This window comes from Xiphophorus hellerii, chromosome 24, assembly GCF_003331165.1.
Source record: "Xiphophorus hellerii strain 12219 chromosome 24, Xiphophorus_hellerii-4.1, whole genome shotgun sequence".
Taxonomy (NCBI): Eukaryota; Metazoa; Chordata; class Actinopteri; order Cyprinodontiformes; family Poeciliidae; genus Xiphophorus; species Xiphophorus hellerii.
The window spans coordinates 1895399-2016717 of record NC_045695.1 but is presented as its reverse complement, the minus strand read 5'-3'; the positions used below and the strand labels follow the sequence as shown (position 1 = coordinate 2016717).

The 121319-nt window shown below is 39.1% G+C and overlaps 6 protein-coding genes and 3 long non-coding RNA genes across 11 annotated transcripts; 5 read left to right on the top strand and 4 right to left on the bottom strand.

Moving 5' to 3' along the window:
- The first annotated feature begins 16805 nt into the window (after nucleotides 1–16805).
- Nucleotides 16806–21395, top strand: tceanc (transcription elongation factor A N-terminal and central domain containing). The gene is made up of 3 exons (XM_032556535.1): nucleotides 16806–17561; nucleotides 19155–19234; nucleotides 19998–21395. Exon 3 carries the CDS (start codon nucleotides 20019–20021, stop codon nucleotides 20955–20957), a length of 939 nt encoding a protein of 312 aa, XP_032412426.1. The 5' UTR covers nucleotides 16806–17561; nucleotides 19155–19234; nucleotides 19998–20018; the 3' UTR covers nucleotides 20958–21395.
- LOC116715843 (ras-related protein Rab-9A-like) lies at nucleotides 20912–26767 on the top strand. The gene is made up of 3 exons (XM_032556536.1): nucleotides 20912–20993; nucleotides 23114–23298; nucleotides 25838–26767. The coding sequence occupies exons 1-3, from the start codon at nucleotides 20986–20988 to the stop codon at nucleotides 26530–26532; spliced, it is 888 nt and encodes a 295-aa protein (XP_032412427.1). The 5' UTR covers nucleotides 20912–20985; the 3' UTR covers nucleotides 26533–26767.
- A 3016-nt stretch (nucleotides 26768–29783) lies between these two features.
- Nucleotides 29784–56795, bottom strand: LOC116715844 (neuronal membrane glycoprotein M6-b-like). Its single transcript, XM_032556537.1, has 7 exons — nucleotides 56590–56795; nucleotides 36540–36726; nucleotides 35980–36139; nucleotides 35465–35633; nucleotides 33770–33843; nucleotides 33610–33675; nucleotides 29784–32213 (listed from the first exon to the last, which is right to left on the bottom strand). The coding sequence occupies exons 1-7, from the start codon at nucleotides 56657–56659 to the stop codon at nucleotides 32061–32063; spliced, it is 879 nt and encodes a 292-aa protein (XP_032412428.1). The 5' UTR covers nucleotides 56660–56795; the 3' UTR covers nucleotides 29784–32060.
- A 12756-nt stretch (nucleotides 56796–69551) lies between these two features.
- Nucleotides 69552–71757, bottom strand: gemin8 (gem (nuclear organelle) associated protein 8). The gene is made up of 4 exons (XM_032555893.1): nucleotides 71668–71757; nucleotides 71443–71489; nucleotides 70015–70336; nucleotides 69552–69945 (listed from the first exon to the last, which is right to left on the bottom strand). The coding sequence occupies exons 2-4, from the start codon at nucleotides 71443–71445 to the stop codon at nucleotides 69686–69688; spliced, it is 585 nt and encodes a 194-aa protein (XP_032411784.1). The 5' UTR covers nucleotides 71446–71489; nucleotides 71668–71757; the 3' UTR covers nucleotides 69552–69685.
- A 907-nt stretch (nucleotides 71758–72664) lies between these two features.
- LOC116715575 (uncharacterized) lies at nucleotides 72665–76305 on the top strand. The gene is made up of 2 exons (XR_004338199.1): nucleotides 72665–75226; nucleotides 75511–76305. It is a non-coding gene; the product is annotated as an uncharacterized LOC116715575 (long non-coding RNA).
- On the bottom strand, nucleotides 75774–77558 carry LOC116715574 (uncharacterized). Of its 2 annotated transcripts, none has more exons than XR_004338197.1 (2): nucleotides 77504–77558; nucleotides 75774–76542 (listed from the first exon to the last, which is right to left on the bottom strand). It is a non-coding gene; the product is annotated as an uncharacterized LOC116715574 (long non-coding RNA). The 2 variants fall into 2 exon arrangements; XR_004338198.1 differs by having other exon boundaries at nucleotides 77461–77510.
- A 16168-nt stretch (nucleotides 77559–93726) lies between these two features.
- On the top strand, nucleotides 93727–99027 carry LOC116716198 (uncharacterized). Of its 2 annotated transcripts, XM_032557093.1 has the most exons (6): nucleotides 93727–93854; nucleotides 94012–94186; nucleotides 97041–97177; nucleotides 97257–97401; nucleotides 97629–97686; nucleotides 98116–99027. In XM_032557093.1, exons 1-6 carry the CDS (start codon nucleotides 93788–93790, stop codon nucleotides 98287–98289), a joined length of 756 nt encoding a protein of 251 aa, XP_032412984.1. In that variant the 5' UTR covers nucleotides 93727–93787; the 3' UTR covers nucleotides 98290–99027. The 2 variants fall into 2 exon arrangements, with proteins under 2 accessions (XP_032412984.1, XP_032412985.1); XM_032557094.1 differs by lacking the exons at nucleotides 97041–97177; nucleotides 97257–97401 and adding an exon at nucleotides 94403–94547 and having other exon boundaries at nucleotides 94012–94323.
- A 1331-nt stretch (nucleotides 99028–100358) lies between these two features.
- LOC116716200 (uncharacterized) lies at nucleotides 100359–101976 on the bottom strand. Its single transcript, XR_004338407.1, has 2 exons — nucleotides 101375–101976; nucleotides 100359–100560 (listed from the first exon to the last, which is right to left on the bottom strand). It is a non-coding gene; the product is annotated as an uncharacterized LOC116716200 (long non-coding RNA).
- Nucleotides 101977–108386: 6410 nt separating this feature from the next.
- Nucleotides 108387–110683, top strand: LOC116716199 (uncharacterized). Its single transcript, XM_032557095.1, has 5 exons — nucleotides 108387–108717; nucleotides 108868–109179; nucleotides 109259–109403; nucleotides 109670–109706; nucleotides 109803–110683. The coding sequence occupies exons 1-5, from the start codon at nucleotides 108651–108653 to the stop codon at nucleotides 109917–109919; spliced, it is 678 nt and encodes a 225-aa protein (XP_032412986.1). The 5' UTR covers nucleotides 108387–108650; the 3' UTR covers nucleotides 109920–110683.
- The last annotated feature ends 10636 nt before the right edge of the window (nucleotides 110684–121319 follow it).

Genomic DNA, 121319 nt, shown 5'->3' with positions numbered 1-121319 from the left:
TTGAACTTTTGAGCAGCAATTTTCAAATTTTGCAACCAATTCTCAGCTGGATCTTGGCCTGTAATTTGACTATGCCATTATGACTCATGAATATAGTTTTCTTTTGTGTCCTCTAAGGCTTTCATGCGGGATTAACCCACATTTAGCTGCACAAGTGTAAATCCTGACAAGAAGAAGCTATAAAAATGGATTTCTCCTTTGAATCTTCTGCCCAGCCCTTTCAGGTTATGATTCCAACACTTTATAAAAAGATGACTTTATTGTATTAAAACTGTCCTGAAGTACACCAGAAGCTAACTGTGTTCCATTAGGTGCCGTCCATGTTTTCATGTCCATGTTGTAAAAACCTGCCTCGTATGACATGCTGTGTTTTGGCATCTGATGGCCCTTAAAAAGCCTAAAGGATCTGCTGCATTTCTCCGAGCAAATTGCCCGGATTGTGTTTCATTGCTCCACCAGAACCTGAGCCAGCACGCCCTCTGCTCATTGCTGAAATACTTTGCTTTCTCATCCGAATGCCTCGTGGTCTCATTTTTATCACAGCTACATTAAGAATGTAGCCGTAGGAGAACTGAAACGCGCTTCTAGCTTTCTCCCTAACAAATAAACTACTGTGAAAATGTGTTTTACCACTTACAAACTTATTCTGCTATTTGATATTTTGTATTTTTTTTACTTGTTCCAGATTATCACAAATTTTAATGTCAGGCAAAAGTGATCTGATCTTGTTGCGAGTGCCTGATGTCAGCTGTTGCCACCAACGAAGCAGCAACCAGTTATTACAATGGGGGGGAGGGAGGGGGGCTAATTTTAACATTTTCCTTCAATAAATTACATTGATATTTAAAAACGTTATTTTTCCATTTACTCAGGTTATCGTCATGAGGGGCTGGGCACCAAGGTTATATGGTTACTAAAAAGAACAAAATCACAAAAACTGAAATCGAAAAACCGTTTTGTTAACTGAAATGATTAAAAAGGTAATTAATGGGGAACAGTATCGCACATTTATAAAACTAAGACATATTGAAATAATAGATAGAACACCTTCAGCTTTTGTTTTTAATTCTATTACCTTTCAAATTGATATGAAATAAATTTTTTTCCTCACACAAGCAGTTTATGTCAACAATAACTGAATACATTTTTGAAAACTGTTTTCTGTTGGGATTCATTACCTAATTGATGTACGCATAATTAATTAAGGCATGAAAAAACTACTGCTACAACTAATAAAAACTAAGCTCAGACTCAACAATACTTAACTAATAATTACTAATAAAAGCAAACACTCTAAAAACAAATGAGAACAGACTGAGCTAGACAAAAAGTCACAACGACATAATGAAAAGCCCAAATGTAATCACTGTGAGTCTAATCTGTTTTTGAGGGATTTATGTTACTAACACAATGTGTTTTCCCAAACTGGTTGAACCTGCTGGCAGAACAAATGTCACTGCGTAATCCTGCCTTCAGCAACCAACCTCTATTCGGAGTCAAACATTGTAAATGCAAACTCTTATTTCTGGGCTGCGTACATTTGAGTTTGAGAGCAGCGAACGTATCGAGGTGGAGAAAACACAACAAAATGAGACAATTATGTCTCAATTATGTCGGCGGTGTTTGAGTCGGTGAAGACCGATGAAGAGTTTCAAGCATTCCGCTGCGTTGACGGCCTGATGGGATGAGATGCTGATCCAGTCCAAAAGAACCTCGAGTTTTCCCAACAATGTAGCATCTGTCTTCGTCTCCGGCATCTGATAGGAAGACAATGAGAGACTGACGGCCTTGAACATTCCTGCGCCCCCTCACAGGCCTCTCACAAGCTAGTCACTTCGCACGAGGGCGTGAACACTACTGGAAAAACCCCCCAAAAAACTGGTTGTCATTTTTCCACGTGTGCGCCATTTCAGGCCTGGACCACATTCATTGGGTGACAGAAGTGGCTATTAGCCTGTTAGCCAGAGGGGGCGGCACGAAGTCCTGCGTGTGTGTTGATAAGTAGGACAACTTGTGCTCGTAGTAACAATGAGGCTGTGTGACAGCCAAGAATACCAAGAAATACCAAGAAACACACATGTACGCGCACACACACAAACAAAAATATCTACAAAGCTCACTTTTGAATATTGTTTCGGAGTAATGCAGTGGAGTTTTGGTTGAAAAGAAAATCAGGAGAAGTGTTCCTTTACAAACCAGCACCCCACAAGTGTATTTAAAAGCCTTTTTTGTAGACCCGTTCTGCCTGTATTCCAACTTATGGGAGAATGATCACTTGTGATGAAAAGTATCATTTAGAACAATGAAATTCTGCCAGATATTCAGATAGATATTATCATTCTTCGACTCCATGAAGTCTCTTTAAGCTAATGCTACATGTAAATGGACATAAAATATGCTGTTGTAGCTTAATTTTTTAGAAAAACTAATAATTTTCTCACCTTAAACACAATCCTAATCACCCTGCTGTTCAGGGTTTTACTCCGTGCTTGAACAACGTGCCACAGCTTTCACACAAACTGGAAGTTATTCCTCAGTTTTTGCTCGTTCTCGTCTTTAAATTGAAAACTCCAGTAGTTACATAATCTTGTTTCTGCAGATTGTGTTTTCTGAATCACTAAAAATGGAAAAGTTGACTTAGATTTAATTATGTTACATGCTTTTTTTAAAGACTCTTAGTCTTTTCAGCGCTGAAATATGTCGATAAATGTCCTTTAAAACTGGAACCGTGTGCCAGATGTGACAAAGATTGATCTTTTCAGTGGCATTCTGGGTTATTTGTGAATAAAAGATGAATAATTCAACCCCTCCTCTGTCATGGTTATTGTTAAGTAGTGTGGAAGTGTGATGGTTCTCTTTTGAAAGCCCATAAAAAAAGATGATGCTACCCTGCTAACATAGTTTAGGTAAATTAATTTAATTGCGGAACCGTTTGAGCAGGTTTTATCTTCACTGCTTGTGATTCCACAGAACAACCAGCAGCCTGTCAAGGGAGAAATAAAATCACACCACAACAAACTGATCCAATCTGACAATCACGCTGACGAGATCGGATTCCTCCGACAGGCGTGCATGTCCCGTCAGGTTTTTGCTGGTTTACATAACCAACGACTGACAGACCCAGTGATGAGGGTTGAGATGCCCCAATGGCGTACAAAGCAACTTTTTGACACAACTCACCCATATTTTGAGCATTTATGTGTCCCACTGACATTTTGACTGCGTTATCAGGCTGCTGCCACAGAAAGGGCGCGGAAACGATACGGGGAGAGGAAATAGTTAACGTTATAGATAGAGATCTTCCACTTTAAAAACGAATAAACAATGTATTGTCATGGTTCTCCGAGTGCACTGTTTGTTTGAAACGTTTGTGCGAACACATTAGTTAAAGTGTTTCAACTCCAAAATGAAATCTTAAATATTAGCAACACATGCTAGCAGAAACGTGTTTCTCTGCATTTTGTATTTTCCTGTTGCTATGCCCACTAAGGAAGTTGTGTAGCATTTGAGCAAGGCAGCCATATTGGATTTTGAGGTCGGGGTAGGAGAGTGGTTTTCTTCAAGTGGTTTTCTCTTTTTTTTTTTTCCTCGTTTTCATTGCATAAAACGATGAACTGAAACGTCCGTAAAGATTTATTTGCTCATGTAGTTCTTGAGTTAAAATATTTAAGAAGCACATTGTGTAGCAAACAAAATAGTTTGATTAGCAAAAGGTTTTAAGAAATGTCTTAAATTTTTCATGAGATTAAGTGCATGACAAATAATAATAAACAAATAATCTTGTCAACAGATTATCCCACCTGAGTTTTGGGTCTTTGAATCTCTTACCATGAGCTTCTTCTCTGACTTGTGGGTCATAAACTTTCCATTTTTAGATAACTGACCTCATTTCTGATTGGACTTCACCATACTGCTTCTGAAGAAAATCCATTACGCCGGACTTTATTTAGCATATTGGAGTAAAAAGATGGGGCTAATGCTATCAATTTTAAAAATAACATTTCTATTTTTGAAAAAGACACACTGAAGTTTGAGGTTGTAACGTGACAAAGCGTTCCTCTAGTAGAAGATTAACTTAGCGTCTGGAAACCCCCAAGCATGGTTTTCAGTTAGAAGTATTAAAATAGCTTTTATAGCACATAATATCTTACAGCAATACCAATGATAAAATCCTTATGAAACGTTTGGACACTTCAGTACCTGTCATGTCTCCCGCTTTGCCCAGAACTACCACATTGTATCCCCTTACATTTTCTTCTTCTTCTTCTATGTCATTTACTGGCAGTTTACAGACTTGGTTTATTACTGCCATCAACTGGACGGAGATGTAATCCAGAAATTCATTTTATCCTTTAACTTTAAAATGTATTAATATTTTTCTGTAAATATCCCGTATTATACTCCTCTCCCCCAGGCGCTCTATGCTCCTATGCTAGTTTTACCACCTCAACTCTCATGTTAGCTTTACGTTACGGTAACGTAACGCTCCCTTACGTTACCGTAGTTCCAGGGGGGAACTAATGCAACGCTCTTACGTTAGTTCTCCCCACTCTGACAGTAGCAACGGACGGCGAAATTTCCCGTATGCTTCAGCTTGCTCCAGAGGTTAGCATAAATGCTAACTTCTCGTCTTTCTGCAGCTACCATTTAGCTAATTGGATATTTGCTTAAAATTGCAGCTCTGGGGCTCAGAACAAGCTGGACTGTGAATGAGTTTAGTTTTGGGTGACACTGGAAGGTGCTGGATTTATATCTCCTATTACAAAGTGTAAACAAAAGCTAATTAAAGTGCAGAGGCCCACTGTTAGCCATGCTCACATTTGAAACAGGAGACCAGCCTCACCCCTGCTGCTCATTGTCTGTGTGGCTCACGGCTAAATATGTGTTTCACACTCTTTTTCAACAACTATGACACCTTATTTTTCACAAGTGGTCAGATGCTTTTTGTGCAACGGCGCGGTGTCTGCACGAAGCTCTGAGGAACTGAAAACTGGAGGTTAAAATGCGAGCGAAAAGGTCACAGGAAAGCGGATCTGGCTCGCAGAGAAAAGTGGAGAGGCTTGTTTTTATGGGAACGCGAGAGGCAGCGGGGATGTTCTGTTTTGTTTGCTTGGCCTGGCTTTTCACATTCAAAACCTCCCGTGTCAACTTCCTCTAAATCCAAATGACAGTAACGCGGTTCTCATTATTAAACTTAAAACAGAAGAATCTCAGAGGCTTAATTTTTCTTATGCGTTTTGTTCTTTCTGGTGGAAAATTGTTGATTTATTTATTTGTTTTTTACACATCCACCGTGTGAGCAGCAGGCAGACTTAAATAAGACTCCAATTCTTAACGCCGCGTTGTCATGGAAATGTTTGCCAGGGCCAAATCTGAGCAGATGGCTTGAGAAAATCAATGGCGACGAACCAAACAAGCTGATCCGCTGATTTTCCTCAGACCCAGGGGAAAAGAGAGAGTTTGAGCTCGGCTTGCGTTGCACCACAGACAGTGGGTGTGTGAGTCTCCGCCGTGTGAGTCGGGTCAAGCGTGCTCGGGCCTGTCGCGCTGGTTGGTTGGTTGCCTCCTTTCTGCTTGTGGCTCAGACTTGTCAGAAATTCCCTGTAAAGGTGCAACCTTTTCTTGGATTCAAAGCCGAGGCCTGAAGCTTGGAAATCAAACGTCTGCTGAAACGCTGAAATATCCCATTTCCTGGACTTAATATACATTACCTCTCAGAAATAATCATGCATGTTGTAGTTGAGTGGGATTTGATATGAGAGTGTAGAGCAAAGTAGCATATTTTGGCTATCTTGCACATTTTTTGTAACATAAATCTGAAAGGTGCGGTGTGCATTTGTGTGCTGCCTCCTCTGACTCAACCTCCAGTCAGGCAGGTTCTCTGAGGCGTTGTCTAGATTCAATTCAGGTCAAATGGAGCTAAATAAAAAAATGCACACCACACTTTTCAGCTTCTCCCACTCACTTTTGTGTTAGAGAAGCAATGAAGTTTTGTGATTGTAATGTGACAAAATGTGTGGAAAAACAACAACAAAAGAATCAGACAGTGAATGTTTTTGCAAGAAAGTGCGCTTGCATTTTATAGCTTTGCTTATTTTGTTTTAACTTTATGCCCTTTAACCCCTCCTTCCCCCTCCCACCCTCCAGTATGAATGTCCTTGCTTCACCCTCTTTTTACTTTCACTGTATTCATTTGAGAGAAATGTCAATGTGGCCCCCAAGAGACGGAGAAAGCACTCAGCCAGACGGACCGCCTGCCCTCAGCGCAGCTTTCCAATATTCCCCCCTAATCCACTGTGATGCATCCATGGAGGCTATCGTGCTTGGAAGCAGCCAATCAGACCTCATATTATGTAATCCCCGCATTCATATAGAGAGAGAGGCGCAGACAAATCCTGCGCGGGTTCGTGCACAAACACAGACACACCACTTTAAAAAAAAAAAACAACCCTTCTCCAGATCGGCCCTGGAGACCGTTTTTTCCTTTTTGTTCTTTCGGCTCTCTCAAAGTCCGGCCTGTGAACGTTCCTCCTCCTCCTGGTCTCCCGCTGTACATTCCTCAGACGCTAGGCCGTTCCCGGCAAGCAGATGGGGAGTTACTGCTGCCACTGTTGCACTTATGTCATCGCAACACATTGTGCGGGTATTAAAGGTGATGTTTAAGTCCCTGGTCGCCCTGAATGAAGTGTTTGTTTGTGTTGCAGTTGGCGTGCGCAGCCTCTGTTGAGCGGCGGGAGGGGGATTATAGTAGTAAAGTGGTTTAATGGATTCTTCCTGGCTCGTTTTCATCGTTCTTTTAACTGTGTTTACTTGCGTTTCGGCGGGAGGACAGTTTCTCGCTGCGGTTTATTTGCCTACATTTTCGCTGAGGCTGCGTCAGCTCTGTTTGGTACGATTTTTGTGGCTACAGTCCTTGGAAAGAAATAAAAAGGAGAAATATGTCAGATATTCTGGCAGTGAGATCCTGCATCCTGTGTTTTATGACCTGTATAACATGCCTGGATGCTAAGCGGTGCCAGACACCAGCTGCACTGTTCAATGACAAAGGTCACCACAATGAAAATGACAGCAGCAACTCATATATTCCAAAGGTACATAAACAGCTGTCAGAGTACAAGCAGCACAGTAAAGTAGACAAATAAAAAGCATGCTAGTAAATAAAATAAATTATGAAAAATGTATTGTTTATGTAGAACGTCTGGATTAAAAATTGTTTTTGAAGGTTTTCAAATCAGGAATGATGTTAGCAATTCTTACCCGGCCAATGGCGACTCTCACCTTGGTTAAGCCCCTCCCTCTGCCACCTGACCAATAAAAATGCAAGAAATTTTGTGGAATAAAATGCAGGCTTGCAAAAAGATGTTAGCATAAAAAAATAGTTAAGGCCTAGTTGACAGATGGATTTTATTTTACAATCTGTTGTTTTTGCGTCCCCATTTATAATGCCGCCCTGGTCAGCTACCCGTTTGACCGGAAAAATCAAAAATTCCTTGAAGTTTGCCCAGAAGTTTCATCTGAAGGACAATTGATTTCATGTAATGAATTCATTTGTTGTTGTTGTTACAGTCTTTATTAATCATAATTATGAAGCAACAAACAAAACAAAGAAAAAAGAAACATTAAAAATGGCTTGTAGGGCTGTAGCCCAGGGCTTTATTTCTTGTGGGGGTGAGGGGCAGCCAAAGATTTTTTCTTTTTTCTTTTTCAATGCATGTTTTGCAATATTGCACTTCATATAAATCTTACAGGTTCAAATGAGTTGAGTATGAGTTGTATTAATATTTTGGGAATTTTGTAAATATGAACAACATTTAATATGTAAAAATTGTCAAGTTAGCCAGTAGCGACAGAGTTATTGCTAGGGGACGTATTAAGCATAAGATTTGTTTATTCATACATGCCGATGTAAACGATTATCTGTTCATTTACTGCAATTTGCATTAGTAAAAATAACATTTCTCCTTTGTTGATATGGCAACCCAGCGGCTCCAGCCCAGGGGCCCACATCCTTGTACATCTGGCCCTGATTATCAAAATACAATTTGCAAAGTCAATTAGGAAACTAATAAAAAAAAATAAATAAATAAATACATGAACAAGTTAAATAAAAATAAAACTAGAGCAAACTCCCATCTTCTGAAACTTTGAGAAACGAATCCTCAACCTCGTTCTTTGTCACTGTCCCTCATTGTACAGTATTAACTCACCCATGGCGGGAAAAGCCAGTCATGCTATTGTCTGATTAGTGGTGTGTGCATGAGTGTGTGTGTGTGGGGGATATGGGGGGTACTGCTGGCTGCAGACAACAGCCAACCAATAGGAGGGCTCCCTGCTGCGACATCTGCTGTCCTCTTTCACTGATCTGTGGACGTTGCTGCTCATTAGCGGTCCCGGCTTAGCATGTGTCCGTCCGTGTAACTGTGTGTGCGTGTCAATATCTGGATGATGAATTAACTGTGTCAGGTAAAGGAAGAGAGTAAAAATCCATATCCATGAGTCTTCCCTGTCCAACTGCACAAAGACAATCTTTGTGGGTGGGAACAAGCTGGGCAGCGGGTGCTCTGAACGCTTTTCAAAGTACGAGCTGCCTGAGCTCCAGGAGCCCACCAGGGGTCAGAGATCTTTTCTCACGGGGCCGGTGGAAAACAGAAGAACATTCCTCGGTCGCTCACGCGGAACTGACGCATGCGCGCACACACACACACCCCCACGTACACACACGATCTCGATCTGCAGCTCCCACCTTGACTTTGTTTTCCCTCATCTTGCCACGTGTGGCCGTATTTGGAGAAGGATGGACCGGCTGCCATTTGCAGAGCAGGAATTTCTTAATCTGGCCTCAACTCTCCATTCCAGTGTGATAAGATAAGGTGAGAGTCTATCCCAGATGGTAGGCAGGGAACAAAATAAACACTAGTTTCACCCCCCCACCCCCCCAAAAAGAAAAAAAGATCTCTACTGGTATTTTTTGAAAAAAAAAAAGAGAACATCCCAATAAAAAAATCACTTATTGGATAAGAGATGTCTACATATTAACACTTTTTTTTTTTACCAACCTCTGGGAAAAAAATATTAAGCAAAAATATATCAACAAACATGTCTTTGGCATTTGAGGAAGTACGTTTGAGATCACGATCTGGGCTTTGACTAGGCCCAGAGCCTCACATTTTGGATGGATTATCATGGGTTGTTTTGGTTCCAGTTCAACTTTCATGTTGTTCTTAGAGATGATATTAAGTCTGGCCTTTCCTTCAATGAAAAAGTTTCCTCCTCGCACTTTAACAGTAGTAAGAGTTGCTAGTTTTTGACACATTTTAAGTGTAAATAAAGGTTTGGATGTCCACCAGAAATTACATGTTTTTTTAAGGACATTTTTTATAATTTATAATTTTTTTTTTTTAAACATATTTTCATGCTAAATTTCGTGTGAACAATGACCCAGTATCCACCTCAGATTTGAACTTTTCGGTGTACAAACGGGGCAAAAGGGGCCTTCACACATGATGTCAGCTGAGAAGAATGTGGGTTGTCTCTTTCTTCTGTTACACTGAAACCAGCCAGATAACCTGCCCAGTCCAAGGACAGCGTGCTGCCACTCCGCTCTGTCCATTAACTGTAGGATCACTGCGTTGGGCAGAGAGGGCAGCCATTGTTTCAGGCGTCTATGAGGAATGTTGTGATTATTAAGACAGGGACGTTGGTGAAAATTCTGCCACACAAACGTTTCTATTCGCCCTGCAGTGTGAACTGTTTTTGCTTGGTGGGACCCAACAGAACGCCTGCTTGGTTCTGCTTTCGATGTTGCGGTTCCGTTTGTCTCATGGCGAGCAGTTCAAAAAGTTCATGGAGAGGATGTTCAGAGCTCTAAAGTTACCCTTTCTCCTCCCCTCACTATCCTCTGCAGGGCCAAGAGAATTACATTAAACATTCTTCTTCTTCTGGGTCAAATTTATGAGTTTTATCAACATATGTGACATCTTGTTGCCATTATTTTGCTCTTTTAGATGCCTAAAGTTGATGGATTAAGCTCCCACATTTAATTCAGTATCTGTGGTATCAAAGTAGTAAGACAAAGATTTAAAATAAATTTAACTTAGAAGCAGTTTTCAAGTGCTTATTGTCCAGATGTTAGTGGATTTCTCTTGTTTATATGTTAATAACCGTGAACCAAGATTATGGTAGAAAAATAATTAGTCAGGCACTCTGCTGTTGGACTCAAAAAGAGCCAAGAAATATTTCCAAACAGCTCAATGAATCTTTATTGTAAGCCAAAAAAAAAAAAAAATGCAATGGCTGTTTTTCAGCCAGCTAACCTGCAGTTTGCAGCAACATGTGGGAGAGGGGATGTTCTGGGTTTCTCTATGCGCCATACGTTCAAATAAAAAAAAAAATCTTTAGGGTTTTGGAACTGGAACTTTCTAAAAACCTTCGTGTGCTTTTAACAAGTCAGTGGAGCCGATTGAACGTCAATGCAAACTGACCCCTTTGGTTCCTAACGGCCATCGTTAGTAGACTGGAGCAGATTTAGCTCCCTCTACGAGGACGTTGCTCCGAAGCTTCCTCAGTTCGCAGAAAAAATATAAACCGTAATGTTTCTGCCACTTTTCAGTTGGCATTAAAAATGGTCCTTGCAGCTGATGTATTCTCTTTCAAAGAGGAAGAGGACGAAGAGGAGCTGCAGATGGAGAACCGAGAGCGACCTTTTCCCCAACGCGAAACCTCCACACTTCTGCATTTGCTCCTGAGCGAGGAGGAAGTAGGAGAACTGACTTCCTGCCTGTGAAACAAGTGGGCGGGGACAAAAAAAAGACAAAAAAATAAAAAATGGAGGAAGGCGGGGCTTATTGTAGCGTCATTGTACTGTACCCAGAATCCTTTTGTGAGCGAATTCAAGTTTGCAGAAACGCAGGAAGTGCGACCCCCCCAGGCTTGATAACAGTGGGGGCGGCTATTGCTGCAGAAAGTGTGGCGGAGACAAGGAAGTGTCTGTTTGGCTTCCTGTTGGTTGTTTTGTCAGATGTGAGCAGCTCAATGTGCCTTTATGTGTCAAAATTAACTTTGTGCTTTGAGGGCCACACACCAACTCTATACACACACGCACACAGAGGCCTTCTATGAGAAGAGAGATGGCTCAAAACTGGACTCCGACGGCCTTTGGATATCGTTGAGCTTTCAGGAATTTGAGTGGCTGCTGCTGACTCCGCGTCAGTCTTGGTTTGATAAAAACCTGATGTGGAATTTTGGTCCTCATCGCCTCCTTCCTTCCTCCCTCTCTCCCCTCAACCCTCCACCTCTCTTTCCTGGGACTCCAAATAAGGCAACATGTGCTGAAATCCGAGGCCTAACGTTTTCAGCTGTCTCTCTCCTCATCGCAATGCAATGAGAGAATGGCAGAGGAGGAAAGAAACGTAAAGCCTCGCTTTCCTTCCCTTACATTACATCATTTTGTTATTTTTCCTCCTTCACCCCTTCTTTCTTCCCTCACCTCTATCTTCCCCTCTGTTGACGTTTTCTCTTCACATGTTCGCCGTTATGTAACTCAGTCGGAGCAGCCAGATTGCGAACCTTTGCACCACATGGACAAGATGCTTTTTTTATTCACCCTTGGTCACAGCTGCTTCGCTTCACAGACCGTCAGTATAGAACTTAGGAATTTTTTTGTTTTTGTGTCAACGGCGGCCTAAAATGGGCATTTGGTCGAGGAAAAAAAAAGGCCTGCAGTAACTCTTGGGTTGCTGGGTCGAGAACCAATAAATGTTTTCGATACTTTCAACCCATTGGGTGGACGTCGCTGCTTAGCTAAAACTCCAGCTCTCGGTTCTCCACTGAGAGGCCGCGCGGCAACTTCCTGTTCACTGCGCATACTTCCTCAAAAACTGCGAGGCGGCACAGAGCTGGGTGTTTTTCTTGCTTTTTAAGTTCCCCATTTGAAATCAGACAACGTGTTGGCTCAATGACAGGAAGTGAGTTGCGGTTTACCTCAAATCAGCTAAAAAAGGGACTCAGTTCAAAGCACACAGGGGGAGGCCTAACGTTTTAGCCTCCCCCCCTCTAGGCCTCCCCCTTTGAGCAAGATCTGGCCTCTGTCTTCAGTGTGTAGGAAGGACTTTAATCCCCACAATACATCTGAGTGACCACTTCCTACCACGCTGCAAAAGTTAGCCATCTGCAGTGACATGGTGCTGCGTCCAATTTAGTCATACCGGAAGCTTGTCTGAAGTTTTTCCAAGGCATTTCAATGAGATTTAAGTTTAAACTTTGATTATGCCACACCAAAAACCTTTATTAATTCATATTTTGTGTATGTTGTCAAGCCGTCTGGAGGTGAAGCTGCTGGTTTGCTTTGGGTCATTGACCTGCTTCTCGTTCAGCGTGATGAATCTGAAATCCTGTCAGTTTCTGCTCCAGATAGAAGGAGACACACATCTTCTAAAAAGCTCAGTTTTTGTCCCATCAGTCCAGAGGATATATTCCCAATGAGTTTGGGAATATATCCTTTTCTCGTTTTGGTAAAAGTGAAAAGGGTGTTTCATTTTGGCAGCTGCAGAGCTTTAGTTCTTTGCTTCTTTGGTAGGATGGCCGCTTCTTGTACGGTTCAAGAATGTTTTGCTGAAATCCCAAAGCCTTAGACGTTGCTTTGAATGCCTCAAGATGTCAGTGATTTTGTTTCCCTCATCTCTCCTTGAATTTTCACTCTATTGTCAACAAAACGTCTTTTTTGGCCTACTTCGTGTTGTCAGCCAGGTTCCATTTAAGCAATTTTTCACGTCTGAGTGAATCTGGTGGAATTAAACAAACAAAAAAAACTACATTTTATTCACTGTTAAATTATAATTTGCCATGGTTGGTTTGAATCAATGAAATCATTTTTGAAACCCTGCATTTTGTTTTGATCTGATCTGAAGTAAAGTTGCGTTCCTTTATTGATTACTCAGCGACTGGAGGAGACGTGCTCCCTCCTGCTCTCTGTTTGGCTGTTGATGTTTTTGCCACATGACCAATCAGGAATTTGTACAAGCACGCACACGAACACAAGCGTGCGTTCCCTTTTCTTTCAGGCCTTCGCCTCCCTCGTCTTTTCTCACCCTCTTAAACTTGATTATTGCAATTAAGACCGAGTTTCCATCGAACACGGCTGAAGCGGAGAGCAGGCGCCGAGAGGAGAAATGGAGGATGTCAGAAGAGGGGAGGGGAGGAATGCGTTTGGTAAATTGGCGAAGAGGGGGTTGGGGCGGGCGAGACGAGGCAGCAACGTGGGGGAGCCGAAAGAGACGAGGAGCAGGAAATGAAGGACAAAGAAAAGATGGAGGGAGAGCGGGGGTGGGAACAGAAAGGTAGTGGAGTTCTAAGGAGTCCTGTCCGTGCTCACCGCAGGCCCATGAATTTTAACTGTGGGATATCTGGAATTTGGACTCAATCAGTCAGCGGAAATTACCACAGAGGCAGAGGGCTTAAAATGAAACATGCAGAAAGGAAAGTACCTCTTCACTTTCGCTCTGCTTTGGGACAAAAAAAAACAAAACAACTCATACAAACTCTGTCTTCTTATAAGGCAGAAAGTGTTGCAGCCTTATCCTTGCGTCAGCTTGACATGATATCGAACATGGACAAAGATAACCTCTCACCTTAGAAGTGGGTCATAGTGGATAGAACCAGTCATTTTACAAACCTGGCACCAGACCTCCAGACAATCTACTCTTATCTTGGTACTTATTGATAACAGGGAGCTTGTGTTGATATACAGTCCTGTGGAAAAAGCCCTTCCTTCTGCTTTATTGTTCCTACTTCAGTGTTTCAGATTGTCAAGCAAATTATTATTATCAGACAATGTCAACCTGCATGAATTTGCTGCTATTGACAACCTTTTTATTTTTTCTAAAGTTGAGTTCGGTTTCACTTGCCAAATGTAGAATCGAGAAATGCTGAAACGCTGCTTAGAGGTCAATTTGAGCTCGTCTATTTTTATGTTTATTTTAGTTTAAAGTTAATTTCTTATCAAGTGTAATAGAAGTATGAAGTATGAGACATTGTTTTTACTTGGAGGAAATTTTGTTGTACAATGTTTCATTGTTACAGTCAAAGTAAAGATTCAAGTCTATTCCAAGAAAAAACTCTCTAAAGCTTTTCCAAATAGGGCCAAGTTGGATTGGATTACTCTTTCATTTACTACTTTTTTCATTGACTTAATATTGCAGTTATTGCGGTTTGATGCAAAAATGTGCGAGTGATGAAAGACTTTTACATTTGACTGTAAGAGTGCAGATATTTTTGCACAGAAGCCTACATATGTAGAAAGAAACTGCATCCGGATCTCTATTTTCTGCTTCTCACCATCACTCTCCAACACACACACACACACACACACCCACACACACCACCACACACACACACACATAGCTGCCCCGCATTGCCACTTTTCCCTCTGGCAGCACCAACAGTAAACACAGACAGGAAATGTCCTTCAACGGTTCTCGCTTATCAGCAGCTAACATGGAACCACATCGGGAGGCTTTAAAACAACAAAACCCATGTTTGAGCCTGACCTTCTCGTTGCCGTTTTTGTTTACTTCCGTCTTTTTAGGTCCCCCTCTGTTTTGACCCAACTGCTTCTTCCTTTTATCAGCGCTCGGTAGAAGCTAGGCTAACGTCACTTTTGGCCTTTTGACAAACACGCGTCACTGCTAAAAGCTTCATCGACGTTTGGAGATGGAAAGAAATGTAACTGTTTCTTCGCCACATGTTTAGAAAATGTGTTTGAAATCTCCTCTTAAAGCAGCCAGCATGAAATCTGTCCAACAGCAACAACTTTATTCCAGTCTGTCTCCACAGCATAGAAGGCAAACCTATTAATTCACAAGAGCATGATGCTACTACTCAAAGCTTGTGACCGTAGACGATTGTAAGACAGTAAATCGACCAATAACATTGAAATCTTCACCTTTCGGCTCAGTCTTCACAATCCACCTCCATTTTCTCTTCGTTCCTGAACAAAAACCTGAGATACCTGAACATCTACACTCTGCGTCGTTCAGAAGACGGAATTTGGTCGTGGCTTAAGCTAAAAGATGTTTTCCTCTTGATGCTCTTAGAAGAAGTGAAGTCAGATTACTCTTTAATTCCGACCAGATTGATCCCTTTGTCTCTTTGTTGACCATGCAGTGGACTGTGTCCGTCACTCAAAGCCCAGCTGTGCTTTTTGAATTTGGTCACACGGTGCAAGATCTCCTTTAGATACTGGGTAGTACTAAAGATTTCTGTAAACTCTCTCTTCTGTTTTGATTTCTAAGCCTCACCAAGAAGCACGTAGATGCTGTGCATCTTTGAGCATAATCAATTTCACCGTTTCCACTTGAGGACTCCATCTCTGACTCTAGTGGAGCGATAAATGTCCTGCAGATGTGTCATGACTGTGAGCCAACGGATGATGTGATTATTTACCTGCGTGCGGCTGCGCTGGTGGTGGATTTCCCACAAGGCCGAGCAGTCGTCCGGTCGCTGTGTGTGTGAAGGGTTTCATGGGAAAACAAATCAGGAGAGACACCGAGAACTCGGGAGGGAACATATAAAGGAGCGCCACCTCTTCCAGAGCTTTATATTCTGTTTTTTTATGTTTCAGATAAGTTAGTCTAGAGAGAGATATACAGGAAAACAACTTGTTTAAGTTCAGACACCTTTAACTTGCAGAAGAAGGGCAGCATCACAGCGGACATTACTAAAGGTGGCTGCTTTTTTGCGTTCTGGTGTTTTGGGGACTCTCGTTTCCTGCCCGAGGCGCAGCGGGGTTGCTAATAAGTGCAAATCTCAAAAGCTCGTGACACTTCGTCTCCCCCGCCACTCCCCAAGAATAGAAAGAAAAAAAAAAAAAAGTCGAGAAGCGTCAAAAAACCTTGCAGGGTGTCAGACTAAACAGGCGAATCCTGCAGAAAAACCCCTTCCACTCCAGTCGTCTGCGATCACAGTCAAGGTCTTAAAGGTCGGGGGCGGGCGGGTGTGACAAGAGGGCAACAGCCAACCAAACAGCACCACGACACACACGCTCACTTCCGAACACACACACCCTGTCAGAAGCATTTAAGTAACCAACTAAGGGGTTGATTTTGCATTTGCAGCACTAAAAACCACAGGTTTTTTTTCTCTTTTTTGTCATCTGCGCTTTTGCAAAACCTGCACCTCTGAGTAGATGGCATGACAAGAAATACTGCCACTTTTTACAATCTTTTTTTTTTTTTTACAGCATTTGCATTAATAAAAACATTTCAGATGTCGCTACAATAAAATTTCACATGCAAAAAAAAAACAAAAAACGCTCACAAACCTTGAAATCTACTGTAGATGTAAAGAATGGTTTGACTACTGCCATGTTTAACCAGAAGTGAGATTGGTGAGATTACTGTTGTGCTTTTGAGAGGTCAGGGACGTCACTGCAAAACACATTTTTGGATGTTTGGCCAGAACAATCAGGAAGCAGCTGCAGAACCTGCCCTCCACATGTTAGCTGAAAACAAAAGACACATTTGTCTCGTTTAAACTGTTGAAAGAACTTTGACTGTATTTTCATCCAACAAAGTTCCAGATTGAACACTAAACGTGTGGATTTAAATTTGATGAAAATGGCCGCAGCAAATTTTTTCACTGCTCTTTTGTGCACTTGGTATGCATGTGGGTGTGTGTGTGGGGTGGAGGAGATTCAGGTTGGAGGGTCGGGGCAGCTGGCAGAGACTTGCCAAGATGTCATGATTGTCAACTCATAAAGGAGCTGATCTCTTTAACAAGAAAGCTTCCCTCCTCCCCTGGATTTCTCAAGCTCAGGGCGGGGTAATGTGCGGGTGTGTGTGTGTGTGTTCATGCGTACATGCCATCATATGTGGCGTGGTCTAGCAAAGAGGTGGAGACAAAGGCAGGATGTGATACAGCACTTCCTCATTCATCTCTGCTGGATCCTTGGCAGTGCAGAGAGCGCCACCTCTTGGCGAGCTGTCGCCACGACGGCGGCGTGCTGGTAAAATTCCACTCCCTGAGATAAGGAAAGAACAAGTGCAAACAGGTCAGAGTGAAATTACTCGATAAGATCCAAGGAGCCTCATGAGTGTTTTTTGGGGGAATTCCGTTCATGTGCAGCTTGGAGGAAAAGCTGCAGGAACGTCGCGCTTAACAGCCGAATCGGTTTGCTTTAGTTTATCATACATACATGTGATGCTGAAGAACCCCACCCATGTCAACTGTAAAGTTTAAGGCCCTCAGGCAACTGAGAAGTTGACAAAATCCCCTTAAAACCTCTAAGATGTAACGACGCACTTTCCCGGCCTCTGCGTGCGCACTCTGGTCTGGAAATTTAAACATTAACGCTGCTAAAAGCTTCCTGGAAGCTCTGACTTCCATTTGGATCTCTGAGGGCTGCTGGGTGAAGACTTGAGAGGCCTGGAGCGATTAACCAGAGACGCTGGACTGGTTTTCCCTCAGGGCCCTCCGCTGGCACTGGAAGGAGCTGCAGGAATTCTGAAAACCAATTTTTTAATCCAAAGTAAACACGAGTGATGTCGGTCTGTTTATGTATTTTTAATGTAAGTGTGTGCTTTTTGGCATCTAGCTCATCTATGTTACATTGCAACCTTACATGCAAATTTCCAGATTTCTCAAATATTTTTTTTCTAACATTTTTCATCACTTGAGTGCAAAAGTTTCAGCTCCATCAAAAATCGTAAAACGACTCGATGAAGAAATTGCTTTCCTAAAATGTCTCTTGTGAGATATATGGTTTCTATCAGGACTGTCATTAGCTTTCAATGTGCGATTAATTCCAGATAAACGATGAGTCACCTCTGCATTAGTGTCTGGAATGCAAAAAGAAGCTGAAAAATGTGGGAAGTTGTTAGCCTATTAGTGACAGAAGCAAAATTATGGTATTTAGTCTCTTGTGCCAGAAGGAAAAAAGCTTGTTGTCTGAAGAGAAATAGATTGGCCAGAGTGAGACAGTGGTCAAGGTTGCATGGGGGAGTCAAGCCTCAATGTCTAAATGAGAGCTGAACATCTCAACCGCAGCTAAGGAACAGTCAGCCAGAAGCTCAACTCAATTCTTTCCTTACTTCAAATTAAACGTTTTCCTTCTAAATGTCCGTTAGCTTCTTGCAAACTGTTAGTATCCATGCTCAGAATGGTGGTGTTAAAGTCTTTCTGGGTTTATTTTTGCAGGTCTGATGTGAAATGAGGTACATGAGTTGTGTTTTTTTTTTTACCCAGAAGGCTTTTGGGTTTGGGCCAACTCAATAAAACATGGATGTTTTGCAACACTTGACTTTTATCCTCCGCTCGTTTCCATGCAATCCTTTACCTTCATATTACTGAATACCTGCCTTTTGGCCGTCCGACTCCGCTGCTTTATATTCCCAAATATAAAATTTCGTCAAACTCGGTCTTAAGAGTTTAGGAACAAGTACGTGCAAACGCTTCGCACAGAAACATCTCAGACCACAGAGGATCCTAAACACTCAATCATCTTTCTGTTTCATCACATATTATTGCGCCACGGCCTAAAGACATGCCTTGTCTTGTTGTGAGATACCTTTTTGAATTCCTATCTAGAGGCCTGTTTTCTGCTTGTGTAAGGCAGATGCGTGTTTCTACATGCTGGTTTCAAACGTTTGGTCCTAGGTTCACGCGGATGTCTCCAACATGGTCGTATTTATCCAGAGTAAACGAGGTTATACTCATTTCCTTAAAGATTATGGCACATTATCTCCTTTTTTTTTATTGGCCACATTATTTAGTTGATGCCTGCACACATCCCGCAGCATGACTAATCCTACCGAGTTTTTGCTTACATAGAAGGTAAACAGAAACCTTTGAGCTGTGGGAAGAACCTGAACGCACACACGTAAATCCCTTTGGAAAAGCTCTAATCTCTCCGCACATATTTGGACAAATAACAAAAAGAAAACAAGGCATCAAGGTTTTGTTGGGTTACAATTACAGTTCCAACAATGAAAAACTCCTTTTTGACTGTGTACTTAATCCAAATTGGTCCACTGAGCATAATATCCACATTACAACGCATTTTACCAACTCAGCCTACAACTTTTATTGTTAAAGTGAAGTGAGCCTACAGCTCCATCTAGTGGTAAATTAATGTTAAATGTTTTGGGTTTCTGTTTTTACAGACACAACATGGCTGCTCCCATACAGACGTTTTCTGGAATACGGTTCACAGGACAGGGCAGCAAACCATGAAGAAAGCCAGGTAATATAACCGAAACATTAGTTAGTTAGTGTGTAAAACACACCATGCACGAAGAAATGCCTCCAAACAGATTTATAGATTTTGTTTCTAGATTTTAAAACGCAACATTTGTGTAGACTATAGATACATTCCTGAATTCAATGTTTACCTCTAAATAAGAGAAGTAAATTCAATAGAGTTACATTAAAGAGTAGAAATAACTTCAATAGGTAATAGTAAAATGTACGCATTAGCTGAATGAGGGGAATATTAAAATGTAAAAGAAACACATTCATTTGCTGTGCTTCACAGGTAAACTGAAAGTTTAAGGTCTCTGCGTGGGCAAACAGGAAGGCAGTGGTATGATTCAAGGTGGATATGATCCATTTCCCTGGTTGGTGTTGGGTCTCTGGCAGCAGGATTTTGGTCTAATATTTACAGACACCTATTAAGGCACTGCGACAACAATCCAACCTACTGAAAATAAAAACGTCCGCCAGTTTCTCTGTATCCTGTTTTAACAGGAAAAGCCAAAAAGGTGGCAACACCATGTTGGATGATGGTTAATTTTGTTATGTTTTGGATACTCTTTACATCCTGGCACAGATGTGAAAAGAGATGTTGTGATCGTCTTTAATCATAGTTAGGGGGAGGCGAGGACGGAGCCTTGAGGAACCTCACATGTAGTATTTGTGGTTTTATACAGATATTATTGCCTGATCTGTTGAGATTAGCTGTTTGTATTGTTTTGTTTCATTGTAACATTGTATTGTTTCATTCCCAGCTTCGTCTGTCTACAGACACAATGGAAACAAAGGAAATAGTCCACCTTGCTCTGCAGATAGAGAAGTTAGCTGCAGAGCAAAGCTTTGGGAGCATCTCAACTCTGCTTGGGGATCTTGATAGATGTGATATATCTCCAGAGCAGCTGGAAATGACGGACATAGTCAAAGTGCTTTATAAACTCCTAAAAACCTGCAGGGAGAGCAGCGTGAGGAAAACAGCGAAGAGTCTGCTGTCGAGGTGGAAGAGACGGTACGGTAGTGAATGGCGGGGAAACTCAGGAAACTCCCATGCTGTTCCTTCAGGACAAACAGAGGATGGGGGGGGTTCCAAAGATTCAGCACAACTGGGTGGAAATAAGGAGGAGAGAGCATCAGGACAGGAATGTGAGACTCCCACAGGAGAGACAACGTCTCCCTCTTCTGACTCTGTGAGAACCAAATGTGTTCAGCTCCTGCTTTCTGCCCTCCACCCTGAACCTCCCGATGGAGACAAGGCAGCAGAGCTGGCGGAAAGCATTGAGAGGCACATCCACCGTCTCCACAAAACCAAGCACCTCAAATACAAAGCCTGCGTGAGGAGCAAGGTGGCCAACCTGAGGAATCCCAAAAACAGTCATCTACGCCAGGGCCTCCTGAGCGGCTCCCTGGTGCCAGAGTCCTTCGCCCGGATGTCTGTGGAGGAGATGGCCAATGCTGAGCTACGGCAGCTTCGGGAGGAGTACTCATCCAGGGCTGTGAGCGAGAGGCAGCTTCCCCAAGGGCTGGAGGGTACGCCGACGCAGAAGGTCCGCTGCAAACGATGCGGAGGATCAGACTGCAGGATGACACAAGTGTCCAGAGGTGCCCTGTTTTTGCCTGCGTGGGTGAGGCGTGGCGGCCCTGACGAGGACGCCATGACCTTTGTTACCTGCAGTGGGTGTGGCCAGCAGTGGTACCACAACGCCTGGGTGTGCCTCTGAATCCAAAAGCCACATTGACTATCTAGTGATGATCTGGTGAGGAAGTTAATAAAAGCAGTTTTTTTTTCTTTTAACTTCTGCATAAAGTTTAAACAAGTTTGCCTGCTTGTTTAAAAGTCCAAAAAGTGCTGCTTCATCTTTGCTAAAGCAGAGTCACTGCTAACCGGAACCAAGTCAGTCATCACATTCTTACTGATTCATTTCCTGCCTCTTCCAGGCCTAATAGCCCTTCAGTGGTTTATATTCTGAACAGTGGCTGCTATTGCTAACAGCTTCCTGTCAAGCTTTGTGAATTAAAAAGCCTCGAGGAAATGTTCATACTTTTGAACTTTTCACATTTTGTCAAATTCTTCTATGAATGGCGCCCAAAGTAAGCCCCTCCTTCTTACACAAATGAAGCACAATACACACACACAAACACCCCCACACACACACACACACACACACACACACACACACACACCCCCACCCACACCCCCCCACACACACACACACACCCACACACAAAGAAAAACTGATTATGTAACTTATCAGAAACATGAACAAGGAAATATTTTTGGATATTACTATATTACTTAAAATATATATTTTAAGGATATCTTTGTGAAAACGTTCAAACAGCAGTATTGATCTACAGAAAGTCACGACAGCTTTTTATTTGGCTCTGTGACATCCATTAGTCCATCACGGCCTGGGTAGAGAGCCAAATAATCTACTTTATTCCACATACTTAAATGTATATTGTTGTGATTTTATTTGACATGATTTTAAAATGGAAGACAATTTGTTTTTGTCAGTACTTTTTTGAGTCTGGACTTTGACTGGGCCATTCTAACGTGTGATCTAAACCAGTGGTCCCCAACCCCGGGCCGCGCAAGCAATAATTAAATAAAAATTACATTTTTAGAAAGCGCAGCGCTTACGTCACCACACTTTCTGATTGGCTACCTGTCACATTCAACAGGCTGTGTTCTCGCTCCTGTCATGTGTTTAGCTCCACCCATTTTCCCATCATGTCACCAGCTTCCCCATTCCCGCAGTATGATGCTGCCACAAAACACATATGCACCCTCTGTGAGGTCATATTGTGTGTGCAAATCCCTTATAACAATGGAAGCAAAAAGAGCTTCTGGCCCCTGATAGTTGCCCTTTCATTTCATTTCATTTTCCTTTCATTTGCAGCAAACTGAATCCAGTGAATGAGACACATGATATTCGAGCCCTGAGGACGATCAGGACCGACTCGTGGCAGAGAATGCGCCGCCACTCCTGCCAGTTTATGTGTTTCTCTGCCCTTCATCTCTGTTTGCTTTTTGAAAGATAATCTGTTATTTTGTTGAATAAAGGATTTCATCCTGTGAGTCACTCTGGCTTGTCGTGTTTTTGCTCCAAGAAGCATCAAATAGGGAATGATGGCCAAAATCTCTCAAAGATCACCATGCGGAAAACTGATATTAATATTGTAGCATTTAACAAGTTACATTGGTTTGCAGTGATTCAAGTGATGTTTTCCAAACTTTTAGTGTGATGTACGTGTTGCGTCCCACGTTAAAGCCTAAATACATTTCATATTTATTTATTTTACTGAATTTGTTTGCAAAACTGCTGAAAAATTATTGTTTTGAAAAATACCTACAAATTTATGAGTTGATATTTGTGATTCTCTTGTATTTTGAAAAATGAATAAGACAAATGAGCTTCTAAAAAACTTTTTTTTCTCTCCCTTGATAAATGAAAGTAACATTTAAAAACTGCTTGGGTGATTTCTTTATTTCCTCATTTTCACATCTATTTTAATGATAATGTTTTAATGTTTTCAAATTGGTTTCATATATTTATTAAAGTGAATAGCAATTGTTTTACCAGCTGTAAAGAAAAATACATATGTGTATGTAGAACACTTTTTGGTGAACTTAAAGAAAAATACATTTTTAGAATTCAGATTACTTACTTTGAATCTAGTAGGTTTGGCCCTCTGAAAATGAGGTTATATTATAACTAGTTGGAATAAACGTAACTATCTTGCGCTTCTAAATTATTGTAATTTTACTTCTGCTTTTATCATAACTGAAAAATTACGAGATTATGACTGTTATAAAAAAATTTTTTCCCCCCACCACAAAATGTGAATCACGCCACGCGTGTATCGGATTAAGTTCCCGCATCAGAGAGGAGGCGGGCGTGACCGTCAGCGGGTCATATGAGCGTCATCAGCCGCTCATGCGCTTCACAGCAGCGGGGACACACGGAGCACCATGTCGGCGCTGGATAACTGCGCTCTGCCGGGGTGAACAGGAGGATGTAACCCGCTGGAAGCCTGCGGTCAGCCCCATAGGAACAGGTACATCTACTGAGGAAGAGAATATTGTGTTCTACTGTTTAAATGGGACACTTCCTGAAGTTTTAATCTATGAAGTCGTAAACGTGACGTGATAGCTTTTGATGAAACTGCCACTGTCGGACAGACTCCAGTCTCTTTATTTTTATCATTTGTGGCAAAAATAATAACTCGCAATAACTTGTTAGGTTTGAAGTCATAATTTGTTGGTTTTGATTTAGTTTATTTTAGCACATAATTTTTAACAGAAATGAATTTGCTGTCTGTATGAACAGCCGGTCTGAAGCAGAAGCAACTTATATTTCTGGTTATGTCCCGCCAGGCCAGCTGGGGACAGCCAAGAGCACAATACAGATTTCAGATCTTGTTTTCTTTCAAGTTGCTTTTCAGAGTGAGGCAACTTTTCGTAACATTTAAATTGTATTGTGCATTTTAATTTTTAAAATTATTTCTAAATGGTTGTTAAATAAATTATTGCTTATACTGTGGTGAAACTGCCAAGGTCATGTTTTTAATGCACTCTTGATTTTAAAATAAATGTAAAGAAGTATTTTAAATTCATAAACACAAACTAATTGCGGTTTTAATCTTACAGCTAACTGCGTCACAGGTTCACTGGTTAGCCATAAAACAGTATTTTTTTTAAATTCACCAATCAAGAAAGACTTAAAAATTGTGGTGCTGGTAGCTCTTACACCAACATCCATTTAGGGCCCCATTTAACTTTGGGGGCCTGTGCAAAAAAAAACCCAAACAACAACAAAAATCTTTAAGGGATTTCCAACCTCAAATACTTAGCCAAGTTATTTAGTGTCATTAAACGACTTGCTTCCTCATAAACAGTTCAAAACAATCACATGTTGAATCAGAGGCATGTCTCTTGAAACTGTAAACTGAGCTTTAACCTTGATTCTGGTGGGTTAATCATTACTTTGCAGTTTTCTGGGTTTAAAAATGAAACCAGACTTGTTGCATTTTGAGGGTTTAATTACAGTCACGCGTCCAGTTTAGTAACGACAGTCATGTTACACAGAAGCTGCTGAAAGTAGCACATGACAAGAGGCCATGCACTTCTGCTTCTGCTTCTGTCTCTACAGGAAACGACAGAAGCAGCAGCAGGTTTCAAGGTTCCAAGACAAAGAGATCATTTACCCACTGGTATTCGTTCTGCTGCCAGTTCATGTGACTCTTCGTCTTTATGGGCCTTCAGTTTATCTCTTCGGTTGGGTTGTACACAGATGTCTTGACGATGTGTCTCCACAGTCATTACTGACTGGAAGCTCCACACTGGACCAGTTTAAAAAATGTGGCATAACACTTTTTCCTTCCACTCAGCTTTCTGTTTATATGGCTGGATACAGGCCTGTGGAAAATACCAGCTGTTTTAGTGGTGATCTGTTATTGCAACCTATCCAGGGTGCCGATGAGTGTTTGTTGGACAGCTGTCAAGTTAGCAGCATAGCATATGCTAGCACCTCAAATCTGGCCTTTTACACAGATTTAGTTCTTCAAAATGTCTTCAGAATTACTTTAGATTTGGTGTATATATTTAGCTATTATAACATGAGAGTTTTATGGCCTTGTTGAACTGTTATGATCAAAAACTGCTGGTTTAAATGACTTAAATGCATCTTTATGTGATAATTAAAGATAATTAAAATCATTCACATTTTTTTCTATCTGGTTTAAAATGGTCAAAATGAATTTAAACTGGTTAAAATTCATTATGACCAGTTGTCTGCTCCTCATCATGTCCATTGATTTTGTAGTTTTTATCCCGTCTTTGTGTCCTTAAACAACCTTTAGTAATTAAATGATTGCATTAAACCACTTTATTAGTTTTCCACAGTTAACGCAGGCGTTTGTAAAATGTTTCGGTTCTGATCCATCTTTTTCTTTAGAGGTTCTGCTCAGAGGAAAGAAGTAGTTTCCCACTGCTGAGTTTTTTTGTTTTTTTTAATACTCGTGGCACGCTCAAAGATCTTGTGATCAGTATTCATGTGATGCACCACAAGGATTATTTCATGCCTAACCTATTACACACAGTGTATATGTGTGGCTAATGTAAAATCTGGACTGTTAATAGGATTATCTGGTCTGGTTGAGTGAAAGGAAACATGTCAGTAATTAATGTAACATGGTAGACCATAAAGTGAAAGCAGTTTGTCCTTATCTAAACTTTCTGTTGAAGGTCAAACATACCAAGCATTTGTTTTGCTTGATTCTTTTTTTTATGAAAAATCAGTCAGAATAAAAGAAAGGAGTAGTTCTGCTTTGGTTTCCAAACTGCTTTCCAGCTAGGAATATCTTCTTATTGATACAGAAAAGAACAGGAAAAAGCAATTATGGAAGTAAAGTAATAAAATAAAAGAAGCAAAAAGACATGTTATTTAAATGAATGCATTTTAGATAATGCCTTACTTCTCTGTTGTACCTATATAAAGTCCTAATGTTCATGTAAAATACAGTTGTATGTAGTAGAGTATTACATTTGGCTATTTGGTTGTACGTGAAGGTAACTGGATGCCTTCTTCTCCTTTAGGTCCAACTCCTGGTTCTGGTTCTGGTGTCTTCAGAACTCCTGTCTGGCCTCTTGGTGTCCAACCCCTTACATCCCACATCACTGCAGCCATGATGTCCAAGTCCGTTCTGCTGAAGGTCATCCTCCTGGGCGACGGCGGCGTTGGCAAGTCGTCCCTCATGAACCGCTACGTCACCAACAAGTTCGACTCGCACCTCTTCCACACGATAGGCGTGGAGTTCCTCAACAGAGAGCTGGAGGTGGACGGGCGACGGGTCACCCTGCAGATCTGGGACACGGCGGGACAGGAGCGCTTCCGCAGCCTCCGCACGCCCTTCTACCGCGGCTCCGACTGCTGCCTCCTCACCTTCAGTCTGGACGATGGACAGAGTTTCCAGAACCTCTCCAACTGGAAGAAGGAGTTCGCCTACTACGCTGACGTCAAGGACCCCGACAGCTTCCCTTTTGTGGTCCTGGGCAACAAACTGGATGTCCCCGAACGCCAGGTGTCTGGGGAGGAAGCCCGCAGGTGGTGCCGGGAAAACGGAGGGCACCCGTACTTCGAAACGAGCGCCAAAGACGCGACAAATGTAACGTCGGCCTTTGAGGAGGCGGTGCGTCGCATTCTGGTGTCTGAAGATAGAGACGATCACCTGATTCAGACTGACACAGTGAACCTGCAGAAGAAGCCTCACCCTGAGCCCAGCTGCTGTTAACCTGAGGGACTCCGGGGTTTTGGTTGGGCCTTTTCACTGATGCCACTGTACAGTTCTGCATGCTACTATTTATGGTTAAACCTGGATCAACATTTTAATGTCAAGTTTTAGCTCAACAATCAAAACTACACTACGTTTGGTTCACATCTACTGAGGTTATCTCTTCTGTTTGTATCAGGGAAGCGACTAAGACCAAAACAACTGTGATTAAAATATGTTGATGCCTACAAAAACAGAAGTTGAGATTATTTTGTGCTCATAATTGCAGAAGTAGTGCTCAGATTGACGTTAACACTTGGACACCCACTGAATTTAGATTTATTCTCTCCTAAAATTATCATTGTTGTCTTGTATTTATATATAAAAAAAACTGCATAGAAGCCCAGAGTTCTCATTTCTCAATAACTCATAGTGAAATTATGTTTTAAAATATGAGATTTTTGGCTACATTATAGCCCAATATAAAGCGAACAACTTTCATATCTCTCTAGTATGAGGGTTTTAGCTACATTTTACCCCATTATGAACCGAACAACTTACCATTGACTCAAATTTGTATAACAATTCAGGTAACTTGCTTTCGTTTTATTTTTGTGCAGTACCCTTTTCGTCCACATGGTTGCGCCACTGTTTTACAAAGTTTATGTTCAAACCAAGTTAAAATCAGTTTAAAATCGGAAGATTTTTTTAGCCTTATTTTTGCATGATCAGAAACACAGACAACGTTTTAGCTCTAAATGGTAAAGCTTCATTGTAGAATTAAAAGGAACCATGAAAACAATCGGTTCCTTTTAACAAGGGTGACTAATTCTAGAGATTAGCCAATAAAGAGCGGTAAATATAGCACGTGCCTTAAATTAAATTAAACATTCTGTAATTTTCTGACTTTTATGTCACAAAACCCGCCCCGTTTTACTGCAATAGGTGTTTCCTGGTAACTTTTTGATATTTTAAATAAAAATCTGCTGGACATCGACAGATAAAACAATGTTTGAACACAGGTGGCAGCAATTAGGCGAAGTGGCGGTGACGTCGTCAGGAAACTGGAAGAAAACAACTCGAGGATTAAAAAGTAAGTTTACTTTTGCTTTAGTAGATAAAGTTTTAAACAAAAGATTTGTACTTTATTCCTGTTGAGAGATTTGGTCAAGTTGAGTCACAGATTTATCGGTAGGAAAGATGCGAAAAGCGACAAAACCAAATGACTCGTTTTGCTTTTTTAAGCTAAACGCCCCGCGGAAGAGCTGTTTTCTTCCTATTTTATTGATAAATACCAATTATTATTTAATAAAAATGAGCAATTAAGAGCAAACAGAAAAATTAAACAAACTCGTAAGTAATTCTGTAATGTAGTTAATTTTAAAAAGGCACTTTTTTAATAAAGTCAAAATTCTGAACTTCCAAGGTAATTTATGTAAAATCAGCAAGTTTAAATATCAGTCATTCCTTCTGTAAAGATACTTTTGTGGCTAAAAGTTAAAATCTGCTTAGAAGAATGTGCATAACTCACACATTCTTTAATGCTTAAGTTTTTCTTCCACTGGTTAGTGGAAGAAAATCAGTGGAATAAAAACAGTGGAAATTTCTTAGTACTCAGAAATTTACAATATCGACTATGTTTATTTTTCTTTGGAAGATTTGACATTAAATATGTATGTTAGGAGAAGTTAGTAAATATATATGATAATTTAAAACAATATACTTCCTGCTAGTATGCAATGTAAAGTATAATGGAATCGGAATCAATAAGGAAATTCATAGATTCAACTTTTTTGACAAATTTTAACTTTGATTTCAAAGTAAAAAAAAAAAGTGACATTAACTTGATACCAAACAACAACAAAAATGGATTCAATAATTAGAAGGATTTGGCGTTCATTGTATATATTTTTCAATATTATTTGTGGTTTCATAAATATGTGATCAGAAATGTTATTTAATTTAATAATAAGCCTCTGAAAACCTTTGTCTCCTGCGAATTTCAGATTTTAAGGTGTATACAGTGAATCCAAAAGCGTTTACACTGTGAAACAGAGTTAAAGTACAGTAGCTGCCCTATATTAAATTAATAGTTAGATTCTTGTAAGTTGGGCTTTTGCTTTTCTTTTTGCATTGAACCTTGGACACATTTTGTAGCTCCCGCCTGTTTCCACTTTATAAACTTTCCATAAAAGTCGCAAATCGAAGAAAGAGGCAAAATACACAGTCGTCACGATAATAAAAAATATCGGTTTTACTAGAGAAGGTTACAAAAATCACCATAGAGGAGTCATAGAACTATTTCCAACTTAAAAAAAAAAAAAGAAAGAAGGAAAACCAGAATGAAACACCTACAGGGACTACAATGCCATCAAAGTACAATGGAGTTTTTCTTTAGAAAAGAGCAGGGGCGGAGAGAGGGGAGGGAGGAAGGGGGCAAAACACCGCCTACCATAGTTGTCAGTACAAATGACTACACATCACCTGAAAAACTGCAAAGACACAGTCATGTCTCCTTCATGCAAATAACGAGGAAACAACAACACCCTGACACGCATCGTCGGCTTATAGCAAATTGACGTTTTGCCTTTTACATCAACCTGGCGGCAAAGCACGGATATTTATTCAACATAACACACATGGCAATATAGTCCTTTTTTTTATACAGAATAGACAGCTGCGCACATGGACGATACTGACATGCTTCATCTCATCAAAGTTCAAAAATTTCTCTTGTCTATTTTTTTCTTTTTTTCTAAGTGTTAACTAATCGGTCATGGTTAATATAGAATATAGGCCATGATTATTGAAACACATCTGGTTATAAAATTAATGTATGAAAATTCCTGACTTGTTTTATTCAGTGTAAACATCCAAAACAGTCTTTGTGGCTTGTATGAGAGTCATGGCATTCAAAAGAAACAGGAGAAAATAGACACAAAAAAAAAGAAAAAAGTGACTTTTGTCACGCATTTGGCTAAAAATAAGCACAAACATGTTCCATAAAATACTTAACCACAAGAACCCAGCTGCCTAAAATGGATAAAGAGAATAATAATAATAGTAAAAAATAATAATTCCCATATTTTTTCTTCACATTTTAAAATGTATACGTCACAATCACCTCAAATCCATCATATAATCATGACTGAACTGTGTCCCTCTCACAACATATCATTGAAGATGTTACATTACAATTAGTATATCAAATGCAGAACTAGTATTCGAGTGCTAAACACATTTCTCAAAGGGTACGTTTACATATATTTGTAAAAAAAAAATATATATAAAAAAAAGAGCAAGTCAGAAATAAAACATGGATTGTGTTTTCCCCGTTTTGGGGGATGGGAAGAGGTGTGGGTCGATTTTTTTTCCTTTTTGTTTAGTTTTTTTTTTTGTTCTTTTTTGGAGGGTGGGGGTGATTCTGCTATTTACAGGTGAATTTAGTTCCCGAAAGGAGGAACCGGTGGGTGGAGTTCACACAGGATAAGATCAGTAATCAGGTCAGAGTTTAAATGGCGAATGTTTGGAAATAAAACAGGTCGGATTTTGGTTTGATACCTGAGGTGTGTGTCTTTTTTTTTTTTTTTTTAAGACCTAGATGTGCAGCGCCCTCCACACTTAGAGACAGTCTTGTTAAAGTTGTAAAGAAATAAAAAATAAAACTTTTTTGTCATAGGAAATTAGAAAAAGGCCATTTGAGCACCATTCACTGCGTAGATGTAGAAAATAAAAATAAAATTGCAAAATCATTGACCCGACAATTATCTCTAATGTTTCTAATAAAATAAATGAAAAAAAAATTTTAATTAAATTTGCTTTAAAGTGTCTGACATTTTTCCAAAACATCAAAAACTAACTTAAAACAAAAACAAGTTTTGAAATTAATTTTGCCTTCTGAACAATAAACTGAACATCCAGTATTTTCATAACATGAACAAAATAGTCTAGAAAAGGGAAAAACAAAAACATAAAAATGGGTTTGCACGCTTGCCTTAAAAATGCAATCAAATTTCGATTAGCAAAAAAACAAATTCTATATTTCTTTTTGCTATGTCTAACATTTTTCATTTAATGTTTAATAATTCAGTGCCAAAAACCAAGTGTCCGTCTGCCTCTATGTTGGCGGACAGCAAAAAAATCACACAAAGTGTCTAAAATGGTCCACGACCCACAGTTTGGACACCGATATATAAATGTGATTTGACAAAGACTCCTATTTGCTTTAGCTAAATTAGTCCTGAAATCACCTAAATTTACCCAAATGTACAGCCAAAGTAATAACTAAATAAAAAACGTCATCCCCATGGCATGATGCTGCCATCATACTACATAATAAAAAAAAGAAAAAATGTAGACATTTTAGCCACTGGTGCCAGTAATTGTGGAGGGCGCCGTCTTTGACTTTTATTTCAGCTGGTGATGAATGTAACAAAAAAAAAAACAAAAAGAAAAAACCTCAAATGGTCTTAAAAAGAAACATTTGGCGAGCTTCCTTGCATTCTTTCACGGCCAGATGAGAGGACTGGTTCCATATTTATGACCTCTCAGCAAGAAAACTTAATCCAGGACATGGAAGCAGATAAACTGTTAACGGATCTTATAAGAAAAGTAGCGCTTAAATATACTTATTCAAATGCACAGAAATCCTTGAGATACTACATGGTTTTTCATTCTTTTATGTATTTATTCCTGGAGGGGGGAAAGAAAGGGTTTGTTTTGCTCAAGGGATTTTATTCTCCCCCATTTTAATTTGTTTTTAAATAGTGCAACAATGTTCGGAGCAATAGCAAAAAAAAAAGTCAAAGTGGTGGGGAAAGAAAAACTAAAAAGAAAAGAATTTATGAGCCCAAACTCATAAAAATCATAACTGTACCTGGCATACTTTTCAGAGTATTTAAAAAAAAAAGAACAACATTCACACACATTCGCACAATATATTCATATTCATATATATATATGCATATAAAACACCAAAAAACAGAGGAACTTGGTTGCTGTGGCGTTTCCCAGTGGCTGAAACACACAGTGTACATTGTTTTTCGATTTTTATTCTGTTTTTTTTTCTTCTTTTTTGTTGTTGTTGTTAGGAGCTATGTATCGAGAGGCTGTGCTTGCTCAGGGCGCGAGGCCATCACAGCCGGGCCACGTTCACGAGCCGCCGCCCAAAAAGCACAGGGAGGGAGGAAGAGGAGGAGGAGGAGGCGCTTCGAAAACCAATGTACCGTACCTGAGCTCGACACCCGACGGGGCGAGCCTTCACCGCTCTGAAGCAGCCGCCTCCGTCTGGGGCCTGGCTGCTCTCCTCCCGACCCTCCAGCCTCTTCCCCTACCAGTAGTGAGAGCGCGCTGGCGCCTCGGAGCGGAAAGCGCTTCTGGGTAAACGGAAGAGGATGGAGAATCAGGAGACTGGGCTGCCGAACATGACCGAGGTGGTTTTGTTTTGTCGGGGGGAGAGGGGAAAGTTTGGGGGTGGGCGCTAGGTGTTGAGGGATGGGTTTAACATTCGGGGGAGAAGATGAGCAATGGCAAGAGAGGACGCTTTGTCCTTATGAGTAGGAGGAGGAGTTCTGGCCGTCTTTGGAGCGCGCCTCGGCCTCCAGGTCCTGGTCGTCCTTCGTCTTGATGTCTTGGTAGTCATGCGTGGAGGCGGCGGTCTTCAGGTACGCCCAGTTAGCCGCTAAAATCATCAGGTAGTGGATCTGAGAGCAGAGGGGACATTTCAGAACTCAAAAGTACATTTTGGTCTCTATTAAAATGACTGCAGTGTGTTTAAAAAAATATATTGTTTGTAGGAAATGTGGGAAAGTTCAAGGTGTCTGAATATTTTTACACATTTAACTAAAGGAAAAAAAACAAAATTTTGTTGTAATTTTGTTTTAAACTTTTACTTTCTCTTATCACCACCTTTCTAAAACAGTTTCAAACCTCTCTCAATAAATTCTCAAAAAAAAAAAAACCCTCAAAGAGTCTGATTATAAGTAGCCCACTGATGTAACTACACTGTGTTTTAGGCAATGTCCTCACTGAAAGCAAGGAGTGAAGACTCTACAAAAATATCCTGATGAATCTGTGTGGAGAGTTCAAGAAATATTGCCAATTCAAGCGCTGACCTGATGTTTTTCAGGTAAGAAAAACGTCTTTATTTTTTCATTGTGATTGCTTGTTGTGTTTTCTGTCATCATAAAATGCCTGCCGATATCCGTGGATTTTCCTCCTACACTAAAAAGAATTGGTTTGTTTGACAGGAACTTTGTACATTAATACCATGCCATAAATAAGAGCTAGCTGAAAAGCTAAGGCAGATCTTTCTTGGTGTCTGAGCCAAATGAACAAGAACGTTCTGGACTTAACGTCAGAGAACAAATAGAAATATCTACTTGTTCTCCCTAATTATGTTAAGTGTCATTAGTAACTACAGTAAATACATTTATTAGGCTAAAAAAAGCTATCCAAAACAACCTGAATAGCTGTGAAAATGTAATTACCCTCCTCCTTAAATTAAGAGCTAAATAAGATTAACCACCTTTCTTAGTTTAATCCCATGACTTCCATACATCCCATCCAAAGTTTATTACTGCACCTATAAAATCAAGAAAACTCTTGATTTTATAAACAGGAAGTTGGCCAAATGATCAAAAAAAGAGAGAAAAGGTATAGCTCTGACTTAAATGTCCTAATCTGAACAAAACAATTTCTAAGCAGTCACAGTGAGAACCATTTCCATATATGGCTGAAGAAATATGTCAATGCTGCCAGTCCATTTTCATGACACTGTTCCTTTAAAAGATCAAAAAGCAAAAGGCATGTAGGTGACCCAGCGAAATGTGTGTTGAGATGTTTCATGATTTAATTTTTTTGGCATCTCCATTTCCCTGGATGCAAAACACAAAAGTCCGCCTCCACAGTGGAGTAAAACACAGACGCTCACACACACACACACACACACACCCAAACACGCTCGCATAGCAGGCCGCGGGGCAGGATTTCAGCTGATAGTACAACACATTTACGTGAGAGGTGCGGTTGCCGTGGCAACAGATAAGCACACCATAGCAACGTGCATATTTTGAGCGGTGGGTTATCAGAGCAGCTCACCAGAGCGATGACGGTGGCTCCGGCGCCGGCCAACGCCACGATGTAGAGGTGGTAGGACAGGTAGAACTGAGAGGGGGGAAAAAACGGATTTTAGGCAAGTTATACAAGAATAAACTGAAAAAAAAGTGGAAAATTAAAAAAAAAAAAAACACCCACTCACCTCGCTGGTGCTGCAAATATCTGTCAGTGTGGTTCCACAAGCCTTCCCGGGTGTTGCGTTCAAGGGAATAACGCCTGCAGGATCAAAGAGACGAAACGTTACCAAACGACAAGAAGCTTTTTTTTTTTTCCCCTGATTGAAAGTATATTGAATGAGGCTCAGAGAAAGATTAAAGGAAACGGGGCTGCTGCTGCTGCTGGGAAAATATGGGTCATTATTCTGAATGAATTTCCACCTCATTTCGTCATATAGGCTGAAAATACATTTATCAACGTAATTTGGCCTCTTTCTTGTTTCAGTCACAAAGAACTATAATCGCTCCTCAGTTTTAGCATCAGCTGACAATAATTTGGAGACTCCCACTAATTGGGGTTAATATTCTGAAGCATATCCTTATCCTACTTTATAGTCCGGCCAGCTGTCTTTCAGATGTGGGTCAAATACTGTACATTGTTCCATCAAACAGTGAACCGTAGAACTACAAAATTGGATTCTCTGTACTTAAACTGCATTTTTTTTCTTTTCAATTATTTTTTACCAGCCTGCTGGTTTGAGAATCAGAGGCTTTGACATCAGATGCTTCTCTCTGAGCTCCTTGATCAAGAGGAGTCGCTCTTCATCTTTGAAGAAACGCAGCCGTGCATGTTTTGCATTCGCTCTCTGAAGCTGCAAATGCAATATTCAGAAAGGAGATGCATATAACATCCCGTGCTGCTGGAGAGTGTTCCTTCCCCTGAACTTTTTCACAGATGCTATTTAATGGATCAAAACAAAATGGCACTTTTTTGCTATGACGATTTTCAACACTTTAACCGCCGGATTTTGTATTGCATCTTTTGACTCATCGTTCGTTGTAAAATAATTTAAGCTCAGTCAAATTGGATGGAGAGCATTTGTCTCAAGTGTTTTTTTTAGCACCAAAACAGGGTGTTTGAGGCTAGCACTAGCATGTTTTGCTTTGGAGAAGGTGTCATCAAGGGAATGCGCAGTGTTAGCCTTCCTCCACATATTGTGTTTTGCAAGTTGGCTAAAAGGTTTGCACATGTTTGCAGTGCCCTTTACATGGTGCAAACAATGCTTTCTTTCTACAGCGGCTCCTCCAGAAATATTAAAAAACTTCCTAACTACTTCTCTGATTATTTCTCTCCTTGTTATTGTCGGAGGGCAGCCATATTTGCAGCTGTTCCATTCTCAGATGGTGGGTTGACGATATTGTTTTTGTGTTAGTTGAATACGTATTCAACTTAGCAAGGTTCTGAGAGCTGAGGTTTTGGAGGTTAAAGCTACAAAGGCAGGATATTCACTCTTAAATAGAAGCATTGCGCCTTTGTTTTTATTTCAAAAACGTGCTTTCATAACCCTGCTGCCCCTTGGGTTCGGCTCCAGCCCACCTGATACTACGTAACTGTAATGAAAATCTGTCATCTTTAATTGGATCAAAAGGGCAAACCCCAGCTGGAGCATTTAGAGTGTCTTAACCCCATTATTTTATCCTGAAAGTCAGTCTTTACCTTCGAAATCTTGATAAAGACTTGCAAATAAGCAACAAAAAACTCTGTCAGGATGCAATCGAGGCATAAAAAGACTCTTGAATTCGCAGCTCTCCCCACCTCCGAGCGCCACCCCGGGGTGACCACCCACACCAACCGACCTTCCCAGAGAACCAGAGTGTGAATGAAAGCATCAGCGACTGACCGTACTGCCTGACATCCACACAGATGGAGTCAGGATACGTGATGTTGGAGTCTGGAGATCTCATGGCGGCGCAGGTGTTCCACATGTTAAAGAAGAGGAAAACCGGGATCGCCGTGAAGCAGAAGATGGCGATAAACACCAGAGCGAAGATGTACGTCAGGAACATGAACTGAACCGAGGAAAGGAGGAGGCAGAAGATGAGATATTATTATTACGTTGTGATGCACTGAAGAATTAGGCTCATGATATTTACTTAAAGTCCTCACCATCCACCCACTCATGCATCACATTTTGCTTCCATGCTAATGTAACTGGACATCTGCAGTAATTAACTTAATCAGACAAGGAAGGACAAACTGTGCCAAAGAAACCCTGAAGGCTGAAGCGTGAATCAAGAATCTAGCTTAAGAGTACATGATTAAAAACATCTCCGCATCTTTATGCCACCATAGTGACTTTGTATTCTAAAGAACAAAATGGAAGTAGCTACGTCTCATTTATTGGCTTTAACATACGAAGGCAGTGATGCAGCGTCCACAGATGGTCGTCTTAAAGTCGCTCTGCAGCTCCTTCTTGATGGCGCTGGTGGTGTAGAAGCCCTCACCCAGCAGGAGAATGGCGTAGACGAAGAAGAAGGAGGCAATGCCGTAGATGATGTACTGAAAGATCTGGATCCTGGACGCGGCAAACAAATGATTGTCAAGTTTATTTCTGCTTAGCACATTTTAAGGCTTTGCTGATTGATATTATTAGTGGTTATGTACTGTAGGTCTGGATGTTAGGGTACATGAAACATCATTTTTCAAAGCAGAATGTCTAAACAGGAAGTGAATATCATAAGGATGATGGACTTGTGTAAATCAGACAATAAAGGCCCTTTAACAGGAAATTGTCAGTGGATCAGATGGATGTACTCAGAATATTTATGACAAATATCAAATATGCAGGAAATAGGGATGATCTCCATGTAAGGAAAATGAAAAAAAAAAATTCTACTACAGGATTATGGATTGGATTCTTGGTTTTAAAGGAAGGAAAAACCCAAAGTTGAGGGAAGAGGATGTATAGGACTCACACAGCAGCGAGGGTGGCGTGGTCACTGGTGATCCTGGAGAAGTGGTTCTCCAGCATGGTCAGGGTGCCGGTCAGCGCCACGTGGCCGCAGCCGCAGAACAGGGCCACGCCTGAGAAGCAGAGGATGGTGGCCACCAGCGAGGCGTAGGGCACCCCGCCCAGACACTTGATGCAGCACTCGAAGCATCCTGCAGAGGGAGACGAAGAGCCAGGCTGTTTCCACTTTTCCTGTTGCATTTAGCCACGAGAAAGCTCACAGCTAAGAAAGCATTAAAGAGGATCTGAGAACAAAGAATTTAGGTCAGATATGAAAGAAGGCAGATGGGGGGGAACAGAAGAAGAAGCTCTGCTTCAGTTATGTTTTTATAAGAAAGAACAAAGAAAGCAGGCTGACATCCCATAGTGACTCTGCTGACGACACTCGCTGCAAAGCTCAATGGTCTTATTTATCCTCTGCATCAGGCATGTTGAGCATCTTTCACAGCGAGTTGGAGTGCTGAATTTTGCACCACCTACAAAAGCCCTCTGTGTAACATTTTTTTTCTTTTCTGTTTAAGAATGCCTCATAATCTGAGCTAGAGTGATCAAATGCATGATGTTCTTTTTTTTTTTTTAGATGGAAGTAAATGTGTGAATTTGCCAGTAGAACTTCCCAAAGGTTGATGAAAAATTAAAAATCCCTGTTTTCCGATGCTGAATAAGTACATTTGTTTTCAGCTTCCTGTGTGAGGTCTACAGGTGCTGCAGATCCACCCTGCTCCAGAATCCTCCCTACCCCCCCACCCCCCCAAAACAATCGGGAACAAAAGGCACCAAATACAAGAGCTGCATGTTATATAACATGCAACTCAGGAGATAAAAATAACTCTTGTGGCAAAGCAGGAAGTTACTCTGGGAGTAAAAAAGACAAAACGAACCGTCTTGTGTGGCTACGTTGCTGTTTCCATGACAGCCTGCTCCAGTTGCCAGCTAGCTGATGCTCACAAGTCGGCACAGGTTTTGGTGCCGACTTGGCGTCCTCTGTGTGGCTCTCTGCGCACACCATTATCTGTTCTGACGCGCTGCCCCAATCGCCAGTGAACAACGCACTCGGTTGCAGTCGTGGCCCTTCGTGATTTCTACTCTACGCGACAGCTCGCCTCGCCTCTAAGAAAACATTAGATCCACTCAAATATCCACACGACCGGGGAGCCCGGACCTGCTGACGGCTTTTATCAGCATGGACCTTCATCTATACACTGTGACACCTGATGGCAGAAGTATGGAAAAATACAACTTCAAGGTTAGCATCAAACGCAAGAGAAATCCTCAGAGAAACTCTGGATTTAAATGTTGAGGCGTGGTAGAGTTTACGGCCTGCAGGCAGTTGCTGTTGATGGGTTTAAAAGAGCCAATTGATTTAAGCATCCCCAAGGGGAGCAATAGCAATCTATAACACTATACAAACTAAATGGAGGTTTATTTACTCTACAGTTATCACCCCTGCTAAAGACGGTAATTTGAATAAATATATTAAATAGGGAATAAAATCTCTCTAATATTACTGGTAATACAAATATTGAAGAGTCTACAAGTTAAAAACATTTTTTTTACTGATCTAAGACTTCCTGTTCCTCCAGGGGGAAAATAGTACATCACACTAGTCCCTTTCTCTTTGCTTATTTTCAAAATGGGAAAGACAGGAAAACATATCAACAGTGTCGTCTTCATATGACAGACAATGACTTCAAGAACAGCTTTTTGACTTTAAGACAGAAAAGCAATAAATACTCCTACTACTGGTAAACTAATGCATAGTTATATTGTAATATAGATTTTTTTTTTCCAATTTAATGTATTTTTTATCAACATAATACAAATTAAACATTGAGTAAATGTAAGTTTTTAGGATGTTTGACTGCTTTTCTCTCTGTAAAGTAACACTGGAGGTCAAAAGCATAACTCATTCCTGTTAATGCACATTAACCAAGAGTTATGCCCAAAATACCCACATTTCTGTCTGTTTTATGGCCTTTTTAAATAAAAAAAATGTCAGCTGCAAAAACATCAGTATGTTTTTTATTATTTTTTTTATAAAGTATTAACTGTTACTTTCAAATCGCTCTGCAAATTTAACAATTCTAGCAATTATTACATTTATTGCTGCTGTGTGTTTATTAATCTGAGCTGATTTCATGCAGATCAGCTCAAACATCCTTTGTGATGAACTAAATATTGAACTTTTGGTCATTTGCTATTTATTTTATTTTTAAACCAAAAGTTGTTCCGGCTTCCACAGTGTAAGCATAGTTTACATCAAACAGTTTTGATCATTTTTTTCCACATCCAGATAAGAAGTCTTGTCAAAGTTGATTCAAGAAGTTTGAGTCATAATAAAAGCTCATCCTTAAATCTGAAGGAGCATCATCTTCCTCCTGCCTTACGTAACCCAACGGAGGCCCGTTACGTAACGGACCCAAATCCTATTAATGTTAATGAAGGAAGCGCGCTGGTGGAGGAGTCCAGCTGATGAAGCTGAACGTCTGGACCGAGAAGCGGGCCGAGGCCTCCCGGATGAGCCGCAGCCTCTCTGGCTCACCGGTCAGCACAGCAACGCTCTGAAACATCACCCTCAGCGAGGCAAATTTGAGCGTTTTATTTTCGAAACAAGACGGAAACAAAAGGAAATCCTTCCTTTCGAATTCAAATGAAGAATTTCCACCTTTATCTTCCGTCGTGGATGCGAGTAATCTGACAGGATGGGAGCCTTTTTGGGACAAATCCCACGCCTTCGTGGGAGCTATTTAAGGGCTTTAGTGTTTCTGCTTTTAGCTCCGTCTTCTCTCCCCTGGTTCCACGCTGCTTCACGGATGAATTCACAGGTTCCTCTTGAACGACGGACCCGACTCTCCCCTCTATCCGGTCCTTCCACTCCCCCCGGCTGCGACTGCCAGCCTCGGTTTAAAAGTGCGCTAATGGGAAGCAGGCCGGCCGGAGTGGTCAGCTCTGGCCGGCCCTAATGGAAATCAATGGGCTATTCATTAGAGCAGAATTTAGGTGACACACCGAGGCTGGCCTATCTGCCTCGTTTTATACCTCGCTGCCTCTGTCTTCGCTCTACTGTCTCCTTTTCTTTGAAATATGGCCGCTTGTCGCCGTCATGCTCTATTAAGCCAGCTGGAGTTAATCACCAAGACACTATGTTACGCTCCTGTTACGTTATGGCGTCGTAGATCATTTCAAATAACTTTCGGCGGGTCCCCACCGAAAGATTTCACCTTTCTGTTCACGTTAGGAGGCAGGGCGGCCCAGAATTTGACAGACGATAAGCAAAGTTCAGGATACTATACTGGACTATATTGGGACAGTTTTCCCGCTTAAATGCCGACCTCAATTTGTGGCTGACAGCTAAGCGAAAGGGTGCTTGCTTTTATTGCCTTTTCATAGACAGCTCCGAAACAAAAGGGCGATAAAATGAGAAAGAAAACCATGAAAGAAGAGGGAACGTGTAGAACGACTAGAACAAGTGAGGAGAAGGAGGTGAGAGGGGAAAAAGGCAGAGCGAGAGAAGGATGGGGAAAGCGTTTTCTTGGCCCTGGGGCCGGCGAACGCCAGTTGCCATAGCAACGTGTTACCCACGACCCACTTCAGTCCCTCGCAGCCGCTTCACTCCGCCTTCACACGCGAGCAAAACCCAAAGATTGGCGTGAAGCGGCGGCTGAAGCTGAAACTAAAGCTGCGGAGTGGTGGTCGGTTCGTCTATTCATGTTTTCTGATCTGATTCAAATCGAAATTATGTGAATGGAGAAAAACATCAAACTTAAAAATGTCAGCTTATGTCTCAGACTCAATCCTTTAGGTATCCTAGTTACATTTTACACCTTTAGTTTTAATTTTAATACCATATTGGCTGTGTTGAATAAAAAAAGAATTAACTTGCCAAAGGATTATTATTTTTTTACATTTCTAGTCCTCATGTTAGCCTAAAGTGGCTAAGCTACCTGCTAGAAAAGTATTAAAAATGCAAATTGTTTTTGTCCACATTTATGGAGCATAAACTGACGTGTTGCTTTATTGCAATAAATAGATTTCTAGCACTAGCTATTAATATTTATATTATCTGTTATAATGTTACAAAAAAGAAAAAGGGAATGTGCTGAACTGTCTTAGACTTGTAAATGATCACCTCCTTTCCATTATAAATTCTTAGTTGCTTCTTTTTTATATATTTTCAGCTGAATGAATGTTTACAGTAAATATTTTTAGCAATATGTTTGCACATACTATGTTTTTATAGTTTCTTTCTGATCATGTACTTGACTCGTTCTTGGGTCAAGTATTTGGAACCACTGTTTTGTTGTTGTCAGATCCTTGTTTTTTAATTTCATTTGGTTCATAATTACAAAAAACTGTCACAAGATTCAGCCTGCTTTCAGATTTCTGAGCCTGAATGTGGGTCCTCTTTCTATCCAACTAACTAATCATTTATGATAATAAATTCATTGAACACATTGTAAATAGATCATAAAAGCTTTCATTCCTGCTTCCTTTTCTAAATAATAGACAGCTCTCTTTCCTGATTCTTCATATTCATCCTTGTTTTTTCCCCACGTTCCCATTTTCTGCCTTTATATTTAAATCTGTGCCTTCCTATTAGACTGGTGAGCGTACTCAGGCGCTGTGACTGAATAAATAATGCCTCGCAGGCCAGAGATGCGCTCGCAAACAGAACCTGTCACCAATTGCTGACATCTTTTGTGATTACGCTTCGCATTCTGTCAATCACCCGACACCCACGGTATGAAATAATCCCTCAAATGCATGTCGTCTTACAAACTTCATTGTCACAGGAATTGAATTTGGAGCATTTGTTAGAAAAAAAAATGGCTTCCAAGTCAGTAGATGCACAGGAAAAAAAAGAAAAACAGGGTAAATAGTGTTATTAAGGCGCGGTGTCTGTTAGTTCTGGATAATATTGGCTGAATAATGTGCTGTTTTTTTTTCTGGCTACATGGATTTTATTGTTGTAATGCCTGCAAATCCTAAATACAGGATAAACTCAAACGATGAGACGATTATTTCCACTGTCATGACTCTTCCTACTACATCGTTCCAGTTAACATTGCAGTTCTTTGCTTTTATTTTAAAATGTAAAACACTGAAATTCAACTTAAATTCATGTAGGAAGGAGGGATAATGAATGGGGAAAAAATTACGTACATGAGGGACAGGGAGTAAAGAAAGAAGAACAAAATGTGCAAACATTTTTCTAGACCTAGAAAATGCTGAAAACAAATCTCCAAGGTTTAGGGACGGCAGAGGAATCCCGTTTAAATATCTTCCTTCAATCCAGATTCGCAGCGTGATTATGTCCAACTGTTAGTGCGCGCAGTACATCTGCCAGAAATAACAGCCTTAATAAAGCTTTCTGAATATTTCAGTGACCGATCTGGTGCCCCCACATCCCCCTCCGCCTGCGGCTCCATTCAGATCTCAGAAACGCTGTATTCATTATCGGGCAATAACCTCAGAGTGCATCATGGGTAGATCCCTGCGAGGGAAGGGGAGGACCTCGGAGTGGGAAACGGAGAACAAAAGGTGTGGGATAAATGGCTGCGTCACATCAAGATGAAAACAAGGTCCCATCTGCTTCATGGAGGCCGACCGCAGACACAACAACAAAAATCATTGACACGAGCTCCGGAGATTTCACTTCAGTTTAGGAATAAATGTCCATCTCAGACTTAATGACCATCACATAGAAAGGAGCAGAAAAAGTAAGACAAGTATACCAGAAATAAAAAAAATGTTCAAAATGTTTACATCTGAACAGAGTTGTGAACAACTCTGAGAGGCACTTCAGATGATATTATAAAATACTATAAATGTTTCTTATGTGGCGATTGTTTTCTCTCACACAGTGTGACGTCATCTCTGCTGCCAATATAAATAACTAATGAGAACTAATGACAGGAAGACCAGAAAGAAAATCGGTAATCAGCCACAAATGTCCCATTTGTTTATTTTTCAGAATTTCTCTTTAACCAAAAGGTTCAGTCGATAATTAGCTTCTTTTAATGCAGATGGAGTCCTATATTTCATATTTTAAGCCATAGATATGAAGAAAATAAACAGGATTACAGACTTTCCACATAAATTCTGTAACTACTTAAAAGAAAATAACTATGAAGATGTCACAAACCTCTCAATGCGGTTTTAAAAACACAATGTTGAGAATGTTTTCAGTAATGGTGGCTGAGGCTTAAGAGGATATAGCCATCACTGTTCCCAAAATATTGTTGTTTTGCTTTCTTTTTTTTTTTTTTGTTCTATTTTGTGGCAACACAAAACTGACCCTAATCTGCTATTTGGGAGAAACCCGCTGCTGTTTATGCAGCGTTATGCAGGTCACAAGGTCAGCATGTGGCCAGGCATAACTGAGATTGATGGCCGGAATGTGCCTTTAAACCCCCTTCGCGGATCTCTGCGTGAGGATCAATACACTTATGCCGCAGATTAGAGAAATATTTCTTGCTAATGCTGCTTTACATCCAAATTAGCACACATTAGTGTGTTTTTAATAGACTGGAAAAGCCACTAAATCAAGCAATTACTATCCTGCCTAGATTGCAGAGTCCCTTTTTTCAGTTAAATGAGTCAATTAATTGAACTGAAAACTATGTATGACACTAAAATGGTTAAAAACAACTCATTATCAGTGGCCAAAAACTAGATAAAATATCAGAAATATTAGGAAAGAAGCACCTGCCTTGAAAACTATTTGCTTATAAAACCCTGCAATACAATCCCAAGTACAAAGCAAAGAGCAGAGGCAACACTGTTAGTCCCACCAAAATGTAAAATGGCCCCTCTGGCTACAAAGGCTGTGCCTTAGTGGTTACACAACCAACTTGGCTAATGTCACTTTTTCTCCAAGAAGTCAAAGAAGTCATCTCTTTCTTTCACCCCTCCTCCCACTTCTGCCAATGAGATTATAGAGATTTGGTTTCCAGCTGCAGATGAGCACTTTATATGTGTGTGTGTGTGTTAAGTGTGTGGCCTAAACCATGATGTGAGTGTGTGCACAAAGTCTGTTGTTTGGTAGCACAAAGCCGCTCCCTGCGGAGGCTTCCTTATGACTACAGAAACACAGCAGTGCTCAGAAATCTAGAAATAAAAAATTTAGAAAATGCTTCTGGTTTGTTTACAGGAGATTGTGATTTCTGTTGTGTATTGGCAATATGTATATTTCCAATGCATAGTCCTGCAACGTCTCCACATTGATTTAAGTACATACTTGTAAACAAAGTGACATTCAAGGAGACATAAGTCGTCTAATGGAGTTTAGACCAGTTTGTACACAAATGGACTTGGTGTTTGGGCTATTTTAACTCATAGTCCTCTACTTTTGGTCATGGAGGTACCAAATCTAAGATAGAAACTCAATCACCTTCTTCTCAGCGACACTCTCCAACTTATTCTGGGGGATTTTAAGGCCTTCATCGACACTCCTAGTCGTTTTCTTAGCAGGGCTACCAGGAAGCAACCCGATCGAACCGTTTTGCAGCTGACCAATCATCTCAGCTGACCCTGAGATGATTGATCTCTTGAAGGCTGAGTCTATCCATTCTATATAGAAACTTTGTTTGCGTTGCTTGTGTCCAGAATCTCGTTCTTTCAGTCATAATCCAGAATGTACACAGTTGGGTGTATCAACAGCTGTGCTTTCTAGTTCAGCTCTTTCATCTTCACAATAGATTGGAGCAGTGGCTAAATTACTCCAGACCAGGCGACCTGATCTGTTTATCCATCTCCCGCTCAATGACCAAGGCACTACAGCGTCCAGTCAGTAGGTCTTGTTGTCTCCACATCACTGAATGGTCTCAGATTTTCTCACTTGAAACCTGTTTTTCTGTTTTTATATTCTACTTTGGCTAAGACGGTAAAATGGGACAAAAGCAAGCAAAACAAAGAAATACAGCACCGTAATATTCAGAGCAAACTCCACATGCCGCACAGTGACTCATCAACGTCCATTTCAGCCAGTGATGTCAAGTGTTAATCAGCATCAGGCATTTTATGGGCTCTGGGTGAGAGCAGCAGATTGAGCATCAGTAGGTGATGGAAGACGGCCAGATGAGGCTGGCATCAGTCAGGAACAAGACCTGCTGGGCCAACCTGCCACTTGCTGCTATTCATCAACGGCAGACTTGACTGCAACGTAATCCCGCACACGTTAGAGATGCCATTCCTATGGCAAGCGAGAAGTGTTAGATTCCTGTAGTCTGACCGCAGTGGTTGCATGTCAAACTCCTGAAATGTGTTTGGTTTACAGCAGTGGTACTGAACCCCCGGGCCGCTGACCGGTACTGGTCAGTGGACCAATTGGTACCGGGTGGTGGAAGAAATAATTAAATATTTCCGTTTTATGTATTATTTGAGTTTGGATGATCTTTTATTTTGAAAATCCTTCAACCGGATTCTCTCGGTTACATCTTGCGCGCCAACATTGAGCCCACAAGCAGCAAAATGAGTAAGAAACAGATCAGATTCTTTGGAAAGTTTCTTTGCGAGGGGAAAAAGGCCCAGAGAAGAGACAGGAGGATGGATTTATCCCGGTAGGTGATTCCTACATTCCAAGCCCGCTCTGTGGCTCGCTGATGAGGGAATGAAGCTTCAAACTGCTTCTCCACTAGAGACCAGGCTCCCTGAGCATCAGCAACACTTCCGGTCTCATTGTCTCTCATCTCTCCCAGATGGACCGTTTGGTTGCAGAGAAACAAGCTCAGGGCTCCATTCATCGTTATAGTGAGTTAAAATTTTCACGAAAGTAAAATGTTCGTTTTTGTGACGCATCTGTATCTTATTTTGAAGGGATATGTAGACGTTACCATAGCGACCAGAGTCAGAGAGCGTTAGGACAGTGGTCGAGACAGATGAGGAGTAGAGCTTGTGAGTTTTAGGTCTGGTTCACACGGCACGATTTAAGGATTGTCGGCCGATTTTCCAAACCTCTGAGACCACAGAGCCGATAAAAGTCCAACAGGTTCGGTCGGTTCGTGTGTTCAGACACACGACAGGAGCAACACACCACAGAACCGATTCCAGAGGAAAATCTAGTAAAACCCCAACATACCAAACGTGAATTTATAATAATCAAACACGGATGACGATGTAGAAGCAGCAGTGATAGTTTGTGGCTCATTTTAAGCGATAAAAGACGAAACAAAAAGAAAAGGCGTTTGATAAAAGAGGCGGATCAGCCGCTCTATTTGCTGCACTATGATTTGGAGGTGTTATGTTTTTTCGTAGTTAACAATTTAACTGAATAAACATAACCACATATAATAAACATGTATAAATATGACCTTTACATATAGTAATAAACATTTCCACATATCACCTCTGATGTCCGCCGGACTCAGTTGCCATGTCAACTGTTTAGGATTCCTCTCCGTTCTTACGTCACCACGCTTTCTGATTGGCTACCTGTCACATTCAACAGGCTGCGTTCTCGCTCCCAGTCAGGGAAAACCCCACAGGCTGCGATAATCTGGCCAAGACAATGTTGAATATGCCCGATTTTAGATCGCACATATTCAACACACCACCACGTTACACAGCACACACTGCAGGACGCTGTAAGATTGTCGTAAAGGGAAAATCGGGGCAAAAAAAAAAAGGCTTTAGCTGGAACGCCAACATGCAGAAGCATTATCTGACGCCCCCCCTCTCCCACCCCCGAGCCGCAGTAAAATGGCAAAGTCTCGACCGGGTCCGCGGTAATAAAAAGGTTGGGGGCCACTGGTTTACAGGACGAATGGGCGAGATTGGTTTGATTTAAGGCTGCAGCTGTTTGCCAGTCTGTCTGGATCAGATGTGAAAAGTCTGTTTTTACCCTTTGGTTTCAGTGTTGGACACCATTCCTTGTGACTAGCTTCATTTTCCATTACAGGTTTTATATTTTAGTTTATATATATATATATATATATATATATATATATATATATATATGTGGCGCATACATATATACAGTATATGCCTAGCACAGTGCCTAGCAGTGCTGCTAGTGCTGCTAGGCACTAGCAGTGCTGCTAGGCACTGTTGCCTAGCAGCAATCAGGTCCTTGTTTCCAAATCAGGACTCTTTCTCTGTCCATCCATGCATCCCTCCAAACCGGTTTCCATCTATTCATTCATTCATTCATTCATTCATTCATTCATTCATTCATATTTTCCATGCAAAGCCTGACAGCAGTGGAAATATTGCCATGAATTTGTCGTAAATGTTTATTTATATTCAGTATTTAGAGTAAAAAGACTAAAAACGGAACAAGAACTCTAAAAATATAAAGAGTTTGACATTAAAACCATGTGAACAGAAGCAGTTTAGATTCTTTCATATGTTTTTTATTCATTTTAAACCTTTCATCAAGGAACATTCAACTTTATTCGGCTCAAGTACAAAACACTGCATTGTTTCACCCTCGCTACTTCTGCCAAACGTAATTGGGACCCAGATTGATGGAAAGGGCAGTAGGTAAGAGACAGCGGCTAAAAGTAGTTGTTCTGCACTGCATTTGAGATAAATGCAGTCAATCATAACACCTGAGATGAATCCAAAGGCGGTTCAGATACAATCCTTTGCTCTGCTCACGCGAACAGAAGAAAAATGATGGTGCCGAGAGAACAGGAAGCGCTAAATACAAACACAGCGGCGCACAGCACGGTTCTCCACACATTTGTGCAAAAATAAGCCATGTTTTTTTTTGTTTTTTTTTTCCTTTTCGTTGCAAGCGAAGCACTCCCAGAGACATTCCCCTCAACCACTCCTGGTCACTGACACGTAAACAAATGCAAGCGCACATACCGACAGTAAACCTACACAAACACGCGTGTCCAGATGGAGGCTGACAGCATGCTCTGGGCAAATGGCTTCAAAACGAGGAACACATGAGCCTCTCTCTGTGTGACGGCTTTCACATGCTTCCACAGCCTCACACACCTCCGGGGCGAGGGTGGGGGAGAGCGGAGAGACGGGTGAGGGTGATGATGGCCGGACTGGGTAGGAGCAATGCGAGAAACAAAGGAGGGATGGTAAAAATTAGGGCTGCAACTAATCTTTCATTTATTCTGACGATTAGTCGTTTCATCGGATAAAAAAAATTGGCTAATTCTGCAGATTTTTCATTTCAGACTCTTATATGCAATAATAAACATACATTAAAAGATGCAAACAAATAATTAAATTCCTTTTTTAAATAAAAAGAAACATTTTATTGCCTATAATAACAGCAATTCTTTAGTGAACGCTTGGTTATTTCTAGCAAAGGATACAGGAAAGGAAATGGTTTTAACATCAACATGTGAAAAGTTTTCTGCTTGACTTGGGCACCAATACAGTGTAGCGCTGATTAACTAAGTAATAATTAGAAAGCAGAAGGTGCTTAAAAATATGTGTTTCTTTACATAATTTGATCCAATTGGATCTAAAACTGTCACTTGAGGAGTGAAAATATTAAATATTAAAATATAGGTAGGGGCGTGCTGTGGTGCCTTAGGGGATAGCGCGACCCGCATTTGGAGGCCTTGAGTCCTCGACGCGGCCATCGCTGGTTCGATTCCCGGACCCAGCGACATTTGCCGCATGTCTTCCCCCCTCTCCTTCCCCAGCCTATTTTCAGCCTATTTTCATATAAGGGACACTAGAGCCCACAAAAGACCCCCTGCAGGGGAGAGAAAAAAAATATAGGTAGAAAATATTTACAAAGATTTTTTTTTGTCTAAAATGCAAAATGAATACTTTTCTTATATATTTTTGACTTGTCTACTCATCTAAGAATGTTGCTCTTTCTGCGAATGGCCTTGTTTTTGAGTCTGCATACTCCAGTTGACGATTAATCGATTATTTCAATTATCGATTTATCACGATTAATCTGACCAATTATTTTAGCCTTAATCAAAATATCAAATCACAACCAGATTGTTAGAGAATTCAACTCAACAACAGCATGTTTCCTTGCTCCATTTGCGAGGAAATTGCCTAACGTGTTTGCAGCGATTTCACTAATTGCAGAGGGAAATTCGGTTTTCCAAATATCGTCAACAAAATTTCAGGTTGTGTAAGTGAATCATTTCTACAGTAAGGTCAGGAAAACCGGGGAAGGAAACCCGGCATAGCCCAAATGTCAGCAGCCACCAGCGAGAGAGGGGCGGCTCCTCTCTATGATCATCAAACGGGGGCTGGCCTTTAGATTCTGGCCCTCAGCTGACGCCCTGCTGGACTCTCACTGACCTTTTTTTTTTCTTTTCTGATAATGTTGACATGTTAGTCATAAGAAACTCATTTCAGAGCTGACAAACCTCCACACTGAAATCTTTGAAAGGTTTTAGCCCACTCTCTAGTGTTCATACTGATTATTTTATCTCCAAGGCAGACAGAGTTTACGCTCAGATTCACAAAACTAACCTCTGAGAATGGCTTTTTGCTAATTTCTCTGGTGTAAGTTAAACTCACTTCATTGAAAAATGTCATGCATCCTGTCCCTTTTCAGAGGATTCACTCCATGTTTATATTATACTGCAAATTAGATACAAAACCCTTAAAAATATGCTTTTGTTAGGTTTCCACTGGTTTTCCATTTCTATGGGAAAAAAAACGAATCATGAGATGCCAGACTACTACAGTCAGCTGGCAAAAAAAAGGTATTTAATGCAGTAGTTTTCTTCTGATATTGTAGGCAATGTTACTATAACACTGCCTACTGCCTAAAATAATTTATATTTAAATTATTTTAACAGCAGTTGAAATAACTAGCTGTCCCGTTTGATACCGTATCATCGTATTTTTATATTGTCAGATTCTCATTGCGAACTCAACAAATCCTTTTTCAAAACCGTTTGTAAAATTCAGCAAAAACCGAGATAAATAAAAGTCACCTGAAACCACTGTTATTCTGCTGAGCAGATGGAGCTAGAAGAATGAAAACAGCTGAAGCCAACATCGAGTCGGTACGCCACATGTGACATAAAAACAAAAACGAACGCCGATAGTTTTGCTCGTGGGTTTCAAAAATAGCCTGAATTTCCTAAAAATACCCGCAGAAACAGTCTGGATACAAGAAACATCTGCAGTCCAAACTGAAAATGCGTCCAAACATGTTTCGTTTAAAGGCTTCCAGGCCCAGCTCCTCTCCATCTGCCAACACTGCAACTAAAAACATCTTGCAGGAATAAAGCTCTTCAAAGCTCTCGCTGAATATCCCTGACATTATTAAAGATAACAAATAGCCCTGATTTAAGCATAACTCCAGTAGCAGATTCTGCTGCTCCAAACAGAAAATGCAACCAAACGTGCACCCTTCCAGACGGTGATGTAATGTGTTACGGTTCTGATCCGAGCATCATCAGGGACGGCGGCGTTATGCAAGAGCAGGCTCTAACAGGCTGCTCAGTTACTGCAAATTTAAGCACCCTGTTTCAGGAAATCGTGTTTAAAGCAAAGTAAAATCATGACGGTGTGAGTTGTCCAATCAAATTGTGTCAGACTAATTGAAGCAGGTAATTATGAGAGCTGATGATCCCTCATTATCACACAGTATCCCTGTGTGTTGGCAGATTACACATTACATCATTAAAACAGGCACAACAATCAATCTACGCCCACTGACACCATTCCTCTGTACCGGCTATAATTCATAAAGTTTTTACTAATCTATAACAGTTTTTTTAAAATTCTGTTTTCATTGTAGAACCATTGAGTTTCAACCGAGACAATTTATAAGGTAAATAGCTGCGTTGTAGCTATTTACTACGCTAACTTTAGCATAGTCATTGTGACTTTTTGCACCAGAAGACCTTCATCATGACATTAGTTTGACTCGATATAATATTTTATCCCCAAAACTGCATGAAACTGTGAGATCATACAGTATTTATGATCCTGCTGCCGTGGTGATTATCTATTTATTTAGTCACCTCTCGAGACTTGCTTTTCTTCAAGTGGGTGGATTATTTTTGCTAGTTTAGGACTCCGTAAGCTTTTTGAAAATGACTGCTTGTTTATTAATTTATGGTCAACTTGAATCTCTAGACAGTTAAGCTGACGGTATTTCTTTATGTCCCTTTTTAGATTCATGACTGTAGACAATGATTGGACAGCAACTACTGTCAGATGTACCATTTCTTGTTTCTAGTTGGAACTGAACTCTGACGTTAGCAATAGGGTTTAAGAAATAGTTGTTTTTAAGTTTGATGTGGGCAAACATTCCTTTGTGACGCCACTGGGCAGTTTCTGTGAAGTAAAGACACAGAACCAGAGTCAAGAATCAAAACACAAACATGGCCACCTTCTAAGATTTAGTTTGATAAAGAATTTGGTTTACTGTACATTTTTAGAAGTTAAAAGTTGGAAACTTGGTTATTTTTTGGCCTTGTTAGTAGTTCGATTCTGTGTTCCAAAGAGAGGAAGTCATCCAAAAGAGGTAAACAGATATTGATGCCAAATTGAACAGATGTTGTGTTCCATCTGTCTAGAAAGGAAAAGATACACGCAGGACTATGTCCAGACTCCTTCACCGGCTTATAGAACGGTGACAGAACAAACAAAACCTAATCAAAGTAAGGCTTGTTTCATCCGTTTCTTTACGGTTGTCTTCCAGTGAATGTAAAGGTTCCTTATCCTTTTATACTCTCCTTTTTCCTTTCCAAACATTACCTTTAAGATGAATACTTAAAGGTTTCATCTTGTGTATTTATCTAAAAAAATAAATACACCAACATACAGTATACTTTCTTCAGAGTAAGAAAGAGACACTAGATGTGCGCAAAACTTCTATTCTGCTAAAGTTGGGGAAAGAAAACAATTTCGCAATTTTGCGTTGTTTCCATTAAATATGAAACGCAATTAAAATCACATTTGAGTAAATTAGTTAGCACAGTTAATCATCATAAAACATGCCACGCCATCATCCTCCTTCTACTTCCTGTCGTCTTCGTAGTTTCTGCCAGCAGCAACGTCTGGTTGTTAGTCACGTGACTGTGATGCAAAAAAAGTGTTTCCATTGCAGTTTTGCGGAATACACTGATTTCAATACTGCTGAAAAACCACCTCATCCTAGTGAACAAACTCTTTATCAAACAATGTGAGTTTGTTTTTTTAGATTGGCAATTTTCCATTAAGCAAATTTATTTTCTTAAATACCAACACAGCTAATGATATGTTTTGAATAAATTAGATATTTAATCAATGAATAAAACATTCAGTTCAGTTTCTTTATAAGTAATCAGTCCTTGCTTTTTTCTGTATTTAATAAGTCTTTTAAATATATTGGTGTAGTTATTAACGGGCTACTTAGGCATTCTGTAGCTAGTGATTAGTTTCATGCATCTTTTCTCTATATGTGAATCTATTCCCTTTGAAATGAGATTGACTGGATCGAGCTTCGCAATTCACTTTGACACAAAATATTGTGTTTTCCTCTTTGATATCGTGAAAACTTGCATGAATCTGGCCTAATTTCTCATGAATATCGAGACGCACCACTCCGTCTGTGGGCCATGCAGAATGTCTACACAGCAGCTCTTCATTATGCATCTGGAAGTAAACGCTGCTCTCTGGCACTCACCAGCACAAGCTCCTTAAGTGACAGCTCTCGCCTTCTTGGCTCCTGCTGCAAATCTCCAGCTTCTTAACGAATGCTGCAAGCTTGGTCGCAGTCAAATGACTACACCGACAACATGCAACCTTCGAAAATATCTCACGGTCTTTTTCTCATTTTTGCATTATGAACTCACCTGGGGGTACAGCAGAAGCCAAACCGGGTGAAATAAACTCCCTGCTTCCATGGAAAAACTGAGATTAAGGAATTGAGAGGCCTAATAGCTAGCTATAAATACCATTGTCCTCCTGCTCAGCTATCTTCAGGGGCTTTTCAACAGGCTCACCTCCACTGTCAAATGAAGTGGCATGATTACAGGCTGTTATTGGACAGTGGTCGGTGTGTCACTGCTTTGCCTCAGGAGAGGATGATGTAAAGTCTCACTGCTCAGGGACACCCAACTTGTGTGCACCTTACAACACAGACAAGACTGTGACCCAGCAGTATGACTGGGCCAAGAGCCAAACCCTGCAGCATGAACCTCACATATTTTCACAGGAAATCTTAATATTGACCACTGATATCAGCAGACGTTAGCGACCACAGCCCTCAACGAATACCTGAAATCCATGAATGCTTGAGAACTCTTCTAGAAACTCTTATTTCTACCCATTTTACAGTTCAAACACCAAATATACCTTGACCTGCATTGATACGAACAGTAGAAACTGTCCGCAGAAACTAATATCAACAGTCTTCCTTACTGATGTTTATTAGCCAATCCTCACCAAGGAGAATGTATGGCGAACCTGGATTGGCTGCTTTTCAAGCACCAGCCAATAATGTCAGCTAACATTGTGTCTTGGTGTGTTTCAAAGCTGCATTTTCTTTAGAGTATTAAAGATATGCTCTACACAAAATCAGTACTACCTAGAATTTAAACATTAAGTAAAGTCTGACTGACAGTTAATAATAATAATAATAACAATAACACATCAAATTCATACATCAGTTTTTATAACATTCACACTTGACAAGTGTGAATGTCAAGTGTGCCAAACACTAAAGGAAAATGTTCATCAAGTGAGGTGAAGACAAATTATATTAAGATAATTTATTTGTCGTCATCTTAACTTCTGGCCACACTGGCAACGGATATTTAGCGAAAATGAAGTTTTCACTAAAATGAAGATGCATTTGCGCATCTTGTCCTCATATAAACTGAGTTTTTTTTGGTGAGAGAAACAAAATGGTAATGTTTAAAAATTGCTTTGTAAAATATTGATTTTTAAAAACTCATTTCACAGTGCATCCACGTGAACTGGATAATCGGAGAGAATTAAAAACAGTAGCACATTCAGTCACTTTTTATGCTAGAAGCCACATATGTTGGACTTTTTTCACCTGTTGACCATGTTGTTGCCACCTGAATAGTGATTCCAACACTTTTTTTTGATTGGAACACTTGTCAAAGAATATCTATTTAAAAAACAAGAAGTATAAAGTACATGGCAGCACGGCGCAATATGGTGCAAATATAATCATAATATTGGTTTGTTCAACATTTATATGTCACACAGTGTATTTTGAAAGAAATGATTGTTCTTTGATATATTTTAAAGCAATGCTGCAGGTCTGCGACTCATATCTTCATTGTCATATCTAGATTATTCTCAAAAATGCAGCCCTGGCCAACCGATTTTTCCATTTATCTCACAAGTCAGAACGGACATGTGGGAACTAAGACACAACCAGGCACACCATGTTGGAAAACCAGTTTCATCGCATACACTTGCTGACCACAGGGATACTCTTCGATGTATTCAAACACTAAAGGAAAATGTTCATCAAGTGAGGTGAAGAGAACTAGCAGAAGTGCTAACAATTAGAGATTCTAATCTGTTTCTTAACTAAGCAGACATGTTGGATTGGTGAGAAACATCCAGTTTTCCACCTCTGATGTTTAACTTTAGAAGACATTCCGGTTAGAAATCTGCTTTTGGTCAGCTGAAGGTTTTATCCTCCAGTCCACAAAATTCCAGTAGAGGTGATGACCAATTTGTAGTTTCTAGAGCCGTTTGCCACATGAAGTTTTGAATCTACCATAATCTACACAAACGAAGTGTAGATGCCTCTGATGGATAATATCCACCAGCAGAAGTGCTTTGTTATTATAGATTGATCAGGAGTCAAAATCGGACCAATTCTACAGTCAGCTGGTCCAAATAGGGATAAAAACCACAAGAAATTCAAATAAAAAAAATAATGTTGAAATGCATTTGCGAGACTGATTATATGAAAATAACTTTCTAAAAAGATAAATACACCAACATGTGACAGAAATGAAGGTACAAATTGATGGAAGGGATGTTTTGTTTTATTTAAAACAATAAAACTGTAATCAAGTGGAGTAGAAAATGAAAATAATTCACTTATTTGTGTTCAGGGCTCGAACAAAACCTTACTAAACTGGGAATAATGGAAGGAAATTGGGTTAATTGGCTTCTGTAATGAAATATCGACCATAGAAACTGAGGGGCACCGATGAATCAGCCCAGATTTCGGCTGACACTTCTTGTGAAACGGTTCTTATCTACGTCCACGGAGGTGTGAAAATCTGTTGACCATTTACTTCCTCTTTCTGGCCGTGACTACTTGGGGATTCATCGTCCAGGTAGTCCATAATACCTCAGACATAATTGACTCCAGTTCCTCCATCTTTATCTCCTCCTCCATCTCCTTCCTCTTTCTGCTCCGCGGTTCCTCTGTGAGATGTTCTGCCCGTCGAGAGAACAAATCGCTCTGTTGAAAAGTTGCTAAGTTCGCCAACTTAGCAACTTTTTTCAGACAACAAACTCAGCATCAGTCAAAATTGGAATTAGCAGGTCAGGCTTATTAAACATCTGGTGATCGGCCAGAAAACTGCAGTCAGTACATCCCAGGTAAAAACCCTGAGTTATCTTTGAGTTGATCAGGGGTCATGATTTGTTTTGTTTTATGAAATCAAACTTTTAAAATTGGGGTTAGAAGCACAACAAATGGGATAGAAAATTGGATGTTTTCTTGCAAAGAATGAAATTAGATGTGAGCATTCTTATGATCATTTAACTCCGTATTTTATTAAAACACAACCAGGACACACCAAATGTAACAAAAACAAACTTTAAGAGCATGTTCCATACAATCGGTTGTTTTTTGGAGGTATTTTGGTGACCGTGCAACATCACCACCTGCAGGCCTGGTATGGTTACTGCAACATTTTTTTTCTCTCTGTAGGCATTAATGTTTTTATGGTTATGTTTTTAGAAAGAACAAATAAAAACATGCTTTTTGTCTCTGACCAGCAATTTCCAAGCATGAAATATGACTTTAGCTCACCCAAACAAATTTCAGCCCCCAGGCCTGCATCCTCTTAAACCCGGCCCTGGATGTACACTCATACATTTTAAGGCTTAATTTAACCACAGCGAAGGGTTTTTGAACAATAAAAACCACAATAGGCTTCCAAACAAATCAGTCACATCCACTCTGCGTGGCCTTGAATCCGCCAACGCACAAAGACACGCCTACACACCGCACCGTGTAACAGGAGCAACAGTTTGGGTCTGATTTTCAATTTTAATGCAATTTTAAAAAAAACAAACAACAGGATCATATTTGGACTTTTTGTGCAGACATGCAATGACCGCTTTCATGAATATGAAACATTAACTGTGCGGATCAGGGGCTTCATTAACATGCACGTCTATGGGGGCTTGCAAATGATCGACACAGCCGACACTCTGCGCCAAGAGCGCCGCTGCTCCTTTTATTTTTCCAGCGACTGCAACTGATCCTTGCGGTCGCGCAAAAAAAAAAAAAAACCCACAAAAAAAAACCACCTTCTTTTGCAGCGTGGCGCATCAATCACGCCGCTGACAGATCAGCCCCAGAGCCCCCCGCCGATAATCATGGAAGCGGCTGCAGGAGGCGGGAGGATCCACCTGGAGGAGAACAATGCCGCCGCGCACAGAGCGCATCGCCGCGCATCGGCAGCCTCTGCTTTATCAGCCGCTCATTAGGCACAAAATAAGCTCATGATGGTGCAGCAGCGCAAAAGCAAATTGACATTAACGCACGCTCCGTAAACCCCCCCGCTCGACCATTCTGAATACCTTCCTCTGCCCACCACCAACCCACCAACCCACCAACCCATCAACCCATCAACCCACCCTCCACCTCTCGCTCCTCGGTCCGCCTCAGAATCGCGCAACAAACGTGACAAATACCTGCAAACACCGAGAGGATTATCTGCTATTTCTACCCCCCTAGAACGGGCACTTAAATGCCCCGAAATGATAACAAACCCCGGCGCTATTGTGTCGCCGTCGCAAGTAGGTTAAACCGTTCAGGGCTGGCGCAGACGCAAAAGGAAAACAAAAAACAAAAAAAAAAACGGAGGTGAGGGAGAAAAGGCGCAGATAACAGCGCGTACCTTTGCTCTCCTGCCCCTCGTCCTGGGTCTCCTCGGCGTTGGACTCCATGGCCGGTTTTGTTCCATCCATTATTTCACGCGGAATGTGGCCTCCTGGTGCTCGCGCTCAAACCTTGACGGCGTTAACAGTGGAGCCCGTCCTGGTGACTTGATTCTCCCTCACACACTCCTCCTCTCTGTCTCTCCTCCCTGTTTCAGCTCAGTACTCTCTCTCTCTTTCTTTCTCTCTCTCTCTTATACACACTCTCTCTCTTTCTCTATGTATATTAACAATCCAGCTTCAGAATGCAAAGGCGATGACAGACAGGATTTATTTCACCCATACAGATTAGTTCCCCCAGCCAAAAGATGATTGCAGATTAGCCTCCAAATGCACCTTGATGATTATGCTTTATTTCCACTTAAAAAAAAAATAAAAAAAAATAAAAATGGCTTTCCATCAGCAGCTGCACAGCCGCCTGCAGCTGATTGCTCTTATTATTTCATCCTCATTCAACATGGAAGGACAGGATGTTCAGGGTATGCAAATATGCAAACTCACGGGTAACCAGGCATGAATACTCTGGACTGAACAGAGCCACACATGCAGAAGAAGGCGCTCACCGCCCCCTCTCCATCTGGTGAGAAACTGAGAGTACAGCAGGAAGGGATGCAATGTGCAGGGAAAAAAAAGAGGAGTGCAAAGACTGGCGACGGCTGAGTTTGTGTAAGCTCAATTCTCTGAAAGTTGCTTTTCTCCAGCTCTCATTCTGCAAACTGCTGCCACTTAAGTTGATTTCTGCTTTGATTGGATTATTCCGCGACCAATCGGAGCTCCTGAGCTGGTGAAACAGCCATGTGCCCTGTTCACTTAAGAGAGGGTTCCTTTGTTTGTCTGAGGTTCGCCCGCCGATTGGCCCGCGATGCAATCCAATAAACACCCAAAGCAAGGTGAGGGAACGCGGCCTTGAAATGGTCAAATGTGGGTGTGGCGTGTTTACAGAATGAAATAAAGGATTAAAGGGAAAGGGAGATGGTGTGTGTATGCGTGGGTCAGTTTCCATCACTCACCCTGTTTCTAATACAAACATATCCTCAAACAATGGCACACCATCTGTCCTGAATCCTCTTAAATGAGGTTTTAATGCGGGCTCACGTGGTTCTGTTTCAGACAAAGCTTAGCCCACCGATGAGTCCAGGAAATCCCCACCACCACCACCTTTCCCTCTCCTACACACACAAACACACACCAAACTGCAGACAGTGGTGGTCACACCGGCAGCCCCCCTACAAAGCCTAATCCCTCTCCCCGAAATGCTTTCACCCAGGAAAACATCAGATGCATGAATAGTTAACGTGACATATATGACATTTAGCGGCTCCGTTTACCCCCGGGGGCAGAAATCAACACCCACTCCGCTCCATATGTCTGTGAATCGGGGGAGCGTCTCATTTCGCACCGGCTTTTTGACTTCAGTGCTGTAGGGAAATACAATACGCCGAATAATGACCAACTCTCACCACAAAATAAATGGGGAAAAATGCTAACCAGCACTGATAAGTACAATGTAGCACTCCAGCTACTTACATTAGCTTTGTCTCGTTTTTAACGTGAGATTTCTCTGCTGTCCTTTTCAAGTCAGGCCTTAAAGGAAGCAGGTCCAAGTTAAAGATGTAAACATAGAGGTTAAAGTTCATGCTTTTTGTAAATGCTGGTGAGAAATCTGCTCCTCCTTGTTTCACGTTTGTTTTGTCCTCCTGGCTGATTGCACTTTAAGGAAAAACGCAGCTTTTGTCGCCCGTTTGTAGTTCAGCATCCGCGGATGTTTCTGCAGAACTTAACTCCAATTCAGATTCAATTATTCACACTTTTTTTCCCCCAAAAAGAAACCCCAAAGGAAAATGCAGCTTAGGAAGCTAAAATATCAAAGCTCAGGTGATATTTCCTTTACCTTGATGTTGATTGGTTCCCAAAGAGCGGAAATGAGGAAGACTGTGGATATTAGCTCCTGCCATTGTTCTAAGATGGTTTATACTGTGCGTATTAATGCATATTACAGCATATTTGGTGTTTGAAATATTAAATTACCCAGTTTATAAACGTTTTTCAAAGGCATCCCAAGTATTTGTGGATATTAGCTTTTTGCTAACATCTGCACTGGGTTATGTTTTTGTCAAGCTTTGCTACATTTGGTCATTTCAGCCAGCTGTTGATTTGAGGCAAAGTGAAAAAACACTTTTTGAGGGAATGTTCTACAGCATTCCACCTCATTTTTGCAAGCCCCACATCATGACACCACCACCCTGCATGAAAGTGTTTTCTGGTTCAAAACCCCCACATTTGAGCCTAGAAACGTTTTTTTTTCTTTGCACGCAAATAGCTCATGTTCTGTCTTCTGTCACCAATAATAGAATATGTGAACTGTTAATAGGCTGGGAACTGAACTCAAAAAAGAGAAGGTGGGTATTTAAGGAGGATATTAAGAAAAATATACTGAGCTGTGACGATTTAGCTATCTGTATTTCAAGCTGATTAAATATTAATCTCTAACTGTATAAAGTGATACTATTGTCTGTTTCCCATCACTGAGGGTAATGTGACGACTACAAGACAGAAGCAGAAAATGCTTTCTAAATCAATAACCCAGTCAACACGTTGCGGTCGGAGGCGTTGCACTTAAAAATCTACTTTTCTCATATGTTACAATTTTTAAACTTATCTGCTAAAAGTAAAGAACACGTCCAGGAATTAGTTCATTATATTAATAAAATCTGTAGAGACAAAGATAGAAACAACGTTTAAAAAGGTTCGCTTCTAGTCCCCTTTTTTACAGAACCCCCATAATCCCTCACTGGGTCACACAGATTAAGGACTTGTCCAGAAGATGAGATACAGAGCTCACTGGCACTCTTTTCCACCACGTTGTGTCACACACACACACACACCCGCACACACACACTGATCAGTGCTTGGACTTTAGCCCACCACTCCAACTATGCTGTACTGGCAGAATGCTGGTTGCTTATTCTTTATTCTACCGTTTCTGTGGTTCCTTTTTTAGTATTTCTGTTGCGTCAGTTTATAGATCAACTCACTGTGTAATGTTGTTACAGTACAGAAAGTTAAAATTCATAACTCTCTCTACCTTTAAATTCACTCTGAAGACTTATTGGTAATGGACATAAAGGTTTCAAAAAAGTTGTAACATTTTTATTTCAGCAGAATAATCCTACACTGTAAAAAACATCAAATGCAACAATTTCCAATAAAAAAATGGGATTTAAAAAAAAAAATTGGTACACCATAATTTTTTGTTTCCATGGATTATAAGTATGCTGAATTTCAAAATGGGAAAGACAGGAAAACATGTTTTGAGCTTCTTAAGTCAGAAAATTGTTACTGTTTGCTAAATTTGCCAATTTCTACAATTGTAGCATTTTGAGGTCACTATGCTGATCATTGTGCCAGAGGAAATAAATATTTAATTGCATTAAATAAGAAATGCAATTAAATGCAATTAAAATTATGTGTGAATAAGTTTGTTCACGTGATAAATCATTAAAAAACAGCTGTGCCACCATCTTCCTACCACTTCCTGTCTTCTTCTTCTTCTTCGTGATTCGCGCTGAAAATCCATCTCATCCTTACTAAAAACCTTGAGTTTTCTTAAAATTGTCGTGTTACCATTAAGAAAATTTATTTTCAGAATTCTAATTTCTGCAACACAACTAATGATTAGGCTTTTTGGCAATAAATAAATAAATAAAATGAGTGAATGTAAGGAAAATATTTCCAGCTCACAATTGAGGACAGTGGAGGACCTACAATACTGTAGGCTAGTTTCTCCTTAAAATGTCCTGCAACATTGTAATAGTGTTTGCAATCAGGTAGTTTTTGCAATTAAATACTAGATAAAAATCTGCAGAAATTTTTTTTCACGTTTTGGCCTAAAATGGACAAATAAACAAAGAAATGATTCTAAAAACACCCACTGGAAAAGAGAAGACCAAAGACTGGATAGAGGAACAATTAAGGAAATCTTCTATATGCACAAACGTTGTAGCAGAAGTTAAAACGGCAAACAAATCGAAACTCTAAACAACTTAAAAGTAAGTCGATCTCTTCTTATTATAAAGATGGTTCAATAAAGCCCCAAAGCATCACTGAAATCAGCCTTTTATGCCCCCTGGGTTCAGTACATATCTGCCCTAAATTACACAGCAATCCATCCAAACTCAGATAATCTTGATCAAAGATGCTAGCAGAATGAGCCGCGTCCCTCGTGCCACGCTCTGCTTCATGAACGTATTGGTGGCAGTGATTTATCTCAGAGTCGTATTGGGACAAAATTAAAACCACTTGAAGACTCTTCCTGGCCTTTTTGGACCGTAAACACCACGCCTGTTTGTTGGAGCATGTGGGCAAATGCCATTGTTTTGAACGCACACACATTTGGAAAGTCTCGTGCTCGGCAATGACCCCGCGGCACCAGCTGGGTTGCGCCGAATCACGCGTCACTAAGAGCTTGCTTAGCGAGTTTTTGGACTTCAGAGGGAATCTCATCAGAAACGTTCTTATCTGCCTCTGTGACTCCATTAAATATTTCAGAGAAAAGTCATTTCTGACTGAGAAACAACTGCAGGCTCTCCATGTTGCTGCTCAAAAGCATCTGCGAAAATGATTTCAAGGATAAACAGCTGTGGAAGTTTACAACTGATGATTCTAAAGTGAAAGAAAAGTGAGAAAATGTGTTTTATATCTCAATTTCCAGCTTTAATATTGCAATGTATCACCCCTTTAATATCGTAATATGTGTCAAGCAATGTAAAATAAAGCTAAAAATGTCAAATCACATCTCAGCAAAAGCATGATTAAGATTTAATGAACTATTATTTCCAGATTTTCACCTAAGATCTCTAATCCACTCTCCCAATCAGTGACAGATTACATACATCACTTCCTGCTTCTGTTGCGTCTCCCCAGCCTCACTGCAGGCATCGCGTTGATCTTTAAACCGTCTTCTTGACATGCCGCTCAAGTCCATTATGTGTCTTACTTGTTGGGCTATTCAGCTATGAGGTCAGAGATGGAAGCTTTTGGCTCCAGAGTCTGATTAGGCTGCAGTGAGGTCAAACTTTGAAGAGAGAGGCTGCTGTGATTCCAGAGGCTGCTGGCCTCTTTGTGACCCCGCAGTGTTTGTTCAACCATCCTCTGGGAGATAGATGTCTGCAGCTGCCTTCTGGGTTGATCTTAATTAGATGAGACTAAAGAAGTGGCGATGTTTTTTTTTTCTTTTTTATTGCACTTCATCTCCGTTGGTGTCTGGCTGCAAAATACTGTAAAAATTAAGCTGCGACAACATGTTTTGCTGTAATTTTAGCATTAAATGTGAAGATGTTAACAACATGAGGATGTTTCTGGTAGCCGAAGTGTTAATTTTGATGGAAATCGTTGTTAATGTCTTCCACTATCGTTGCTGAAATAAGGCTATTTAGTGAAAACAGGCACCCAAACCAATTCTACGTAAAAATATAACGTTGTCTTCATTAAATTATGAATTGCATGGTATTAATAGTCAATTGAGTTCAATTTTACAAGCTGCATCACCCCCAGTGGAGCAGGGTGTGATAACTTTTTAATTTTTGTTGAATGACCAAAGTGTATTTAATTAAGTTTAACTTATAGTTGGCAGTAGTTTATGTTGTTTAATTTTCTCTTGTGGTGAAGTATCTTAAATAAATTCATCAGTTCATATTCAAATTTAAAATGTTGTTTCCACGTAATTCAATAAAAAGAAAGACCCAAAAGTCATAAATATTGGAATATTTCTTTTGTAGGAACTGAATATTTAATAGTGTGTCTGGTTTTTTTTTTTCAACCAACATGGTTGGATGGTTTCTCTTAACATTTCTTAATAAATTTTACGGGCGCTCTGTGAAAGTGCACGTGAACATGCAAAAAACAAAAACAAACAAAAACAAAAAGAAACGCTATCATCACCTCTTCTGATTTTAATTAAATTTTGGACATTTCCCGAACTTTGTTCATCCTACACTCACTTTTATTTATTATTTATTTGCCGATTGATAAATGCATGTCTGAATATCCAGATTAATCTGCGGCCATGACGATGATGTTGACCCACTTTTATCCCTTCCACCTCCCCGCCCTCAGCTATCGGTCGCCAAGGAAACCCTTCCCTCTCATCCCATCAGACGCTGACAAAGGTTAATCCATCTCAAAACACACACACACGCACACACACACACATTTACAACACATAATGTAAAGATTCCCGGATTATACAAACACTTAAAGATTCAGGTCAGGCTTGTTATGATGTGGAGGTTTTTTTTCTTGTTTTTTTCTTTTATACAGAAACTCCTCTCTTTATCCACTGTTTAATCGAGATGAGAAGTTTAAATGCAAAAATCATGCAAACCGTGAACCCGTCCTGCTCTGTCACACCTGTGTTCAGGATTTGCACGCGGAGTTTCTTTTTCATTTCCGCATCTTCGCCAAACACCCACCGCTCTCTCCTGGAAGCAGAATCAACTCGTATATACAATTATTTTATGACTGCAGTCAGCATGGATGGTTAAACTGACGCACACCTCAACACACACGCACACACAAACACCCCCCACCCCCTCCACACACGCGCGCTCCTGCCTATATCTCCAACCACCAACCCCCCTCCCACCTCGTCCTCTTCCCAACAATTTCTATCCAACAAGCCGCTAATCCTGCTGGCCCAGATTCGGTCCGCGGTCTGCTCTGTTGCACGAACCCCTGCCACCGCCATCCAAAAATGCACACATTTTTATTTATTTATTTATTTATTTTTGCTTCAGACTTGTCTGCTTACGTCATACGACCCCATGCAGGAGTCACGTGACACCGGGAGCTGCTGCACCTGTGACCTACTGTACAGAGATGCATCAGCGTGGGATAAGAGCGTGAGTCACTGTGGAGGAAAGGCATCTTCATCTCCACCACTGTGATCATCATCATCATCGTCCCCCCCCCCCCCTCTCTGCTGCCTGTGGGTCATACTATATTTATGTGATGTCTATTTTTTGCACACGTGGGCTTGTGAGAGAAGATGCATGACTGTTCGCGTGTGCCCAGATTTGAAATGACGCCCACCCTCCGAGCGCTTTGCATGTCCGCGTTGCCTCGGCAACAAGTCCGTCTATTTGGGAAAAAAGAAAAGAAAAAGAAGGGGGGGGGGATTCTGACGCATCTGATGGTCTGAGTGTGAAATTTTTCGCCCCCCCAAAAAAAGGGAGATGAGAATTATATGGACAGGAATGTACACACGTCTGTTTTCCGCTAAATTATTTCACAACTTAAAGGTTTTATGACATTTAGGAAAAAAGTTCTTCCTTTTTTTTTTATCCCCACATGTTCAAAATTATACCTGCAGGCTCCAACATATTTACTTCCAGTAATATTCAGATAAATGACACTTATCAAGTTGCGCCTCAATTCCACGTAGTTTTTGTCCTAATTCTGGATGGATATCTAAAGTTCTTCTTGGCAGTAATAGCTGAGTTTACCTAAACTGGCTGCTTTCCTGACACTAGATCAATTAAAAATGAGTTTGAGGTCAAAGAAATTCCAAATACTCATTTGTTATCCTGGTTTTCCATTCCAGAACCAGTTGTTGTGTGTTTTTTTTCCGGACCATTTTCCTGTTTTAATGCCTGGTTTTGTCCAAGTTTTAGTCGCCTATATTTGGATTTGTGGCAAAAATGAGTCAGTATAAATATTTAGTTGATTTTGTTCACTCATGCGATGGTAAAACAGCTTCACAGCATGATGCTACCACCACCATGCTTAACAGTTGGGTCAGAGTACTTATGCTATTCGCAAATTAGTTATTGCAGATATTTCCGTCTAATATGACTCCAAATACTTCAGTGAAAATGTGCCCATTTTTGTATTTTTCCAAAGAGCTTACCAAAAATATAAATAATAATGATCAAGAAGACTGTAGACATTAGGTTCTGTGGTTTCCATATTAATGCATATTAAGAAATATTTGGTGTTTAAACTTTTAAAATAGGCATTTATAAAAGCTTTTAGTATTCATGGGACTGTTTAATATTTACAACATCTGAATCCAGGTACTAGTTTCAAACTTGGATGCCCAATTCTTGTTTAAAATGAACTGCAGTAATAGAATAGTATGGCATTGTTTCACCATTTCACCCCTAAAAACATAATATATATCTGAAGATATGGTATTAGACGCTCCAGACAATGAAAGGGTTAACAGGCATCCAGTGCGTTTTCCGGAAAGCAAAAAAAAAACCTAAACTTTGGGTTTCGTTCTTTTAAAGGTTCTGTAAAAGTGATTAAATCCAGTCATAAAACAGGAAGATTATGCACAGATGCTGAAGAAGAGGAAATCTTTACTTTGGCACGAGAAGAGAGAATAAGGCCTGCAGATGTAAAAGCATAAAAGTGAGAGAAAAGAATAAAAACCACGATTGATGCCCAAAATAGTACATAGTTGTCAGAAACCCCAATAAAGCTGACAGCTGAAAAACCAGCAGAGGAGTCACAGTTTCATGACTCTCTCAGTACCTTTAAATGTATTTTTTATCCACTAATCAACCTGTCAGTAGGTATAACTACTCAGTTTATCTGGCTCTGCCCTCAGGTGGGTTTTAGAGCAGCATGACATCAGAAGAACATATTATTATGTATATATTGTGATTAAATTGGCTACAGTGAGCACACTTTTTCCTGTTTTTTTTCCATCAAAATTTCCCCACTACTCCTTATGAACTGTAGCATCTCGTCCACTAAAACTACACTATATTTAAGAAATCCTTTCAAACGGGTATTTTCCGTCACAAAATAAGAGCTAAAGTGACAATTAGCAAAAAAAAAACAAAAACTGCAAACACATTAAATCAAACTACAGACTTTGCTCAATCGATTTTCTAAAATACATTGATTATGTTAGGAATTATTTAAAATTTGGAGTTATTATTTTGTGTTTTAACTTGAGGGCTTGATGACTTTATTGAGAAATACGAGTCACTCAATGACCATCACATCTTTAGCATTGACCGGTAGCAGTAGATGAAAAATGGACATAATTCATCTTTCATTCAGTTCAGTTTAGAGATACATTTGTGGTTGGTTGGTTAGAAAGTAATTAAAACAATCGTTTTAAAAATGTTAATTAATACCACTTAATGTTAAGTGTTATTAATTACATTTCTACTTAATGTAGCAACCGAAAAATAACCTTGGCTTGGTATTGGTGTCTTAGTTACTTATGATTTATGTAAATATTGAGTTTAACAAGTTAAAGTATTGCTTTTACTAATGATACAAGTTGATTTTATTCAGAGCAGGATGTGAAAAAAAAAATACTGGTAACTAGAGAAAATGAAAATGAAAAGAAATTGATGTTGGCATCAGCTACAAACCCAAAGCACTAACCCTAAAAACAGATATCCAGCTTTGCTAAGACTCTACTGCTGCAGGACAAGTGCTTGTGTCCTTTTTTTTTTTTTTTATCAGATCAGATCAGCACATTGTTCCACTTTCTCTGTTTCTCCAGCTGAATGATCAAATTTTCCTGCAGTGTGTAGCGAGTCATTAAAAGAGAAGCTCTTTTTGAACCCTGTCTGCTGACAGCCGCTACATCCAGTATCTCCCGCTACAAATCCACTGGCGAGGATGCAAGAGGAGACGGCTTCCTCCCCCAGCCCCCGACGCACAAAGCGGAGCAGAGACGAGCCGCGGCGGAAAGAGGGAGCACAAAGAGAGAATTCACGGAGGAGGACACGTGGAGGGGGTGTCGGAAAGAATAACGATGAAGGCAACAAGCAGGGGGATGATGAGAGGAACAGACGAAAGACGAGATGATTATGAGAGGCGAGGCGCGGTTTGAGAGTAGCAACGGGCCAAACGAGGAAGAAGTTCAGGCCAGCTTCCTGCAGGAAGACGGCGCCCAAAGTTCTCCGTGGCAGTAAATGATGTCGCCGGGCTACATCCTGTCTGTTCTCGAATTCGCACCAACCTGAAGGCCATAAACGGTTACGGCCCGCTGCCTTATTGGAAACAGATGGTGTGGCCTTTAGAGGGGTCAGGAATGGGACCGAGCTGGATGCTTTTGGTGTCATTTTTGGTTTGGAGTTAGGGAAAACAAACATGATGTTTCCTGAAACAATTATGGGGGAAAAAATGCTGTTAAATACACCATATGTTTGTTGTATCATCTGAATCAGGGTGTAAAGGGGCTTATAGTGGACCTCAGTGTGATTTTGTGCGGTCGTTAAGGCTTGTTAAAATAGAAAATACTCTGGTTCAATAAAGTGTTTGTATTTTATTCTGCATGATTTTTACTTCAGTTTTATTTTCAAAATATTAAAGCGACTTCAAATGTGGCCGTTCGCTAAATTTAGCTAGCATTAGCTGCTAGCGCCACTTGTTCAAACTCGTTACCATCATGTTAATGTCCCTTTAGATTTTTCTAATTTAAAATCAAATATTGATTACTAAGCTTCAACACTTTTAAAAAGCAGAGTTGGCACTGAATACTGATCCAAAACCAAACATGGTGGTGATTGTGTGATGTTTTTTTGTTCTTTCACTCCATTAACATTGAACTCTTTCTCTTTCACATTGTTTTGACGTTAACATCAACAATGTTGGCGCCTTTTCATATTTAATACCAATTTATAGCGATCAGAATGAGTTTCAGCCCAGACTGTAAACGTTCCTCTCTTTATTTCACTCGATTTTGTGTTTTTATGCTCAACAGTTAATCACGTGTACCAAAGAGTATGCAATTCATAATGCCAAAGAATAACCTTCATAAGTATGACGCTGTGCTTGTAATCAAATAGAAATCTAGTGAAAATGAATTTATGCTCCTTTTACCGTCGCTGGATGTTTAAAAGTTGCATTGTCTTTGTTTAGAAATATTGAATAAAGCTTGCATACAATTTTTCTGCCCCCAATTTTGTAATAAAAAACCAAAGATTTTTAAGTAGATAATTCAGTTTAGCCAAGATGGCGTCCAGAATCATTGGTGTTGGAACGTGCACACATGCTTTTTACCTGTCAGTTATCTTGCTCGTTACGAGCTCCTGCAGTCTGTTTAATCCACAAAGAGTGAGCTGATCACTCCCTCCTAATCCAATCAACATCAGCCCTCACGTGAATACCTGACATGGGGATGATGATGGAATGAATCTGAGCTGTTAGGTAATCTCAAATTTCGCCTCGTAATCCAAGAAATTCACCAAAACCAGTGACATTTTTGTAAATATTCCCACTTGTGAGATGTTATTCTTGCAGCCGGCTTCACGTCCAGCTGGGGAATCTATTTCCATTTTTCCTACACAAAAGCTTTTAACTGTGTGAGATTATTGGTTTATTTTTGCTGAATCTGGATCTACAAATGACCGAAAATTGTGTTTTAAAGTATAATACGGATTATAATTAGTATTCCTGAGACTATTTGCTCTGAATTATTGCTAATAAGTTAATTTTTTATACACTGATATTCCCTGTGACTTCACCTTTAATTCTGATTTTACATCAGTTATGGGATGTTCTGCTTCTTTAAGGAATTATCTCCTGGCTTTGTTCATACCAATTATTATATTGTTAGTCTTAAGCAGCTGCTTGTGGAGCCTATGGCTGCTATAATGTGAAATTTCCTTTTTTCTAACAAAAAAGAATCCACAGGGCGGTGTGTTTTTGCTCTTTTTTTTGTTTTACATTGTACAAAAATGCAGTAATATTCCATATAACATCTGATTTAGAGGGGATGTTCCTATTTCTGCATGCTAATGGAGCCTGGCATGTTTATTCCCAAGCTTAGGAAGTCACACAAACACACACACACACACTACGGGCTACACGCACTTTCTCTGCGGATCATACAAAATAATCTCATCGCAGCCCTCGCTTTAACCCCATTCTGATTTAACGCACACAGATAAAGTGTGTCAATGTTGAAAACCGATAAATGCATCTAGAAAAATGTAAAAAAGAAAAAAAAAATTGCACAAACACCACAGGAGTAAGGTGTGAAAACGGATCAAATTGGGCACGCTTTGCACGTTTGGCGCACAACCGGTGAAGATTCCCGCAGCGTCCAACATGATGACCTGCATAAATATGAAGCTGAGTTCACTTACCCATGTCCGCCGCTCCGGTGGAAACTTTCCCTGAGACAAAAAGTGCCTGAGATGCTGTCCCACAGGTTGTCGCGGCGCACGCAAACAACTGGACGTCCCGTTTAGGAATCAGGGGAGGAGGAGGAGGAGGCGTGACGTCACCGCCAGAGGCTAGAAATAAACCACACTAATGCGCGCCTCAAACAAAATGTTGGACTAGATTTTATTTCAATTTGTAAATGTTAACTCATTTTTAACAGCGCAGCATATTTCATGTACTAAATGAAATATGTCCTATTTGATGTTTGCTGTGAATTCTCGCAAATGAACGAGGTTATTAATCTAATTTTGCTCAACCTTTTTCAGCGAAAATGTACGACGCCGCTATTGTGGATTGGGGGAAAAAAGAGGAATACATATCCTCAGAACTCGAATCATTTGAGAAATGTTATAAAAACAACAAAAAATTATATTTCAGAGAAAAACTCAAGAAACTTAGAGATTAGAAAACGCCAAAAAAAACAAAACAACCATAAATATTTCTGAGTTTCACAGAATTATTTTTATTTCTGATTTTCAATGTTCACCTTTTGATTTCCGTCATGAAAATGCCGTGTAAGCAGAAACTACCTTTCATAAATCCTTACCTGTTAATGAAGGAATGGAAAATGGAATCTAGAAATAAAAATATCTACTTGGTACCATTTCTCTCTCTCTTTTCTTTTTTTTTTTACATGAATCCAGATCAGAAAAAAATATTAATACTAAATACCATGCAGTTCAAAACCCTATTAATCTAAAAATGAAAGATAAGGGTGAAATTGTTTCAATATTTAGACATAAAACACTTTATTATTCATTACATTTCTGTCAAAATACAAAAACAAGACAAAATACATGTCAGAAGACACACGGCTGCAAAGAGGCAGAGATAATAACTGCAGCTCCTGTGTGAAGGTCACAGCTTCAGCGGGATGACAGGCCAGTACTTGGGCTGCTTCAGGTCGCAGTTCCTGTCAAACGCCAGCTGCATGGCCGCCTCCATGGCCAGGATCTTGGCCGCGTCTTGGCCGTAGAGCTTCTTCATCTCGGCGGCCCGCCTCTCGCCCGGCCGCTCGGCGGGGGGCGCGGCGCTGCTGCGGCGGCAGGCGGCGCGCAGGTCCTGGTCGGCCGGGACGTAGCCGTCCTGCTGCTCTGCCTCCAGCTCCTGCTGCCTCCCTGTAAACATCATCATTACTTCAGGCCACATCTAAAGGAGTTGGAAGTTGACCCGCAACGTGGACGTACTCAGCTCCTCTCTGTGTCTCTCCGTGTGGGCGAAGTACTGCCGCAGCTCCTCACTGATCTCCATGTTGCTGACGTCGCACTCGATGTCGCTGTCCGAGCTGCTTTCGTCTTCCGCGTCGTCGTCGTTGCTGCTGCTGCGGTCGCTCCCGCTGGCCTGCCAGTCATCGTAGCGGCGCTGCCGTGCCGGGCCGTAAGCAGCCTTCCAGGCCTTCCTGTAGGCTCCCCGGTGCCTCCGGCGCCAGGCCATGGCCTGCTGGTAGTGCTGCCAGTAGCGGCTGTAGGCGGGGCTGGAGAACCAGGACATCACAGCGCTGACGTCCTCCTGCAGAGAAGCAAGACTTCTTATTTCTCCATTTACAACTCAATTAGGACGAGTTAGTCAGGAGCCTGGCTGCAGGTTTTGGTAAACTGCAACTGGTTTTACGTTTTGGTTAGACATGAATATGTAAGACATATTCATGAGTAGAATGTCTTGCAATAATCCAGACCAGACAAAACAAAAGTATATTAATATTTCAGATAAAATGTGCAATTTTGAAACTTAAGGAGAAGAAATATATAACTGGATATAATCTGCATAACAATGATGGGAGATGTCCTTAAAAGATCACAGGATGAGACCAAGATGGATCAGATGGATCAAAAACACTAGTCTTAAAAGAGATCCCTGAGGATCACCAAACTGGATGGGATTAGGATCTATAAGAGGGCAACCACAGCACAACAGAGGCTGGTATTCTGTCCTGTTTAATCCTTGACTGACATATAGATTAGGTTTGGGTGTCATAATTGAAAAATAATGAACTTGAAAATACATGTAGCATTCAAACATAAATTTATAAACATCGGATTTTGAAAACTATACAAGAGAATCAGACTTTCTGCTAAAAAAATTAAATGTGGTATGACTAAAGATGTGTGTGTACAGAAGTATTTGTATTGCAAATTTGCTGACAAATCTTTTTTTTTTCTCCACACTGGCAGGAATAATCAGAAAAACTGTTTTCTTGTTTTTCGGGGTATAAAAAATATTTCAGGCCGTTTGGTGTTTTAACAACCTAATTTCTCTTATCTGCTCTGAATTACTGTGTGGATATTTTATTATAAGTGTTATGGTTTATGCTCATACTTGAGCATAAAGGTAATTAGCACAGAATCTCGTCCATTAACTGTATTGTATCTTTTTTCTTCTTCTTCTATTGTCCTAAATGTTGCTTTTTATATTTCTGTAACGCTTTTCATTTTTTGATTCATATGATTCTGCAAAGACTTGAGTATATTTATCTAGCTCTCTGTGTTGTTTGTGCTCTCATATTTTCTAAATGCTGCGTTTTGCAGGAGTGAAGCTGCAGAAACCAGAAGAGACTAAACAGGAAGCAGCAGAGTGCTGCCAGGTGTCAGTAATTCAGGCTAGTTTAGTTTTCCTACCATGACTGACTGGCCGCAGCTCTAACTCCAGTCCCTCCGCGGGTCTCCTGTGTGGACAGAGATAAAATACTGGAGGTAAATGGAACACTTTCTTGTAACACTACTTCCTGTTCGACGTCCTGTGCGTCACGGTCTGCAGCGATAACAAGACGTCGGCACGGCTTAAACATATTCAATAAACACAATATGTTCATCTATAGTTATCTCAGTACATCAAATGTTTACCTCTTACTGCCAGCGGCTCATGGTGCCGCCACATTGAAAACTTCCCAGCAGCCTTTGAGCGAAAGGAAGGCAACTCCCGGTTACCTGGCGCCCCCTTGCGGACATACTGCGAAGGTGTAAATTGCGCAACATTTAGGCCTGTATAATGTGTTCATTATTATTATTATATAGAAACTGGTATAATGTTGGGTAACATTAACTGCCTTTTATACTATTAAATACATAATTTAGGCTAACAAAACTCTCTTATTCATAAGTTTCAACCGAAATTTTATTTGAAAGCTCCTAAAATAAAACTTAGGATTTCAAGATTGTAGTTTAAAAATGAAAATTAAGTAAAAACAAAATTGACCTCCTTAAAGATTCCTTTCTCTTCCTTAACAATAAGATGTTTCAGATCATTAATCACATTTTAATCACAAAGAAAACCTAAATGAGTATTTAATTTATCGAGGGAAAAATATCTAAAAGTGAAAAAGTAACTGTCCTTTAAACCTCATAACTTTACTTTAGCAACATTGTTTTCAAGTGTCAAGTGTTAAATTCCTTGCAATAACATCTCAGCTTTCACATAGGAATAAAGTTACTTTGGATTACTTATTTCCCTATTAAATATAATCATCTGAAAATGATTAATCAGTTTATCTTTAAACCTCTGTGTGTGATGTGGATGCTAAATTTATCTCACAGGCACATAGCTGATTAAATCAAGTAATTTAAGGTAAATATAGGGCAAAACAAAGTGAAATATTCCTCTTTTAAACATTTGGACTTGATATTTGACTTTATATTTCGCTAACAGGATACAAACAGAGCAGCTTTGCTCAGCGTCTGAGTGCTGTACGACCCGTTCTACTGTATATGTGGGTCATACTTTGGCTTCAGGCTTCAAAGCTTTCAGAGGAAGTAGAAAGAGGCTAGCGTCTTCTCTGAACATGTTTTCTCCCTTCATGTAGGAATATGTGTGTGTTGACGGTAGAAAAAAGAAAAGCAGGGTTTGTTTTGATTTTTATTTTACTGCCTGTAGCATGAGTAACAAATGCGCTCAAATCCTTTTTCTTCTGTATACACCTAGTCTTGTACATTAAAAAATGTTCCATAGAAATAAAGTATATATACATATATACATATATATAAAATAATTAATAATAATGATGATATATCTTTCGCTGTTTCTCTGCTTGTAGCAGCAGCTGTTTGGGGCGGTGACTCATGTGATATTTAAAGTTTAGCTCTGAACAAGTTTTCTGTTGCTTTAATCTTCCCAATAATCCACGTTTTTGTGAATGAAACCTCATCCTGAACTTTATTTCAGTTTGATTCTTTGTTTTATCCTGATACGATTCATAAAGTAGTGCCAGCCACATGCTACTGTTCTTATCTAGCTTTATAGTACAGAGTAGCACAGATTAAAGCTGCAGTGCCCAAACCAAAGATGAAAACCGCAGATATTTTAAAGTATTTGCTTTTCAATAATACACATCACATCGCTTTTACCACCAGTTTCTTTTCATTCCTCATTCTGAATCAGTTTCATAATTCTGCTGTGTTAGGCTTGCAGCTCGACACAGAAGTAAAAGGTTGTATATTGTTTTGTGCCATCCATGTTTTTCCTATAAGTGAAGCGTGGGAACCCCAAACCTATTCTGTTCACACTTCTGCATTGTAGTGTGAAACCACAACCTTCCTAGCTCACCACCTTGACCGCTCTTAGCATCATCACCAGTCAGAGCTAGTATACGAACAGCGTCGGCAGTCTGTGTTGCTTCAGGGTCCCACATCCCATAAATCTATGGCTGTTTCTGTTTTCACAAATCACTCTGGGTCTAAATCTTCCTGCTAGTCCAGCTGAGGAACATACAAAAAAAGAGGGAAATATTTCTTTTCCCTTTCTTTTTTCTTTTACATAAAACATGAAGTATAAATGGTAAAATCCCCAAACTTCATGAATGCTTCCTACATTTAGTTTCAGGGTCACACTTTGCAGTCAATCATTTTCACAAAAACAGAGGTGATTGTGGGCAGGATGTATAGACTGGTGTCAAACTGACAGACGACTCGTGCAACACATCACCCACCAGCAGTTGGAGAAACAACATGCCAACTTCACGAAGTGATGAGTTCTCAGAAGACAGCGGTCAGTCCACTAACTGACAGATAACTTACAGAACAAGCGCCTGATGTAATAAGCTATGAGTTAAACCAGGCTGGTTTTAGTTCCAGATTTGATAATGTTGATGAAACGTTTCCCTTTCCTGGTTGGGAGTTCTAGGTTTATTTTTAGCCTCAGCTACTAAAAGAGTACATTTCAGGTCAGCTCTGACTGTCACTTGACGTCAGGAAACATAACTGAAGGCGTTCATCAGGGATAACTCCTTGCTCCTCTTTAATTCCCCTTTTTATAGTCCATTTTATTCAGAATCTATGACCTAAAATAGTAAAAAAAAAAAAAAAATTGTTTGCAGATGATTAATTCATTTACAAAGGAATAAAAACTGTCGAAATGCACCAGACCCTGTGTGAGAAAGCAATCACTCCCTTCTGACACCATTTATTACCTGTGATTATTTGTATATTTACGGGCCACACTGGCTGAATCAAGAAATCGCTTAAAAGTAACTTGTTTGACAACAGATGTAGGTTAAAATAGGTGAAAACATGACATCATCTAAAGACACTTAAGAACAAATGAAAATATTAAGTCAGGAAAGTATTATAAATCTATTTACAAAACTTTGAGACTCGAGCAAAGTAGAGGAAAAGTGATTGTCCTCAAAAAATTACAACTTTCTCCCGTTTCCTTCCTTTTTCATTTTAAAAACCCTCCAACGTGGCTAAATGAACCATTACAGAAAGAAGAGCAGCAGCTCTAATTATAGTCGCTGAGAGTAACTTAGAAATTAGCAGTTTTGTTTTACTTCCTATTCAGCTGTGATCAAAATGAGCTGATATGAATTCACTTTTGCCGTCCCGACCTTCGCCCTCCTCCTTGCATTAGCTCTGAAGAGCAGACAGCTCAGTCTGACAGCAGAAGTCTTGTGCAGATCTTTTGACCGTCATGAATCTGGACAAACTGTGGCTCGTTGTGCTGCTGCCTCTTTGTTTTTGTCTGGAACCTGAAGGTACAAGAAAGGAGTTTTTCATGTAACCTCTACGCACAAGTCTGTCTTTTCTTCATATTACACCTGATTTTCTGCTTATTCTAACTATTCATTATTTTACATTGTAGTGGTCAAGTTGTTGTGCCGTATTTAATCTATTAATTAAAATTTTATGCTAATTATTAATCTTCTCATTAATGGAGGCAATAATTAATTATTTTTAAGACACTGTACAAACATGACATGCAGAAAATGTATTTCTACCTTTAATATAAATACTAAATAATAGTGATCCATTTGTATTTTTGTGTATTTTGCTTTGATGCATCTCCAGCAGATGACGGCAGCTCTTCTCTGCTCAGAGTGATCAGCTGCATGGTGGCGGTCAGTGCTGCGGCTGGTTTTACCGCCGTAGCTGCAGTGACACTTGGACTCACCTTGAGAAAAACACGCTGCAGGTGATTATCTACGTCTCCTCCAGCAAAACCTTTATCGGGTTTAAATCTACAAAACCGTAAGATATAAAAGAAATGGTGGACCACAAGATGTTCTGACTGATCTGAAGTGAAAATCAACATACAGAATTGATCATTTGGTACCTAGTCAATGGGCATAGAAGGTAAAGTGAGACATTTTTAAATGTTATTTAAGGGTGCAATCAATTGTCTGTGCAGACAAGAATCTTTGTAACCTTGACATTGATTTAATAGGTTTAACTCTGATTCTTTCTTTTTGTTTCCAGATGCTGCAGACAGACTGAAAGTCTTGAATTAGACGTAAGTGAAGCTACTTCTTTAAACACTGAGACGCTTCACTGTTTGTGAAGATGTGCTGAATATTTCCTTTTCTGTTTTTGTATGTGTGTAGAGCGACAGCAGAAACCTGCTTTTCAGTTCAGATCCCTTACATTTCTGAATTAATATCACAGTTTTGGAAGCTTAACACAACGTGTTAAAAATATTCACACCTTTTGAGCTGTTTTACATTTTGTCTTGCGAGGACCAAAACGTTTCATGTATTTTATTGGCTATGTATGTGATAGACCAACACAAAGTGGTGCCTTATTGTATTGGGGAAGAAGAACACAGCACAGCTTTACCAGTGTTTAACATTGCAAGTAACAATTATGGAACATTTCCGATGTTCTGTTGCATTAAAATGCATTTGTTTGGTTTTAAGTGTGAAAAATTAAAAAGAGATGTTGATACTTTTGCAAAGTGCTGCATGCTGAAACAATCAACCTAAAATGTCTCAAACTATTTACATTTGTGACATTTTCACACCGTGGATGAGGTGCAAGACATGAGACTAAAAACCACAAATCTTTTTGAACAGCTCAATGTGTGTTGAAGCTGAACTTAAATCAACTTGTGCTGATTGGAAAAGCTGGAAATCTGCCCTAAGTGGTTGTTAGTCACCTGTTGTCGATGTTTGAGGCCTAACAAAGTTTCAGGAGGTCAGTAGTGGCAGACAGGATGAGGGCGTAGAGTGACCTAAAAAAAAAAACGGGTTTCAGTTTGACTGCGGCTTCCTGATCACACTTGCAGTGCGTCGAGCGTCTCTCTGCCCATCGTTAGGATGCAGCTCGCTGCTTTATGTTTTCAAACGTTGACCCTCTTGTTAGATTTTGAAAAATAACTTGTGGACGTTACTGAGCTGGAGCTTTTGTTGTCTTTAACAGGGTAAAAAGGAAAGGGAGTACGCCAGCCTTCAGCAGCCTGCGGGAGATTTCTACCAGACTACATCTCTGGTGAAGCATCTGCATGTCGGCGCTCTGGGGAGGGAAAGTAAAAAGGCCTGTTTAGAAGCTGAACAAGAAACAGAGGACATCTATGAAAACCTGTAAAACAAAATAAATATTCTGTGGTGAAAGAAAACTTCCAAAAAAAATCTGCTAATCTGGGAACATCTACCTGAGGATTTTAACTTTACAAATATTTAGAAATTACAATATTTAGTTGTTATTGTCTTAACTCTATAAAGCTTCAATTTCTAGAGTGGTTTGTGATATGAGGCATATGGGTGGTGTTGTTGCGCAACACCCCCCCCCTCCTTTCTGTCTCTACTGTCTCACTCTCTACTTCCTCTTCTGAGAGGGGAGATGTGCTACCAGCTCTCCTTCTAACGGGTTAATTGAGTTTCCTAAATCTGCCGGGATTTACCCTGCCCAGAACTGAAGTAAACTCTGTTTAAGCTGGTTTCGAGAAACGATTCGCCTGGTTTTCTGACGGCCTACATCCAGGTGTCCCACCCTTCTTCCCCCTGTGAATTAGCCAGACTGAGCAGCCTACAGCCAACTAGTTTCACAGAGCACACCTGTTAACGGTCGCTCGTTCTCTATTTTACAACTTGCATTTCTTATTGAACCAGGTAGGTTTTAGTGACTCGGGTGAGTCCCAAGGATGACGTTTTAAATTTGGGCTACCAGCAACCTAAAAACATTTTAAACTTTTTCCTCTCCAGAATCAAACATCACAGCTATTTTACAACCATCAAAGAACTTTAAGGTGACTCATTAACTGAATGTCCACAACATCTTTTAGATTTTCTTTATGCTAAATATTTTATTAGTAAGGCATTTTTGCAAGGGTCAGTACAGCTTAATTCAGTAGCAGAAATAATCAAATAAGTAAAATCAATCATCTAGTCTATCTTTCCCTACTGCTGACACTGAAAACTAAAAAAAGGGAACCTTTGAGAGAGACGGACGGAGTTTGACGTTTCGAACCCCAGACCTGGCACGACGACGAAGAAGGTGCTGCAGCAGGAGGAAGACGCCGATCGATGAAGGCAGGGATCTCTGTAGGTCTGATGATGAAGAAGGTGCTGCAGCAGGAGGAGGAAGTTGATCAGCGAAGGCAGGGATCTCTGTAGGTCTGATGAGCTTCTTCTCCGCATGGATGGTGAGGTCACACAGGACTTGGTGCTGGCAGGAAAAAAGGCACCAGTTCTTCTTCTTTGTCTTTGCCTTTGTCTTCATCTTTGTCTTTGGGGTCTGAACCCAGCTGATGAGAGAAGTGCGATGTGAAGCCACAGGTTGTGGGCCTGACCGGTTGGTCCCCATGAGAAGGACAGTCTTCGGCTCTGTGGCTCCGGCTCTTCTTCAGCTGCAGAGTTCTTTGTCCATCTCTTGGCTCGAAGCTGCCCGGAGGATCCAACAAAAGGTTCCTCTTTTGCACCCACCTTATATAGGGTTTATCCACCCTTTTGGTGCGTTTTCATTGGCTGTCTGCTTAGACAGATGACCTCACATCCATCACTGTCCTTCAGACATTATGTCCTGATGTCTGTGCTAATGTCTCAGAGTTGCTCAACCTCCTATGTCCATTGCCTGCACAACCTTTTACCTAAATAAGGCGTTGATCATCTCTGCTCTCCTGTTAGTTCCCCTTTTTCCCTTAACCGTTCACCTTTCACCTACTATCTACCTCCAACATATCAGTGATGTTTAATTGCATTTACACCTTTTTACACCATTTCAAGTTCAATGTCAAAATCACATTTATATCACATTTATTTTCTTTAGCTTCTCTGATTTAGCATTCATTTATAATTTTATAACCAAAACTTATATCACATTTATTTTCTTCAGCTTCTCTGATTTAGCATTCATTTATGATTTTATAACCATAACTTATTAATCACTCGCATTATAATCCTAATGTGAGTTATTACAGATGTTTTTCTGAAAAGAAACCAAGAATAATACATGATTCTAATTATTTGATGCCAAAGTTACAGTTACTTGTTTTTCTTGTAAGTGTTCCCACAAATGTACGTGTAAATATTATTACAAGTAAACCAATATTAATATAAGTATTTTACTTTGAATCTTATCAAATTACTCAAAATGTTTAGATTTAATTCTTTAAACTTTCATGCTTTAAAATAAGAAATAGTCTCAGCTATTTTTATAAATCTGCAGGCTGGAAACTTCCTCTTTTTCCAGGAAACCTGCTTTTCCTGTTTAATGACTCTCTCTGTCTGACTATGATTTCTTATGATTAGATAGAAAAAAGTAGAATTAAAGCAAAGTTTGCATGAGACAAAAACAACACACACAACCAGATTTATTTTATTGACACTTAAGTCTACTGTTGGGCCTAGATGTCACTTGAGTGATTCATTTTAAAGATAACTTTATTTATTATTACTGTTAAACTAACTTTATTGACACTTAAGTCTACTGTTGGGCCTTGATGTCACTTGAGTGATTCATTTTAAAGATAACTTTATTTATTATTACTGTTAAACTAAAATCTCCAGCATGGGGAAGTGGGATGAGCTCGGATTTTCTTGACAGTGGTTTCCCAGGGCAGCTGTAGAAAGAGGGCGCACAAGCACCACATTAATTCTTAACCAACTTTTCTGTTTTATTTGTGCTGCAAATGGTTTAGTATTTCAGCAAGACCTCATTTTAATGTCCCAGAATTTAGATCATTTTCTATATTTTAGGTTGTTTGGTACCAGGAGCTCAATACATGAAGCTCAATTCACTAAAAACACACCATAAATAACTCAATAACTTATACGTTTTGTGTTTTATGCTAAAAGAAGTTTTTATGTGCTGGATTTTTGCGCATATACTTGTACCTAAATGAAAAATTGTAGTATATCGATTACTGCAAGTATCCTCAACTTTCAGTGCCATACAGGAGGGGAAGAAAAAAAAAAGCCAACCAAAATGCAGCTGATTTTAATCTCCATCCTGAGATTCTTATGTTTAAGAAGTGAGACTGGTGCAGGGAAGAATCATGGACCCCAACAGAAAGCAAATTTTAGTTCTTACAGTCATATAATTACTTTGTCAAATTAACACAAACAGTCAAGTTAGTCCAACTATCTTCTCTGTTGTCAATCTGAGATTTAGTTAGCTATAAACGATACTGAGCTTCGAGTCTCAGACAGGAATCCTGATGTATGTATCCCACGTTCTAAAACTACTTTTAAAATAAATGACATTTTTCATACTTATTTCTGTGCATTTGGATGCTTTTATAACTTTGAAGTGAAGGTTGAACTAACGGTGATGTCGGCTTCCTTTTAAAGGGGCGTTTTGCAGCTCGTATCTTTGTAGAGTTAAAGAATCTGCGGTTTAGCTGCTGAGGTAAACTGCAGAGCGCCATATAAACCATTTACAGTAAACAAGGAGCAGCAGCAGAAGCATTGCTGCTATAATTGAAGCCTTGACCAGCATGAGTAGATATAATCTGTGCTTTATTCTCCTGCTGCCGTTCACTTTTTGCTCCTACGACAAAGGTATGTACAAGACCTGCTTGTATAGAGTGTTTTTTTTTCATTTCTCTTGAACATTCTTTGTTTAAAACAGCTGTGAATTACATACAATATTTGCAAACTTGAGTTTAATAGTTGCTTTTTGACACATTGGTTTATTAGATGATCTGGAGCTGGTGGTGAAAACCGCCAGGAAATCAGATTTGACTCCAGTTTGCAGCAATTCCACACAGGATCCAATCTTTCAGGATGAGAAGCACAGCTAGAAATGTCAATTTGATTTGGGATTTTAATTGAAAGCCACCCCCATTTGAATAGTGGAAATGTGTAAATTGGAAGCTAACCCATTTTTAGCTTACGCTGCCCATCATCCTGAACTTAACATCGCCGTGGTGAACATGGTAGCGGCAGCATCATTCATTTCTTCCCTGGAAGTAAATACAGAACGATCCCACTATGAAATCTGTAAGAAGCTACAGAAGATTTCAGTCTAGGCTAGACTTTAACAAAACATCAAGATGCTGTTTCATTTTTAACGCTCTTTTTCTTAACCTGAAGGAATTTAGCTTAAAATGTATTATGAAGGTAAATGTTCTTGTCTGCACTGTTGCCTTGCAGCAAGAAGGTCCTGGGTTCGATTCCCGGCCTGGGTCTTTCTGCATGGAGTTTGCATGTTCTCCCTGTGCATGCGTGGGTTCTCTCCGGGTACTCCGGCTTCCTCCCACAGTCCAAAAACATGACTGTTAGGTTAATTGGTCTATCTAAAATTCTCCCTAGGTGTGAGTGTGTGTGTGCATGGTTGTTTGTCCTGTATGTCTCTGTGTTGCCCTGCGACAGACTGGCGACCTGTCCAGGGTGACCCTGCCTCTCGCCTGGAACGTAGCTGGAGATAGACACCAGCAACCCTCCCGACCCCATTAGGGACAAAGGGTGAACAGAAGATGGATGTTCTTGTCTTTGCTTACAGGAACGAGCTGCAGCATCTTTGTGGTTCGTCGTAGGTAATTTAACCAGAATGTGGAGATGCACATTGTGGTTTGTTTTACTTCTGCGGCTGACAATCTGCTCCTATGACAAAGGTAAAGCAAACATACAATAACTACTATATTATACCATGAATTACAAAAATAATTAATCTTTATTTCTTAAGTTCAACAGAACCAAACAATATTTTGTTTTGCTCATTTTCAATCAATACATGTTAAAAACACCAATAAATGCTGTTCAATAGCATTTATTAGCTGATTAATAGCTGATCTTTGCCACTTTTATTACTGCAGATAATCTGGAGCCGGTGGTGAAAACCAGTGGGAAAGAATCAGATTTGACTCCAGTTTGCAGCAATTCCACACAGGATCCAATCTTACTTGTTGCCTGTCAAATCAGACCAGTGAGGAGCAGAGAAGAAGAGTGTCTTGTATCATACCACCTGGAGAGAGGCTTTGAGCAGGAATGTGACTCCAGGTTTTCACTCATGTTAATAAATCAGACAATGTTTCTCCATCTGAACAATTTAACACCAGAAAATAGTGGAAGCTACATCTGTCAGTGCTCACGCCGCGATGGAACATTTATGCTACGGCTCAACGTCACTGTGGAAGGTAAGGAAATGATTTATTAACTTTGAAAATCATTAATATCAGTTTAATTCTAACATGATAAAGATTTACCATGATGAAATAACAGTGAACGGTGATGAAATGTTTAGTGGTCAAACTTCATGTGGTGTGTTAAAGACAGGATTAAAAAACTAGTTTTAGTTAGAAAACTAAGCCGTTTCATATAAATTTTTTAGATTTGTTTTTTTAAATATAAAATCAGCATTTCAAAAAAAAAATTCTTACATGTGGATGTCTTTGTCAGGTATTAATATTTCTTAATTATCTAATTTTGAATTTCCTGGATTTAAAAAAATGATCCAGGGTTTTATGTATTTTGAAGGTATCTACAGATTTTGAAGTGTTATTCTCTTTTCATTTACGTCTAAATGTATTTTAGTAAATGAAATGTGAGAATCAGTTGTGTGTGTGTGTTTACTTGATATCAATGTATTAAATTCATAATCATCTGCATAAGAAAACCTTAGTAATTGCGTGTACTTACATTTCCTTATGAGTTTACTCTCATGTTTTTGTGTAAAATAATTTTTTTAAAAACTCTGACGCTTAAAGTGACTCTGGGCTTAAAATTCTTCACTAATTAGATAAAAATTCGTTTACAATTTTTGAAAAAAAAACAACAGAAATACAAAACAAAATATTTAACATGCCATCATCATATGTGGTGGCTATATGAAACACTGTTTCCTCAGTATTCCTGTTTTGGATCAGTTTGTCACAAAGCCCTTTGAAGCCCTTACTTCAAATCCACTACCTTGCATCATGTTACTTAAATTTCTATAAAGTATATCATAAATTGTTTTAAATGTGACAATGAAAGAAGTTAGAATGGTAGAAATACTTTAGCAAGACAAAAGTTAAGCAATGCATTATGATTTCCAAAGAAGGTGTTCAGATATTTAATCCCTTTGTCAATTTTTAAAATATTTTTTAGATGATGAAGACACAATTCCTCCTTCAGAAACAATTTTCGTTTCAAATCAAATCACCTTACTTGGAGTTTTTGTGCTGATTGTCGTCATTGTACAAGGAATCATTTCCATATGTTGCTGCAGGAATAAACACAACAGGTAGGACATTCTGACCAATCAATGAATTTCATGCATTTTGAAATTAATATTTATAAGTGTAGATGTTCCTCTATTTTTGACCTTCTGGACTCCAAACACAAGTGAGAGAAATATGAAACTCTGACTGTTAGTTGAAAATTCAAACATTTACTGAAATGTGTCCCAGTCTGGGTTTAAAAGTTGCTCCAGTTTGGACTCTGCTGACAGTTTTTATTGATTTCCTCTTTGTGTACTAAGTTTGCTTTTGGACTTAGAAACAATTTTTCCCAGATAATTTGACGGTTTTGGTCCAACTCTCTGGACCAAAAGCGTTTTTGTGTCATCACTAGTGTTTGTATCTCCACTGCTGCTGAGCTGCTTTAGAGACACCACAAGGCTCTGTTCTCGGACCCTTGCTGTAACATTCAGTAAGATGCTTCAGTTTTGTCTAAATTAGACCTCAGAATGATAATCCAAATGTAGTTTTATTCTTCTCTAAGCTTTTCCTTGTTGCTTTACCCGCTGCCTCTTAGAGATATTATAAATCATATTTCCTTTCAATCTTAGATGACTAAGATGACTGTCAGGTTAATTTTCCACTAACAGTGCATCTTTGAACACTTTGTCCTGTTGTCCAGTAGATTTTGTATTTCTACGTTATTTTTGGGATGAAAAAAATGTAGCTGTTTAGGGACAGCTAGTAATATTAATATTTACATTTCTTGTTGCTTGATTGCAGAAGAAAACTGAAAATCCTGACTTGGAATGAACTGACCAGCGCTGCATTATACCAGGTAAAACATTGAATGAACTGTTATGTTTGTCCTCTTTCAGTCTTGATGTCACAATAGTTTTTCTTTTCATTTGTTGTTAACAGGAAGCAGCGGTGGCTGAGCCGTACCTTAAACAGGAAGTGACCAGGCTTTATTCTGAAGTCAAAGTGACCTGTTGTCAAACTGCAAACCAATGAAACATTTCATACAGACTGAGAGGATTTCTTCTCCTGCATGTGATCAATGTTTGCATTGTGAAAAAATATGTTTTATTTTTTTGCCACCAATTAGTAATTAGTAATCCTATCTGACCTAAGTAGAAAAAAAGTTGTTTCTTATAAAGTGAATGTTGCTACTAGTTAGCAAGACTAAACTGACTCATTTATTTTTGCCGACTGATGATATCTTGATTTATGCAACACACATCCACATGTTGCATAAATCACAAATATAATAAAGTTTTTCGTATCACTGATTTTTCTTGCCATTTTTCCTTTGGTTGGCCACTTCTTCAGCTCCACCACAAGGGCAGCTATGGAAAATGTTATGCACTTCCTTTTTCAGCGGGTCTAGAACTAGATCTTCCTTTTGTGAGAACAAACATTTTGTCTGCCTCTGAGGTTTTGACTGCTGTCGCTGTAGAAGAGTGTGAAGAGGCAGGAGCCTGCTCAGTGCGGCTCAGTTCGGTTTCACACAGGCTGTCAGGATACATGGGAACCTCGTCTGGCTCTGCTTCTGTTAAAGGTGAGGCGCTGTTTCATCTTTAACGCTCTTTGTCTTAACCTGAAGGAACTTAGCTTAAAATGTAATATGAAGGTAAATGTTCTTGTCTTCGCTTACAGGAACGAGCTGCAGCGTCTTTGTGGTTCGTCGTAGGTAATTTAACCAGAATGTGGAGATGCACATTGTGGTTTGTTTTACTTCTGCGGCTGACAATCTGCTCCTATGACAGAGGTAAAGCAAACATACAATAACTACTATATTATACCATGAATTACAAAAATAATTGATCTTTATTTATTAAGTTCAACAGAACCAAACAATATTTTGTTTCGCTCATTTTCAATCAATACATGTTAAAAACACCAATAAATGCTGTTCAATAGCATTTATTAGCTGATTAATAGCTGATCTTTGCCACTTTTATTACTGCAGATAATCTGGAGCCCGTGGTGAAAACCAGTGGGAAAGAATCAGATTTGACTCCAGTTTGCAGCAATTCCACACAGGAACCAATCTTACTTGTTGCCTGTCAAATCAGACCAGTGAGGAGCAGAGAAGAAGAGTGTCTTGTATCATACCACCTGGAGAGAGGCTTTGAACAGGGATGTGACTCCAGGATTTCACTCATGTTAATAAATCAGACAATGTTTCTCCATCTGAACAATTTAACACCAGAAAATAGTGGAAGCTACATCTGTCAGTGCTCACGCCGCGATGGAACATTTATGCTACGGCTCAACGTCACTGTGGAAGGTAAGGAAATGATGTATTTTGTTTAAAAACATCAATAAGTTTTTGTCTACCATGAATCACATTTATAATGATGAAAATAATAAAATAAATGCAGAGCAAAAGTCTATATTCTTGTTAAAGTATTCATGCTGTCAATTTGATTTGGGATTTTAATTGAACGCCACCCTCATTTGAATAGTGGAAATGTGTAAATTGGAAGCTAACCCATTTTAGCTTACGCTGCCCATCATCCTGAACTAAACATCGCCGTGGTGAACATGGTAGCGGCAGCATCATGCTTTTCTTCCCTGGAAGTAAATACAGAACGATCCCACTATGAAATCTATAAGAAGCTACAGAAGATTTCAGTCTAGGCTAGACTTTAACAAAACATCAATCCAAATCAAACAAAAAACAATAAAGTGGTTTAAAGCATAGTCATGTAGTAAAATGGCCCAGTCAAAGTCTCTGTGCCACGCTGTCCCATCTGACTGAGCTTGAACTATTTTGCAAAGACAAACAGGATTAAAATTTCAGCCTCCAGATGTAGAAGGCCGGTAGAAACACAACAAGGTGGTTCAATAAGTTTTAACTCGGAGGCGCTGAAACAAATCCACTTTCCTTTTTAAAACGTTTTGAAAACCATGTAGTCTTTTTCATGTACTTAACGATTATGCCTTGTTTGTGTCACCTAAGGTCCCAATAAAGTGCATCGCTGTGCTTCAAATGTGTCAAAGTGATTAAAATGTTAAAAGGATAAAAAGGACAGATGTTGACATCTTTGACAATATTTTTTTTTAGATGACAAAGACACCATCCCTCCTCCAAAAACAACTTTAATTACTTTATTTGGAGTTTGTGGATTGATCATCATCATCATCATCATTCTATTGGGAGTCATTTCTGGATGTGTCTGCAGGAACAAATGCCACAGGTAGATGAGCACCTTTGGTTTTTCTCAAAGGTTCATCCATCATGTTAGCATTATTGACTACTTTACATTTTGAAATTATGGTATATAAGGGCAGCAGTTTACTTATTTTTCAGCTGCCCTCCTCCAAGATAATAGTGAAAAGAAACTTGGGAGCCAAACTGTTAACTGAGGAGACAAACAGTACTGGAAATGTCCCAGTTCTTGCTGTAGTTCTGACTTAACAACAACGACCTTCTCCGGATATTCTAACAGTTCTGGCCCAAACCTTTGGACACAATTTTCTGCGTCAGCATCATTGACTTTATCTCCAGTGCTGCTGATCTGCCTTCAGGGATACAACAAGGCTCAGTTCTTGGGACCTTGTGATTCCTCCCAGTGAGGTCTGGTCCATTCTCTCTACATGAAACCTTCAAAGTGTAATCTATGCTTTCATAACTTTGCCTCATTCATTAAGGCGTCCCGTAGCATTAAGGAAGAGGGTGTTCCTCATAAACAGAGGCTGTGGCCGCTGACAAGGCCGTTTTGGGTTTGATTCCCGACCATGAGACCTTTGCTGCAAGTCTTCCCCCTCTGACCATCAATAAAGGTCTCTAGTGCCATAAAAATCATTTTAAAAACATATTTTCTTTCATCCTTATGCAGATAAGATCAGGTTAATTTACCACTAAAAGTGTACCACTCAGATCCTTTTCTAGCTTTTCCTTAATTGTGTGGTTGAAATTCGAAGACACATGGCCTTGAATCTTCAGAATTAGAATGAGAATAAGATTTAAGTCATGTTGTTTGGCCAAACGACACCTGCAGCATCCCTGGTCTTGCTTTATTTTTCTAATCTAGTTTGAAATAAGTAAATCATTATTCTATTATTAAACTTAATAGTCAGATAACCAGCGTGGGGAAAGTCCTACTTTTTTTCAGTTGTAAAACTTTTAGAAACAAAATTGTGAAATGTTAATCTATAGTTTTTGATTTCTATAATGGAGTATCACAAGCTACTTTCTCAAACCCTTTTTTTGTATGATTGTTGTCTTTTATTGATATTATCTGTAAACATAATATTCCCTCTAATTTTTATGCAGATGACAGCCAGGTTTATTATCCAGTTAGACATATTATCCTCTTTCCAATCTTTTCTTGACTTCCTGACGGACATAAACCCACACAATCAATTTAAGATTCTCCTTTTAAGCATCCTTAATATTTAGCTTAACTTGTTCTAGAATTATGCAGCGTTTCATTTACTAAAGTTGTGAGTTCAGTTTCTTTAACCTGCTCAAGATCTGAGAATCAAACGCAAAGGTGAAACTTTTTTCTGCTCCAGGTTCAAAACTGAGAGGTTTTTCTGTCGCCATTTAACTGGGCGTATTTAAACACACAGTTACTGTTGACTTTCTACCCAGTGTGTGTTGTTTATTTGTACCCGGTCATAGGTTATCTTGTTGATGAGCTTCCATGGCAACAACTACATTACTATAATTACACTACCTGTCTCTCATTGGTTTGATCTCAGTCTTGTTGATCTAGTTTTATAAATGAAGTCGTGCAAAAATAGTAAGTAAGGCATCATTTACCAGTATATTGTTTTAATCCATCTGCTCATAATGCAGATGAAGTCAAAATGATGATTGCAGTTTTATGCAGTTTATGGGAAGGCAGGATGTTCACGTTTGACACATGGCACACTTCTCAATGCAAACACACTTTACCCTCTTCAGCAGGCGTCCTGCTTCAGCAGCATGTATGGTAAGGAGGGGAAAGTTTGAACAAACCGCAGAACCAAGAACACGCAAAAAAAAAAAATGCCCAAGAAGTTCATCTGAGTGCAGAACACGGAGAAGATCCATTGATGTTTATTAGTATCTACAAACATATCCACGTTTGTACAGAAGTTAATATTTTGACTGGAAATCGACAAATGTACAATAACTTCTGTTTGTCGTTTAGAAGAAGAAGACGTGAAGTGACCATAACGCCTCATCCAAACACGGTACATTACGTTGTAAATGATTGAATCCAATGCAGTTGTTTTCATTTCTTGCTTTACTTTGGGATATTCTTTTTTATTATTTGGTTTGCTCTCTTGCAGGAAGTGCAGGAAATTGAGCCGTACAGCGTCTTCAGAGAGAACGAACTTTATTTAACGTCCGTAATTCACACCAGCCTGTCTACAAATAATCTGATTGTGATTGGGATGGATAGTCCAATCTCAGGGAGACCTTTATAGACATTTTATGTTTTAATTCATGTTTTTCTATGGAGCACTGTAACTGTCGATGTTTCTGTGTAATCTGTGTTTTTTGTTTAAAACTTATTTTCTAAATATTGTTAAGTGTTTTTCCATGTTAAAGTAAAACAAAGATAATGTCACATTTAAAACCAGAACCACGTTCTCTTTCTCCCCTGCAGTCGTCTCGACTCGACCTGCTATAATGTAATGGGTGAGGGGTGAGTGTGGGTGTTTCGGGTCGTTTGAACGTCGACCACTCACTCAGGCAGCAGCAGGTCGAAGCGAAGCGTTAAGGCTGACCGACAAATTCTCAACATGTTCTTTCTTCCTGTTTGAACTTCCTGTTTTCAGCCGCACAGGCCGCATGGCCTGCTGGTGTGAAACTGGAGGTGTAACCCTTCCACATGTCAACTGCAGAGTGCAGATCTACACAACGATTACTCTGCAAACACCACCTTAACTTCTGGTCTCTCTTCTAACTAACTTCACTCCCCTGTTATTTATTTGTATTGGTTGCAATAAGGAAACTGAAAAGATGTAAATATGTAGGGAAAAATAGAATTATATTAAAATTATTTTTTTTATTTACTGTATGCTCTTATATGTGTGCATTCATTGCATTAAGTTTTTTCTTTTCTTTTAAATCTCACTCAAACATGGGTTTAGAAGATTCTTCCAATAAGGACCTGCTTTAAATGTTCACTACAGTCTGTTCTATCATCTGTAAGCTAGTGATAATTTATCTATTTTTGTTGCATTTACAAGAGACGAGGATTTGATTCTTAGATACTGTTCAAAAAAAGTCAGAGTTGAAGCTAGAGTCTTTAGAGGGTGAGTCCCAGTCAAGAATAAAGTCTTCTGTGAAACTAGAGTCTATCTTTTAGAATCTGGGGGAAAGTAGAGTATTTGAGTAAATGATTAATGCTTAATAATTAATGGGCTCTGTCATGTTTCTGGAGAGCATGTGCTCTTAAAGGGAGCTCTAGGTTAGTCTGTTTAAAGTCAACCATCTTGTAACTTTTACAGTAAACAGACCACAGACCACAGTTCGGACTGAGATGTGCGAGATATATTTTCCTGTTAAAGGCTGTCTTGATGTGGACATCATGCTGTAACGCAACAGTTAGCTTGAGAAGATATGAAGAGTATCTACATGTTTGGTCTCAAGATGAAACTTAAGTTTCAACCAAGAAAATCTGATCTTCAAATGGTAATTTTCAGGCCACAACAGAAAGATACTAAAACTCAACCAGCAATATTTTTTGTATTGTACACTATTTTTTTTTTTTAATTTTTATCAAGACTGGACAAGATTTAAAAATATTCGCTCAGATATGCAGATTATTTTGTCAAATTTTGCAGTTTTTTGTATAACCGACAATGTCATCTGCATACATGTTGACATTGTCTGGGAATAACTAGAAAAACATCAACAAAAAGTGTAAAGACAACTGGTCTTGTGGGACCCCTAGAGGCCAAGAGAGAGTATAAAAGACAATTTTGTGAATTGGTTGGAGATGTTGTTTGATTTTTATCAATTACACTTGTAAAATTAATGGTAGGAATTATGTTGTTTGAATTTGTATTTGTATTTGAATTATGTTGTTTGGAAATACCTGAAACTGTCAATAATTTTAGTTTATATTTTCATGTTGGTAATTATTGTGAAGCGAAAAGAACCTTAAAGTCTATATGCTCCAATATCTTTCTTTTGACATCATAGCTGTTGATCAATTCAATTGGGTTCAAAAATGCTTTATTCATCCCAAAGGGGAAATTAAATTGATGTTTAGTAGAAAGTAATATTGTGAAAACAGTTCGGTGTCAAATTTGGTGGAACTCAAAAACAAAGCAGCCATAGTCCTGCAGTTGCACTTCTGTTTCTGTTGCTTTGACAGAGAATTGGTGGTTTATGTTGTGACCACCAACATACACTGTCAACCCAGTGTCTGTTCACTGGGTTGACAGCCCAACACAGTGAACATACAAATAAAACCTTTCCTTGTTGCTTGGACATCATGATCTCTGTGGAAATATTTAAGCTGCATGTTTTGCTACTTATTCCATCGTCTCTCTCATTTTTGGACAGTGAAGGTAACGTAAAGATATATTTGACATTTTAATGTAAATGAAATATAAACTAGTCAAGAGTTTGGACAGTCATTGATTTTTCTTCATTTTCTAACAACTGTCAGAGATTTTGCAGAGTCATTGATGGCAGCTTTGCTCATTCATGTTGGTCTCTTATTAAGCTTCTTGAGTGAATCACCTGATATGGTCTAAAATGAAATTATACCTTGTCGAGACTTGTTTTTGAATTCCCTGTCCCCTTAATTTGTTTCCGGTGGAAGTTGTGTTGTGTTCAGAGATGTAGTTGGTATTATTTTGGATCCTCAAATCAATGTGTATTTCATATTTTTTATTACAAAGTCCCATATTTGTTTCTTAATGGTCTAAATGTTTGCAGTCGGGAAAATACAGGTAAAATAATTGAGGAAAAATAAACAAAGTGTAAGTGTAAACTGCTGACTTTCTTTATTCTGGCATTTACCAAATAAAATGTTCTTTAATCCTCAAATATTTAACAATGGCTGTGCTCACATAGCCATTGTGTTTTTTATAGTGTCTCACATATTAAAAACAAGACTCTGTTTCTTGTTCATTGTTCTTTCCTGCTTGCAGAAACTCTTGTGAAAACAATCGGGAAAGAATCTGAATTCACTCCAATCTGCACCAACGAAACATCAAATATCATCATATTGATTGTGTGTAGAATCAGAACAGAGAGGAACAATGGAGAGCAGTGCAGTCTGCTATATAAGGACGGAAGTGACTTTGTTCATGAGTGTGACTCCAGGTTCTCACTGAAAACCAGGAATCAAACTGTGTTTCTGCACCTGACCAGTTTAACAGCAGCTGATAGTGGGAACTATTCCTGTCAGTGTTCAAATCTTAATGGAACATATTTTCTTCATCTCAGCATCACAGTTAATGGTGAGCACATTTTATATTCCTTCTATCAAACTTACAGTAACTATTTATTCTCTAACAATGTTTGTTTTATTTCCTAAAGACTCATTTCCTAATAATAATCTATCAGATGGAGTTTGGAGCCAGTCTACAGGAGTGACTCTTCCTTCTGCTTTGACTGCTGCAGTTTTATTAGTTATCATAGTTTCAGTTATTCTGGGATTTATTTACAGAAGACATCCACATCGGTGAGAAACTAATTCAATATTCATAGTTTCTTCATTTACCTAAATTCAAGCTTTATAGCTGAAGATACAGATTTAAAATTTCACTTACGGTCTTTAACTGTGTCTTCAATATGATCATTCTATTATCTTATATCTAAACTATTGTTTCTTTGAACACGTTTGCCTAAACTCTGCCTCCAGATGTTATTTTAAACTTTCACACTAATCTGGAGTTTATTTCATATTTAAAGCTCCTGTTTAAGATCTGAAACATCCGGATCGTCTGTACAAGGACAAGCTGCTGCTGTAGTGAGTAAATCCTTATTTTATAAGTTACTATTTTCAGACTGTCACAAAGCAGACTAGAAAATACAGGAAGAACATGTTTTCTTTTTATTCTGTAAAAAAAACTGTCCCAAAACTTTACCTCTAACTTTTTTTTTGTAGACCATTTTAGATATTACATCCATTCATCCAGTGGTGGTTTTTAAAATGAGCCATACGGACAGACACCCAGTACCACAAAGTAACATTACAAACACTAGATGGCACAATGCTTATTAAACAGAATACTTAAATAGTGAGTGTATTAACATAAACAATACAGAAACGTCCCTTCTGTCTCCTAACCAGCTGCAGATCATTTCCTGTCAACATTATATGCAACTGGAGGAAGTTTCTGATTCATTCTGGTTCAATAAACAGATTGTTTCAGCTCCAATAAAGGAGCAGTGACATAAATCCGAATATATATATTGCATGTACTTTACAAAATGATCACAAGATGGCGCCGTTGCGCTTAGAGAGAATCTCTAAATATAGGAACCAAACTATGCAAACAAACACTGACCTACTCTGCATTTAAACTGTGAGAAACAACAGTTCAAATGTGAAGAAGAAAAAAATAAATCAATAAGAACTGAATGATTTAACGTGTTACTGTTAAATCCTGTCTTTTATTAAACTGATTCTTCAAACGTCTTTTCCCAGCAGAGACATCAAATGATGTTTCACTGGACTTAGGATGTGAAGATTTTTACTCTAAATGTTTTTTGTCTTTTATTGTTTAGGATGAAGACAACTCAGATGAACTGTACTCAAGTCTCCAACAACAAACCAGAGACATTTACCAAACTGTCTCCTTTGGTCACCATCAGTATAAAACTGAAACAAATGTCACTGACAGGCTGGGAAACATGGAAATGAACAGAAATTGTAACATTTATGAAAACATTTTGAACTAAAAATCTGCCTTGATAAATACAACTGAATTTCCTCGTTATGTTGTACAGTAATAGACCAACATGCAGATTGTTGAAGGTCAGTGTTCTCCCCTTACACTGATGACCTGCTTGCTTATTACCAGACTGACTAAATATTGTGGTATTATATTAAATCACAACCTTTCTGTTTGTTTACATGTTGAACTTTTTTTTTTTTTGCCATTTAACATTTTTTATTTCTACTTGATTATGTTTTTATATCATGTTTCTAACATATCTGACATTTTTCATATGTTCCCTTGTTTTTCCTGTAAATAGCTCTAAATGTTTACAAATGAATAAATGAATCTACTTCACCTTTGAAAATGATGGACACCATTTCAACTATATAACACAATGATTCACAATAGGATCTAATTTCTGTATCCCTACATGGAAGGATATAATTTTATATTTCTTGATGGGAGATTAAAATAAAAACATCCTTGTAATGTCAGTTGCTGACGTGAAAATTTATTTATTTTTATTGCTACTTAAAAGCGATACCACAATGCACGTCTCTTTAATGTTTGTTTAGTTTTGTTGTCTATGTAATTTGATTCTGGCTGTCGCTGAGCAAAAACCTTAATATCCTGTTATCAAGATGTTAAGAATTTACTGTCATACTAGCAGTAATTGAAGTAGTAAATAATCAGTGGTTCTAATGCATTTGTATCCATGCATCTTTGAAGTGAGATCAGTCTCTTGGATGCTTGTTGCATTTTTCTGTCTGGTTGCGAACATGTTTGTGTCAAAGTGTTGCATAAAGAAGCAACGAGGGACCTAAAGCTGTAGCATGACCTTTCTTCTTTTTACAGCCCACATTCAAGATTATAAAAGTGTGAAGACCACAAAGCAAACAGCACATTTAGATCTCCTAACCCCATATTGTTGCACAAAACAAGCAGGAAGTCCTGCCTAACATCATAACATGCTGGTAAAGCTTTAATCTAACATGTTAGAGTACAGAAAAATACAATAATAGTTAATACCAATAGTAGTTGATTGTTATGCATTTAAGCAAACTAACATTACAAACTGTAATTTCATTGTGCAGAGATGATTCCTGTTTGTTTGGTCTGTTGTTTCAAAGAGAAGCCGTCATGCAGGCGCATTTCTTTAAAAAAAAAAAAAGAAGAAAGTCGCATCCTCTTGTTCCATTTTGAGAGATGAGAATTTGTGGTTTGTGTAGCCCGAAAGATTTAGAGGACGGCTCAGGCGGCTTTGGTTCAGTGCAGCAGCAGATTCTGCTGAAATAAGCTGGTCAGATGGATGCAGTGAGATTCAGCCTTTTACTGCTTCTGCCATGTTTTGGCTGCCATCTGGACTCTGAAGGTAAAAATCACATTTTCTTTTCAATTAATTTTGAGTTTTGTTTCTTAAATCAATCAGAGGGTATTTCTCTTTAATTGTACTTTGATCTGATTTAGTTTAAATTTCACTGTTTCATAACTCAGACTGTTTCTCATTCGTTGTTCTTAACTTCTTGCAGAAACTCTTGTGAAAACAATCTGGAAAGAATCTGAATTCACTCCAATCTGCACCAACGAAACATCAAATATCATCATATTGATTGTGTGTAGAATCAGAACAGAGAGGAACAAAGGAGAGCAGTGCAGTCTGCTATATAAGGACGGAGGTGACTTTGTTCATGAGTGTGACTCCAGGTTTTCACTGAAAACCAGGAATCAAACTGTGTTTCTGCACCTGACCAGTTTAACAGCAGCTGATAGTGGGAACTATTCCTGTCAGTGTTCAAATCAAGATGGAACATATTTTCTTCATCTCAGCATCACAGTTAATGGTGAGCACATTTTAAATTCCTTCTATCAAACTTACAGTAACTATTTATTCTCTAACAATGTTTGTTTTATTTCCAATAGACTCAAATCCCGATGAGAATCTATCAGATGAAGTTTGGAGCCAGTCTGTAGGAGTGGCTCGTCTTTCTGCTTTGACTGCTGCAGCTTTATTAGTTATCATAGTTTCAGTTATTCTGGGATTTATTTACAGAAGACATCCACATCGGTGAGAAACTAATTCAATATTTCTTCTTTTATTTACACTTAGGCTTCTCAACATAAGCAATATTTTTTAAAAAAGAAAGAAATGTACTTCTTCTGTAAAATAAATAAATAAATAAATAAATAAATAAATAAATCAGGCCACCGTTGCACGGTTTTATTTCTCAACAGAGAGCAACCGGAGTCATGCATTCATCATCTAGAAGAGGTAATTTACATTTAAACAAAGGATGCATTTATTTATTTACACATGCAGACGTCTTAGCTTATTCTGCAACATGTTTTGTTCTGCAGGACTTGACTGAAATTGAGCCGTACATCTCCTACACTCAGAAGAAAAATTCACTTTATTCAACAGGCATATTGTACAGCTGTCAAATTAATTCTGACTCTACAAATATTGTCTAATGAATGGATAAATTTACCATCACAGTTCTTGGGTGTTTGGATGTTTTTCTTTTGTATTTCTGATCATTTCCTTCTGATTTATTTATGTTGAATGGGTCTTGCCGTATTCGGTTCATTTCCCCGTGTTTATTAATGTTGTTGTCATATAAGTTCCTTTGTGCTTAGTTTCTTGTTGTGTTAGTTTTTTTGTTCATTTGGATTCATTCCTCTGAGATCTTTTTCACTTGGCTTGTTGCTTTTCTGAGTTTTGGTTCATCTTTCTGGACTCTCCCTGTTTATCTGCCTTCTGCCTCTTCCTCAGCTGTCATTTGCCACCCTCTCTTCCTTATAAAGGCATGTTCATGTGTTCATATAATATATAATATATAATATATGTATGTACATCCTTTAACATGTTTCCAGAAATTTTTACATGTCATTTTTGCATAAATGTCCAAAAACAACCAAGCAAGCACAAAGAAAAGTTTCTATTTTTGGTCATTTCTAAAGAAAAAAATCTCCAAAAAATGCTCAACACATTGCCATTCACTAAAGCTGATGATGGATTGTGTAAAAATAGGTTGGAGTAAACATTTGACGCTGCTCATTTTTATTTAGTGTAGAAAAACACACTGAAAACATTTTAGCTGATCGATGCCTCATGAATTTGGAAAAAGAAGTTCAGAGTCAGGCTTGGTTAGACCATGATCAGCCTCAACCACCTTTAAACCACATTTAGACATCAGTTGACATCGTTATGTTTTTTATGGGACATCTTTTCATCTTTCACTTTTTAACTGCGTTGATCAAGAACTACAAGAACTAGAACACGGTGTCTCTTCTCTGCCATTTCAAAAAGGTTTTTTTTTGTTTTGTTACATAAATGTTATAGTTACTTGACAAAAGCTCCACATTAAAACATCTTTAAATTATTTTCTTTAAAGTTATTGAAACACTCAGTAAATCAAATTTCAGAAAACTATTAATCTTTTGAAAAAAAATCTGTTCTGTTCTCATATTTCCTGAATTGGTGTTTTGTTTCTGTGTCTCGCCTTTATGTGTCCCAACGGAATCATCATGGTCATATTTCAGCCTGGATACTTTTATTCTAGTATTTAATAATGCAGTAAAGAAAAAATACATTCATTTAGAAATATCTATTTATGACATAAAGATGGAAAATAAAAATACTCTTATTGCACTGCAAAAAACGTATCAGCGTGAGTTTATTTTAATCTACAGGACTTGTGACCTGCAGCATGATGGTTTTTCTCTTAGCAGTTCACATTCAAGATTATAAATATGTGAAGACCACAAAGCAAACATGACATTTAGATCTTCAGTTTTGCTAACCACCTATTTTGCAGAAAACAAGACAGGAAGTTCCTTCTGCCATGACAACATGTCGTCATGCCACTAGCTCTGTTGTGATCTAAGAGGCGACGGTACATTAAAATACATTTCTTTAATGGCTAATATAAGTAATAGCTTGAATTTTAAGCAAACCTTTGACCCATCATGACATTCAAACTGTAATGCTGAGATGTGCAGAGATAATTCTGGTTTGTGTTCTGTTGTTTCAAAGTGTCACATCCTCTTGAACCACTTTGAGAGATGAGAATTTGTGGCTTGAGTCGCCCAATAAAAGTTCAGAGGACAGTTTAGTCGACCTCAGTTCAGAGCAGCAGCAGATGTTGCATCGATAAGCTGGTCAGATGGATGCAGTGAGAGTCGGCCTTTTACTGCTACTGCCATGTGTTGCATGCTTTATGAACGGCAAAGGTAATGTTGAGGTTGAATTTTCTTTACAAAGTATTTTGAGTTGATTTTCACAGGAAACTTTCCTTTTCTGTTAAGTTTTAATGATTATTCTTTATATAAATCCATTATTACAGCAGTCAGACTATCTCATATATTGTACTTTCCTGTTTTCAGGGACTCTTGTGAAAACAATCGGGAAAGAATCTGATTTCACTCCAATCTGCACCAACGAAACATCAAATATCATCACATTGATTGTATGCAAGATCAGAACAGAGAATAACAACAAAGAGGGATGCAGTTTGCGGTATATGCATGGAGAGGACTTTGTTCATGAGTGTGACTCCAGGTTTTCACTGAAAACCAGGAATCAAACTGTGTTTCTGCACCTGACCAGTTTAACAGCAGCTGATAGTGGGAACTATTTCTGTGAGTGTTCAAATCTTGATGGAACATTTATTTTCCATCTCAGCATCACAGTTAATGGTGAGCACATTTTATATTCCTTCTATCAAACTTATACCAACTATTTATTCTCTAACAATGTTTGTTTTATTTCCAATAGACTCAAATCCCGATGAGAATCTATCAGATGGAGTTTGGAGCCAGTCTGTAGGAGTGACTCTTCCTTCTGCTTTGACTGCTGCAGTTTTATTAGTTGTCATAGTTTCAGTTATTCTGGGATTTATTTACAGAAGACATCAACATCGGTGAGAAACTAATTCAATAAACCTGGTTTATTCTTTTACCTAAATTCAAGCTTCACGGTTAAAACTGCTGATTTAAAATTTCATTTATGGTCTTTATTTGCATCTTGAACATAATTTTTCCATTATCTTGAATCTAAATTGTTTTTTTTAATGCATTTGCCTGAACTCTACCTCCAGATGATTATAATAAACTTTTACACTAATCTGAGGTTCCTTTCGTTTTAAAGCTCCTGTTTAAGATCTGAAACACCTGGATCACCTGTGCATAGATCTGCTGCAGCCATAGTGAGTAAATATATTTATTTTTATGTTGTCATTGTCACAGAACCCTTTTTTCTTTGCCATTTGTTATAAAGAAGACTAGAAAACACACGTAGAACATGTTTCTATCTTCTGAATTTTGCCGACCACTTTAGAGATTATAAACTTGAAGCCTCCAGCTAGTTTTAAGTGGTTGTTTTCTGGGCAGTTGCAGAAAATAACCACAAGATGACACTGTTGAGCACCCCGGACGTCTAGCTACAGTAACCAAACTGAGTCACTGAAGCAATCAAAATATTCACACAAACTCTCATCTTCTTGATACCAAAACTGTGAGAAGAAACTGTTGCAGTTTAAACATGGAAATAAAAGGAATTTAATCAGTTGCTGCCTTTTAATAAACAGATTTCACAGTTCTTGAAATTGTTCTTTACTGTTTACTTTATTGTTTAGGATGAAGAAAACACAGATGAACTGTACACAGGTCTCCAGCAGCCAACAGCAGACATCTACCAGACTGTTTCTTCAGGTCACCATCAGCAAGAAACTAAAACAAACAACATCGTAACCGATGACCTTGAAAATCTGGAGAGGAACAGGATTTGTAAAATCTATGAAAATCTTTGAACCAATAATCTGTTGAGATGAATAAAGTCTGATTGGTTGAATTTTCTTTCTATGTTTTACTGAGCAAAACTGATTGTGACGCTATTTCAGTTCTTTGGTGATCAACTGCTACGTTGGTTTGTGTGGACAGAATCTTCTAACTGAAGGATGACAGCTGATTTTCACCCAGTAACAAATCCCTTTTTTAAATGTATATTAAAGAACGAGCTGACCTTTGAACTCGTCTCTTCATCAATTTTGTTTTTGTTACCTTCACATTTTTAGTAACTGGCGGTTTTATTGACCACAATATTTCTGGCAGGATGTGTGGCTCACTGGAAAAAGTAACTGCAACAAACTTCAGTGTGAGGTTAAGAATGTGTTAACTACTTACATTAAGTGAGATCAGTCTCTTGCAGCTGCTGATGCATATCTGATGCATTTTTCTGTCTGGTTGCGAACATGTTTGTGAAAGTGAAAGTGTTGCACTAAGAAACGAAAAGGGACCAAACCTACATCAACCTGTACCAGGACGCTTTCTTCTCTTACTGCTCACAGTCAAGCCTCAAAATATGTGAAGACAACAAAGCAAACATGACATTTAGATTTTATCTAGTCTTATTAAGCCCCTACAGTTACAGGAAACGAGGCAGGAAGTCCTGCCTACCAGAACGTGCATGGTTAGGTTTGCATCTAGATGTGTCATTGTCTGATATAAGGGGCTACAGTAAAGAAAAGTACCTTTTTCTGCTGGGTAATATAAATAAGAGTTGATTGTTTTGGTTGTAAGCAAACCTTTGACCCAACAGGACTATTAAACAGAGATGCAAATATACCTGCAGTTTGTGTGCTCTGTTGTTTCAGAGCAGCGGTCAAAGTAAGCGCGTTTCCTTTTCGGAAAAAGTGTCACGTCCTCGTGAAGCACTTTGAAGGGTGAAAATTTGTGGTTTGAGTCGCCCAAAATGTACAGACAGTTCAGACTGCCTCAGTTCAGTGCAGCAGCAAACGTTGCAGTCGCAGAATAATTAGATGGATGCAATGAGAATCACCTTTTTACTGCTTCTGCCATGTTTCGTGTGGCTTCTGGACGGCAAAGGTAGCGTTGAAGTCGTCTTGTACTATGAAATTTCAGTTTCTGTTCATTTTATTTACATCTGCTCCATTTTTTGTCAATCGACTATTTCAGCATTGAAACTATTTCTCATCAATTGAACTTTACTGTTTGTAGTGACTCTTGTGAAATCGATTGGGAAAGAATCTGATTTCACTCCAATCTGCACCAACAAAACATCAAATATCATCATGTTGATCATTTGTAAGATCAGAACGGAGAGAAGCGGTGGAGAGCAGTGCAGTCTGCGGTATAAGAACGGAGGTGACTTTGTTCATGAGTGTGACTCCAGGTTTTCACTAAAAACCAGGAATCAAACTGTGTTTCTGCACCTGACCAGTTTAACAGCAGCTGATAGTGGAAACTATTCCTGTGAGTGTTCAAATCTTGATGGAACGCATTTTCTCCAACTCAGAATCACAGTTAATGGTGAGCACACTTTTCCATTGCTTGTGTCAAACTTTTAGGTGCTATATATTCTCTAACGATGTTTGTTTTACTTCCAAAAGACTCAAATCCTGATGAGAATTCATCAGATGAAGCTTTGAGCCAATCTGGAGTGATTCTTCCTTCTGCTGCAGTTCTCCTAGTTATCAAAGTCTCAGTCATTCTGGTATTTATTCACAGAAGACGTCCACATCGGTGAGAAACTGATTCAATAAAGTTTCTTATTTTACTTAGACTTTGGCTTCCCAACTAAAATAGTTGATTTTTAATGTCATTTTTCTGCTTCTTCAACACAATTGTTCCATTATCTTAAGTAAAAACTGACTTTTCTTTGAATGTTTGTCTCAACTTTGCATTTTGATGATTATACTTTGACACTAATCCTGAATTCTTGCACTTGTTTAAGATCCAAAACATCTGGATCATCTGTACATGGATCAGCTGCCTCTATAGTGAGTAAATATAATTTACTATTTTATAATTTACACCTTTTTTTTTGCCAAATGGCATAAAAAGGACTAGTAAACACATGAACAGGCATTCTTTTTTATTCTCTATTTTCTATTCTACTTTGCAGACCATTTTAGAAATTACAAGCTTGTAGCTTCCAACTGGCTGGAATGAAAAACAAACATTCATTTGTTTTCCCATCTTCCATTTATCTTTCCATCCATCCAGTTGTGGTTTTTGACTTGAGTCATATGTTTGGTTGCCCAGGGCGACATCAGAAAGATCTGAGAGACAGAAAAATATATCATCTCAGTCTGCTGCAACATGAAGTTGCTGTTCTTCTGCTGTTCTGCTTTCATAACAGAGAGTTTATTCCATCTGATTGCTGCTGAATACTTTTTTTTATCAGTGTTTTCAAAATCAGATTTTTACAGGAATGATTTCTGTCTCTTAAACAATGAGGTAAAGCCCAGATGAACAGTTGAATTTGCAGATCATGTACATAGCAATGGGAAGTTGACATTGTGGAGTTTGATAATAGATCCAAGTGGCAACAGACAAGGAGAAAATCAGAGGGCCCAAAATAGAACCCTGTGGCACACCACTCAGAACAGGAGTTGTAGATGTTTAAAGATATAAGACCAGATATTATTATTGTGATGTTTAGGAAATCTAAATAATTTTGGTTATTCTAATAGACCTAAAATAAGACATTTGACCTGACTTAATTTCAGACGGTGAGAAAAAGAAGGTGTACGTGTTTTTCACACACACTTCTGGTTTCATCTGTATGTGGCAACCTGGGGTGGATTTTCTTTATTATGAAACCCAAATGTAAGATGTTAAAGTTTAAGATAAGGGAAACCGACAACGCCACCTGGAATAACTCCAGGAAAATAGAATAATAATAATAATAAGGACACAGGTACGTTCTACTGGGAATGAGACAAGATTCAGACAGTTCTACAAAAAATTTATTAAACTTTAATAGGTTGTTTAAATTCACAATAACCTGAAATTGAATAGTTAAAACAGTGAATGTCTTTTTAATAAAATTGATTATAAAATGTTTAAATTTCAAAGGAAACTGAGGCTTACCAGTGGGGGGGAGAGTAGTGAGGAAAGGGGCAACATCCAGTGAAGAAAAGGGATCACCCTGGACACTACAAAGACACGGCAAACACACACACACACAAAAAAGGGGTGTTCCAACAAAACACACAAGACACCGCCACCACAGAAGCCTCAGTCCCTAAAAGAAAGACAAAAAAATGAAACAATATGAGTAAAACAGTGATACAATAGCACTACAATATTGCTTTTTATCCCGTTCGTAGTGCCATCAATACTCCCGGCAGCGGGGGAAAGTTCATACAAATCTTTTAAAACAATTCATCGTAGGCAAAACAGCAGCGAGTGTACATCCAAATAGAATAGTTGTCAGGGACTCGGCAGGAGGCTGTAAATTACCACACGGCCAGATAAACAGATCCACAAGTTCACCTATGGAGCGCAGCTTCCCGGCAGCAAACAACCGAACAAATTGGTCCAGGAGTTGGAGGCACAGCAAGGGAGGCCAGCACAGCTCCGCAAACAAACTAAGCAGAATGAGTTGACGTCATGACGCAAGTAGTCTTGTGGCAGTTAGAGACCTGCTTATATGCAGCAGCTGAAATTGATCTTAAAGTGGCAGCGTACCATTTATGCTGCTACATCTATGAAATGAAATGAAATGAAATGAAATTTATTCGAACATGATACAAATATAAAAATAAAATAGTGCACATATATATGTATATAAAACGTATTGAATAAATAAGAGTTTTACATGGCTGTTGAATCCTCAGAAATAAATAAAAGTCTGTGTATCTGTTTGGTGCATTAATATAAACTACAGTCAGAACAAATCCTTCATTAATTCTGGTTCAATAAATAGACTGTTTTAGCTGCAAGGACAGAATGATGAACTAAATTCAACTACGTAACAAAAGTATTCATGTACTATAGAAAATAACCACAAGATGGCACTGTTGCACTAATGCAGAGAACCATAGATACAGGAAAAACGCTTAAAATATGCATACAAACATTAATGTTCGTTGTGCTGAAACTGTGACAAGAAACTGTTGCAAATGTGAATTAGAGAAAATAAATAAATGAATAAATAAAATAAATAAATAAATAAATAAATAGTATGTTCTTGTCAATTTCTGCTTTCTAGTAATTAGATTTACCAGTTCTTGAGAGATTTTCACTAAGGAGCGACGTAGATTGATGTCTGTCTTAATTAAGGGTATTTTGCTTCAAAATTGTTTTTAATGTTTTTTTATTATTGTTATTGTTTAGGATGACGATAACTTGAATGAGCTGTACGTGAATCTCCAGCGGCCGTCCAGAGACCTCTATCAAACCGTCTCCTCAGGTCACGATCAACATGAAGCTCACACAAACTCGGCCAAGAACAATGTAACCGGTGACCTGGAAAATCTGGAAAGGAACAGGAATATTTATGAAAACTAATAATCTATCAGGATAAATACAGTTTGATTTACATCAGGCTGAATTTTCTTATGTTTTACTGTATTAATTAAGCTAAGATGATGTATGTAAATTTACCTCTGGTAACAGAATCTGTTACATTCTCACATCTTTATCATCTGTGTTATGAACAGAAGATACTATTTCTATTTTTGCAAAGTTGTTAAAACACTATTAATACATTTTCTGCATGGGTCAGGACGTATGTACATATAAAATGTACTTATTATTTATGTACTGGTGTATTATGGTTTTCATTTGTCTTGCTTGAAAATGTATGGTTTATATGACATCACTGATACGTAGTGGTGTCCAAACGTTTTTGTCATGATGGCCAAAATCATCCGAGTGAAAAGGATTTGCAGCCAAAAATAAATTTTAAGAAAATGCACAAGAATTCCTTTATTTTTTGTCTTACTTTTGTCTTTTAATGAAATATTACGGCAGTCTATTTTTGTTGTTGTTGTTAAATGGGACTCTATAAATCTTTGACATCTACACTTAGCAACAAGAAGGCGTCAGCAATTGCTGTATTTATCTACAGCAAAACAATGGTGGAGAGTGGCAGGAACAAGAGAATTTAGAAAATGTAGAAAATATTATAAATCTATATAAATCTTTTAGCAGTGCCGCCCTCTTCTTGAATTGTGGCTAAAGGCTGAACAAAATCCTTCAGAGGGGCGCTAACAGCCCTTAGCCTTCACTTTCAGCCTATGTTCCGCTAAAGTTAAACTACGGTTTAGCTCCTTAGCTTCCTGATCACCAGATATAGTCAGGAACTGTTTTCTCTTTTAAAACAGGACTAAAAAATGACTAAATTACAACAGAAGAGTCAAAGAAACTTAGAGGAAGCAGTTAAGCTAATTGAGGTTAAGCTGACTTATCAACAGGTCAGTTTACCCAGAGGCCTCACTCCACCAGATTATTTGAAAAGTCAACTTGTTGCCATTATGTTCTCTGACTGAGGTGACAGAACCTGTTTAGCTGTCATGTGGTTCACCAATATTTGCAAAGATTGGTTTTGGATTCCTTGTGAGTTAAACATTTCTGACTTTACAACTCAAGGAAGCAAAACTGAAAACACAAATGAAGGACGGACCTTGCAGAATGACACAGATCATCAAGTAAACCTGCAGCCTTCACAAAGAATGTCAAATGTAATCACTGTAGAATGATGCTAACCTAGAAAGACACATTTTGTTGTAGCTGATTGATGCCACACAAAAGTAGGCCAACAAAAAAGTTGAAAGTCATATTTGGTTAGACCGTGGCCAGCCATAACCACGTTAAAAAACTATATAAGCAACCTTCTGTCAAAATTTAATCGGGGAGTGATTGATGGGTGATTAATGACCCGTGACTTATTGATTTTAATTTCTGGTCACATGATGCCCCCCCCCCCCCCCAGGATGTCTCATGACCTCAGCATGCTTAACACATGCTACACTATATTCCCGGTAATTTCAATTCAACCAATAGAAACAGACAGGCTCCGAGTTTTATGAGTAATACAATTAAAATATAAAAAACAATAAGTGTTAAATAATCAAGAATAATATACAATATAGTATATTTAAATAGAATGTTGTAATTAACTCCGGTTTTGCTCACCAAGCCGTTCGTGTTTGTGCGTGTGTCCGGGCAGAATACTGGAAAGGGAGAGGGTTGAACTTTGAACATGTCCCTCAGGATGTCTCAATGCCATACATTGTTTAAGGTGAACTCCTTCTGACCTCTGTGAGTTTGAATTAGCCAATAGAAGCAGAGACAAGGGGTTCGGTGTTAGAAAATCAATAGTAATATACAATTGTGGTGGATGCTCCTCCCACCACCACATCGTGTTAGTATTTTTTCTTTATATTACATTACAGTTTATACGTTTAAGTTAGTTATTTCATTTAGACATATATTTTCTAATGGGTGCACACTTTATTTAATGTTTGTCTGAATGGTTTATTTACACTTGTCTTTTGTTTGAGGTGCTGCTGAGACAAACCAGCTGGAGGAGGAAACCTGGAGCATACCATTTGTTTTTGAAAGACTGAAGGGGGAAGACTTGTTTCAAGTTGTTTTTATTTAGTTAATTTTGTCACTTAAATATTCACTTATTGTTTCTGCTAAGTAAGAGTTAGTTTTTTATTTATTTCATAGAATGCTTTAGTTAATTTTGTATTTATTTGTTCTTTTGTTATGTCGTGCCTCCCTCATGTGGTAGATTTAGGTTACTCCACCCCTATTTAAGCAGCCTTTTGTTCTTTGTTGGCAGGTCAGTTTTGTTTGTGTTCAGTTAGAATTCAGTTGACCTCAGTTAAATTGGGCCCAAAATTGTTATTTATTCTTTGACTTATTTTTGCATTAAATCTTTATGTTTTGTTTGCTATTTTGGAATAATTAAATTGAATTTTTGCTACTTTGAACATTTTTTTGTCCTCGTTTGAGTCTGGTCCCTCACAACAATATAGAATAGAATTACTTTATTCATCCCAGCAGGGAAATTATTTCGCAGTTACAGCAGCATACACAACAACCACCACTGAGTAGCAATTGTAGACAAAATAAAAATAAAATAAAATATAACATGCTGTCAATATAAAAAGCAGCTTAGAGCAGTCCTTGCAAAGATTCAAAAAATGCAGATACAGTATATATATGTACAGCAAGTGTGCCACAGTGCAGTTGTGCAAAATTGGACTGATTAGTGCAGAACAATGATTTAGCTTTTATTGTACAGTGAGATGACATGTGGCAGGAAGGATTTCCTGTATCTGTCCCTACGACAGCGGAGCTGGAGCAGCCTATGTGAGAAGGTGCTCTGCTGTCTGTCCACTATGTGGTGGAGAGGATGCTGTTTATTGTCCATAATAGACAGAACCTTCTTCAGTGTCCTCCTCTCCACCACAGTTTCCAGGTGGACAATATAGTATAGACAATATAGTATATTGAAATAGATTTGGATGTTGTGACTACCTCCAGTTTTTAAACAGAAGGTCTTTCTGATATACTGCCTGAAGCGGGACAGGCCCCAGCCATCAGGAAGACTCTCATGACTGCCGATCATCATGCGTGACACGTGTGGCTCTTTATATTTCTGATCATCTCAATTGGGTCTCTATCAGGGCTTGATTGATATGATGTAAACGCCAGCACAGGATTCATTCTCGTGACTTTTGGGGGGAGGCCCCATGACAGTGCTGCTCACCAAGCCATTCGTGTGTGTGTGTGTGTGTGTGTCTGTATATAAAGACATAAAGAAACAAAAGTCCCCTCTTGGTAGGGTGGGTGTGTGTGTGTGCGTGGGTGGGTGCGTGTGTATGGGTGGGAGGGTGGGTGGGGTGTGTGCGCACATGTGAGCACTTGTGAGGGAATTAAAGTATAACACAATTAAAGTACAAAAAAATAAAAACAAGTGACCATCAGTATCAGGATTAATATATATATATATATATATATATATATATATATATATATATATATATATATATATATATATATATATGGCATATACCAAGGAGATGCTCTGTCCCCGCTACTGTTCTGCATAGGCCTGAACCCCCTCAGCCAAATTATCAACAAGACTGGCTACGGATACCGACTCAAGAATGGGGCCAACATCAGCCACCTTCTCTACATGGATGACATCAAGCTGTATGCCAAGAGTGAGCGAGACATCGACTCACTGATCCACACCACCAGGATCTACAGCACGGACATTGGGATGTCATTCGGACTAGAGAAGTGTGGTCGGCTGATCACAAAGAGGGGGAAGGTCATCCGCACAGAAGGGGTCTCACTCCCAGAAGGAACAATAGCAGACATAGAGGACAGTTACAAGTACCTAGGTATACCACAAGCAAATGGCAACCTCGACGAGGTCACAAGGAAAGGAGCCACAGCTAAATACCTCCAACGAATAAGGCAAGTCCTGAGAAGCCAGCTCAATGGCAAGAACAAAATCCGCGCAATAAACAGCTATGCCCTGCCAGTAATCAGATACCCTGCTGGAATAATTAGCTGGCCAAAGGAGGAGATAAAAGCCACTGATATTAAGACTAGAAAACTACTAACAATGCATGGAGGATTCCATCCCAAATCCAGCACCCTGAGACTGTACACGAGCCGCAAGGAAGGAGGCAGAGGACTAGTGAGTGTGAGAACCACAGTCCAGGACGAAACAACTAAGATCCATAAATACATCAGGGACAAAGCCTCAACAGACAATGTGCTCAGTGAATATCTCAGACAACAGGGAACGGAGGTTGAGGTGCCAGAGATACCATCATGGCAGGACAAGCCCCTACATGGGATGTACCACCAGCAAATAACCCAAGTGGCTGATATCAGTAAATCCTACCAATGGCTGGAAAAAGCTGGACTCAAGGACAGCACAGAGGCCCTCATCCTGGCCGCCCAGGAACAGGCCCTAAACACCAGAGCAATAGAGGCCCAGATATACCACACCAGACAAGACCCAAGGTGTAGGTTGTGCAAGGAGGCCCCTGAGACAGTCCAGCACATAACAGCAGGGTGCAAGATACTGGCAGGGAAAGCGTACATGGAACGACATAACCAAGTTGCAGGCATAGTGTACAGAAACATCTGTGCAGAATATGGGATCTCGGGAAACCCCGAGATCAAAGTGGGAAACACCCCCAAAGGTGGCGGAGAACGCCAGAGCTAAGATCCTGTGGGACTTCCAGATCCAGACAGACAAAATGGTAATGGCGAACCAACCAGACATTGTCGTAGTGGATAAACAACAGAGGAAAGCCGTTGTGATAGATGTAGCAATACCAAGCGACTGCAACATCAGGAAAAAGGAGCATGAGAAACTAGAGAAATACCAGGGCCTCAGGGAGGAACTGGAGAGGGCCTGGAAGGTGAAGACCACAGTGGTGCCTGTGGTCATCGGGGCCCTCGGGGCAGTCACCCCCAAACTGGACCAATGGCTACAACAGATCCCAGGAACAACATCAGACATCTCAGTCCAGAAATGTGCAGTCCTTGGCACAGCCAAGATACTGCGCAGAACCCTCAAGCTCCCAGGCCTCTGGTAGAGGACCCGAGCTCAGAGGATAAGAACCACCCGCGGTGGGTGAGAAGGGAATTTTTTTTTTTTTTATATATATATATATATACATATATAGTATATTTAAATAGAATGTTGTAATTATCTAAGGTTTTGCTCACCAAGCTGTCCGTGTGTATGCGCCTGGACGCATACACATGGACACACAAAAATATGCTCTTTTGATGCTTTACGTTTACCCAAGCAACCCTGCAGTTCTACAAATGGAACTCTAGAGGATATTAGGTCATGTTGAAGATGAAGTAGCTGCGCCGTAAACAAGGTTTCCTGGATATTTTAGTCTGACACTCAAGACTGGTAAAGTGTGAAGACCACAAAGCAAACATGACATTTAGATCTTACAAACCCCGACTTGTTGCAGAAAACAAGGCAGGAAGTCCCATCTGCCATGACAACATGCCGTCATGCTGCTAGCTTTGTTCTGACATAAGATGGTGCAGAAAATACATGTTCTAATTGCTAGTAACCGTAGTAGTTGATTGTTTTTGATTTTTAAGCAAACCTCTGACCCATCATGACATTCAAACTGTAATGCTGAGATGTGCAGAGATAATTCTGGTTTGTGTTCTGTTGTTTCAAAGTGAAGCCGTCATGCAGACGCATTTCCCTTCCAGAAAAAGTGTCACATCCTCTTGAACCACTTTGAGAGATGAGAATTTGTGGCTTGAGTCGCCCAATAAAAGTTCAGAGGACAGTTGAGACGACCTCAGTTCAGAGCAGCAGCAGATGTTGCATCGATAAGCTGGTCAGATGGATGCAGTGAGAGTCGGCCTTTTACTGCTACTGCCATGTGTTGCATGCTTTATGAACGGCAAAGGTAATGTTGAGGTTGAATTTTCTTTAAAAAGTATTTTGAGTTATTTTTCACAACAAATTTACCCTTTCTGTTAAGTTTTAATGATATTTTTTTAAAGTCCATTATTACAGCAGTCAGACTATCTCATGCATTGTTCTTTCCTGCTTTCAGGGACTCTTGTGAAAACAATCGGGAAAGAATCTGAATTCACTCCAATCTGCACCAACGAAACATCAAATATCATCATGTTGATCATTTGTAAGATCAGAACGGAGAGAAGCGGTGGAGAGCAGTGCAGTCTGCGGTATAAGAACGAAGGCGACTTTGTTCATGAGTGTGACTCCAGGTTTTCACTAAAAACCAGGAATCAAACTGTGTTTCTGCACCTGACCAGTTTAACAGCAGCTGATAGTGGGAACTATTCCTGTGAGTGTTCAAATCTTGATGGAACATATTTTCTTCATCTCAGCATCACAGTAAATGGTGAGCACATTTTATATTGCTTGTGTCAAACTTACAGTAACTATTTATTCTCAAACAATGTTTGTTTTATTTCCAATAGGCTCATTTCCTAATAATAATTCATCAGATGAAGTTTGGAGCCAGTCTGCAGGAGTGACTCTTCCTTCTGCTTTGACTGCTGCAGTTCTCTTAATTTTCATAGTTTCAGTTATTCTGGGATTTATTCACAGAAGACATCCACATCGGTGAGAACCTAATTCAATATTCATAATTTCTTTTTTCTTTTTTTACTCAGACTCATGTTCACAGTGTCAGCAATATCTTTTTAACGAAAGAATTGTTCTTTTGTCTGTAGTTAAGAATAAATCCGGCCGCTGTCTCATTGCTGCCGTTTCTGTCTTCACTTGAGTTATTGTATCGCTGAGAGACTGAGCTCTACTTTCATTTCCTGTCTTATATAAGTCACTGTAATAATAATCCGATTATTTATAACTGTTGTATTTCCCAACAGAGGGCAACCAGAATCATGCAGACATAATCTAGAGGAGGTAATTTACATAAAAATCAATGGATGCATTTGATTTTATTTACACATGCAGATTTTAAGCATGTCTTAAACTTCTACAATGTGTTTTGTTCTGCAGGACTTGACTGAAATTGAGCCGTACAGCTCCTACACTCAGAAGGAAAATTCGCTTTATTCAACAGGCATATTGTACAGCTGTCAAATTAATTCTGACTATTCAAATATTTTCACTTGAACAGACAACTTTGCCTTCACTGCCTTTGGCTGTCGTTTAATTTGTGTTTATGGTAATTTCCTTGTGGTTTATTTATGTTCAATACATCTTGCCATACTCAGTAAATTTCCTTGTATTCATTAATGTTGGAATGTTGTTGCCATATAAGCTAATTCCTTTGTGTTTCATTTCTTGTTGTGTTCTGTTATTTGTGCAATTGGATTTAGTTCTCTGAGATCACTGTTGATCTTTTCCACTTGATTTGTAGTTTATCTCGGTTGTAGTTTCTGTTCCTGGACTTCCTCTCTCAGTTTCTCCGTTTTCTGCTTGCCTCAGCTGTACAACATCAACTTTGATTGGTTCATCTGGTTTATCTGTCATTTTCCACTGCCGCAGTACAAAAGCTCGCTGGTTCTCATTGCTCATTGCTGGACTCTTCAGTTACACTTCTCTTTCTCGTCCATCAGTTCCATTTTCCTTTCTCTTTTATAGGGATTTTTAATTTTATTTAATTTTTTTCCCATCATTAAAAACTCTCAACTCAGCAACTAGAACATTTTGTTCAACTTAATGTTAGATGATGGCCATTTTTTTTTTTATTGTGTTCTTTAATAAAGCAGAAGTAAATATCTGTTTTTACTGCATTGAGTTTTATGATGAGTGAACTACTGTCTGATGTCCACCAGGTGGCTCTCTCGCCTTATTTCAAGTTTTTAATTCGTCCACTGGAATGGACATGATATTTTTCTCGGATTAAACCAATAAAAAAATGAAGGAATTTGTTATTTCCATGTTACAGACTGGTTTCTTATTGAACAAAAACAATGAAGTTTAGACGCTTGATACTAATAAGTTTCAGGCATCAGACATATGAAGCGAGAGAAGGGGAGGAGTAAGCATCTGTTTTCCATCAAAAATATAAATTTATGTTCATAGCATCTTTAAAAAAATTACTCTCAGTATAATTTTAAGTATTTCCAGTCATATTATTTGAAGGTATTTAGAATTTTTTTTCTATCATGAAATCGCAGGATTTTTAAAAAAGTTTCGTGTTTTACACACAAACTGATTATCGGCAGGTGCAAATCCACACACTGATGCTGAACAGTAGCATATGTTCTCCAGCTTATAAATAAGCGTTTATAAATGTATTAATAATCTCATCTAAAGATTTTAGAATGTAGTTGCGGGCCACTACCACTGGATGGCAGTAGACGGATAAAGCTCAGGCGCAAACATCTGAAATAAAAATATTGGTCAATCATAACAATATAACATTTTAAAAACATGGATTTTTAAAATCATATTATTTCCTATTATTTCTAAAGAAATGTTGTTAGATTTTTTTATTGCCGTGATCTCAACAAGCTGACGTGTATCCTTAATAATTATATTTTTTATTTTTCTGTACCCTGATGCTCCTTCAAAATAAAAACACCGGAAATAGGTAATATTGTTGTTTGACAACGGAAGTTAAGATTCAAGTACATCTAGCAGTGTTATTATTAATTAAATAGCACCACTTGCTTTATTTTCTGTCTAAATAACATTTCAGCTTGTTTCTTTTGACTCAAAAGTTAGTTAACGTGCCTCATGGAGTCGGTTTCTAGCCGTTTTTGCAGACACATGCACATTTGTGGCCTGCTGGAGGTCATTTTGCAGGGGCTCAGGCTGCTGGGTTGTTGCCCTCCTACGGCCTCCTCCACGTCTCCTGGTGTACTGGCCTGTCTCCTGGTAGCGCCTCCAGCCTCCAGATTCTATTTGCACCACAGCATGTGGAATTGATTGTCAATCAGTGTTGCTTCGTAAGCGGACAGTTTCTTCACTCGATGGTGTGAGAAGTCATTTAACCAAGTGGTTACAGTACCAGTTTCTACATGTTTGCATCAACTGATCTTCTCTGAGTTGAGTTGAAATTTTCAGAATATTAGGTCGTCAGAATTTTAAGAATATATATATATAATAGGTGGAAAACGTTTAGAAATATTACAAAACCAACCTCATTTTACATACAGACATTTTATAATCCCACTGGTGCAAATAGCCGTCTCTTCGACTATGAAAATTTGAGGAAGATGTTCTGACACAAAATGATCAACCTCTCATTGTGTGTCAAGCCCTAGTCTGACATATTTGGGCCAAAAAGTGATAAAAAAAAAAAAAATTAAAATAAAGTCCAATTTTCTGTTTTAACATATTTGGGGGTTTTTTTGACTGAACTCTCATTAAAATTAAAAAATGTTTATAATTTTAACTTTTTCTACAAATGTCAGCAGTGTGCTCCCTTTATTTTGCAAATGTAGAATAAAGACATTGGCAGCACCAAACTAGGCTTCTGCTTAGCGCATTTACGCCAGCAGGGGGCACCCGAGGGTACTTACAGTCTAAGACAAAACACCTGCCTCAAAGCTATAAAGAGGTCACTTAAAATTGTTATCTAAGAAGTGGTTGGTTGAGGAAGGGCGAGGAGAGTAGGGTGTGGAGTGGCTGGAGAACGCGTTTTTTTTTTTAAAGTGAAAGCGATTAAACGTTATCTGGCGAGTAATAAGTTGAATTTAAAGGTGGTTTTTGGCATAATCTAGAATGTGAGTGGATCAAGATGGCTGGTTGTAGTGGGGGGCTTTCAGAAGATGAAAATATGGACACAGGATGGTCTGTGGTAGAAAATAGAAGAGGGGGAAAAGATAAGGTTAAAAAGGGACTAAATGCTGGTGAAAGATCTCTTGAGGATGAGGAAGAAAGAGTTGAAATAAGAAAGAAAATAATGAAGGAAGATTTTATAGTCATTAAAATTTAAGGCTGGGCAGGATATGATTGGAGTAAGTCCTATCAGTTTGTCAAATGGATTTAAGAAAGTTATTGGAGATGTAGAACTAGCTAAAGTCTTAAGGGATGGAAGCCTATTTATCATTTGTAAAAATGCTGAGCAAAAGAATAAGGCCCTAAAAGTACAAATGGTGTGTAAAAAAGAAATGCTGGAAAGAAAGGTAGTTGGGGAAGAAAGAGGAGTAAAAGGGGTAATATCAGGGATTCCTGTAGGAGAAACTTGGAGGAGCTAAAGAAAATAATAAAAGGAGGAGAGATTACAGGCATCAAGCGATTACAGGCTTTTAGGAGTGGGGAGAAAATGGACAATACATCTACTACTGGATTTCAAAGATAGAGTTCTGCCTGATAAGGTGATGATTGGTTACATGAGCTTTAATATAAGAGCTTATATTCCACCACCTCTCAGATATTATAAGTGTCAACGGTATGGACATACTGCAAACGTTTGTAAAGGGAAACAGAGATATGGTATGTGTGGAAGTGAACATCCTTATGGTGAGTGTGGAAATAATCCTGTTAAATGTTTTAACAGTGGAGGAAGTCAAACTGCAGCATATGCAGGGTGCATGGTAAGAAAAGAGGCAGCTGAAATTCAAAAAGTTCAAACTGATAAGAGAATTACTTATGCTGAAGCAGTGAGAGAAGTGAAGAATAATGATAATGATCCAAAAACAAATTATGAAAGAATTGCAGACAATAATCAGTGTAATATTACATTGGAAAGTTTTTTAATGCCAAAGATTTATCTTGGGAAAAAATCCATGATGAGCTTCAACATGAAGAAGGATCATCTGAAAATGAGGCTTCTCAAATCATCACATAATTCTAATATTACAATGGAAAGCTCAAAGTTTAATAGCTAATGGTCAGGAATTTAAAGGCTTCATTAATAATCTAAATACAAAACCAGACATAATATGTATTCAAGAAACATGGCTCAAGTCGTCATTGCAGTTTAGTGTTCATGGTTACTCAATCTTGCATAAAGACAGAATAAATGGGAATGGAGGAGGCTGTGCCATATTTGTAAAGGAAAATATAAAATTTATTCAGCTCCAAATAATATCAGATTTAGAAATTATTGCTGTAGAAATTTGGACAAATGATGGGAATATTAAAATAATAAATTATTACAATCCTTGTAAACAATTAGAAAAGTTAAAACTTGAAACAATCCTAGAGACTGGACAGGGAAAATAGTTTGGTGTGGGAACTTCAATGCACAAAGCACTTAAACTACCTTCATTTCATCTTTACCTGAGTCTACAAGCGTCTGCCTCACCACCATTTCATGACAATAACAGATAAATTGACAGTGTACAGGTGAATTAATGGCTATTTTAATGGCTTTAGAGTGGATTGAGGAAACGAGAGAGAGGGAGGTTTTAATTTGTTCAGATTCAAGTAGTGCATTAATAAGTATTCTAGAGATAAATTCAGAATCAAGACAAGATATTATATTGGATATCAGTCACTCAATATTTAGGATTAAAAATTATGGTTCTCATGTTAAACTAGTTTGGATCCCACATTGGTGTGGTAGGAAATTAGTTGGCTGATAGTTTTGCTAAGAGTGCTGCAAAAAAGAATATTGTTGATTTAAATATTAAAATAAGTAAAAATGAGGTAAAGAATATTATTAAAATGTATATCAAGAAGAAATGGCAAAAACAATGGGATAGAGGAGGCAATGCTACTGTAGGTTTTATTATAGTATTCAAGAGAGGTGTTACTTAGAGATTTAAGTAGGAATAAAAATAAATTAGATATTAGGGAATTGTTTCAGAGATGATCTGGGAATGTAGTTTTTAGCAGTATTTTTTGTTTTCTAAGAAGAACTGGCATTATGGGGTGATTATAATAGGTAAACGATCCATACTCCAATCTGGAAGGTGGCGGTAATGCACTTATAAGTTGTTTGCCAACCGCCATAAAAATAAAAAGAAGTTATCTAAGAGGTTTGATTCATAAAAGAGACAAGATTTTAAATTCAAAATATTTTAATATTTAAGGTATTCAAAAAATAATATACATTTTGCAAATATCAACCAAAAAGGAGAGGCGAAGGCAGTGCAGCCACTTTGGATTGTCTAGCGGAGTCGGTTTATTACATAACACATATCAATGTATTTATCAAGCAGCCATATTCAGTGATCAAGCAGGGGAAAATCTAAGCAACGTCTTTGTGATGTCGTAACTGGAAAATCAAGTTCTCCTGAAAGCACCTTAAAATGTTTTGTTGGCTCTGAAAAACAAACCGTTTTTTTCTCTGGCAGCTGATTGGCGGAGCAGCCACACCTGTGTGCAGTTGGAGTCTGAGGGACTTTTTGTCTTAATCAATTCATTAGATTAGAAAATATATATATATATTGTTAAGTTGTAAAAACTGGGAGCGACTTTCAGTAATATTTAATGAATAATTTGTGTTTGTTACATAAAACAAACGAGATTGTAGTTTGAGATCTTAATCAAGCAAGTTTGGAGGAATTGAGATGCATTTTGCATGTGTTTTACATCAGAGCCCCCTAGTGGTGGGGTCGTGATAATACTGAGAGAAAAAGAAATGTGTTTGTCAAAGTTGTACGTTTTCTGTTTCAGCATATTCCAGTTTATGCAACTCTGTAAAGATCCTTCTAGTGAAACCCAAACCTCAGTTTTATCCAGCAGTAACTGACACAGACTGAGGTTGGCGTGTTTTTCCTGTTTCTGATCAAAGTGTGGATTGGACTTACTGTATGAACGTGGTTTTGAGCTTGAGGTCTTCCTCATACTCATTTTTTGTTGTTGATGATTCAGGATTTCAGCTCGAGTTCCCCACGGACAGAAACAAAAGTGAAAACTCAAGTTTTGCATTGTAAGGAAGCTTTTTTATATTTTAAAGCTTCTTGTTTTTGTTTTGGGTTTTTTTAAGTGAAATTTGTGCTACTTTTGACTACAGAACAATCAGACAACCTATATGACAATATGTATTTGTGTTCATTTTCTATCTGAGTGAAATATATGTCACAATTCTGGGATGCTTTTCATCTGCTTTCATATTTTGATCTTACCCAACCAGTTTATTAATTCCTGTTAGTTTGTTTGTTCTTACTTTGTATTCTGTGTGCATTTTACAGTGTATAACTAAAACTGATTCTCTTTTTTTACCCCTCTAGGGGGTATTTTTGTGGGCCCCAGTGTCCCCCACATGACAGCGGGCCGACAGGAAACGGGGAAGGAGAGGGGCGAAGACAGGGTCCGGGAGTCGAACCCGCGACGGCCGCGTCGAGGACCGAAGGCCTCCAAGTACGGGTCGCGCTAACCAACACGCCACCACGGCACGCCCTAAAACTGATTCTCTTGGTTTCTGGTCATTGCAGCCAATCAGCCACCTGTTTCTCATTTAGTAATCAGGACTCCCTGTGTTTCAGGCTCTAAAAATGGTTCAACATCATAAAACACTGAAGCTTTTTCATGCGGAGTCAATTTATTAAGACGTCAAGAAGTGGTGTCTTAATAAATTAAGACACCACTGCGCCACTGTTTTACGGCTGCACAGTGGCGCAGTTGGTAGCACTGTTGCCTTGCAGCAAGAAGGTCCTGGGTTCGATTCCTGGCCGGGGTCTTTCTGCATGGAGTTTGCATGTTCTCCCTGTGCATGCGTGGGTTCTCTCCGGGTACTCCGGCTTCCTCCCACAGTCCAAAAACATGACTGTCAGGTCAATTGGTTTCTCTAAATTCTCCCTAGGTGTGAGTGTGTGTGAATGGTTGTTTGTCCTGTATGTCTCTGTGTTGCCCTGCGACAGACTGGCGACCTGTCCAGGGTGTACCCCGCCTCCCGCCTGGAACGTAGCTGGAGATAGGCACCAGCAACCCTCCCGACCCCATTAGGGACAAGGGTGAACAGAAAATGGATGGATGGATGGATGGATCAAGAAGTGGCAGGTGAGTTAAAGTTCATGTTAAAATGGAAACATTGACACTAAAAATAATCAATTGATTTTTTTACTGTAATATTTGGCGCTCATCAATAAATTTCACTAAACAGAATCAACCAACCGACTGAAGATTGCATGTTTGCTGCACTCAAATAATTGCATGCTATTCAGTTGACTAAGTTAGAGGGAAAAAACCCCATTTAGGATCAAATGCAAAGAAAAACTAATCAATTTTTTTCTTTTTCTTTTTTGCACAATTTTTAGATTTTAATTTGAAATTTTTTTATTAAAAAAAATTCTGCCCTAAATAATTTTAATCAACTATTAATTGTATAAAGAGCCACTTTATTCAAAATAATAATAATAAAAATACTTTATTGCTAATAAATACTACATGAAATAAAATAAATATTTGTTATGTAATCATATTAGAATTGACAGATTTATTTGCTCATATAATGTTTTATTTTGTGACACTTGTTTTATAAAGCTACTTTATGTAGTTTTTAATTACTGTTTTTATTTCCGGGTCTTTTTAGTTCATGTCCATATAATATGAAATGAGGGGGGCGGGGTTTAATCTGTGGGGCGGTCCTCTTGCTTCCTCCCACGGTCCAGAAACACGACTGTCAGGTTAATTTAATTGTAAACAAGTGGGACTTGCACCTATTTAGATGTGTGTGGCTGTTTGTTCTGTGTTGCCCTGTAATGGGTGAACACTTCCTCTCACGTTCTCTTTCCTGAAGACTCATCTAGTGCGTTCTCTTAGCTTGAGAACTTGACTGCATACTGAGAAGGTCATTCAGTCTTTTGATTCAGGTGAATGGATCATCTAAAAGCTGCAGGACTTTGAGATGTTGTAGGTTCTTGTTGAAATTACACAGGAATTTAATTTGCATTTAGAGAACCCTTCACCTCCTGAGACAGGAAGCTTTGATTGAATTTACTTGATTGCATTAAAAGAAACGGGACAATACAATCTTTCATAAGTCTAAATTTTATTATGTTTTTATTTTTTAAATTCTACTCTCATTTCCTTTCTGAAACCCTTCGACAAACAGATTTTCTTTGTTTATGTTTGGTGTTCCCCGGACTCTAACTTCGACATTCCTGTTTATTCACAGAGGAAGTACGAGGTCAAGAGCATCTGACCTGAAACCCCCTCCTCTTTACTTTTCAGGTGTGTGGCTTCCTTTTTTTCCCCTCCATCTATACATGCAGTTCGTGCAGCCGATTGTGTTCACTTTTCCTGTCCGTCCATATTATTTTTCCTTATCGGTTGCAGTGACTGTTGCTCAGGACTTGTGCAGACTTGCAGTATTCGGGGTCAGAAGAACAGGTCATCTCAGCACAATTTCAGGGACTTCCGGTCCAAAAAAACTCCAAAAAACATCAGCTATCGTGACTCAGGCTGCAAGTTCAGCAGAATACTTGCTAATGAGGGTTCAGTGACATGCAATAAACCATGATTTCATATTACTTTCACTACCTAGAGTCGGTTGTTATTGAAGGAAAGGTGGATGCTCTGTTTGGATAAGAGCTTAAATTTCTGCTAAAGAGCTTTTTTTTTTTTATTGTAAGACCAAAACATTGAGACAAAAGGCTGCTGCTCCAAACATAGAGTTGCACACTTGTTATTTACTTGCACAAATGATGGTTATTTTTCCTAGCCAGTCACGATGTCATGGTTTTATGTGTCTGGACTGTGGTTGTCGTGTTTATGAAGGTATTCCCCTGCTCAAAGTTCAAACCTCAGAGACTTTAAAGCAGGATTTGAGGACAACGAGAAAGCAAATCTGTAAAATACAGAGATGTTATGAGCATTGATTGATTTAGAAGCTATTGTATTGTTTTTTTTTTCTTTTATGTTTGTTTCTTTTTCAGCTGTTTCTCAGAATACAGGTTAGATTCTGAAAGCAGAATGCCTGGATCTTTTGAAGGATCTTTAGGAACCACCAGAGGTGATTTTTTCTGAAACTTCCAGAGTGAAAACTAGTTACCTGAAATGATGATAATCTGTGAAAAGATCCAAATCCTCCATGGCCTTCAGTTATTGCTGTCTGAAGAAATGCACCGCTCCCGGCCAAAAACAACCAATCAGAGCCAGGAGGAGGGTCTTAGCGCTGTCTATCAACTTACTGTTCCAGGGAAACCCGTTTATCCGCCGTCATCGGACCCTAACTGCAAAAATGCACAAGCCAGAAACAACCAATCAGAGCCAGAACAATCACTCTCATGCTACTACAGTTTGCTCACCACAAATTAGCCTACTACGAATTAGTAGTAGGCCATTACTACTACGCTAACTAGCCTTAGCATCCGATGACACTAAGGCTAGTTAGCAAAGGAGCTTTTTTTTCACTGATTATTTGTCTGTCTCTTGGCAATGATAATTTTTAGAATTATGAAAAAAAAGCATCTTTCAACAAAATCTCTTCAAGATTGACTTTAATTTACTGTGTGCTGTGAAAACTAAAACATAAAGGCCCTCTGTTGATGATAACAAAGAGTTATCTCGTGACCGCACCCCACTCCAGAGGTCCTAGGCAAATTATCTTGTAATCTTGAGCATTTCAAGTTAACATCAACAATTAGAAGCATACAAATTGCAAATCTGCAGAATATAAAACAAAAAATGTCTTAAACGGACTATTGGCCAAACTTAATACCAGCGATGCAACAACAAATTGCCCTTTGTTACAAGACAAATGCATCTTGCATCCATTAGATTAAACACAATTGTGAACCACAACAGTTTGTTTGCTGGAACCAATTATGAAACTATTTCACGCATAAGCTGTTTCAGTGACACATTGGCTTATAGCTGTCATTTCTTTGTATCAGCTTAAAAAAAATTTCAGCTCTTCCTTTTGAAAAGAAACCCCCCAGGGAAAGGAACTGCTTTTTGACTGACTGGCAGACTGTGACTATCTTTGACAGGCAGGCGCAGAAGTTTGAAAATGAGAGAAGTGACACCTGCAATAAGAAACAAAAAACAAACAAAAAAAAAAGGCCTGTGCATTTCAGTCTGATGGGAGGTTTAATTTAGATTCATAAAAGTCTAAGCAGCTAGCTTTTCTAACCTGGTTCTGGTTTAAAACCAAATTTAACCTCAGTAGCCTATAAAAGGTTCTTCCCTGCCCCATTTTATTCCAAGTTATATGGCATAATTACTGTCGTTCATCCATTTAGATACAGTAGCTATGGCTACATTTGCTGTAAAGCACTTAGAATGGAATTACATAATGATAAGATATATTTAATGCGTGCTTAAGAGCAGGTGATTCAGTCTGAAACTGAAATATGAAAGAAAACACACTGAAGCAAAAACTATTAAATATTTTAATAATGATAAAATGTTTTGTGTATCTTTTAAAAACTCGCAGCAGCACAACTCAGAGCTACCAGGTTATTTCCTACGCCGTGACTCTGAGGAATTAATCAGGAACTTCCCCATAAAAGTTCTATAAACAATATTGAGCAACACCCTGATGAATAATGCTAGGGATTTGTGTCATACAAAAACATCTGAACCCTTTTAACACATTCCAATGCTGTGCAATTCAACTGAAAAACATTTGTTTGAAGGTTTTGCGGCTGAGTTAGTAGATTACAGAGGAGCTCATGGTGGTCCTTCTGCTAAGTTTCAGTTTTCTATTTCTTGAACTTGGGAGACAATTTGCTACAATTAACCATTTAGTGTTTTGTCCCTCCCCAGGGCGTAAGTTATCGTTACACCTCTCAGATTCCAGTCAGCCTGAAACTACGTTTTTAAGCTGAACTACGTCAGACCATAGCGTGTCCTCCCTCAGGGTTTGAGAGGATATTTCTGTTTTCAACTATTCTTCTTCACATGACCCTTCCTGGCAATGAGTCTCTCGCCTGTTGGCTATCCCATGTTTTCTCCAATTACTGTGAAATATAATGCTATTGTATTCATTGCACCCTTCTCCTGACTGATGCCTTTGTACACTAGAATCCTTTGTAACGTCTCTGCAAACTATAAAAGATGTAAGAAATGATCTGGCATGACCTGACAAGTTGACTTTACTTGGTAATCATATGGTTTTTTCACAACATGAGTTTATTGTAACAGTTATGATTCAACCAACCAAACCAGTCCAGGCTTATTGTGCTTCTAAATGTCTCTTCCTGTTCTCCTTTCCTAGGATAGAACAGAGGAAATTGTAGCTTAGATTTCCTCTAACATAATGTTCATGCGCCATTCATAGATTCCCTGGAGAAGTTGGTTTTATGTTCCTGTAGAAGACGGGCGAAACAGTCTGAAGTGGACGCTAAACATGTCACGGCATCTGAGTGGTGATGAAATTTACCGAACATGAGCTCAGCAAACTTCTGTCATTTTTTTTTCCTTTGGTATTGTGGTTGAAGTGAGACGTGGCTCACCACAAACCCCAGACCCAAAACAAGAACATGTCAGACGGGAATTAAATGAGAAAACAATCTAAACTCTAGAAATGTAACAGTGTAACTTTCTACTTGTTTCGGTTGGAATTTGTTAGCCATGACTTTGTGTTTCTGTGCGGTCTTAGCCGTTCTTCAAAATGGGAAAGGCGAGAAAAATATTCAATCAAAGCATGCGGTGACATGTTGGAGTCTCAGGTTTATTTCCAGGATAAACACTGTTTCTGCTGAGGTACCAGTGATTGGGAGG

What these genes read in the sequence shown, in the direction of transcription:
- tceanc (XM_032556535.1), top strand. Translation starts at nt 20,019, where the DNA reads ATGGAAACAAAGGAAATAGTCCACCTTGCTCTGCAGATAGAGAAGTTA.
- LOC116715843 (XM_032556536.1), top strand. An exon ending in GGTCAGCCCCATAGGAACAG is followed by an intron (nt 23,299 to 25,837) that starts GTACATCTACTG and finishes CTTCTCCTTTAG; the next exon opens with GTCCAACTCCTGGTTCTGGT.
- LOC116715844 (XM_032556537.1), bottom strand. Translation starts at nt 56,659, where the DNA reads ATGGATGGAACAAAACCGGCCATGGAGTCCAACGCCGAGGAGACCCAG. An exon ending in CGAGGGGCAGGAGAGCAAAG is followed by an intron (nt 36,727 to 56,589) that starts GTACGCGCTGTT and finishes CTCCCTCTGCAG; the next exon opens with GATGCTTCGAGTGCTGCATC. An exon ending in GAGCCACCGTCATCGCTCTG is followed by an intron (nt 32,214 to 33,609) that starts GTGAGCTGCTCT and finishes CTCTGCTCTCAG; the next exon opens with ATCCACTACCTGATGATTTT.
- gemin8 (XM_032555893.1), bottom strand. An exon ending in GAGACACAGAGAGGAGCTGA is followed by an intron (nt 69,946 to 70,014) that starts GTACGTCCACGT and finishes TGATGTTTACAG; the next exon opens with GGAGGCAGCAGGAGCTGGAG.
- LOC116716198 (XM_032557093.1), top strand. Translation starts at nt 93,788, where the DNA reads ATGGATGCAGTGAGATTCAGCCTTTTACTGCTTCTGCCATGTTTTGGC. An exon ending in GTTCATGAGTGTGACTCCAG is followed by an intron (nt 94,187 to 97,040) that starts GTTTTCACTGAA and finishes GTGTGACTCCAG; the next exon opens with GTTTTCACTGAAAACCAGGA. An exon ending in ATAGATCTGCTGCAGCCATA is followed by an intron (nt 97,687 to 98,115) that starts GTGAGTAAATAT and finishes TTTATTGTTTAG; the next exon opens with GATGAAGAAAACACAGATGA.
- LOC116716199 (XM_032557095.1), top strand. Translation starts at nt 108,651, where the DNA reads ATGGATGCAGTGAGAGTCGGCCTTTTACTGCTACTGCCATGTGTTGCA. An exon ending in ATGCTTTATGAACGGCAAAG is followed by an intron (nt 108,718 to 108,867) that starts GTAATGTTGAGG and finishes TCCTGCTTTCAG; the next exon opens with GGACTCTTGTGAAAACAATC. An exon ending in CACAGAAGACATCCACATCG is followed by an intron (nt 109,404 to 109,669) that starts GTGAGAACCTAA and finishes ATTTCCCAACAG; the next exon opens with AGGGCAACCAGAATCATGCA.